This window comes from Lepisosteus platostomus, chromosome 14 (assembly GCF_059453375.1).
Source record: "Lepisosteus platostomus isolate fLepPlt1 chromosome 14, fLepPlt1.hap1, whole genome shotgun sequence".
NCBI lineage: Eukaryota > Metazoa > Chordata > Actinopteri > Semionotiformes > Lepisosteidae > Lepisosteus > Lepisosteus platostomus.
The window spans coordinates 32,823,545-32,935,259 of record NC_142624.1 but is presented as its reverse complement, the minus strand read 5'-3'; the positions used below and the strand labels follow the sequence as shown (position 1 = coordinate 32,935,259).

The 111,715-nt window shown below is 40.9% G+C and overlaps 2 protein-coding genes across 3 annotated transcripts; one reads left to right on the top strand and one right to left on the bottom strand.

Moving 5' to 3' along the window:
- Nucleotides 1-29,948: 29,948 nt before the first annotated feature.
- cps1 (carbamoyl-phosphate synthase 1, mitochondrial) lies at nt 29,949-96,682 on the bottom strand. 2 transcript variants are annotated; one of them, XM_088605754.1, is made up of 38 exons: nt 96,126-96,682; nt 92,355-92,464; nt 91,778-91,922; nt 90,119-90,208; nt 88,745-88,801; nt 88,473-88,565; nt 87,488-87,577; nt 86,942-87,070; nt 86,000-86,106; nt 80,241-80,382; nt 79,772-79,849; nt 79,126-79,224; nt 78,364-78,459; nt 77,916-78,105; nt 77,202-77,359; nt 74,947-75,075; nt 74,268-74,412; nt 73,859-74,069; nt 73,119-73,317; nt 72,554-72,730; nt 70,619-70,737; nt 66,015-66,156; nt 65,189-65,254; nt 64,383-64,446; nt 63,690-63,871; nt 60,690-60,884; nt 58,986-59,053; nt 55,401-55,476; nt 50,786-50,863; nt 47,113-47,220; nt 45,573-45,662; nt 44,877-45,047; nt 41,232-41,306; nt 39,777-39,875; nt 35,027-35,086; nt 33,718-33,851; nt 30,898-31,027; nt 29,949-30,383 (listed from the first exon to the last, which is right to left on the bottom strand). In XM_088605754.1, exons 1-38 carry the CDS (start codon nt 96,243-96,245, stop codon nt 30,255-30,257), a joined length of 4,551 nt encoding a protein of 1,516 aa, XP_088461880.1. In that variant the 5' UTR covers nt 96,246-96,682; the 3' UTR covers nt 29,949-30,254. The 2 variants fall into 2 exon arrangements, with proteins under 2 accessions (XP_088461880.1, XP_088461881.1); XM_088605755.1 differs by having other exon boundaries at nt 33,718-33,836.
- Nucleotides 96,683-96,774: 92 nt separating this feature from the next.
- On the top strand, nt 96,775-110,651 carry lancl1 (LanC antibiotic synthetase component C-like 1 (bacterial)). The gene is made up of 10 exons (XM_088605756.1): nt 96,775-96,859; nt 97,154-97,413; nt 100,494-100,611; nt 101,218-101,425; nt 102,749-102,896; nt 103,254-103,400; nt 103,873-104,055; nt 104,348-104,524; nt 105,121-105,193; nt 106,379-110,651. Exons 2-10 carry the CDS (start codon nt 97,327-97,329, stop codon nt 106,453-106,455), a joined length of 1,218 nt encoding a protein of 405 aa, XP_088461882.1. The 5' UTR covers nt 96,775-96,859; nt 97,154-97,326; the 3' UTR covers nt 106,456-110,651.
- The last annotated feature ends 1,064 nt before the right edge of the window (nt 110,652-111,715 follow it).

Below are 111,715 nucleotides of genomic sequence, written 5' to 3'. Positions count from 1 at the left end.
AATAATAATAATAATAATAATAATAATAATAATAATAATAATAATAATAATAATTGCTTACACTTATATAGCGCTTTTTCTGGACACTCCACTCAAAGCTTTACAGGTAATGGGGACTCCCCTCCACCACCACCAATGTGCAGCATCCACCTGGATGATGCGACGGCAGCCATAGTGCGCCAGAACGCTCACCACACACCAGCTATCAGTGGGGAGGAGAGCAGAGTAATGAAGCCAATTCACAGAGGGGGATTGTTAGGAGGCCATGATTGATAAAGGCCGATGGGGAAATTTGGCCAGGATGCCAGGGTTACACCCCTACTCTTTTCGAGAAACGCCCTGGGATTTTTAATGACCACAGAGAGTCAGGACCTCGGTTTTACGTCTCATCCGAAGGACGGCGCCTGTTTACAGTATAATGTCCCCGTCACTACACTGGGGCATGAGGACCCACATGAGCCGCAGGGTGAGCGCCCCCTGCTGGCCCCACTAACGCCTCTTCCAGCAGCAACCTTAGTTTTTCCCAGGAGGTCTCATATCCAGGTATTGACCAGGCTCACACCTGCTTAGCAGCAGTGGGTTGTCAGTTGTGAGTTGCAGGGTGATATGGCTGCTGGCTAAGGTACAGTATAAGAAGACGTTCGAGAAGGTAGGCGCGTCAGCATGTGTAGGTTGCAAATAACACAACGTTTACTTTTCCTTATTTTTAAGCATGATAAAGAATCTTTCGGCCCTCTTCTGGTATCACGCCTGAAGAAGGCTCCACAGCCGAAACGTTTTATTTGTTTTCGTTAGCTTTTCCCATGGAATGAACCTTCACCCGTTCCTGCAACAGTATGTACTGTACAGTATGTGAAAAGTCCCCAACAGATTTTCAGGACAATATATCCTATATCTGCAGGTTTTCATTAGGCCCAAGCTCTCAGTTTCTCAGTGTAGTTAATCACTGGCTATACTGTATCCAGTTCATTTATCCAGATACTGTATGAAATTAGAGATGATTTAAAAATATATTTAAAACTTGCTGGACTGTGACACCCCTGGATGTGAGAAAATATTTGACTGAAACATCAGAGGAAGGCATTGCAAGATTTATTAGTTAACCCTTTCCTTTAAATAACAAAGATTAAATCCGTGGGGCATGTGTCATTTGTGTGAAATACCGCAATGTTGATTCATCTCAGGTGGCGTATTGTCTCCATTCCAGAGACGCTGGGGACAATTACTGTACTTGCACCCTCTGGAACAAGTTAAAACCTCCCATGTGCCACTCTGTGGCAGGATTTGGACACCATCTCCTGGGAAGGAGCTTACAAAGCAGAAGCTTTTATGGGGGACTAAATGAAACTTAATTTCCTGCCCTAAGTGTGAGTGTCACTCTGTTCTGTAGAGTTCAACAGCGCCTGTATAGAGGGCACCTCTGCCGTATCAGATCGCATAAAAGACTTCAAGAGCTGGGGTGAAACAGACAATTGGAAGTGGTCAACTGGAAATTTCTGTGCTTCGACTACATGCACACCGTCAGCTCCTCTCCTTTCAAACACTGAAATGGGCCTGCAGGAAAAAAAAAACAAAGGAAGAGAAATCTTGTATCCGCCTGCGTTTCCCTGCTTCTGTGACTGAAGGGTAATTGACAGTTAATTACTAGTTGTCCTGTAAGATCCCAAAGAGTTTTTTTTCCTGAAATGGATCTTTTTTTTGCCATTCAGCTCATTATGTCTGCCTTATTCTTATGTAAGCATTCCTTTGAAAGCTTTGCAGCATTGTGCTGTTTCTACAGTGTTCTGGGGTCCAAGTAAAGTTTAGAAAGAGCGATACCTTTATTTTTGTTTTTCGCATTCATCTGGCAGTGTATGTTGCATGTTGTAGTTCAGGAATTGTCTTCACAAAACCACGTGAAAATGAAAGACTTAGGAAAATGCATTCTACTGGGTAAACTCTCTCGATTTGGTCATTTCGTGTGGAAAAAGTATAAATGGAGTCAAAATTGGATGGGTCTTGTAACCTTAAACCTACTCTGTCCTGAAAATGCATGCTCATTTAAATACCACCTGGTTAATTACCAACAGGGTTATGATTCTCACAGTACTTACACATTTCTTAGCCTCATGGCCGTAGTTTGGGGCTAAAGTAAACTTAAGGGAGTGTGATACCTTTTTCCCATCTTCATTTTTGTTTTTCATATACAGTACATATGAACATTACATATGCTTACATTGTATTGCACAGTTAAGGAAATGTATTCCAAAACTGAGTGACAATAAAAGTGTGAAGAAAATGCATTCTACTGGATTAACTCTCTCATTTTGCCATTTCAAGTGGAAAAGGAAGTATTACTGGAGTCAAAATTGAATGGCTCTTGTAACCCTAACCCTAGTCTGGCCTGAAAATGCATGCTCATTTAAATACCACTGTGTGAAGGTTTTTCAAGTGAATGAAAATTTGCCTCAAGAAGGTACTTTATTGAAGAAGATGAGCTTACAAGAGTTTTCAGGACTGGACTTGATGGTTTTAGGATCATGTTTTTTAGTTTCTGATGAACATTTTCAAATCCGATGCAAGGAGGACATCAGAGACAGATTGTTCTTTTTATACCCCAGCTAGTATCGGGGTAAGGATTCTCACAGTACTTTGACATTTTAAAAAATGCATACTCATTTAAATACATTTAAAAACACAGTAGCAGGATTTTACAACTTTCTGAAAATTTGCCTCGAGAAGGTACTTTATTGAAGAAGATGAACTCACAAGAGTTTTTAGGGCTGTATTTGATTGCTTTACAGTAGGTTCATCATTTTTTAAGTTTGAGGAACCAGCTACGGTTAGATTTAGGATTCTCACAGTACATAGCCATTAATTAACCTCATGGCTGTATTTTTGGGCCCAGGTAAACTTTAGGAAGAGTAATACCATTTTTGATTGGTCTTGATTTGTTCCCACTTGTTACCCCAGGTAGGGTTAGGGTTAGCATTCACACTCTAATTAGACAATTTTTAAGCTCAGGACTGTATTTTGGGACCCAAGTCAGGTTTAGGACAAGTGTTTTTTACATCCTATCTGATTTTTTTTCAGAAACTCCCAGGGGTCTGGATGTCGCTGTGCATCGCAAAGCAATTGTATCCCAAAACTGAGTCGGTTGGATCAAAAGTTTTTACCAAGCATTATTAATAATAATAAAAATAATTGCTTACACTTATATAACGCTTTTCTGGACACTCCAGACGCAGGGGTTACACCCCTACTCTTTTCGAGAAATACCCTGGGATTTTTAATGACCACAGAGAGTCAGGACCTCGGTTTTACATCTCATCCGAAGGACAGCGCCTGTTTTCAGTATAGTGTCCCCTTCACTATACTGGGGCATTAGGACCCACATGTACCACAGGGTGAGCGCCCCCTGCTGGCCCCACTAACACCTCTTCCAGCAGCAGCCTTAGTTTTTTCCCCAGGAGGTCTCCCATCCAGGTACTGACCAGGCTCACACCTGCTTAGCTTCAGAATGTCATTCAAATGCAAGTGCTTCTATCAGTGGTGTTCTTTGTTTGTTTGTGATATTTTTCTCACAACTTCATTTTTGTTTTTCAGATTCAATAGGCTGCTTATACATCACTACTCCACCTTGTACAAAATAAAAACAACTTTCTTCTATACATACAGTATTAATGAACTTTTAAAATATAGGTGCAAACTTGTACTGTACATGTGACAAAATGTACCAGGAGCTGGGAATTGATTCTTTCTGAATATACAGCACTTCAGTTTACAAATAAACTGCATTTAAAATACTCCCAAGGAAACATTAATCCATTGCTTTACAAATGACAATTTTCAACTAACTTGCCTGTTGAAATAACGGATTGTTTTGCAGGGTTCCATTAAACCCCACAAGCTCATTTAAAACTGTGATATCTACTGTTCAGGCTGTACTACAGTATGTTTTATTTGATAATATCCCAGTTTTATAATAACATTCTGTGATTCATTTGAAGGCTTTTTAATTCTTAAGATGTCTCTTTGTAAACTACAGAAGTGTGTCAGAAAAGTTACAAACAAGAGGCCACTTTGCCCATTTAGCCTTTTGATCTCTCTGAGTTTTCTGAGAACTCACCTAAATTGAAATGTGATGTCAAATATGCGGAAGAAAATAATTTAAAATGCTCCCCAGAAAACACTATACAGCAGAAATCTTAGTTTTCATGTTGTAAACATCTAAACTTAATATAGCCGGGTCTCGACATTCGTGAAGGTTTGGTGCAGAAAACCATCACGAATAGCTAAATCTGCATACACCGTATAACCAAGTCCAGCCCTTTATTGTTGCATAATGGCCACAGTATATAGTATGCATGGACATAAGTAGCCCTCTAAACTGAAACAAACAACAGTAATCACAAACTTACAGTAATCAGTTCAAATTAACACGAATCCCTCCTCTATGTCTGGCAGATGCATGGACTTTGTCCCCACTGAAATAAAAAGGGTAATAAAACTGTCCGTGAGCCTGTAAAGTCATCTCCAGCCTGTCACTCTCCACACCACCGACACAACCATTTGCTACAATACAACAACAAGACCACTCTGAGATGCGGACACTGGGTTCCATGTACTGTACGTGGGCAAGGAGAAGCTCACTCGCTAGCCAGATTCGTCTCAAGATTCGAATCTGTGGTGTGGGTTATTTCAAAGTTGTGTGTTAAAAACCTTTGGCTCGGTTTCATCCCGCGCTGCTCTTCTTCCATCCAAGTCCCCACTAGCCAGACGGACTCGCAAACAGGCTAATTTAACGAATGTTAAAATCACAGATGTCGAGACCCTACTGTAATGTCATTTATCAAGAATAATGTGACAAAGCCATGTCATCTTGACCTCAGCATAAATGCAAACAGTGTTCCCCAGGTAGGGATTCATAGTTCAAGGCAACACAGCAATCCCCCGGCAGCCTTACTGTCACATGCAGGCACACAGTGTTGCATATATGCTGCAATGAATGTACAGTATTTTCAAGGGAGTCTGAAAAATACTTTTCTTCATTAGCGTATGTGACGCTGTTGGTGTAACAGAGGATTTCAGCCTACACAAGCAGGCAGATGATATTTTACACAGAGGGTTTTTTTTTTTTCAGAATTATTAGTCATTAGAAACCAAATTACAGAACACAATTTTAGAATTACAAGTTAAGATATTAAATCAGAGGGAATCCTGATCACTAGATAACACGATATAAGCCTTTAAATTGACAAAATGCTGTTTTGTGTTTTAATATATGTGTGATCTATATATCATTAACACATACTAGAAGAGTACATCCAAGGGAACCCAAGGCTCATAACTGGCAATATCATTGCCACCATTCTCCCCCTGTTTTGTAAGAGAAAGCAGTTAAAGACACCTAATCTTTATTTAAAAGGAAGGCAATAAAGCGTGATCAACTACCCTCCCAACACCAGAGATATTTATGGTTCATCTAATTGCTCTAGCACTGGGAATTGTAAGAGACCACATGGCATGTTACATAGAATTAAAAATTCATATTATCCTTCTAATATGAATTTGGGACTTTGGGAGGATTGCAGGACTTTCAGAATGGTAACGGGATGCCCTTGACCCCTGGTGAATCCCTTCCGCTCAAAAACACCTCTACTACTCTACACAAAGGGATTGTCACCATCTACTGTACACCTTCTGCAGGTAGATCTGTCAACTGTGTAGCACATTTGCTCATAACACAGTGAAATGGCTGCTTCCCATATGAGTACCCTTCACTTTGTGCAGGGCTGTACAAGTATGCATCTGTGCGAGTTTGATATACTTTACATTTACATTACATTTGGAAATCAATTGTACCAAGCCCTACAGTGTATTAGTGTTGCCTCTGATGAGTAATCAAATAAACACATTAAGTGATAACCAATTGTAAATGTCAGCTAAAAAGTAAAGGAAATAGGTGGGGAACCAAGATGCTTATAAATTATGAAACATACAGTATGGTTTTCCAGTTCTAGGCTAATAGACAACTGTAACACAAAGAGCCTCTAGAGGTGTATCATTGAATCAGGTGTATCATGGTGCTCCACACGAAAATCACCATCTTGACCAACATTATTGATCACAGAGGCAAAACTGTTTGAGCTCCTCCTCGGCACAATTGCGGTCTCATCTTCTGCCCTGGCTGGCCGACCTCGGATTTATGACCCACTGATCCATCCAGGAAAAGGCACTATTTAGCATTAAGGGGAGTAGTGTGGGAATGATGAGACCAGCTGAACATAAAGCTTATGAGAGCAGATTGGCCAGTAACTACTGGATGCTTGTGTGTGTTCTCAGATATGCCTACAGGCAGGCATACACCGGGGAATTTAAGGATATACTGCATTATCTCTGAATAGCATGGAGAATTATGTGTTTTGGAAGACTTATTGGGCTCATTTTCTGAGATAATTGTTCATTCATGTTGTGTGTGTGTGTTCTTGTTAAGGTGGTGGTGTCTATTGTCATGTGTGCCTGTCTGTGAGCCTGTTTATGGTTTGCAATTAGTTTCATTCCACCACAACAAACCTCTCTCCTCATTTCGCTGTTTACACTCAGCAACAAACTGTACAGACAAGTGCTTCCTAGCTCAGGAGTACAAGCTGAAATCACGAACATCTTTTTAAAATTCCTGTCAGCTGTTGTTTCTGTCACTTCCCTACAGAAACAAAACAGATCATATGGACCTTCCATAACAACCAGGCAGGTTTTTAATCTCACGTCACAAGAAAAAGTTTTCGAAGTTTGTTCGAATACTGTAGGTTTTCCTATATGCAACTTTTTCACACCATACTATGCGTGAAACTTGAAACTTATAATACTGTAATCTTTCAATAATTACAAAGATATATGCTCCTATTTAAATAAATTTATGCATTTAGCACTAATTCTCAAATTATATACTGTACGCATCTTCTAAATGACACATACAGTACCACCTTATCTTTGCCTTTCATATGTCTGTGGATAGTGTTCTTTCATGGGCTTCAGCCTCATTCCATTGAATCTTGAGGGCAAAGTGCAAAACTGATTATTACACTCCTATTCTCACATCACTCGGCAATCCTGGATTCCCCAGCTTGCATACAAACGGGAGTTTTCATCTAATTGCTAGTCAAACCCACCTGAAGCAGTACTGCAGGTCTGACTGGCTCAGTAGGACACTGTACTCACGACTGATTTTAAGTCATCTATAATTTATAAGGGAATCTTTCACACAGCATGAAAATAAACATCAATTAATGGGTTGATTTTCTCTCTCTGAGAAACAGCAGGCCCTGCCTGTTAATGTTCTTGGTAATTTTTTTATATTTGCTTCCTGATTTATTCTGGAATGTTCTTCAAAGACAATGGAAAGTGCCATTCTTTGAAGTACCACAGACCTGTGTCGTCCTCCATGTTTCTCCTGAATAGCTGTACCCACTGTTATGTATGCTCGATTGCCAAAGTGAAAGAGGGAAAGTGGTACATTTGTGAGAAGAGAACATGAATTAGAAAAGGGGTTTTGAGGATTCTAAATTGTGCATTGGGCAATTAAGCAACATAAATGTTGTTAAATTTCCTGCTTTGTTGGAGTGAAACCCCGGGAGAAAAACTTTATGTATACCTTTACTCTTTCCGGACTGGCCAAAATATCAGCAGCTTCAACAAAACAGCATGATTTTCAGGTAACTGGGATGTTTCTTAACTAAGTACTAAGATGTAAATCTGTGGCAAGCTGTTGTGACAGTGTAGCACAATGTAAAATGTTGAGATGAGTCCTTTACAATGCACTCGTACAATTCACAGTACCAGGTGTTTGCCCAGTCTGGAATTTTATCTTAATCTTCTTGAATTTCGGTCGCTGCTTTGATAGTGTTAGCTGGATAATGCTCCTATTTTGGAATTATCTGCAAACTTGACTAGTTTGCTAACTGGATCAGAATTTAGATTGTCCATTTCCTAACTGCTTCATCCAATTCAGGGTCGAGAGGGAGCCAGAGCCTATCTCACCATCAATGAGTGCAAGGCAGGATACAGCCTAGACAGGATGCCAGTCCATTGCAGAGCACACACAGACGAACACACCACGGCCACTTTCCCAGAAGCCAGTTCATTCAGCCATTTAGAAGAATTTAATATTATTGATCCATGATTTGTTAGCCTCACACAAATTGTTTAGTTCTGGTAATATTGATTTATAAAAGGCTTTGAAAGACACGCGTCATGAAAAGGTACGCTGCTGACTAAAAAGAAAACTATTGGTTAAAAACTTTATGACATCATATACTGTACCATAACACAGATGAAATATGGAGGGTGTTATTTAAATACAAGGTGTTTATGCAGGTGTGGCATCATTGCTGTCTCACAGCCCTTGACCTGTGACTAATTCCACACTGTAGAGCCTTCTGTGCAGAGTGTTCCTAAAAAGTTCTTGTGGGTTTTCTCCAGGTGCTCTGACGTCCTCATGCCTACTAAAGCTGTGCTGACAAGGATGATTGGAGCGTGGAAATTGTGCTTGTGTGTGATTACCTTGTAATGGTCTGGCACCCCATTCTGTGGCAGTCCCTTCTTCTGCCATTGATTCCCAGGATAGACTACAGGTTACCAGAACCCCTACCAAGGGAATTATCTTTCTTATAAAAGATAAAAGGATTATTATTCAGCTAACATGGAATAACCTGAAAATCTTTGCAAGCCATTTTGTAATTGTGTATATGTGTGAAGACACTGAGAAACAAAGTACATGCTGCCTCTTATTATCTAACAGGTGCAAAGAAGTAGTACAAGAAACATACAGTATACAGTACGCACTCTCCTGCATCACAAATAGAATCTACTATGAAATGTCTTCCCAAAGATACTGAAACGTTCACCTTTAATAACAATATAAATACACAAAGTCAGAATACTCTATAAAATTAGTTTTGCCTCCTGGTGGGTTTTTATTTTGTGCTATAGCTGTCTCTTCCTGGCTTTGGGCAAAAATGTCACCACATAAAGAAAAAATACTTCTGTTCTCCCCATGTTTCATATTTGCATTTTCAGAAAGAAGCACAATTCCGACCCACTTTTGGCAAGTTTTGCAGTTTCATTTTAGGGGTGACGAAAGTTAGTATGCAGATTTAAAAGTAAAGCCACTATGTTCTTTACTATCCCCTTGGGTACAGTACCTTCCACTTTAGGTAACAGTCTGTAACACTGCATCTGGGCTGAAGACTCTCTAGCACAAATACACCATTAATATGGTCATTTAGAGACAAAAGAGGAGAAGCGAATCATAATGACCCTTTGCAATTACATTAATTGTGTAATTCCATAATAAAATTGGTGCTGTGTTGCAACCCAAAAGAAGTGTGATTTCGGTTATGTGAAGTGAATCCTTACCTGTTTATGAACTTCACAGAAGCCTGACTAAAAATGCGTATTTGTCATTAAGGAACCATTCTGATTGCTGAAGTGGCAGGCAAGAAACAACATTCTAAAATTTAGCTAGGGGGCAAAAACAAAACCACAGTGCAGATCAGCCCCAGCTGTTTCCAATGGGATATTTGACATTTCACAAATACCCCTATTTAGGAATAGCGCATGCCTGTTTGAAAAAGTGACTCACTGTGGAGGAGCAATCAGTGGCATTAACATACCAGGCAACACACAAATTTGTCTTTACCTTTAGAATTATTTTGTATATTTGTACACCAGCTCTCGTTTTGCTTTGTATTGCCATTATTTAGAGTAATAAATTCTATAAATAAGCAGTCCTCGCACTAAAACCAGCCATTCATGCCACAAAACAATTACTTATTAAGAGTGTGATTATTCTACACTGATTTACACTTTTACTGTAAATCACAGCTTGCTAAAAGAAACATGTCTAAGCAACTGATCTATCTAAATGCTACAGTAAAGAAGAAGGCAATCTGGGTTGGGGCTTGAATTTGGACACTAGTAGTGCAGTCAAGTTCATTGCCACATCAAAAGACCCAGAAAGATTTACAAAACAGTGATCAGATACTGTTTACACAAGGCTGCAATAGAGCTGGATAAGGGTAATGCACATCACCCAAACTTAAAATTCTTTACAATTTTATCAGCAAGTCTGAAGTTAAATGCAACTTCTACAGCTATTTTTTTAATTCTTCTAATGAAAATAATATTTCAAACTCCCTCCTGATTTCCATAGGACTTGGTGTGGAAGTGTTGTATGATTAATGTTGTGTGCAAACCAGACATTTGCCAGTGCTGAATCACCAGCACACCCAGAGGGCACAGTGAGAAGTGAAATTGCATTACTGTCAATGTTTCCCAAAGGAACACCCTGTTGTGTCCTAAATTGCAGAACTGCTTTTAGAGTTTCAATCATGCTGAGGATAACAAGCAGTGTACAATCTCCTTTTTGAATACCAGGGAAGATTTCTCATTTTTTACCCTATGAAAAAGAAGAGAAATTCTCAGTTTTAGTTCCTATAAAAGCCATAGAACCCGAGTCTTTGGTAGTTAACTGTATAAGTCTTTCTAAATCCCCAAACAAGCTGGCTGGGTTCCTTTGCGTCCTGGTGTAACTGCTCAGTGTATTGGAGTAGATGACAGTAGGGGAAGTCTAGTTCCTGTTTTATTTCGATCTAGAATCTTAAAAACACAGAAAAGTGTTCTCAATTTTTTCCTTTTGTTTAAGACAAAGTGGACTCAGGTGCAACATGGCACTTATAACTCCTTTTAAGCTAAAGCAAAAAAAAGAAACATTTGTCTTTAGTCTTCATTTTTCTGTTTTTGTATACACTCCTAGCCTCAAGAACTGGAAACTCTTTTTAAAGGGTAAATTAGCTGCAGTATCAGCTTCTGTGATTTTCTTCCTGTTAGACCACAAAGGGTAGAATGCATGGAACTTGAACTTGAACTTGAACTTGAACTTTATTGCCATATGTAACCGGTACTGGTACAATGGAATTCTTACTTACAGAAAGTCTCTCGATTATAAAACAAGTGTAAAAAACAAAACAAAGTGCAAACAGTGCATCAAGACAATGTACAAACAAACAATAGACAATGTGCAAGTAAACATGCAGACAGTTTGAATGTAAACAATACAGACGTGTAAACAATGACTGGAGACGTACAATTAATAAATTACAATGAGGTAGATGGTGATGGTGTAGGTGTGGTCCGAGGGGGATGGCTAAATGTGTTCGCCAGTCTCACTGCTTGTGGATAGAAGCTATTGAAGAATCTAGTGGTAAGTGTCCGTATGCTCTTATATCTCTTGCCTGAGGGCAGTGGGGTGAAGAGCTCATGCCCTGGGTGGTGACTGTCCTCTGTGATGGCCAGAATTCTACCACGGCAGCGGTCCTCATAGAGCTGTTTAATCTCGGTGAGACCGCAGCCGATGATCTTCTGGGCCATATTGACCATTCTCTGCAGTGCCTTTCTTTCTCGCGAAGAGGTGTTGCCATACCACACGGTGATCCCGTTGGTGAGGACGCTCTCGATAGTGCAGCGGTAGAAGTTCACCAACACATGTGTTGGCATCCCCCATCGCTTGAGGCACCTCAAGAAATAAAGGCGCTGCTGAGCCTTCTTCATGATAGAGTCAGTGTTCACAGTCCAGGTTAGATCTTTAGAGATGTGAATTCCCAAAAACCTAAAGCTGGTGACTGTTTCCACTTCCGTTCCATCAATACTGAGTGGGCTGTGAGTGTGTGGCCTGTGTCTCCGAAAGTCCACTATTAGCTCTTTCGTTTTCTTTATGTTCAAGTCCAGGTTATTGCTTCATTTCAACACAAGAAAGTGAAATTGTTTTATCAGCTGCAGAAATCAGCTTCTTGGTGTCCCAAAGGCAATCGCACAGATGGAAGGAAAATTGACAAACAGATGAAAGAAAAACTATACAGCCACAGGATGTTAGCTATATAGTAGCTTGCAGCATTTTTATGACAGTAACATTTCACATGCAATGAGATGATGAGAATGAAATTATTTCTGTGGACAAATATTGGCCAACTGATGTCTTGGCTCTCTTTACACTAATCTTTCTTCTTAATCTGTCAGTTCTTTTCTTAATTGTTTTGTTGTTGTCATCAGTATTTAAAAATGGGATGGCACAGTGTTAAGACCATTAGCGTTGCTGACTAGCAGCTCTTATGTTCTGGGTTTTATTCTGGTCTCTGACACCTTCCAGATTGTTCACTCTATGTGCCATGTGCTTTTTTTTTCCTTGCACACTCAGAAACATGCCGATACATTGCTTAGTGGTGCCCAATTACTCGTTCCATGCGGAGCAGGAGCTAGGATCCATCCTCGTTAATCTTCCCCATTAGAAGAATCTCAAACTCAGTTAGGATATTCAGGAGGAGAAGAGTATTTCAAGAATCAGTGAATGCACGCCTCATGGGTAGGTAAAGTCTTGCTTTGAGGTCCCATGTAAAGTCTCCAGACTCCAATGAGTAAGAGTTTTAACTGTGTATTTTTCTTTTTGGCCAACAACAGTAGAAATCAGAAAACATTACGCCGGGAGTAGTGCTGGAAGGGTTGTTGTTAAGTTTTTGGAGGGATAAAGTGTCCCATGCTTTCTAATTCTTGTTGCCGTTTCAGCAAATCTCTACCTAAACACCGTTAGAAGATCCATGTCCCTGGTTATTAACTGTCCATACATCCCATGTGTGCGATTGTTGTTGTTTGATTTCTTTACATTAAAGTTGCTTCGAAATAGTTATAAAGCTTTATTTCAAGGAAGGGAGAAAGGAAAAGGGAAAACTTTTGGATACTGGGTATAAGGTTGTTTACTTGTGAGGAGCAATGCACTAAATGTACTCAAGAAAGTGATATTGATCTAGGCTGTGGCGGTCTCCACAGAATACAGTCTATTTCAATATTTATAACATCCTAGGGCCGGCTCTCATGGCTTGATCTTTCTGCTGGAGGTCTCTTAGGAGCCTTGTCAGCATGTGGAAAGAGGCTGAGCCACTTCAGAAACAAGACCCTGTGATGCCGCTGGTGTACAGATGAAGAAGACGCTAAAGAGGAGAGCAGCTACATGGCATATTCTGTGTTGTTTAAAATGCAAATGCTAACGAAGCCCCAGACATAAAGAGGGTTTTTAGTCCCAGACTGATCCGACAGTTTGAGATGGCTAAGGAGATCTGAGAGACTAAAGAGAAACATGAAGAGAAAAATTGAATCAGCAGAATGAGGGATTGGTGTGAGAAGATAAATATCCATAAATAAAGTCAGCTCCAAAAGGCAGACCCCTTCAAGTCTTTCCTGCTGAAAGATTTAAACGCCAACACGTATTTAAAGATCTGTGGATCTTTATTTTTTCTGTGTGCCTTTGCTGCACTTAAATGTTATTTTTAAAATATTTTGTATTTCAATTTGTATTTGTTTAAAAAAGAAAAATGCAACATCAGAACTCTTTAAGCCCCGGCAGAGATCGTCCATCTCCACTTGTTTTAATCCTTCATGATCTTTGCAAATAAAGAGTCAGGTCTCACACCATGAATCAGGTTTCCTTTAGGTGTTTATGCAGAGTAAAACTGTATACTGGAAAAGCACTGCTAAACAGGATTTTCCACGATCTGCACGAGCGAACCAATTCAAGCGAGGGTTTTGAAAAGGGGTCGCCAGTTGGTGGGGTCAGTAAACGTCTGACAGTCAAGCAGTCCTGATGTTTCTCAAGACCAAGGTGTTCACAGTGTAGATATCTGTATTTTGCCCAATTCCTTGCCTTCTTCTTTCCAGACTGGCATCAGTTTGCTGTACTTGTTTTTTCTGTCCTCCAATATGTTATTATACACTGCAGCAAAGAACTGGCATGTTAGAATAACACAAAAAAGAACACAATTAAACTTAAATACCTTGCCTCAATTAAAACAACTACATGTAGCATTTCACAATATTGTTTAACTGTTTACAGACAGTACAAATGTGTTTGCATCTGCACAAGATTGTGAGAACCAAGAAAAGTGTAAAGTATCATCATATTATTACTGTTGTTGAAGTCACGTCACTGCTGTAAAAATGTTTCATATAAGGAATCAAACACATGAAAGGTGGAATTTTGTTCTCCAGTTGACAACAGGAGCAACAGCTAGTTAATCCACCAGATATTTGCATCTAAGTGACATTGTGCTGCTTGTATTTCCATTTCACACACTGTCCTCAAACTTCTTGCCTTTGTTTTTCAATCAGGAAAAAAGGACACCGAGTCTGACATTGTGATCTAGATCTGTTAGTTGCTCAGCTTTTTAATAGGGTGATCATATAGTAAAAAAAAAATATTTTATTGTTTAAAATGTTGCTCTACCTACCTTGCCATTACCTTTTTACCTTAGCGGGAATTAATGTACTCCTTCAATCAGAAATTTATTAGTACATTTTTCTACTAGGTCAGGATGGTTTTAACAAAATTCCACCTTTCCTTTTACTATGTGTTTGATTCCTTATATACTTTATATATATATTTCTTATATACATAGCCATACACTTAGTAGCTGCTCCATATTTTTTTAAAGCAATGTAACCGACCAAAGAATAATTCCGTTAAAATACGACACATCCTAATTATTTTCAAGCAAAATATTTCCCAGGTGTATGACAGTAAAATATACTGTTAACATGTAATTTATTACAAACACATTGATTGATCAATTCCATTGCAATAAACAGAACACAAAGCCCTGATCCTGCTTTCTACACCTAAACACTAATCTTTAGAATGTCTTAAAGCTCTTAATTGTGGTTTCTTTAAATGTGTTGTTAAATACATGCAGTATAACAGCACAGAACCAGAAACAATTGGTGATGGCAGTAATAGATGGCACAGGAAGTAAGGGGTTGTCTTCTGGAAACAGCAGCAGAAAGGACAGATACCAGAACTGTGGAGCTGAGGTGAGTGGCTCATCTGTTAGGATTAAGTCCCGTTTCAGGGTAGTGTTTATTACAGACATATGTGTTGACATCTGCATGGCAAATGTCAGAAGAACACAGAACCACTCATGCAGAAGCTAACCAGCTTCCAAACGTTCTGGTACCTGACTGCTTCCATGTGTTCAGATATTATTGTGCCCTGACGAGTAATTTAGAAAAATGGGCATCAGCTGGGCACATGGAGGATGATTCAGGACACCCCTCTGCGAGATCTTCATACAGGAGTTTAGGATTAGGAAATTCATGCCATCTAAAATCTGAGGGTTATGATGTCACCCCCAGCAATTTACCTCCACATCTAAAAAAAATAAAGTTTGGCATGTGCAGCAAAACAGCCTGTCCTAGATCAAAGAGATAGGCACTCTGCAAATGTCAGGCCAGAATTAAGTTATTTTTCAAATCCTTAAAGCATGAACTATTTATGTATTTAATTAAATCTAATTCTGGAGCTGCTCTTATTTAAAGGGCTCCTGCAATCCAAACTCTCCAGTTCCAGAAATAAGTGATAGTGTCTGTGCGGGGGCAAAATCTAATCCAATGCATTTCTGCTTAGTGCTGTATTTCCATGTCACCCTCACACATACTGTACACACTCCTACCCCAGAAGGCAGGACTATATTATAGTACTGTACATGCATAGCAGAGCACAGCAGGAGCACACGGACTCTGGAGTAAACTGGGCCATTTAAAGACAGCTGAGTGCCATGTGTCATGCCAAGCATATAATGTTGAAAGGCTTTCTCTTCCTCCAGGTATTCTCTTTCTCCCTAAAAGATGATCAGACGTCATTTGTTTTTGTGCCGCAATACAAGAGGACAATGGAGTTTGAGTTTTTAGCAGAGGGTTAACTGGACGTCATGGGAGCCAACTCCCCTGGCAGCTGGCAGTGGAGCCCGTCTCCGTGCTGAGAAAAGAAGACACCTCACGTGAGGCAACAAGGTTTTGACATTGGCAGGGTCGAGGCTCACTGGGGAGGCATATGGGGCCCATCTGTACATCACATCATTATACCAAATAGCTTCCCTAATGCCCACATATTGGGCCTAGAATGGCTGTTACCCAGTGTATGACCTTGGTACGCAGACGAAAACTGAGTCCATCAATGCCAAAGTAGTTTGCCTATTTTTATATGCCAGTAAAGCCTCCAGATGTGAGCAGTCCACTTCTGAGCAATCAAAATGCAGTCCAATCCAAGCACTTGCCACGGTGCCTGGTACACATACAGTACAATTCTCAGCGTCGCCGACAAGTGGGATATTCTGAGAGTTACAAAAAGACTAGCAATGCATTAAGCATTTTAACCTATGCAAACATCCTGCAGAAAATCCAAAAGCACAATACATGACGGAGATTAGAAAACGTAGTGCAGCATAGCTTAAAATCATAGTTGTGTGCCACAGTGAATGTGTGTGTGTGTGTCTCAGTCTGTGACGAGGAGGGGAAAGGGGGGTGGACAGATGGGAGATTCAAGCAGATAACAAGCAAGCAGCACTATGGGGTTTAACTGTGAATGATCATTTCACTGTGCCCTGGGAATAGTTTTCCGCTACTGCCAAAAAGTATTTTTAAAGGGGCTATAATTTTTTTTTATATATTCTATTTTTAAAAGTCCCAAATTGCAAAGTCGCAGCTGCCCAGAGTGGGTTGTCACTCCTAAAGAGAGATGGATGGGTATGTGTCTGTGCCCAGCAGGCCATACTTATTAAAATAAGATCAGTTTTTGATTATTTTCAGAAGCTGACAGGAAGGTTTAACTCTTGTAATATATAATTGTTTTAATTTTATTGTGTTTATTACCATGTGCCTTTTTAAATGTAACGTTCTCTTAATCTTTACAACGGGAGTCCCATTGTGTACAGTTGGAAGGATGTGTATGAACAACAGCAATGTGGATTTATCATCATCTTCATCAGTCTCTGTCAGGCGGTGGCTCATTATGAGTGGCGCTTCGTGGAAACGATGCAGCTGCCAGAAGTGTCACAAGTTTGTCTTCATTACAGCAGTTTCAGGCACACCCAGACATGCACCATATGGATGAAACGTTCACAGAGAAATGAAGATCTAAATTATAATTCGAAAAAAGGGGGGGATAGCTCCAGAAACCTACTGTGCTACACTCAGCAGGCAGAGACAAGAGGATTTCATGACCAGAAGGGCTGTTCCTACTTTGAAAACTGAGCCTAACATTCCAATTGACATAGTGCAGCCCTAATGTTTCATGATTTAAACTGAAATTCATTAGATGGAAATTGCCATAAAGTGAAAGTTTACACCTTGCTTAAGGCATCTATCTTTGGTTTATTACCTATTCAATATCCCTTTATTTCTTATACCTGCTTCAGGGCTATCATTTTTGCTGCTGTCTGCTCCCGCATGCTAGTTCTCCAGAAACTGGGCACATTATTCTTTTTAGCTATTTTCTAGCTTTGAAGATTATGGCAGAAAAATTGAGTTTTGTACAGGGATTCTTATAAAGATGCTGTCTTGCAAGCCCTTGGGGCCGAATGACCACAGACTGCAGCAGTTGAAGAGTTAATCTGTTACCAGCACATCTGTGACAGATGTTCTACTACGGAAACTTAAACAACCTTGATGATGATTACTTGATGACAATTTCACAGTCTGTTAGCGACCGTCCTGCCTGAGTGCCCTGATGAAGGGTAATGTGTTTTAATTGCACTGAATAGCGCCTGCCAGTGATGGGCTTGTTTCATATGTTCCACACAATGTCACAACTACTCAACCCCCATCCCCAGTGAGCCCCAGCCCTGCTGCCTGCTCCCCTCACCCCAAATAAAAGGCTAATTACTTTGTTATTGGGAAATTAAAGTGGCCACGACATTTCCCTCTGCAGCAGGTGCTAAGCTAAATCATCAAGAACATGTCCATCTAAGGCAGGGGGGATTGAAATAGCCAAGGGTTCAAAACTACAGCAAGAGCCAGGGATATGCCTGTCAGACAATCACATATGAAACTTGTCCCGAGTCACATTCATACTGGCATGAGAGCTGGCATTAAAGTTTTGGATATTATCCCTGGCTCCAAGACAAGACTCACCTCTACTTTAGAGATTCTTAAAGAAAAATGCTTCCACACATGGCATCCTGAATTAATGAAAACAAGGGTGTATCATCCTCGCGTGTGCAGGTACACTCTCCAATGGACAAGTGGCTGCTTACCCATAAGGAGATCTGGGAAATATACAAGTGAGTGAGATCGATCTGTAACTCTCATTTAGAAATCCACAATTTAAGCAGACAAGATGGTATTCGTTATGGGGCTGCAAAGATGACATTACATCAAGTACTCCTGTCTCACTCAGACGCCTGTCTTGAATGTTCTTCCCTGTACATTCCGTTCATGAGTCCGAAAGGTTAAGTCTTTGTAAACAAGTTGTTCTTTGATTATATTTAATATTTTATTATGTGATTCTTTGCCATAGGCGTTCTTGTTTTGACGATACAAAGAAATCATGCCCTGAGGGCAATCTAAGTCATAGATGTGAATGTGTGGCAGGCATTTGATACTCTTAACTATACTGCATTTCTGTGCTGCAAAGTGGGTACCACACAGGCCAGCAAAAAGTCCTACATGTGATTATAATGCCACAGAGGGACATTCTATGCAAACCAATTCAGCTCAGCAGTTGTGCCCTTATTAATTTCACCTGATGCGCAGCCCACTGCCATGCGACATTAAGACACGGCTATGAATAATAAATACTCTACAGCGCATTAAAGAATCAGACATTGCTTCAGGGGCCCAGAATTTTAGAAAACAGGCATTTTGGTAGAACAGATTTTCAGAAAGGTGGAAAGCTCCAAATAAAAGCCACAGAAAAGATCAAACTCCTCTGTTCTGACAGCAAGCGGATTGTGTCCTTTCTGCTAGACTGACAATGTGCCTTAGCAGTTCTGTATTTAGCTAGCATTGGCAAAGTGACAGCGAAGTCTTGCCATGTAATGTACAAAATGACAGAAAAAGATAAGTCAACAGTCGAAGATAACCAAGGAAGACAATGTGTTAAAATGGCTTTTGTAGATGCAAAATCGTGGTGTTGAACTAAACCTGAAACCAACGTATTGTTGTTTGACAGGGCACACTTCGCAAGAACTCAAACACACACAAAAATCAAGAGCCTGAAAACCAGTAAGGCATCAATCATTGCCTACTACGTGTAGCTCCGGTTTAATATCGCTGCACCAACCTTTTCAACACGCCATCCCACTCGTTTATGGTTTGTCTGTTTTTCTACTTGTCCACTTGAAAAGACCAGCATCAACGTCTTTCAGAATTACTCGGGTGAACTGACGCTTCTACAGCATTCAACAGCAAATCTGTCAAATGGGAGAGGCAATGATTCATTCCTGGCCTCCATTTTGGGGAATCATACAATAATTCTCTTTATACAACATATAGTAAAACTGCACATTTAACAGTATGTATACAGCAGGATGTGAACCAGTATATACCTCTTTGCACGTGATACAACCCTTTTTTGGTGTTCAGCTACCAGCTTGATTAATATCACATACACAACAGAAAGCTTTCAGAACAACAGAAAGACTGCAAATATGAAGGTTTTTTTTTAGTCTATTGTGTTCGTAATCAAATTTTATATACTATAAGTTTAGTAATTATAATATATAATATAGTTATAGAATATAGAAACTTGCCTTGCATCCAAAGTGTATTGCACCTCGTGCCCATTGCTTACTGGAATAGGCTCTAGCTCCTCTGTGACCCTGTATTGGTTAAAGCACTTTGAAGATGAATGGAGGAATATAGAAATGCTACAGGCATTGAAGCATCTGAATCTATACTCAATTTGTACTTACAAAAAAACACAAGAGAGGTTATTCAAAAGCCATTAACATTTTTCCAACTCAAACAGGGGTACTGCCCATCCACCAGCGTTGTGGAAGTCTGGACTAAGCTACCCAGCTTTGTAAGCCAAGACTATAACATTTTAAAAAGCATCTACATGTAGATAAGATCCTCAGATCACATCAATAACAGCAACCAAGTCAAAGCAGATGGGCTAAACAACCTCCTCTTTGTTGTAACTTTCATATGTTTGAAATGCATGACATCCCACACATTAAAAAATGTTTACAAAAATGTATAAATATACTAAAATAAGGAATGGCTGTAATTCTCAGCAACACTGTGGAACTATTAATGCTCTGTTAAGTCGGTACTTGACAGTACAGTATTTCTGAATAGAAATTAAAGCACTTAACTTAGAAAGGTACTATTGCAGTGGACCATGCTGTATTTGTTTATTATTTTCTTTAAAATATTTCTTATTCTTGTTTCTTTTGCATTTATTTCTAAAGCTTTTAATTTGTGTCCATTGTCTTTTGGTTGAACCATGACACTCCAATATCTTGGTATCCACCTGAAGAAAGTATGGTCTCGTCAAACAGACTTCAGGTCTGGATTTACACTGGACTACGATATTGTAGACTACGTTGTGAGCCCATTATTTCCCATTAATCAAGGGCATTTGACATTCATAAATTCATGACATGGGATTCACATTCTTACATTTTTAATCCTTCCTTCTGTACTTACAGTATGTCTCTGTACTTCTGTACTTACAGTTCTGCAATGCTTATGGTGTTCACTTGAGGACAAGTTATGTACCCAGTGTATATTCTGCTTGATACCAGGGGTTAAACAAAGGGATTGACTTTTTTATTGATTTATTTTACAGGCTTCTCATAAATGCCAGAACCACAGTCAAACAGAAGAGCAGGCACAGAGTAGTAGGAAAGTAAGGAATGTAATGTGTTTTGCTAACTAAAGGTTTAAAGGTTTAAAGCTAGGGTATCAGGAAGTGTTATGGTTAGGGTTACAATTAGAGTTGTAGAAAGACATGGAGTCTGAGTTGGTATGAGTATTTGGGCTAAAGTTAGGGTTAGGGTCAAAGATAATTAGGATATGGTTGAAGAGTAAAGTTAGAAATAGAATTATAGTAAGATCAGGGTAAAGGGTATGGCTGGTAATACCATAGGAAAGATGGGCATACCATGAAGCTGCATTAACTGCCTAAAAAACTGCAAATTTACATTATTGCACTATAATAACACTGACCAGGCTGGATGGGAAGACAGGAGGCTAAGTTTATAGATGTATGTGAGGGATTTACAGCACTGTTGTTATCTTCAGAAGGACAAAAGCACAAATAATAATCTATATTTTTATGCTTTTCTGAAGTGTCCAGATGGTGCACTGTACATCTGATGGATGTGGATTTCTTTGTGCACACATTAATTAAAGGTTTTACTCTTGTTACATTGCATCAACATTCAGCAGAGATTGTTATCAGCACACAAAGTAGGATTCCTTTAAGCAGGGACCCTAAGAAAATGTATGATTCCAAATTAGTTGAGGCACTTTACAGTATCTTAGTGGGGCATTTCATTAAGTGGGCAAGGTTGCATTCATGTACAGTTTTCTGAAAAGTTCTCTAAGGTTAATAAAGTGGATCATTTTTGTAGCTTGTTGAAATATATGTTTAATCCAAGTTAAGAGGTCTGTTTCTTTGTTTTCAGTTAGATATATTTTCCAAAACTGTATCTGAATCAGTGCACTACATCTTGAACCTGAACTGAACCACAGAAGAATATCATGCCAGGTCCAGAAGCAAAAGGTTTTCCCTGGGCTTTTAATGCTCCCAATAACAGATTTTCATTGAAGTATACCAGATCACGTTCACACCTGTTCAGCTTTATTTAACAATTAGCTCAGTGTTGCAAAGGAAGATGTTGGAAATTACATTATGAAGTAATTTGCTTTGGCCTTCTACACCTGTGTTTAATGGGTTTCTGGAGCTGCGATTTGGCACATCACCGGATGTGACATCAGTTTTAAAATACTGACCCCAAGAACACAATGATTGCAAAATCGACAGACCAGTGATGCTCATTCCTTTATTAATGCAGTAGCTAACTGATCTAAGAATATCGTATTGAGAAATCCTAGTGTAGCTGTAATGTGGTTGTTCTGACATTTATTTAAATGTCCACTACTTTCAATTGACACAAATTGGGTCGTCCACGCAAAAGTGCCAATTCACCTCTCCGAGCCACATCTCTGCTCTAATGAAAACACTGTCTGCTCTTAATTACAGCTGGCAGCATTCAGAGACTTGTGATCCATGGCTGTTATCCTACAGTACTTTTATTTAAAGGTGCAGTGTTAGTGTTAGTCAATAAAAATCTGCTGGTATTTTCATTATAAAGGTTTACAGTAGAAAATGTATATTTTTTTAATTTTACAATGATTTATCCTGCTTTGTCTACACTTTCCTAAGTTTTTATGACTTTCACAGTGCTTTGCTACAGTACATGCTTATAGTGTACTGTATGTCCAATGACATACTGTACTAACTCGGTAAATTATTGGCATTAATAGGGTCTAGTGCAGGAGCAAGATGGTGAAATTGTGCTCTTGCATGCAAAACCACACAAGTAAAATGTAAAAAACAGATTTGTAAGCTTTGAATGCAAATTAATGTGTTATATTAAATATCATTATTTGTTTTCAGTTACTATCTCACATTGCAGAATAGAAGATACGCTTATTCACTACTGAAATTAATTATAGATTCATTTCTCCTATGCAACAGAAACATGACAACGTTCTTTAAAAATCTTACTGTGTGCTAATTTGTTGCTTGGTTAATAACTGATGATTCAGTGCCATACTCAATATTGCAAATCAAACAAAAGTGCAGAGAACTATTTTGGTAAAGGTTTGTAATCAGGTTTATGGAAAACAGAATCATAAAAAGAGTGTAATAATTGATCTCAGTAGCTCAAGCCTTTGAGAGCAAAAGAGTTATTAGTATGGGTTACTTTTCAGTATAAAGTTTATTTTCCCCCCAACATTATTCCTGAGATTTCTGGATGTACTGTAGCGAGAGGCTGAACAGTTTAAAAACACAGATTTCATATTCTCTGCCAGGGTTTGCACCAGTGAACTCACCTGTCTGAGCCACCCAAGGAGCCCAGAAGCAGCTGCTGCTCCAGATTCCAGGACCACCTGACATCCAGTAGCTCAGCTCAGGGGCTGGTATCCTTCAGAGCAGAAACGGCGCTGCTGTGTTTACAGGAGACATTAATAGAATTGAATCTCACGAGGCTTCCAAAACACTGGGAAGCCCCTGCAGCAAAGCTGATGGGCAGAGTAGAACGATACCAAAAGAGGTTACAGGGATCTGCAACACAGCCTCCAGGATTGGTAGGAATCTAAAACACACTGCAGATAGTACAGATCATTTATTTTATGCTTCCTTTCATTAGAGAGCACTTAACACTCCACTATTGAACCCGAGTCTGCTGGCCAGCTCTGAAATGGATTCCAGAGTCTGCTTTTATTTTAACCAGTCCTGCACGTGGGGTCCTTACTCGAAGGCTTCTGGCTAAAAATCTGTGAATTTTTTTAATGAAACCATAAGACATCAACAACACACAATGTAACTAAGTACACTTCTGTGAATTGAACTGTTTTTGGTTGTTGATGGAGGTAAAACCACACCAGTGCACTCCAGGGTCCTAGTGCATGTCATCTCATCCATGTCAGTCATCTTAGCTAAAGGCATTAGCCAAAAACAGACATGCAGGAAGAACTGCAGCCTTCAGGCTTGTCATGAAAGAATGCTTACTTGGTACCAGTATTCAGCACATCACATGGAATTTTCATTCAGTCCCTATCACTATCCACACTGCTTCTTCTCGAAAGCAAATGCACATGCATATTTAAAGTGTTTCAAAACAACTGACAGAGTTAGTCAGTGCAGGAAAAAAATGCAGTTAGTGATAACGGATTAAAGCAAGGGAGCTTTAAGTGCACTTAATCTGTCTCTGTCAGTAATAGCTAGTGAAGGATACAGCAGCCACAAACATTGAAAATAAAGGAACAGGTTCATTACACGCTGAAAGGTTAAGAAAAGAAACACTGTTTCGGCTGTGGAGCCTTTTTCAGGTGTGTGAAGATGACACTAGGCTCCACTGTCAAAACATAGTGTTTCTTTTCTTTACCTTTCAACATAGAATGAACCTTCAACTGTGGCTTTGCAGCCTAAGCATGCTGACAGCCCCTTGCTCACATTTTTGGAAAACAGTGGCAATTTTCAGGTCACATACTGTATGTGTGCAAAACGCAAGACCTAAGCAAATCAACCGAGATGTACATCCCTCAATCATTGTTTTTCTGCTCAGGAGCAAGGGCTTTCACATTGGACAGAGGGTCAAGTAAAGAGCAAAATCAAAAACCCGCCCTCACAAACACAGAATTCAGATTTAACACAAATCAAACCTTAAATCCAGGAACAAGAACACAAAATTAGGAGCCTGAAATCATTTGCTCCAATTATTAATTTCTAACAGCCCTCTGTTCCTGATTTACATTGCGAGCTTCACACTGACAATTCGTTTTTGTCCTCCTGAGTATACCTGGCAAGCCTTTCTATTACTCATCAACATGGAACCCTGCAAATTATACTCAGACCCTGCAGGTTACAAATGCCTGGCAGGGAGAGAGAGCCACGCTGAGACCGAGTACGAGGCTGATGCAATTGGACTCAATAACAGTCTAATAGGCTACTTGTTCGCTTATTTTTAAGGAAAACGTCTCTGGCACACTTACTCAGCAGGAACAATGACTGAAGAGAAGCTGTAATTAAGTGGCACTTGCTACCTGGGTGCCCGTTGTCTTCAGGCAGGGCAGGCCCACATGCGGTACAGTATGTGTTGGCAACCTTCAATATAGTCCAGTGACAAGCAGCATGGCACTCCACAAGCTTTTTCCCACACAGGGGACAGGAGCATTTCAGTATTTTAGTGCCTTTCAATCTATTAGGGACTGGAAGTCTCATGGTGTCCTCCAAAAATCCTCCTTTGTGAACAAAGCTTGAAACCCATCCATTTTCTAACCACATTATCCAATACAGAGTCGTGGGAAGCCTGAAATCAAATTTCCCTAATTGGTGATGGAAGAGGTTTAGTGGTTTCTATGGCTAAGGCGTTCTGAATTAAACAAACCACCTGTCTTTGAAGTTAAGAAGTAAGTTAATGTTTGGAACAAAATGACTTTAGAAAATACATTTCATTTTATTTTTGAATAAAATAATATAGCACAATACCTGCCATAAGATTTTTATTTTACTTTTGAAGGCTTTGATGAGGATGGAGCTGCATCTCACTGAAGTCAGATCTTTCAGCTTTTGTATTTCCTCTTCTTTATAAAAAAAGTCATACAGAATGAAGGCAATTTAGGCAGGTCATATCCTGCTAGCCGTCACCAATGTTTATCCATACTGTAGTTCACACATGGACCAAACTACAATTGTGACACAGTACAACAAACCACAGTGTAAAACAACAAAACGTCCAGTTCAGAAATTGGAACAAGTACAGGTTTCCCTCAGCACACTGTCTATTACCACTACACCTACTTTCCTTTTACATTTGCCTGTATGGAAGAGTGTATGGAAGATTTTTTGGGGGTTCACCCTCTTTAGAGGAGAAAGTTAAGCCAAGAGTTTTATTACCCTAAGAAGGTAAATTCCATATATGGAAAATAGTCAGAACGGAGGTGACAGAAGGATACGCAAAAGAAAATAGAGAATCCAAATAAACACTTTGTGCATCTTAGAGCTTGAAAAGTCAGCAAAGCAGACAGGGAGACAAGAATGTGTGAGCCCTTCCACACTAGGGGGAAGCTGCCCCACTGTGGTGGAGTTTCTGTTTTAATAAAAGATGACTGGATGTAAAGAGTCGTCATGGATAATTTGTTTAAACAGCTCCATCTCCCACTGTAAAATCTCAGAATACTGTGAAAGGTACAGTGAAACAATGCATTCTCACATACTGAGGGGCATAACTTTTAAAGGAATGATATATACTGTATCGCGCTACTGCTAATACTGCCTAAAATGCTCCTACTGAAATGCAGACTAAGAAATAGAGCATTATACCAAGCACTGTGAATTAGTACAGATATGAGTATCAAGAAAGACATCTAAAACAGTCCGCAATGAAACACACAATACAGATTTCCAATTCAAAATATTAATATTGAAATGTGTACAAATATCCAAAAGTTAACTCGATCTCCCACACAACACTGATTCAAAAATAATCACGTCTGATAATAGTTGGATATCTTTTCAACAAAATCCACAGAACCTTTTATTTTCTCACCACAACAATCCCCAGGTGCTTCATTAGCAAGCAAGAAATGGAACAAAATGCTACTACCAAAAGGTCTGAAGTTAAAATAGAATTAAACCAAAATAAATTAATTAATACAGTATACAACATCTATGCATTTTCAGCAACAGCTTTGTCTTAAGAGTTTCATTTGGACAGGAGCCCAACCTGGGAGACACAAGGGGACAGGTGGAACACATGCATACTAACAAAGAGAACCAATCTTCTCATAATAACAGGGAGAACATGGAATTGAACTCAGGGCCCCAGTGCTGTGAGGCAGCAATACTTAACACTGCACACCCGTGCTGCCCCCTAAAATGTGTTAAAATATCACAAAAGACAAATAAACATCCACTGTTAAACATTTTAATTGTGAATGCTTCTTACAGAAAAATCCATACATCCTTTTCAATCAGTAATGCCTCATTACACTTCTTACTGTCTGCTTTGAACTGAATTGTTTTTTGAGAAACAGAAATATAATATTCCAAATATAAATGTAACACTGTCATGAATAAAAAAGTGTGTTTAGTTTTCTGCACAGTCATTGAATCAGCTTAGTCAATAAACTCCTGCAATAAATTTGAAATTTAGATCTTATTATTCTTACCAGAATTTAGTTTTGAGCCAATTACACTCCTAACGTGAAGAGTCAATCTTTCTTTCAACATTCTATATGATCACACTTACCATGTTGGTCTTTCAAGACCCCAAATATTTCTGAATATGCACATTTATAAAGTTACGCAGAAATCTCTGATCATTTTTTAAATGTTAATAAAACAAAACATTCATTAGAAGATGAATTGCTATGCAAAAAAATAAATATATCTCTCTATCAATTATAAATCTGATAGTTTTAATCGCTTTAAGAAGAGTAATGAAACCCAAATACTGTACATTAACGGCTTCTTAAAGTTTTCTAATGGGAAGTAACTGAATCGCAAATCACATCAATTATTTGTTATGTCTTTATAAATAGGTCATCTTTAAGTGCAGACCCAGTGTTACAACTGAAACGGCAGTGTGTTAACCAATGATGTTTGCAGACAGGAGGAAAACAGCAAATTCATTTCAATTTGTCAAGTAGTTTAACAAATGCAGCGACCTACCCGCTGACAGATGCTTTAGTTCGAAGCAATGCTAAAATGCATTAGAGGAAAGTAAACGAAAACCTACACAATTAAAAATGTATCACTTGCTGGATGATTAATTGCTGTTCAGACTGGCTGTGAAGTGCGATCTTGTTCAGACTCCAGTGTAGTTCCACAGGATCTCAGGGGGAACACAGCTGAAATCTCACCACAGAAACTCATTTAAGAAAGAGAGGAAGCGCTGATGATTGGTGTAAGGCCACTGCATTGCTGGTTGCTGGAGTTCCAGTTGTATGGCATGGTATATGTACTGTACAAGGCTTGGCCTGATTTGCGCACAGGACTCTCTCTGGCTATCAGCACAAAACTGGCTGTAAATGAGCTGAACTGAACCAGTTACAGGTTGGACTTAGACAGTCATCATGCCTGAATTATTAACTGATTAAATCAATCTCAATTTTCTGAAGGGGTGTCACAATATTCTGATTAAGGAGGGGGAGGTTGTAATAGTTAGCAGAAGGAAAACTACACATATCCTTTTACTGTAACAGTACTATGCATGGTCAGAAGAAACTGTTGATCACAGTATGAGCATATTAGCATGAAGTTGGAAGTTGGAAGTGACACACATAAGTCATTATGCAACACCAGCACCACCACTACACAGCAGACCAGACAGAGAAGTGAGTAACTCCTATATCCTCCAAATTAAAGGCAGAACTTTAGGGAAGCCAGACTGTACAAGCCCAGTGTCAAATTAAAAGAAGTAAATGTGATTAAGACCTCCTTCTCTCATGAACAATGTCATGAGATCCTTAATAACCTAGTAGTCACGGCCTCAGTGTAATGTCTGAGCTGAAGAACAGTGCTTTTTACAGCACAGTGTCCTGGGTCACACAAGACTTCTTAGTTCTTTCCAGAATGAAGAGTGCCACCTACTAATCCACTAATGCCAGTTATAACAACAACTTTGCTTTCCTAAGGTTCTGCTTAACTTCTGAGATCAGGTTTAAAGGTAGTAATGCTGTTTTCAATATATACAGTACAATCTTATTATGACACTGCAATTCTGACATTTGGAACGCAGGACATACAGTAAGGGTTGGGCAGTGTCATCATCTCACCATGCAACAGCCACGCCGAGCTGGAAGCTTGAGGTGACATCAGTGATGACTGCGCCATTCTTCCAATCGGTGTGATGGCTGTGGGACTAGTGGCGTACGACAGGCAGGCATCTGTGAGAAGTGGAAGCAAAGATCCTCCTTCTCCCAGCAGCATTAAACTGGGATGAATCCGCATTTCACACATCCAGATTGACAGAAAACTGAAAAAATGATTTCCAAAATAAAGCGTTGAAATGGTCTATTTTAAGGAAAGACACTGTCCTGCAAGATGTCGTTTTTCATCATGAGAGTGGTGGGGGGCTCGGTGGGCTCAGCTGTGGTGTGAGGGCACCCCTGGAGCTTGCAGAGCTTCCATCTAAGCCCCATTATCTCAGCCAAATGAAAGGCAGACCCAGTCTGAGGCGCGCCTCACTCCGCTCACGCTGCTCACACGTTCTGCTGCAGCCCCGGCTTCGAGATTAAGTCTGGCCCACCCTGCTGCTCGCTAGATTGCCGGGCACACTCAGGCGACCGCTCCCAGAAATCTTCGGTAAATAAAACGCATCAGCATGTCTCTAACAGGCATGTTTTCGACACCAGACCCCGCTTGCTACTTTCTCCCTTTAACACCTTCCTTTCCCCCAGCAGATCACTCAGGGAAGCTGCTGAGCCAAGCTGTAAGCATTAGCACCAAACGTCGGAAAATTCAAGCCTCCTATAAGTAACAGGGCTGATCTGGCAGTGAGCCTGTTACAGTACATGTACATCACTCTCCATCTTGGAAATCTCCAGCAACAGGAGACCCGGCCTTTTGACGTAGTGGATTTCCCGCCTGTCTGAGGAGATCCCCATGAGTGGTCAATGACCAACTGCGTCAGGAACAGAGTTGCAGTTGTCACATACTGTATGCAACACATTACTGTGAAACATCCTGATATTGGGTCACTGCAGTGTGAATGTGGCATCCTGACAAAAATCACAGCTCAGGTTGCAAATTTCCTACTGCGATACCAATAACCAAACACATCAAACAACAGACAGCCTTAAAATAACTTCAGTCAGACATTTTAAAACGCAATGTAAGTCTACAACCTGTTTACAATAGTATTTTAATAAAAAGAGATGCTGGACTGCAATCATCACCAACATTACTGTCACCTTGATTCAAATAATTTTGAAAACATCAAAGCAGAACACAGCAGAAGCCTGCAGAGCACTTTTATTTACCTACAGTGTACTTTCATTTATATAGCTGGGATTCCAAGTAATAGATGCAAGTTCTTGTCTTGCCACATTTAAGATCTTTAAACTAATTTTGACCTCAAAACTGTCAAGGTTTTGTTTTTTAAAGATTAAATATTAAAATGTGCATATTTTGATCTTTTAAGCTCACAACAAATCTCTATTGTGTAGCTTTAAATACAAATAAACAGAGTGAAAGGCAAAGGAGGTACAGCCATTGCTTTTACTGTCAAGGACAAAAGCACAGACTCATTTCAATGAGCTCTGCCCTTCTAATCACAAACTCATTCAACACATTCTGCTGCCACACGCTCATTCTTACATCCAAAGTACTGAAATACTTACAAAAACAGAAAAGTACAGAAACCATTTTATTCATTTTCAACCACATTTAAAACAAGATAGGAATTACCGTAAACTTGTGTTAAATATTGTAATAAACACAACAAAGTAATCAGATTTTTTAACATTTACAAGAACTGAAAACTTAAAAAAAAAACACTGGAAAGAAATATAAGGACCTCCCATGTTTTCCTCAATATTAAGAGCTACGGGAGGCATATACTGTATACCAGTCGCATTGTACAGTATATATGACAAATAAGCATCTATTAAGGCAGTTTTGTCAATTCATAGGGCTTTCTACCACTGGAGTGGAACTATACAGACAGGTTCCCTATAGCTGAAGGGGGAGTCTGCTTACTGACATCACGCTGGCGATAGTGAAAAAGGCTGGTGGCATCCAGCTCACTGCAGTGCTTGATTGCTTCAGCAAACAGCTTCACAACCTGGAGAGCAGGAGAGGAGAAAGTGAGCCAACCCCGTCACTCCATGGGTTTGACGCCCAGGGTGGAGGGAAGGGTTTAAAAGCTAGGAAAGGTGTGGCTGTTTGGAAATCTGGAAATAGCCCTTCCATTTTCTCTGTTGATGCACCACATTCAATGTAAAAGATGTCAAATTTAAACACAACATGAACTGCATTTCCTACAACCCAGAGGTGCTAGTTTACTGGAGATCCTTCCAGAATGGGTCAGAACGGGTCACAGCTAAAAAAGAAAATTCAGCATCACCTGTGAGAAATAAAAAAGGCCAGAAAGAGGAAAGACCAACCTACACCCCACCCATACTTTGTTACTTTTTGCCTTGATGCAATCATGCTGCGTTAGCGTTTAAGAAATGATCCTAAAGTCTCTTTACATAATATGAGAAAATAAAAGTTCTTAAAATCCAGAGCTGCTGGGCAAGCATGTTATACTGGCTGGTAACTGCAGGTCAGTAAGACCTGTGCTAAGACTTTCTCACCTGGAAATTGGTGATGAGGGGCACTCCGTAGTCAACAGCCATCCTGCGGATCAGGAAATTGTCCTTGATAAACCTGGTGCTGCTATTGGGAAGGTTCACTACCAGATCAATCTCCCCTTCACTGATAAGCCTGAGAGAGAAGAAGTCGGGGAAAAAAAAACATGGAAAGGTCGAACATGCTGATGCCTGAAATCTGCATTGCGAAGGACAGTCTGTATGAAAGGCACAGTGGACACTGGATCTATGTTTTGCTGAACACTGAATACTGTATATATTGTTTGGATGAAGCAATTGTTTATACAGTTTTCTCCAGCAATAAAAAGACTGGATCTAAACCCATACTTTGAAGTTCAGTCTTTTGACCCTTAAAAATAAGCTGTTTTTACTTGTGCAAACACACTGCAGCAAATTATTTTGAACTGACTTTTCACTGAGCGCGTGTGGAGTAAATTCTCCTTCATGAAAAACACAGCCTCAGTGATATGACCCTTTAGGTCAGTATGGACCACTGGAGCAAATTGCCAGTTTTGAGGTACTGCTCATGTTTTCCCTGCTGAAAGCCTCCCCAAAGCACAGCACAGAAAGCCCTGCCCTCCAGAATGGACCTTATTCGACAAATAGCCCCACATTTTTGCTCCACTGTGCTTTTCTGCAACAGAAACTTAAATGGCCCTTCATTATGGCAGCAGTCCTCCCCTCTGACAGTGTGATAATTGGCAAGGTGTTCCCAGGTTGGCAAATCTCAGCTGGGCCGAGTCGCACTCTACCCTCATTAGAAGACTATCTGTTCCAGCCGTTCCTCTAATACACAACACATCCACACTTATTGCCTGCCAGGACCAGCAGCCTTGCATGGTGCCACTACTCAAGGAGGCACTTTGCCCAAGTGCCTGCCGGCAGAGTAGATCTGGCTAACTTCATTAGTCACGTTTCAACCATACATCTACTAAAGGCATTCATTACTATCAATACTAAATTTGTTCATTCATTTGTTTGCCACAGGGGAATCCTGGGGAAGAGGAGCTCTTATCCAAGCAAGGGAACTAGGCCAGGTGTTATCATCCCATACCTGTCATAATGGATATCCAAGGTAAAGACTGCATGTACTGTAAGATCTGCTTGCACACTAAGGTGGGACATGGGAAATTTTCAAAATCTTTCATTCATGTTTATGATTTTAGTTTTCCAATAATGAATGATTGAAGGCAGATTTATGACAAGCGTATCAAGCCGATCTTGTTTTCTGACATTCTGTCCCCAGCAGACTGCCAGCTCTCAAGGTCTCATCTACTCTGCTCAGTGTCTACAGAGTTGTACAAGTATCCCTCCTCCACGTCTTACAGGGATCACATGAGGAATCTTCTATAAACAACAGACACAAGTTCCCGAGCTTGCAGAAACCTTGTAGCAGTTATCTCATGCTGCAAAGAACATCAGGAGAAAACAGCTGCAGATCAAGATCATCAAAAGTGCTCTCAGCAAAAAAAGGAAGGACTGTCAGGTTCTACAAGACACCAAAATACTTTTCCCAAAAGGTGTGAGCGTGGAATGAGAACATCTCACAGCTGCATGAAATCAGCCAAGAGGCTTTTGCATGAGTCCGGAACATTGTGCATCATAAGAACTTACATATATGACAAATGACAGAAGGTCATTCTGAATATCTGGGCTGTTTGGCTTCTAGTAGTGAAGTGAGTAGAGAATGTCATTCACCCACTTCTTGAAGGAAGCCATGCAGTTTTCTATAATGTGACTGGATAGTCATACACAAACATCTGAATAGGTGCATTGTAGAATTGTAGTGCATGGTACTACACATGCATGCTACACTCTGCATTAAATGACATCTACTAGGTGTTTGCTCAGCCTTGATGGTTCTAGTAGTTATCTTTTGATTTTATTAGTGTATTTATGGTGCAGCCAAGAGACATCCCCTGCTGTTTTGGAATTAGCACTGGACTAGAAGAGATGTCTCAGATCATTACACCTGTGTTCCTCTTTGAAGTAAGCAACACAGGTTACTGAACCACGTGTGGCAGATTGTATGAAAAGCAATGAGACCACCACTTCCAGAGGGTTGCTACCCACTTTTACAAATTGCAGCACTGATAGAGAACTCGTGAGGCTGAGGTTGTGATATTCCATTTCATAATGAATGCTCTTCACTTTTAGAGCAAGGTCTTCTCTTAACAAACTATCACCGATTCCATACGCTTGGCCCCTATTAAACCTGCTTTGATTGTAACGAGCACTTAATTCTAACAAAAAAAAACACACCGCCACTGAATGAAACACTTCTAATGAGAGGGCAGTGTAATCTGCAGAGATAATGATTGGGGGATCAGCAGACTGAGAATACAATGGTGTTTTTACATGTATTAATTCCCATCAGTCTCGTCAACACTAATCCACCTCTTCACAACTTCTGAATACGGCAGTTTTATGAAGTACAGTACATCAAGTGAAACCCTCCGAGGAAACGATGCAGTTTATCAGGAGGGAAGTGGTGCAGATTTTTTTACACTGGTAATTCTCCCATCTGCTAAAAATTAAAGGATCACACAATTCATTTCTGTTCATTTTTCCAGCTGATTCGCTTTAAAGCGCAGCAGTCAGTGGAACCTGCAGGCTCCCATACTCCAACGAATAACCGAAGATACAAAATGCCAGAAAAATCATCACGTACAGAACACAGGTCAACAAAGGCAGAAGAGAAGCAATGCATCCTGGTTCAAAAACATTAGTGAGATGCTTTCATTATTCCGCACGCGCTGTAAGCCTTCATATCCGTATCTATGAATCTGAGCGGTCCTACTGTACCTGGTAATGCTGGGCAGGGCAGGGTTCACGTCATCACTTGTCTCACATGGCCAAGCCACCGGAGTGGAGGGAACATCATTAGCATTGAGCCAGGCTGAAGTGCCCTCAGTAGCATAGAGCTGGGAACACAGAGCCTGAAAGTTATTAGTATGTTTTTTGTATTTTATATAAACTTACAGGGTCTCTGTACCCTGAGTGGTAAAGATCTACTGTACAATGATGACACAGCTATTGTAAGTTTTCACCAATATATATATACAATACATGTATGTAGTCAGACCATTAACTGTACTTCATATACAGTACCTAAGTGTCACAAACCAATAAAGAAAAAATCACCTAGACTGAAATACAGATTTTATTAGGAAAATATTGAAAGCATGTAGAAGAATACAGTAACATCATCATACAATGCAAAGGAATCGCAACACTCAAGAATTAAGTGTCTTGAAAACATTTTTGAGTGTTTCAGTCACAATGCAAGGAGGATGGGGCCCCATGCAGAGTTAGGAGTGACCAAGGGACAGCTGCAAAGGTGGAGATGGGGTGGAGCTGGGGTGCAAAAAGACGAATGCACAAGAGTAAAGGGGGCTAATGTATTGAATTTAGTTTGTTTTTTTAATTTAGGAAACAATATCAGATGATTATGGTTTGAGACAGCTGATGCCCTCTGAACTTGTCATCCCCCCTAAACTTTCATTGTAAATTCGATTTATTCAGAAAAAGAAGAATGACGTGGTGACAATCTACACACAAAGTCTGATGAGATTATATATGATGTATGAACAGTATACTGGAAGTTAACACTTCCCAAAAGGGAAAGTTCAAGTCCTAAACTCCCAGCAAGTTGCAGGGTTGCGCATTGCTGAAAGCAATGCAAAACTCACATCAGACCTGTAAACAGGTCCTTTCAATACCTCATGTTGAAGAAAACAAAACCTTTCAAATGATCCACTGTCGTTAGATTTGTTCAAAAGATTCGTTCTGTCCCTCGGTACGTTTTCCTAGTGATCGCTGGTACTGGAATCTATACACTTAAAATAGCATGTTTAGTTGCAGTTTTTGTAGGTTTTACAGAATATACAGTATGCACCTAATCCTTCTTGTCCTGTCATAAGTGTAATGTATTTATCGTTTGAAAAGAATTAAGTATGTTATGAAGGGACATGCCCTGCGATGGAGTGGCATCTCATCCAGGGTGTATCCCACCTTGCGCCTGTTGCTTGTCACATTAGTCTCCAGTGTCCCCTGTGACCCTGTATTGGATAAAGTGGTTTAGAAAATGGATCCATCCAAGGAGCAAACTGACCTTAAACCCTTCTTCATTGAGCTGATATGCTGTGGCTAAGAACTTTGGTCGGAATGAATGCTGGAAAAAAACCAAAACATTTAAAGTGAGATTAAAACAGAAGGATACAGTACATACCGTATAATTAAGTTTGATACTCTGGCACTTAGAAAACCACACAAGTGTTTAACAATACTCTTTTGTTAATAAAATTAAAAAAGAAAATAAACTGAAATAAATCAAATAAAATAAATTGCCACACAATTTCCAACACCTAGATCTTAGTGGTAGCTTCTCAAGATGACAAAACAATGGACTCAAAATCCGATCCTGGCTAATAGGATCCATCCAGAATTGGGCCTGGAACTTGTGATTCAATTAGAATTTCAATTAGAAGTTCATTCCAACTGTAATTTGGAAGTTGCCTTGCTAATCATATCATTTGGTTATCATCTCATTGAGACAGCCACTAAGAAAACACTCTTTTTCATCTTTCAGAGTTCCAAATTATTTTGTCTTTGCTTTATCTATGCCTACTAGTTTACAGAGGTTCAAGATTTACATTTTGCGATCTGAATATACAACGATAGACGTGTTGTAATTTTGAAAATGTGAGGCTGCACAGGCGGTACTTGTTACCCGTAAGGCTCTTTACTGAAGATACTTTTTTTAAATATGCACAGTTGCTGGCAGTGCTGTGGCTCAAGAAACGGCACACCATGTGCATTTGAGTCACAAAGAAAAAGAAAAAAATAACAATAAAAAGGTACAGAACTGGTAGGAACCTGAAGCCACGATTGGACAGAGGTGGTTCTGCAAGGTTGGATTCACTCATCCCTGTAGTAAACTCATTAAAACTCCCCCTTGGGTATTTGGCCCAGGCTGCGGCCGATGCACACACAGCCTCTGCCCTTTCACTCCAGCCTTGCCGTCACAAACCAATAATTTATACATGAGGCTCAGAGGCGACTTCAACAACAGCCTCTTGCTGTTCAAACTGGAGCCCCTGCACTGACAGACACCCAGGGAACTAATGGGAGAGTCAGACTGCTGTGTGGTGCGCAGCAATCGCAACAGTCGATTTATCAAAAAGGTAATGAACTACACTGCTCCCACTCTCGCTACCACTACCAGAGCGGTGTACGCCACTGTCGATGAATCAGCCTTCACTTTCCGTCTCCTTCTTCTGAAACGCAGCCAGCTCAGCTGTATTTCTGAGAGATTTCTTTGAGATAAAACCATCAGCAATCGTTCTTTCCAGCTCGGCTCGTCCCTAGAGTATCCCAATATCACGGATGTGTCAAAAGATCTAGTAGATTATATATAGATTAAATGTATCAAAAAAAATACTAGAAATATTTAATGAGATTTCAAACTTCACAGCCATCAAAAAAAAAATCAGAGCAAACTCATTTAGACATTGAACTGAACAGAAATATCTGGCATTGCCAAGCACATTGTAATCTCCTATTACTGTAATTACTATACATAAATTACCTTCTTTAGAACCAGTAGCATGAAGCCAACACTCACATTTATAGCGTCTAACACTTATTTCCACTCTTTACTTTTAAAGCACCACTAAAGAAGAATGAGGCTTCATACCACACTACTCATAGCAGTATTGTACAGTAAACTCCTATTTAAAGACAGTGACTGCTGATAAAAACTGGATGTGTTGCATTATTATGTACTTAATTATGTTATTACATTGTTATTACTGTGGGTCCAGAGAAGCTTCAGCCAATAAAGGTATGGAACCAACTTTGTCAAGGTATGGAACTTCAAACATTGTCCAAGAGAGCTAATTAAGAATTCGCTTCCAAGGGTTTCAAAGTGTTTCCCTTGCTTTGTAGAGCACATTGAGCCCAACAGTATACATATTGCTGAAGCAAGTACAGGTGACAGTGAAGTAAAAACACATCCAAACTGTTTTTAACACGGTGCAATGTAGAAAAGAAACATCCAAAATACATCAAGTAGGGAGCTGCGCCAGCATGCATAGGCTTCAAAGGAACAAGTCAAAGGTTTATTCCATGCTGAAAAGAGAAGAAAGGAAACACAACAACACAACACAACAGGGCGTACCAGAAGAAGGCTCCACAGCTGAAACGTTGCGTTTCCTTTCTTCTTTTGTCAGCATGGAATAAACCTGTTACTTGTTCCTTTGCATCTAAAATACATTTCAACTTTATCTGCACACTTGACCCCCAGGCTGCACCACATAGATTTTTGTTATCTGATTAAATATACAACTTGTTATCAACAACAAAACAGAGGAGGCCATTCTGCCCATCTAGCCTATTGGGTAAGAATTAATTTACCCAGGACCTCATCCAGCTGTCTATTGAAAGAAACTAGGGTATCGGCTTCAACCACATGGCTGGGTAGCGCGTTCCATTCTTCTACCACGCTTTGTTTGAAAAAAGTGACTCCCATTCTCAGTTTTAAACATACTCCCCCATAGTTTCCGAACAGTAAAAACACTTTTCACATGAAAGACATAATATCAAACAAAAGATACAAAATAACTAAGGCATATAATAATAATAATAATAATAATAATAATAATAATAATAATAGATAGATAGATAGCTACAAGCACTATTAAATCAAGGTGTAGAAGCAATCCATTAGACCTGTACAGAAAATATACAATATGAAAGCGAAAATAATTAACTTGTATATTTATAATATTGTAATGGAATTTTAACTGCACAGGTTAAACTTCTGCCTAGGCGGTTTGAGATTGGAGGATTGGAGGTTTCTCGAGCTGGCCTGAGCTTCCTGGGCCAGCTGTGCAGAGGGACTCCCGGGGCTCACAGCGCCTGTGAGCTTGTTGTCAGTGACAGCTGCCTCCCCGCCCTGATTCTAGCTTCTGCCATTTCCAGGCAGGGAAAGAAAGCAAATGGTAAATAACCAAGCAGCTGATGGTTTTGGGCTCGTAACTGGAAGGTTTGGAAGGTTGGGGGTTCAAATCCAGGTGAGACCCTGCCGTTGGACTCTTGAGGCAATCGCGCATGAGGTGAGTAAACAGCTGTCTGCAAATGTAAGTCACTTTGGATAAAAACAACAGTCGGATCTTAAATAAAATTACAGTGGGGGGACACATCTTTTTTAAATTAACATTTTGATAAATTCACCAGCATGGATACAGTGAGACATAATGGCTGTAACAGGACCGTCACAGGGGTCGCTGTAAGGCTCAGGCTGTCTGGTTGTTCGCAGAGTCACAGGTGCACAACCGCTCCTCCTCTTTCCCTGCATTAGCTTCTTCCTGCGCGGGGCTTCAAAAGCGCCTCCGCAGCAGCAGCGGTTATGAAGCTGTTGCTGCCATTACTTTCCCGAGCAGAAAGGATGAGTATAAAACATGACAATATTGGCAGGTTCCCAAATAGCTAACTGCTCTGCCTTCTGGGGGTGTTGCGTTTCATAACGGTGCTATATACTTCTATCAAACAAGTATTGAGCGCTTGTGACACATAAAACAGCCTCTCCATGATGAGAAATAACTACTGTCAACTTCCATCTGGGCTTCAAAAGATTTAAAAGCAGATTGCGAGAGCAAGCTGGGGATGGATGCACTGGAGAGGAGCAGCCAGTGGCAGAGAGCATGACAGTTTGTTCTGCACAGTACAACTACACACACACAAAAACATTACTACAGTTAATACTACACACAGTACACAAACTGCGCCTCTCTGCTAAGACGTGTATCAAACATGCACTTTTACACATTTACCTAATGTGCTCACAACAACACAATATCAGAAGGTCAGGCAAATGTGAAAATTATATCAATCTGTTCTTAGTTGTAGAATAATGCATTCATTTTATTTCCCCAGCTGTAAAAATACCAGGTATCTTAAATTTTGTTTTGCTGCATCGCAGGGTTAACTCTAAGCAGAGCACCTTTCACTGGTGCCAGTTCAAGCTTATCAGTCACAGGAGCCCTTGGTGAACTGCAAGCTGAAATTCCTCTGGTCACTGTCAGACCACCAGACCCTGAAATCATTCATCCAAGCCTAGCTAGCTAAGGCTAGGGTAGTATATGTGACAGAGGTTTCTTTTTATTTTAAAGTTTTTCTTTTTGTTCTGGGAGGCAGACAGTTTATTTGAAAGCAACTCCGAAATTAAGAGAAATGTGCAGACTGTTGGAAGAAGCATACTGTATGTCTTACTTGCCAAATAAGGAAGGTCTATTTTTACTGCACTCATTTCCATGAAGCCAAAGACTCTTCCAGCATTTCACAATATGCCATTCTGAGAGCTTGGGTGTCTGCTAAGAAATGCCACCAAAAATATTCTCCTAGCAAGCTTCAGTAGGAGTCCCACTGCATGTTTTTCTTTGTGTGTAGATTTTGTTAATCTGTCAAACTGAGAACTGTAAAGGGAAATAAAGTCTCACTTGCTTTATATCACTGAAGTTGGCAGCTTTTTTTTTATCAGTGTTTACAATATTCATTTTGGATCCAAACTATTGTGTTAATTAACACTGAACATCGCCAGTCTCCCAGAATGCAATTTCCACTCTTCCTCACTTGAACAAAACTACACACACAGGCCTGTAGGCATCTCACTGAGCCAGAAGCACCTTATCTCTCGTCACTCGTACTTGAACTGCTGAGGATCGAATTCAGAAAGCCAGTCAATGCACACAAGCTCAAGCAAAGGTGGTGGCGTGCTCCTCTGTGGACCCTCCCCTGCTTGTCAACTTCAATCACAGAAACCTTTTCAAAAGGCTCAGTGGCTTCAGTTTCAGTTCCCTTACCTGAATCCCAATGAGAATTCCTTTCTGAGGTAGTTTAAAGCCCGTGGACAGCATCGCTTTCAGGAATGCTGAGTAAATGTTTGGCCCAAAGCAGGCGACCTACAAAGATATGGTCAAGCTGATTAGAGACATGACAGATTAAGCTACTTTCCTGTTTCCTTAGCAATGCAAGTGAAACATCCTAAAAACAACAAAAAAATCATTTTCAGGACATTTAGAATATCCTTGGTAATAACCATTCTCAGGTGGCACAGTGGCGCAGTGGATAGCATTCTTGCCTAGCCGTGCACGGGCCCTGGGTTCAGCCCTGGGCCTGGAGTGCTCTCTGTGTGGAGGCTGTACAGTATGTTAATAATAATAACTTATTTATAAAGCGCTTTTCCTAACCCAAGGTCGCCTTCCTCCCCATATTTGCATGTTTTGTCCCCGGATGCTCCGCTTTCCTCCCACAGTCCAAAGACAAGTACTTTAAGTTAATTGGCTCCTGGGAAAACTGGCCCTTGTGTGAATGTGTGTACTGTATATATAGTACTGAATGTGTGTTTGCCCTGAGATTGACTGGCGTCCTGCCCAGGGTGTACCAGGCCTTGTATCCTCTGCATGCCAGGAGAGGCCCTGGCTCCCGCATGAGCCAAAATTGGAAGGAAAGGTTAAAATCAATGGATGGATAACTATTCTCTGCCTCGTATAATGTTATTGCCTGTTGTTATAATGTTAAAAAAAAGCAAAACATACTGAAAGTCACGAGGAGAAAACTCTGATACCAAAATACCCATTTCTTCCTTTCCAAGCGCTTGGTCTATAACTTGTAACATCTTATGCGATTTAATTTTTGCCTTGAGTAAAACTGTGTGAGCAAGGCAGCCTCGAAGCAAATGATAGCACAGGATCACACTTAGAAACAAGCAAACTCAAGAAAAACACAGCATTAGAACTTCAAAGCCTTGAGAGAATATGTTATATAATTGGCTTTTGCTGGGCCTCTGTTCTGAAAATGAGTTCCAATTGTTATTGTTTTGCCAAGTGAAGCAGGTGGGCAATCTGCTCTGAACATTAATATTGTGCTATTCGGGGTTTTTTTTAGAACACATCCTCACAGAGTCAGTTATTCACAGGACAGTGTATGGGGAACCTGAGTTCTGCAGTCATGCTTAAGAGATACTTAGCTCTCCCAGCCGGTGAGGATTCAGGTGTTTCGCTTGAAACAATCAGCATGGATTGCTACATGACTGAGAGGCAAGTCAAGGCGAGTGTGCTGTGCAATAAAGCCCTTTTTAATGAGAAAGAAGCATATTAACTCCACTCAGGGACTGGCTGTGAGGTTGTTAGCATTTGCTCCCTGGCCAAAGGAGCTAAACAGTCTTCTGACTGTCTTTTGATTAATCCGATGTTTCGAGGAGGAAGCAAAAGAAAAAGAAAAAGATCTAGGAAAAAGGAGAACTACTGTACATGTACCTCTCCAGTTGAAGCCATTTCACAACGCAAGATGGGATCGGCGTCCCTCAGGCGAGGCCAAGAGAACATGGGAGCCTATGAAATGAATTCCAAAACGTTAGTGATCGTCTATTTGCCGACTTAATCGGAAGTTTAGGCAACACAGGGGGCTGTAGCTGTGTCCACTGTCGTGCAGTAGAGCTGGTTCCCAGCTTGTCTATGACAATGCTGCCACCTAGAGGCAGTTAAAAAACATTTCCAGGCAATCACAAACGAGGATCGCCTTTTATTCATCTCAAACTCCATCTGAATTAATTACTTCCCTGAGATTCTGATGCAAATTAATACTGAGGTTTGAAATCTTTTGAGAAATAAAATGAAATGCAGCTGACATCCAACATTTTGACTTCCGTATTCTTCGGCGAGAGTCTAAACAAGTTAGAAACAGATTACTCTGCAACTGGAAATGACATCAATTTGTAGATTGATGGCAAAACGTACAGCAATCTTCACGTGATACTGATCTGCAGTGGCACCGAGTGAAACAACAAACCTAAAAACTACAAGAAGCAACTGCTTTCACGTTAACAAAGGACAGCTTTCATGACACAGAATGAGTGTTTTTCTCTTCATTTGAACAATTTAAGCAGCCATTTCTACAATTAAATCTAATTTGTACCCTCTGTGAATAAGTACACAATTTTAAAAATACTTTTATTACCAGTACTTATAAATTATGAATCCTCATTAAATACCAATAGAAACCTCCTCCATAAAAACACATGCAGCTTACAGTACCTTCCAAGAACATGGCATCTACAGTACCTAAAGCAGTTTTATGGCTTAGGACTCTGCTTTCGGTAGAATTTAATGTGAACAGACTAAAAAAGCAGTGTGGTTTTAAAGATGATGCTGCAGAAACATAGGTTTCAATGAAGGAAAACTGTGCAGCTGGGACTTGTTACAGGAGAAGTACAGGCCTCTGCTGAAATGGTAGCAGCAGAAGAAAAAAATGGTAATCACTGTAACTGGGTGAAAGCAGTGCTATCTGTTTAATCAGGGAGTAGCCATTGGGAGCAACCATCTAAACTGAAAATGCGTAAACTGAAATGTAATTTATTCATGCATTTAAATTTGTTTATACCAGCATGCCCAAAGAGATGCAAACATATGTTAACATGCATATAATTTTGTGTCTTTATTGGGTGTTTATGGAATCAGTGCTGATGAAAGGTGTCAGAGCCACTGGCCCACTGTAGCCAGGCAGCACGCCAGCTGGTGCTCTGAGCCCCTCTTCTAATGGCTCAGCCAACCCAAGACCCCAAAGACAAAACTTCAAAACGCCACAGCAAGCACTTGCAATGGAGGGACAAAACGTCTGCTTACATCCAGGATCAAAAAAAGGAAAACTCTGGACTCGCTGGGATTATCTGGGAATCTTTATATGGCAGCCACTGGCAGATCAGCGAATACAGCAGAAAAGCTGAGATGGGATGAGAGACTGGGAGGGAGGCCTGGGTTATTGGAAATGTACATGCGCATTCCAGATATTGAAATCCCAGTCACTGTGAGTGGCTGCACACTTTATATTCAAGACATGATGCATCATGAGCCAACATGATTACACCTGGGTGACTGTCTCTTGTATCCTGGTCTTGTACTGCATAAACCTTCAGCAATTACCGGGAAAGGGCTTGAAAAAAAGCATTTTGTTATTTAAATGTTCAAGGTGTCATGCGTACCCCGCAAGCAGCTATCGAGTGGATATGAAGCTGCCTGCTAGCCATGACATGAATGATTATTACCGCACCATAGTTCAACATTGTATTGAGCTCTGTCCCCAAGTCCCCATTTTCACCTTTTCTTCAGAAGTATAATCCCCTGCAATTCTCATGACTTCGACTATCTACAGTATTTCACACATCTGGTGACTGGCAGGTAAAATAATATGAAATGGTCCATAGGTCACCAAACACAGCACTAAGTAAAGGAATAGCATCAGCAATGGGCGGAAAGGGTTACTGGGAATTAATCGTATTTTTTTTTTAAATGAATGAAAAAAAAATTAAGAAAAAATAACTGTGCACTTATAAGATCTTATAAGATGATTCAGACCAGAAACCAATCATAACCCTGTCCCTCTCTAGAGAAGAATGGCTGTTGATTAACAGTCACCATTACCATGAAAAAAGTGCACAAGATTGTATATCTCTTCAGATGAACAGCGTGATAACATTTTTCTAACTTAATTCAGTTTAACCCCCCTGTCTTCTAACAAAGAGGATATCGGCCTTTCCTTATATCCATTCTCTCCAACCTAATTAATTTGTGCTGGTGTTGTCTCCACTTCAGTATCCCCTGGAAACCTGTATCCCCTCCTCTGTCATGCACATGTGCTTCACAAAACATTCCAGGACATCTTAATGATATGGGCAACAGCTCAAAAATTCCAAAGTTTCTTCAGAAATGAGGAGAAAAACATTTGAGAAGGCAGAACAATGTGCTTCAAAAGTCTGGCTAACAGCAAATGAGGTTCCTAGTCTTAACAGAAGTGTCTTGATTGTGCACCTGCTTGTACCCTTTTTTGAACAAAAAAAATAGTTTAAATCATGGTTTTATGAAAATTATAAAAGGTGAGAATTCTATCCTTCAAATGAAAAGTATATTTTTGTCAATATTGTTACCAACAGTATGGGCTATATAGTATATACTGCACAGTGTGGGCTAGTGGGAGATCACAGTCAGATCTGGAAACACTATGCACTGTATCCATCAGAGTTAAAATGATTAAAAATAGAGAAGGTCTGGTAGCATATGATTATGGTATTTAAAAGACTAATTAAAAAAATCTTGGCACCTTATTATCACTGGCAGCTGGAAGATACATTGAAAGTTTGTTTCATTGATGTTAAGTACATGTCACAGCTAAGAGCTCCATTGCCCCTTGTACATCTGCTCTCTCCCGTTCACAGTGAGCTCTGGCACCTTGTGATTTACAAATTAAGCATTAATGATACCCTTCAGGTAGAACAGTTCCACCTTCAGTGACCTGTTTACGTGCCCTTTCAATCGCCTCTAAGGCATACACATGGCCAAACCTTTGTGCTTAGAAGGAGCACATGACATGGAATAAATAGTTTGGGTTTTACAAACAGCCCACAGTACTGGTTGCACTTCAATAGGATAAAGGCAGTTTCTTCTTACCAGTATTTAACTTAAGCGCCTTCCCTCAAGTTAAAAAAAAAAAACTAAATCCCACCTCAGTGGACTTGGAGCTGGCCTAGGTGAACCAGTGTGGCTGAGAAGTTCCTGTGGTCTCTGCATCTCTGGCAGAACAAGCAAGATGCTGTTTATTGGTCACTACGCAGAACTAATTACTGTCAGTATAAATTAAAAACATATTAATAGTCATATTAAAATGAAAGCAGATAGTTAACTGATAACCACGGCGGTCGTAAGAGAGTAACCATAGATGAAATGGAATAAAAAACGGGTCCTTTTGGTGTGTATGAAAACCGAAGCATATTTCGCTGTGTTTTGCGGTGCAGCAGTCATTTCATCTTCTTCAAAGCCCCCCTTAAACACAAAGGGAAAGAGACCTAAATGTCACAAAGGCTCTGCTGTGGAAAAGGACCAACACAGTCTCACTCCCTCTCTTTCACAGACCTTGATGCCCACGTAGTCCATGGGGATGAGGGGGTTTTCGAAGGACGGCAGGCGGGACTCGTCGATGTGCTCCCCGATCATGACCCGGGTGGCGATGTCGATGAAGTCAACTCCGATGGTCTTGGAGACAAAGGGGAAGGAGCGGGAGGCACGCAGATTGCACTCGATGACCTGGGCACAGGGGCAGAAAGACGTGGCACAGCTGGGTTACAGGGGGCACTTCTTTGATGAACATGCTACCTTCAGCTGGAAGAGATCCTCAGAGCAACTGTTTACTAACTACCAAACTGGCTTAATGGGTTGAATAGCGGCCTCTGGTTTATAACGTCTCTTATGTCACCCAACAGCAATAGGCAGGAAGTAAGCTGCAGTCACGGTGGATAGTCAAGGTTATCAGTCTCTTTGTTCAGTTATCTAACTCAGAGCCTGGTCAATAACAACAATGATAAGCATCCTGGCTTCTAAAAACTAAAGAAAATACTTCTTAACTGCTACAAAAGCCATTTTTAAACATACCCGTAATCCAGACCAAACTCCCAAACACAGGATCCCAAACAAAGCAAAACAGGGTCAAAGCTCAATAAAGAAGTCTGATGCTACTGACGTCATCAGTTAATAGGGGATTGAGAATTTTTTTCAGAAATCTCAAAACCACACAACTGCATAGAATAGTAAGTTCAAATTAAAATTTTATACCATGACATCATTCCCTTTCACGAGAAACTGTGTGTTGAATGGTCCAGAAATATCAAATTCCATGGCGATTTTCCGAGTTGTGCTCTTTACCTATGGTGGAAAAAAAATAAGGTCTTACTCACTAAATACTGTATAACTGGTTTGATTTTTTTCACTTAACACTTTTTTAGATCTTTACAGTATCCTTCTCAAACAGTTTGCACTCTCATATTATAAACATTCATGTTTCATCTGTTTAAAGGACACTGGAATACAATTCCTTACTATGTCCCCCACACCATTTTTAGTAGGCCAGGTGTTACAGTAAAATTATCTCCTCCGTAGAAAACTAGAGACACTCAGACAATACTTTCCCCCTGCCTGTGTTTCTGAAGAAAATTCCGGAGGATACTAGGTGTCCCAATGTGGGAATGTCTTGATTTTAATACTAGAGAAACAAACACAAGACGGATCGAAGAACTTTGAGAGGGGAAGGATGAGGAATTCTAAATCAACACTGAAAAAAATTGCCATCATTGTTGAATGAAACCTCAAATTCTTGCTGGTGTTATTTCCCATTTAATTGAACAATAAAGAAAAAAACTCTAAAGGCAACAAGACATGCCTTTTTAACATTTAAAAAAATATATCATTTTTTGTATGTTATATCCTCCCTTTTGATTATAGCTACATGTCCACAAAGTCACTTGCAATGCTACATGCTACAGGCCCCGCAGTTGCTTTACAGGAAAATAGGCCCCAATTGGAAGAAAGTTGTATCTTTCATTAATGTCATAGCAAGAGGCAGGTGTCTGGCAGCCCCAGTTGGCACTGTTTTGGTCAAATCAGAGAGAGCCGGTCCTGGTGGTGCTCTGCCAGTTGCATGCTGCTCTTAGAAGAGCCTGTGCCACAGGTGAACAGTATGGACCAGTACATAAACTTCCAAATATGAGATGGTTACCTTCCTTCCATTGAAATTAGCACACTGTTCTCTCAGCCTACTAGAGAGATATCAGAGGCCACAATTACACCACAACACAGTAACTTCACTTTTAAAAAGTCTTGTACCATCAACCTGTATTCATTTTAAACTTACCAATGAATGGGCTAGTATATAGTTTTCCATCTCTGTAATGCCTACAAAAGCAATCTGAAAGAGCACAACTCCTCAAACTCTCCTAGATTACAGGAATACGAGTCTCAGCTCATTTGCCACTATTACACGAGACAGGAGTGGCTGCTCTGTTTTTAGTCAAAGCATTAAGGATTTTCTTGGCTGCCATTTTGAGAGCGTCTTGCTGTGGATTGAAACCACCTGCCAAAGTGTCCAAAAAGGAATAGTAGCTTCTGCGTGAGCTGCCGATTCTTATCGATTTTTTCGATTCTCAAACCTGGCACAAACCAGGTCTTTTTTTGTGGATTTCACCATGAGCAGGTTTATATCTTTAGCCCGTGTGTTCTAATTTGTCTGGCGGAAACCTCTCGTTACGCAGAGGCGAAAGAGGCAGAGGAGCCGCGGAATGTTGGCGCGGGGTATTCCGGAATGCCCCGGTGCTCTGACCTTCTCCAGCGCCCCCTGGCTGATGGTCTGTGTGGGCAGCATGAGAGTGGCGTCTCCCGAGTGCACGCCCGCGTCCTCCACGTGCTCCGTGATGGCGTGGATGAGGACCTGCGGCGGGCACACACAGAGAGGCGTCCGCAGGGTGAAACACAGCAGGACCACCCGGGAGAACCGGAGCGCGGGGAGCGAAGCGATTCCTCGGCTCGCGATGAAAACACGGGCTTTTATAAATGAAAGTTCACTTCTGAAAAACTCCTTTAGTGCTGCTGTTTTTTTTTTAAATTCCTCTTAGCTGTGTAGTTTGCAATTAAAAAAATATTCTTCTTAAGTAATGCATGCTGCCGACAGAACACTGCGGGGTAAAAGACCTCTCAAATCTCATGACAAAAATCCAGCCAGATCCTCTTCAGCAGAAAACAAGAATGGGAAGGAAAGGGAATTTAACATGACGTTATCTGTCATGGTGCCGAAAAACATCATCTTTTAGCTGCAATCGCTGCTAAATTGCGCAATAATTTCCGAGTCGGCCTATTACAGGGGAAATTACAAATGAATCAACAAATGGATTACCAGGATTTTTATTTGTAAATATCTTCACTCTCTTTGCAGTTACAAAAACAATTTATTCCAAAGGCCTGAATGCCATCTTTTCTTTTTTCCCAAATACCATTTTCTTCTCTGGGGAAAGCAGCGGAATTTCATGAACTGCAATATCATTAGAGCCTCTAAACACTCAATAACTGCAACGTTCATTAACACACTTCAAATGAACACTATAATTAATATGGAAAAGGCACATGAAGTGTTCCCAGATTGCTTTCACAGTCTGACTTGAATAATGCATTTTGTTTGGCATTCTGTCAATGCTCAGGACAAAACAGGCAAGAGGGAGAGCAGCAGAGACTGTGTGTGTGGTGCTGCACGGAGCTCATATACACATCAGCAATTAACATTATCAGCTAACTGCCAAGTGTCACAGACTCTGAAGTGCGCGGAACTCCCCAAGGTGGGGAAGCTGGGGCCTGACTCCACTACAGCGTGTTAAAGAACCTTTCCCCTTCCCACCCCAGGCTAAAAAGCATCGTACAACGAAATCCAGGGGACATTCGAATATAAAGATGTAATACTTATCTCATGAAGCTGGATTCAGTTTACAAATAATGTCAGTAACCAAATACTGGTGCCCGTTTATTCATCAATAAAAATTATTACTATTATGATCGTTATTATGTGGGCTGCAAAGGAACAAGTAGAGGCTAACTCCACTCTGAAAAGTGGGTATTTTGGCTATGGAACTTCCTTCTGGGGTGTCACAATGGAGCCACAGAGGAACTGTGGCGTGTCTCGTTTGTAGACAAGATTAAAAAGCCAGGTCCAGCTTTCAACAGCTTGCTTTTCCAGATCAGATCAATTACTAAGGCATGAGAGGTGGGACACTTTTGTTCTGTGATTTCTTGCAATGTATTTCGTTTGGAGTTTTTACACTGGCAAGCATACACACCCTGTGAACTTGGAACACCGACTTCTTTCCAAGAAACCACCAAAAACCACCAAAGGACTCGTGACAGTGGACTCTACCAAGGTTCTCCAGGCATTCACCAAGATAGGGTAAGATGGAGATGGCCTGGGTTAAAAGGATCCATCTTCCTGGTCTGGGGGCTAGGAGGCGAGGGTGTCTCGGGCTCCCCTGCAGTGTTTAGAGATCAGCTAGCCTCATAAAGGATGTCAACAATCGTCAGCACTCAGCATGGGATCCTTCTGCAACATACTCCTATATAAAAACCCAGCCTTTCAAATTAAATATTAAATAAATTAAAATGGCTAAGGTGCATTTCTTCTGTGTTTTGCTCTTTCCACTTAATCATGTCCTTAAGAGTCTACCTGCAGCACTGGAACTCATGAGCATCTGCAATATTTGTAAGTTGACTATGAAGGGCAGCAGTGTCATGCAGTGGTTACAATTCTGGACTCTCCAGACCAAGAGAGGAGAAGCAGTAGTTTAATTTGCCATTGGGTTAGCTCGTAAAGAGCTCTTGCCCTCTGCTGAGTATGGAGATGTACTGCTCGGGCAGGTTAAATGGTTAAGATTTTAAAACAGGACACAGGGACTTTGCAATAAAATGTCAGAACAGAAAAGCTACAGGAGGGTAGAAAAAAAAAACAGCTACAGGTCAGCAAAAGTAGCCCAATTTAGATCACAGAGCTGGGAAACCAAGAGTTATGGGCTGTGAATGCCAAGGGTTGCTATGCTACTGCTCACAGAGGTGACTGGGCACACAGCTACAGAGACCCACCCTGAATGGTACCTAGGCCCAAATAAAGATAGTGCATTTACTGTGTTTACTGTCTTCAGACATTCAGCCTCTATTTTAAGGTTGTCATGACATGTCTCCGTGACACAGCTGGCAAGCAGAGCGACTATGAGGGCAGGTTAGCCTCCACTTCCTGCAAGAGTGCTGCAAATATGGAGGAGGCTTTCTGTTCTGATGAAGCAGGACCCACCAAACCTCTCACTCACTAGCAACAGCAAGCTCTTGCTAATTTTCCTCTGCATCATTAAACTCCTTCAGCAATTACACATAACAGCACTTCAAGCACTTAGCAGCTTATTATCTTTAACTGCTTAATGCTATAAACTGATCTTAACCCAAATCTTCCTCACAATTATCAATATATAGTTTAGGACACAGCTGAGTTTTTTTTTTCTTTTGCTGCCATAAGCAAAAGGCGGAGAAACAGTTGTGTAATGTTGAAGAATCTATCAGGAAAGGGTTTGGTGATTTACTAGGACAGGATATCTCCCTTTTCACTTTAACCCACCACTTGAAAGAAGATCAAGAGGATCTGAGGACTGGCTCAAGGAAACTGAGCTGTGTGGAACAAGATGAACTTTAACATGGACACCCAGCGGCCATGATTGACTGAAATGGGAAGACTACCCCCAAGCCAGCCAGTCTGAAGCTGAAATTCAAACTGGCTGGACCAAAGACAGCAGCATTTCTGAAAAGTTCTGAAGTGACATACTATAGTGGACACAACTGCATCCCATAGGTCACTAAAGCACTAAGGCTCAACTTGATGTATGACAGTAATGTGGGATGACTGCTGATGTAAAATAATATTCTCTCTTTTTTATTTAGCCATATCCCATATCTATATTCAGAAACCTCCCAGGAAAAGTATCTTCTTGAAATATTAAAATCCTACTTTAAAGAAAGCCAAGTACATATGCAGAAAATATCTATAAAAATGACATTTAGATTTTTATTTTTTGAGGGTGTTCCTCCTCAAAACTTACAAAATCCCACGTTAATGCCAGGTCACCATGCTATTTATGCTTCAGAAATACACATGCATAACTTACAGACTGACCACAAGCTACTGTGCGTCACTGCTCTCTCCATATCAAAGATTGCCCTTGGGGGAAGAAAGCTGTAAAAACCAATCGGGTGCATGAAACAGAAAATAAAATTAGAAATGGGAGAGATCACAGCTGCAATTTACAGCAGCACTGTTCTACAAGTTAAAAAGGGTTTCATGCTACTGCATACAGTGGAGATCACTCACCTTCCCTATTAACCTTAGACTTGCACTCTCGCCCTTTGTACATTCACTTGCATTTGATCCATCCTGCTATGATATGGACAGTAACTGGTCAAATCCAGTTACTCACCTTCCCATTCCTTGCCACTGCATCCATTTCTATTTCCCTGGCTCCCTCAATGAACTTGGTGATGACAACTGGGTGTTCCTGCAGCAAAAAAAAAAAGCAGAAAGTGGTTGAGGCATACTTACTGCATTGTGACGTACAGCATCCCACAGAAAGCAAACCAGGGAGACCACTTTACAGCACAAACAGGAAGGAAGCTTTTATCCCTGTAACACATCAGTTTGGTGAACCCTTGAGTCCTATGACTTGCTATGGGCCAACAAGACTGCAGCGACATCAGATAGAGATGCAGCATTCCCTCAGTCAAGCACTCTCCTGCACGGCACTGTGGAGCTCGAGAGAACGTCAAATCATACATGACTCTGGTGCTGAAGGTGGTTCATGGTTGCAGGCCCTCACTGGTGTGCACTGCATGGGGCTGTACCCATAAAGCCCACAACACCAGCACCAAAGAGTCTGATAAACAGCTGCAGGTTCCAACCGAGAGGGTACAGATTAAAGAAAAATGGGATATTCTGGATTTCAAAAACACAGAACTTTGTGTTTACCTGCAATTTCCTCATTTTATCTTATTACACAATGTGGCACAGTGTAATTGAGCAAAAGACCATGTTCCTTTGATTAAGCAGCTTGCAGTAATGTGAGAACAGAGGCTAATAACTTAATAATAATTAATCAATAATAATATTTTTTTTAGTTAAGTGAGCTTTTTTGTAGCTTAATGCTTCTATTATTCTGTTCTTTTCAGTCAATGTGCCATTTGCCTCATCTTTTCAGGTCAAACAATGTACAACCGCTTCCCAGTCTGACCTGAGAGGGCAGTGGCAGGGAGTGTTATGAAACAGCCTGTTCATCAGTCTGGAGGGCAGGAGCTGCGTAATCTGCCAGGTGTAAAAATAAGCAGGCAGAGGGAAGAGGAAGACATGTGCCAACTGCAGCCGGAGCCCCAGGACAGAGAGGTAACAAAACTGATCTGCAAAGCCAATAAACCACACAGGAACAGGGAGCACTTGAGACAGTGTGTCACCATTGGACTCACATAACATCAAAGACATCATCCAGGCAATGCTTGGGGGACAGTGCTCACTTGTGTTTGCTGATGTGGAGAAGGGTCTGTGGGTTGGGGGGGGGGGGGGGGGGGGGGGGAATCGTCTCCCTATTTAGCTGGCAAGTGGGCAATGAGGATGAAGCCGATACAAGTCTGGAACCTCAGCGCGTGAAGGTCACTGATTCGTTTAGTACAAGAGGGAAACGTCAAAAATGTATTGTAATATATAATTACACTGTCCATAAATATAAACGTATAGAAAGCAGACGCCTTTACTAATTGTCACATCAGAGGTTTCATTAGCAATTAACGATTTTAATTAGCAGGGCAGGACATTTAAACTGATGCCCACTGTGTTCAGAGTTGAAAATAAGATTAGAGAACTAAACAAAGATGGTAAAAGGCTATTGATGCCCAGTAACCACTTCAGCACAAACTTTTAGGGGGGATTCAGACTTAGAGGAGTTTGGCTTTTCAAACAGGCACAGACACCAAATGTCTAAAACCTGCAGTTCTTCTCGGACTGACTAGGATTCCTGCTCCTACAGCTTCTCATCAGCGGGGTAAAACTAACCTGTCTCAGAGCAGGCATCAGAGTACTGGGAAGGTCGTGGGTTCACACTCCCACTGTGGAGACAACTGTTGTGACCATTGAGTGTGATACTTTACCTCAATGGCTCCAGTCTGTCGGAGGCTAGACTGTGATGGATTAGCATCCTATCCAGGGGGATGTCAAGAGTTCTCCATCTACTTAGTGGTAAAAGAAACTGGGACAAAATCTGGCCCGATGAGCCTGTAAGCTCGAGTATGGATGAAAAATCTATCTCAGGCAAAGTGTCAGAAAAATCCAATCTCATCCGACAGGTACAACACATGGAGACACCTGAATCATAGTCAGTCTCAAGTCTTTAAGGGGATAGCCTCTTGGGGGATAACTCTATTTCGCATGGCTTCTTAAATGTATTCCCAGGCAGATGAAATCACTTGTATGCAATAGCTACCTCTTCCAAAACTTTGCTTCTGCTTTCAAAAAGGCTTTGTATAAAGGTATCTGTCCCTGAATTCATTTTAAAAACTGTTACTATTTCAATCGCTGGGAGATACAGAAGGAATTAGTCAGTGCTTAGAAGATGAAGACCAATATTTCAGACATTCCACTTGTTCATTTATGAAGGTCTTTATTGAATGTAAGAGGGATCAAGAGATGAACATTTTGCAGTTCAAGTGTCTGCAAAAAAAGAAAAAAATGAAACAGGTCTATTTTTTTTTAAGCAGCAAGCAGTTACCAAAGAAGTACTATTACTCTTCATTTGAAACAATTACTTATTACTCATTGGGTTTAACAAACTATAGATATTTATACATTACATCTACTGACAATTGATTAATCTCAGTAAGAAGTACTGCAGGACTGAATTTCAGGTGTTGTTTTTTAGACTGGTCCTTCAGGTAATTTACCTGCAATCTTCACCAGCACTCACTAGAAGGAATCTGTGCTCAATTAACTTTGAAAATAAATCATAATTAAGATCAATATGATAAACCATATTTACTCAGCTGGTAAATGCTATCTGTGAATAACTGTTTCGGTGCAAATCCATTTATCCACTAAACAGGCACGGTGCTGCCCAGACCCTTATAGCTGTTATTGTGCAACTTTTGTACACAGCTTTTGGACATGCAAAGACGTAAATTAAGCTGCAATATTTAGTTTAGGATGTGGAAATACAACCAAGATTTACATTTAAAACAAATATCTGGGCAATTCTTTTCCCAAAGAGTTGTGGGAGTATGGAACAAGCTATTCAGCCATATTGTTTACCAAATGGGCAAAATGGGAAACACGGTCTCCTTATGTTTATAATCTTTATGTTCTTATGCTGTGTACAGTGCATTATCTCAAAATCCAATAAAGCTACTTTTTTATGCTGAGACTGGTGAATGCAAAATTCATTTTAGCATTAAAAATGATACTGATCCATCGCTGGAACTTAGTTAAGTCTAAGTGAATTATGTAAGAACAAACATGTTTTTTTTTTCCTTGTTTTTGTATCATCTATTTTTAAATCACTTCAGGGCCCCCGTGACATATTACACTGCCCTGAAAGTTACTCAGATCTCTTTATGCAGCTTCCTCAAAGAATACCGCCTGTAGTAAAGAAAAAGCAATTCTTATAATAGTTTGATCTGTTCAAAGGTTAGCGTGGAACAGAAGGGGAGACCAGGGCATACGTTTTCAGCTCCACAGGCAACTAAAACATCCCTCAACACAGAAAAACTGTCAAAGCAAAGTGGGAATCTTTTTTTTTATGGAACTACCTCAATACAACATTAGCTGCTTTTGACTGCTTTCAGATCCTATGCATCTGAACAGTTTCCTGATGAGAAAAACAGAAATATGCAAAAAACAAAACTCCTTTATAGAGTTTCACATCCAGAGAGAAAAGCGAAGTAAAAACTATTTGATTATTTCATTTATTATGTAACACAAAGAGTCAACTGTGCATTATCCACAAACGGTTTATCCAGGTTGTGCATAGCATTGGTTCTTTAATTGATCTATTGATAATATACTTTTACAAAAACAGAAGCAAGTTGGACATTTAGTTCTTTTTATTTTCTGATATAGTTTATGGTCTTTATAGCTGTTCTAAACAGAATTCTTTGAAAACTTAATTCTATGTGTCAGGAACGTGGTTTGATCTTATGGTTTACATACTCTCATTTGCACTCTGTTGTATTACAGTGCATTTCACAATTATCTAAATCCCTATGCACATTTTTCATTGACAGTCTTTTTTTTCGAAGCTTTGTGATTTGTCGACTTTATTTTCAAAATCAGTTTTTTTTATACCATCAAAGGCTATGGGTCTCACAGATAAGATAAACTACTGTTTGAGGTACAGGACAGTTACAAAAAGACCAGTGTACTGTATATGATCACATAGGTTACATTTGCATAAAATGGAGGTAAACGATGAATGTGTGTAGTCTGTCTTGCATAGACTTTCTTTACATGTTTTTTTGCGTATCCAGATCTCCACTCCCTTCATTACCCTGGACATGAAGGAGCTATTTAAAACTACAAGGTGCAAGAGAAGACTAATTCTGAGGCAGGCTAATGTCAAAAACATAGTTGCTCTGTTTTGCACAAGCATTAAGAAGTTTGCATGTCCATTGGAGATGTCTGAACCTCCAGGAGAGAAAGACCATTATTACCACAAGCCTCTTCCACAATGTTCCACGTAGAAGCACAAACCGTCTTTCATTCACTAAAGAATCTCTGCGACTCTTAGCGTGTCGCCGGCTGGACTGGACTGCGTTTGCCTTTCGCCACCCTCCCTGAAAATGGCGCCGAGGCTAAATCAATCAATCAGCTTTCAGTGCAGAAGTGAGGGAAATCATGGAGTCCGCAGATTTCAGTGGGAATGACGCGAAAAAGAAAAAGAAATAGCGCCCCTAAGGTGGAGTGAGGGGCAGAGAGCTGACAGAAGGCACCGACCAGCTGTGCTGCACCCAGTCGATGAGGGGGCAAACGTTGCCGCGGAGATGCCCCTCCACTCCGCTTACCTGCGACACCTGCGTGGCCTCCTCTAGAAACCGCTTCATCTCGCCCTCACCGTACACCACGTTCATTGCCGAACCGCTTCATCCAAAGCGAGAAAGAAAGAGAGGGGGGGAGAGAGACAGAGACATTCAGGTCAGTAATCACTCCAGGCTCTTCAAAATTACTTTTACTTTCCCAGCAGAACTGTGTTAAGGTTTGTCATTAAAAACAAGCTTTTAGAGTAAAATGACTTTTTTTCTTTTTAGCCAAACAAGCCCAAATCCCTTCGCACTGCAGAGGAGCATTAGTAGATGTGACTGGGAATGAAGCTGTCACAGCATCTCCCAGACCAGCCTCCCAGCACACTTCATCAGCTGCCCATTAGGCTGTGAGCTTCAGGGTATGTACTGCGCTCACAGACAGGAGGGGGACTGGGCTGCATGTCTGAAACCACAATGATGCCATGCATGCACCACTCAGCGTGGGCTCTCCAGGAAGGCCAAAATATCCACTGAGATAATATCTGCACAACAAAATGTAAGACAGGTCTTGTGCTGCAAGCAAAGCCTGACAGAGACACTGATGCAGAATACTTATACCGCAGGTAAACCATTTACCAGAGCATTGGGACAAAATGCCTCAAAGTCTCTTCTGATCACTAAAGCTGGTCCACCAGGGGCAACGAAGGGTGTTCTGGTACATTGCAGCTACAGTCTTTACCTGATGTCACCAAACCACCTGAGTACTGTGAACACTGCTCTTCTCACCCCAGTGAAAACTAAGAATGAGACTTCATGTGAGATGTGGAAGTGTGTCTCCTCTGAGGGATTTCATATGCAATTAAAAGATGTCTCACATCCTATTCTCATATTCTTTTCTCGGTTACCCGATTAAACACAGACTTTATCCCGTATTTAGTTGTGTGTTAAACTAATTGAAGTTGTTTTATTAAATGATACCTCAGGGTTCAGAAAACACTTTATTAGCAAAACACTCAGAATCGTGCCTACTGTAGGCAAGAAAACACAAACTTCAAGGGTGTCGGCCAATTTACAGTGTAAGGTGATGATTAATTTTTCATCTGATGCTTTCAGCTAGTAGAAGCTATTTTGAAGACAAGACCCCAGAGGGATTTTAAATTCTTTTTTTTTTGCAGAATGATGAGTGGAAACATGCACTCAGTCATTAATTGGAAGATTAACAAGATTGATAAGTACATTCATTAACATTCTGATGAGGAAAAAGGCGGCTGCTTCCCTCAAAGCTTTCTGAATGCAGCTTTCCCTAGATGTCTTTGGGGTACTCCACCTGAGGAAGTTTCTGGAACAGACGGTCCTACTGGCCAGAGAGGGCTCACTCACAACAGCTAAAAACAAATTTCCCTGACTATGAAATGAAGTATCCAAGCAAGCAAGTTTCAACCAAACCAAAGTCCAAAACAGCACCACCAGCCAGTGGTTTAAAGCATATATTGATCCTCAAAACTGTGAAGTAAATATATCACACTTCTGCTGATGTTTTTGTCTGCTTATGGTAAAATGACCTTAGAAAGGCAAATGAAAACACGAGTGAGAATTTCGAGTGTCATCCTAAACAAATATTTCCTTTTACCTTTTCTCACTTGAGAACACCTCCCACACATTTACCTTCTAAAAAATGTCCTCGACCCTCTGAACCACAGAAAAGGCTGAAGAAGACTGCTTTACTTATTGAGGCATCTCACTGGGGCGCTGGGTTTCTGACACGACAACTAAAACAAAGTCCCAAAGACAAGGCTCCTCACTGGCTGATGCGATAACAGCCTCAGGAATGCCTCATAGCTGGAATAATAATAATAAAAATAATAATAATAATAATTGCTTACACTTATATAGCGCTTTTCTGGACACTCAGCTCAAAGCGCTTTACAGGTAATGGGGACTCCCCTCCACCACCAATGTGCACCTGGATAATGCGACGGCAGCCACGGTGCACCAGAACGTTCACCACACATCAGCTATCAGTGGGGAGGAGAGCAGAGTAATGAAACCAATTCATAGATGGGGATTATTAGGATGCCGGGGTTACACCCCTACTCTTTTCGAGAAACATTCTCGGATTTTTAATGACCACGGAGAGTCAAGACCTCAGTTTTACGTCTCATCCGAAGGACGGTGCCTGTTAACAATATAGTGTCCCCATCACTATACTGGGGCATTAGGACCCACATGGACCGCAGGATGAGCAGCCCCTGCTGGCCCCACTAACACCTCTTCCAGCATGTTGTGCCATGTTGACGCCACATGCCCAAATTCAAGATGCGATGGTAACAGCCAAAAGTTCCTTGCTTTAAACTCACAATCAGGAATGTTAATACCAGCTGGAAGCCTGCAGGGCAAAGTATGATTCATAAGGCATTGTGGGTCTTCCTCTTGTTGCTTAAGATGCTCTGCTGCTTGCAGTCTAATACTGTAGCAGGAACAAAAAATCAAATCGCTTTTAAGGGTTAATGTCTCAGGATGGGTGTACAGTATGTTGTCTCTCCTAGGTTGATGTAGAGTCAAGCACTGAGTCAGGCTGAATAATAACTGTGGCCATTCAGAAACTAGGCCTTCTTAAAGGAAATATTCACGTAGCAATTCAGCTTACTCTTTACTCTTTGTTAGCTACTATTTAAAAATTAAAAAAATTAAAAAATGAGTGTGTCACTGTTGACACAGCATCTTAGGATGATATTACTCAAAATTTAGGTAAGTATTTCCTGGCACAGACCTGTGTATGGGTTGAGAATGCACACTTCCACAATTATGACGTTTCCACAAGAAACAATTTGAATCATAGCATATCAAATTGTAAAATTGACTAAATAAATGCAATGCTAAATGCTTTCAACTAAAATAGCACTAATGTGAACAGCTTCCAAAAAGTTGCAGTGGTCTCTCCACCTATGGCAGAAGAAGCAAGAGCTTGTGCTGTTTATTGGTCAATACACAAATCTTCTATCCATCCGTTTCCTAATCTCTTCCTCCAATTCAGGGCTGCGGGAGAGCTAGGTTCCCTGAGCTAACCTCCCTGAGATACAATGGGAGAAAGCCAGGATACACCCTGGATTAGACAGGGGTGTATGTGACACTCACACCAGGGCTAATTAAAATAGCAGTATGTTTTTGGACTGTGAAACTCCACAAAGACTCCACACAGACAACACTCCTAGTCAGAAAGTAAACTAGAGAGCCACAGCTCTGAACAGCAGCAATGCAAACAACTGTGCCATCTCTTCTGCCATTGACAATGAAAATAAATCCCTACTGGGGATACCACCTTAGAAAAATAGGGCTTCCTGCAAATTTTTAGACCCTGAAGATGGAAGGACACTTTTTCTGGTCCCATTACTATTTTTGTTCTGCATTTATGCTGCAATGTGAAAAAACGAACAGGTTTTAACAGAAAAAGACCCTTTCCAGTGCTTTACTGTCATGGAAAAAAAACAGAAACACTAGTCCCTTGGGTATAAAAGGAAATTAACTTCACTACTGGCCTGGTGTTTACAATAGAGTGGATACTAGGAAATATTAGGCAACACATTCACAAAAGAGGAACCAGTCAGACCTGTCTGTACAAATTCTCACCTCAGAACATACGAAGGTCTCAGAAGACAGGGATAACCAACTTTATTGGCAAAGGCAAAGGCATCTTCCTAAAACACAATACCAAAGGAAAATAAGTCATCATGCAAGAGTTTGTCTTCTGTCACTGGATTTGTCCAGTGACTTCTGTCAATGTGTGTAGTAAGATGCTACACATCAGTCGGTGGTAGCGAGTGCCATTTTCTACGCAGTGGTGTGCTGGGGCTCTGGGATTAGAGCAGTGGATTCCAAAAGGCTGAACAAGCTCATCAGGAGAGCAAGCTCTGTCATTGGGTCTGACCTGGACCCCTTGGAGGTAGTGGCTGAGAGGAGAATGATGTCCAAACTAGAAGCCATCATGGACAACTTCTCCCATCCCCTCTATGACAGGCTTGCAGGAATGAAGAGCACGTTCAGCAACAGACTGATTCATCCACGGTGCGACAGGGAGCGCTACAGGAGGTCATTCTTGCCTTCTGCCATAAGACTGTACAACACATCCACCTTGCGTCTTGGCAGAGGCAACATTGACAGTGACCTGTTTCTGGACTAAACGCATCTACACATCTACTGCTACATCTGTTCTCTTTCTTTTTCTTTTTCTTTTTCCCGTTTACAACCATTTTTTGTGCAATATATGCCAGGGACCTGTGCAATACATTTATATTTATATCTATAGCTACATCTATATTTATATTCATATGTGTGATACGATTTTCTGTGTACTGTTCTGTTCTAGTTTGTTCTTGTGTGTCCGGACTGTGAGTAACTCTTGTATTGTATTGTATGTATTGTACTATTATTATATAATTCGTTACACTGAGGCTGTGTTGTGTGTGTTAAGCTGCTGTTGCACTGCAATTTCCCTCACGGGATCAATAAAGTACCTATATATCTATTTCTTGTCAAATGTCTCTGCCATCCAGAACATTCCAGAGTCTCAGGCAGCCTAAGAAGCTTAATTTCTGCGAAACCTCAGGCAAGCTGCAGCATCAACACAGAGGGCACCAAGTGAGACTGAAATAGAGAAACAGCACCACCACTTGTTAAAATAAAGACCTGAGCCTGTGTTACAGGGATGATTTGTGGTTGATGAAAAGTAACAGCCTCATTTATCAAAGTGGTACTTAAGGCGATTTTTTTCTTAACAAGCTCCAGAGCCAGAAGTAACTATTAGATGCGTCTTAAAAGCGAGGAATTCAACTCATCCTGACCAAGCCTAAAAGGACTCCGACTTCATGAAGTCTTCAAATAAAAGTGCAAAAACCGTTAAAACACCAGAAGTCTGGATGGATCTGTGACGCAATTAAAGGAACACATTGTAGGTTGTTTGACAGCGAAGAGCAATCCTCAGCTGAGAAATGATTTATTAGCAACCCCCACCTCTTAACAGGTGGGACTCACTTTCACAGGGAAAGCAGCTACCAGGTGTGCCTGAGACTGTACTAAACCTGGAAAACTGGGTCACACCTTAGGTTTGCCATTTTTTCAAAGCCCGGTATGTGCACTTCTCTTTACCTGTCACCAACCCCTGGCAGGCAAAGACATCCCAAGCATCAGAAGCAGAGAGATGTGCTTCAGGTTACGAGGGTGGGGGTGGAGAATAACTCCCCGTTTCTGCTCACCACCTGACAACAGCACCCATCCCCTCCGGTCCCCGCTGGGAGCCAAGCGCAGCGATGGCCAACCAGTGGCCGTCCTCCTTACCAGAGACCTCAGAGCTTTCCATGGAGCCTGCGCCACCCCCAGCTCGTCCAGGATGCTCGAGAAGACGGATCTCTCCTCGGCCCGGTGGATCTGCAGCGGGCTCGTGCCCAGGAGTTTCACCCCGTTCTGGTGGAGCGGCATGGCCAGGTTGTTGGGTATCTGACCCCCGACGGAGATGATGCTTCCACTGCAGCCCTGAACATGGGAGGAGAGACGGTGGGAGATGGGGAGAGGACGCAATAACGGAAGGATGACTGCAGGAAAGACAGGGCTGTCTTCGATACTCCATGGTCCGCTGATTATGCCGACATGCTGATTTTGCACAAGAAAGTAATTCAGATGTTTGATAAAATATCCCAGGGATTCCAACCACTATAACTGTCATTTTATCTGTGAGCCATTCAACTCTTTTTGTGTAAAACAGGGCATTCGAAAAAGATCTATTACATCTAGCTAAAACAGGGACCAACAGTATATTAATGCTATATCTAGGATCCCAGTCCTCTGCATGGTTAAAACAAAACGGAAGCAGACTGCAATCCAGATTTTTCACTGAACTGCAGTTTCTTACACGGCACTCTGCTCTTAAATATCAAGCTTGTTTTTTTGCAAATCTAAACGGACACACCGGGGAGCCAAAATAATGTTAAGTATATTGCCTTTTGTGCTTCATTAGTTTAATTTGTATAAGAGCCTCCAGATCATAAAACCTGTAATGGACCAAACTGCTGGGAAATTTGAGTTGTAGCTTTTTCCCTACAACAAGAAATGAAGTGTGTGAGACATCGTAACACAGCCAATTCCAGAATAATATATTTTTAAGTAGACCAACCTCCCAAAACCAGACAGAGAGGTTTGGAGGCAGACTGACGAGAGAGCACTGCATTTGGACTCCTGTCTCTGTCTTTACTCAGCAGTGAAGAAAAATACTTTATAACATCACCTGTGTTTATAAGACATCACTAACTGTCATTTAATTTATTAACCAGGCAGGAATACCTTCATGAGCTAACTATAGATAAGATATGCGTGTAACTGACACAAATATGTGCTTTTATGAATGGATCAATGCTATTCCTGATTTATGTTTCAGAATTTATGACTTTAAAAAACCCAGATAAAATTAAAACTAGGCATTTAGGAATAGCTAAAGTACTGTAGAATTTCCTCAGTAAACCTGCTTCCTAGGATATGCGCAACATCCTTCAATTTCAATTGAGACACAAGCTAGACACCCAGTGCTTTCCTTCTATTTTTTTTACAAAAGAAGGACCTCCAGCATACAGCAATCTTGCCAGCACTCCTTTAAATTACATCTCAAGTAGTGTCTATTCTGCTGAGCCACGGGATGACTTAGATCTCAAATCAGTGTCTTATTTTTCCAGCTTGATAGATAAATTAGGTATCAGGTATCTGTTATCTGGAGCAGCCGAATAAATAGGACCTCAGATGGCTGTTATTTTCCTATCTCTGGTGAAGGGGAAAATCACTGAAGAAGGGGTTGCTTAAACAAGAGCCCCTGCTGTAGGGACCTACAACTGAGCTAGTGAGTTAAAGACAAAGCAGACTTTAACATGTAACTGGTTAACCCAGTACTGTAGTGTTAAAAGCTGCCAGTAATCATTTACTTGAAAGAAAATGTAGGATCCTGTAATATATCTACCTCGCACATAAAACTATTGATGTTTTTGCCAAATTTAGGCATACACCGTGGTGTAATGTGGAAAAAGCTGCAGGGGATATCAGCAGTTTTTTAGCTGCACATTGGTTGAATAAATTAACTTATTTGCTAAATGACAAGTCAGATCTGATAAGTCCCCATCTTTCCTGACTAGCTCATGGTAAGATTTAATTGCTTAGAATGTGTTCTAATTCCAGTTGTCCTACCACATGCTATGAATAGCTCCAATAGGCCCAAACCACTTCATCAGTATCACTGATGATAAATGTTGATAAGTGTGTTAAAGGAGCAATCTTTCGGTATTCCAAATAAATAATGGCCTGAGTGATCCACACTATTCTCAGATTGCTGCTCCTGGGGTACAGTCAAGCTATCCTCTGCTTCTAATCACCTCAAGTCCAAAACACAAAGGAGCTGGAACTGAGGGAAAGAACTGTATTGTGTTCGAAAAGGCACAAAACAGTGTTTACCACAGAAATATTGCATATATAGAGTAAAAACTTGAGCAAGGCAAACCCAATAAAGAGATAATTATTCAAATTTTAAGAAACTTCAAATGGAATCACTTTTATGAAAATAGCCTATCCACTTACAGGTGTCTGAGTAGCAGGCTAAACCATTAGACAGCATTTAAAGACACACTGAGGTCAATACATGATCCTCCCCTTCCCTCTGGAAAGAAGGTGACGAAGATGCCACACCTCTTTATCTCTTTCCTAGCACATTATGTCAAATTTCGACACACTCTTTCATAGGTTAGATGTATTCGTTCAGGCAGCTGTTTGTCACGCCGGGGCTGGGTCCTCGCTCTCCAGCCAAACCCACGCAAACGAGTTGTCTGTCTGGCTGCCTATCAATCAGGCACCCAATCATCCAATCAAGCTGCCAGTTAAATACCACATAAAGGCTTGATGCACTGCTAGACCAGGGCTCGGACATTTAGCTACTGACAGCCCTGGTGTCTCTTCGTTTAAGCTGTCAGTCAATCTGTCCGCCAGGAACCTGGGCAACCTGCTTGTCTGCTTGAAAGCCTGACCTGCTCTGACCCGTTCTGGTCTGCTCGGGACCTGGGCAGCCCTGCACCGCAGGTACGCGTGGCGCGACACTATTATGATGAAAAGTTGCACGGAACACTGTGAGAAATGGCCTTAACAAAAGGCAAACAAAATCCTTCATCTACCTTACCTTTCCTGAGCCCACAGAACCAGTCTCCCCTGGGAGAGGCCATGGTGTCTGCGCGTTCTTAGAACGAGCCATTCCGGGGGTGCTGTGCCCTCCAGCATGAGCGGGCGAGAAACAGAGAGTGGGACGGGACTGACCTCCTGCTGCAAGATGTCCAGCACACGCTCCAGGGTGAGCTCCTCGAAGTACAGCCGGTCACACTCGTCGAAGTCTGTGCTCACTGTCTCAGGGTTGTGGTTCACCACCACCGTGCGCCGCCCCAGCTGTCGCAGAGTCCGGATGCTGGAGACTGCACACCAGTCAAACTCCACACTGCTCCCTGCAGGGAGAAGCAGGAGAAATGCACACCAGTCAAACTCCACACTGCTTCCTTTAGGAATAAGTGGGAGAAATGCACACCAGTCAAACCCCACACTGCTTCCTTTAGGAATAAGCAGGAGAAATGCACACCAGTCAAACTCCACACTGCTTCCTTTAGGAATAAGCAGGAGAAATGCACACCGGTCAGGCTCCACACTGCTTCCACACTGTTGTTTTACAGTAATCCTGTCCAGCTGATATTTACCTGCTTCACTTTTATTGCTCATTCCATTTATTTCTTCCTTCTGCTACCTGTTGACCTCTCAATGTGGTGTTTGAAACCAACAGAATAAAGCAGTGAAAGCAATGTGCATCACTAGGCCTGTATACTGAATTCATTTCACAAAAATGAAAGACAAAAACTCAGAACTATTAAGCTGAGGTATAATTTGAGAAAAGGTGAAAGCTGAGCAACGTGAATGAAATCAAATGAAGTGAAAGTGCTCAGCATTAAGTTAAGCGCATCTCACCAATGTGATAGGGCCCACAGCCAAGCACCATCACTCCCTGATCAGTGAAGTCCAGGTCATGTTCCTAATGGGGAGACACAACACAGGAGAATCAGTGGCAGGAGCTGTGCTAAATTAGCTTGTTGACAGTGGAGATGGGAAAGGGTGTGTGTCATGGGACATATTCATCTGCCCCTTCCACGTCCGGTAATCTGCATCCAGTAAGAGGAACTAGAACAACCAGAACCTACTGTGTGTCTCTTAATCAACACCATGTAAGAGTGGACACAGTCAATGGTATTCCATTAAATCTTAAAAAGCATAGTATTACTTCCAATTTAAACAGCAAACTCCCACAGGACTCTGAGATCAGGACATGTCAAAGAAACTGAGCTGTGCCCAGAGTACAGAGCTATAACTGCAGGCTGAGGTCAAGTATATTATTTCTTTGCTCAATTCTGAACAGACTCTCACTCATAAAAAAATAGACAGTACCCATTTGTGCAGCTGGGTATTTACTGGAGTAAAATGAACTGAAGTACCTACAGCAGCTCAGAGGTAGAACAGCCAACAGCCTATCTGGGACTTGAACCTACTGTACCACCTAACAGTACAGATACCAGGAGCCTAACCACAGCTCCACATCACTGCCTAATATCACCAATAATGAAGACATTTTACTTTATTCTGTGCATTATCAACATAAATTATGTTTAAAAAAAGAAGCTACCATCTTGCTTGTCAGGCTACCTGTTGCCCATTGTTATGACAACTTCATGGAGTAGCTTCCTGGCAGGTTCTGGAAAGAAAGCTTTGGCAGGACTCACCTGGCCATGATAAGTGCAGTACAGGTAGTTGGTCACAGCAGGGTACTCAGCAGCAAGGGTGTCAATCTGATAACAGGAAAAGGAAAACTAAATTTCACCAACAAAAAAGGTCACAACTAGACATGTGATACACACTGAAACGTCCCACCAAAAAAATATTGCAAGAAAGATCTAAACTCAAGCCAGGGGCTGTAACCTTGTCCTCAATATGCAAAGACAGAAACAGTGAGGAATCCTGGTTCGGAAAGATTTATGCGTCACATGTGAGGAGATGGCATGGTTCAGACAAGATGGAAGCTACATGAACTACATTCCCCAGAAAGGAGTAAGGAATGACATGCCGGCCTCAGATCACCTGGACAACTGGTCAGAAGACAGTTTAAGGAAAAAAGGGAAGCCGAGACCAACGTTGTTCCCCATCTTCTGTCTGGAGACAGAAGGCAGATCCATCGTAGCGCGTGGCACAGTGGGAGAAGCAGCAATCGAGAGAGGGACCGAAGGACAGAGCTGTGGAAATGATTGTGAGTTTCGGGTTTTGTAGTGAATTCCTGTAGACAGAGTCTAGGGGAAGGCAGTGAGCAGCCAAGCCTCTTGGCAGTGTGTGTAGTGAGAGATGTTGAAACGTCTAGTTCAGACGCTCAGAATGGAGCTTAGGACTTTGTTTGGCATTTTTAAGTTTTTGGAGCTTCTGTGCATTGTATAAAGAAGAGCACTGCTTTTTCACTCTGCAGCTACTAGACTTCATTCTTGCCTATTAAAAAAAAAGATGTGTTACAGTACACTGCCCCCAGGTATGATACAAATACCAGCCCAAGCTCTCAGCCACCTGTTTGACCCAGGGCCTGATGTTCTTGCTGAGTCTCAAGTCTCTGGCCTCAGTCTCTGTAACTCCCAGGATCCGGCCAAGCTGTCGATCAGAGAACCCATCTTGCTTGGCCTTATGCAACAAATCTTCTGGCACAGTGGAGCTGGACAAGGGAGACAAAATAACCGGGAGGAATCTTTACAATATCTGGGGGACACCATCATCTATAAGACATGGGAACCGAAACCTTTTTTGAAAAAGTCTGCAAGGTTTTTAATTTCACTTAACTATTGAAGGTCTATGCAGAACTAAATCCAAACTGCCACGTGCCTTCAAATTCTCTCTTCAGTTTTCTAATAAGTTTGGGGTAAGATTTTAACGTTTTCAAGATTGTGAAGATTGTGCACTTTCATTAATAAACAATGTTGTTTAAATTAAACTATAAGGTTCCTGCAGTCACATCAAGAGCATTTGTAGGATGTGGTAGTTTGGAGGTCTTAGAAACAGCAGCCTTCCATATGAGTTTTGCTTTGAATCATTTAGATACTTGGCGCCCATATAAAGTGTAATTTCAATTATTTCTGGTAGACCCAAAACTCCAAATACTCCCACTGTCCAAGTGCAATGAGATTATTTTTAAATACTTTAAAACAGAAATCACAGATTCCATACCGTTTCTACATTCTGACAGTTGAGAGATGCAATGGCTGTTTGTCTCTCTGGCTGAGAGCACAGCAGTTTGTTTAGTATTTCTTACCAGTCGCAGATGAGAGATAAAAGACAGATATCAGCAGAGGGCAAAAGAAAAAAAAAACAGAAAGAGGCTCGTTTTCTCATCTAATTGATATGCTTAAAGCATGTCCCAGACTCCACTGCCTCCTGTATCCTCCACACGGCCGAGATTCCCTCATTACGCCAAAATCCCTGCTATCATTTATTATTAAACACCGGCGAGAGGAGGGAGGAGATGTTACAACAACCTCTATACACAAAAAGGAAAGACATGAATTTTCATTCTTTGGATATATATATATACATACTGTATGTATTTCTAAAGTAAGTTCTAGGAGTTTTTTTTTTGGTGGATGCACCGCAGCGAGGGAGAGGGAGTCGAAGAGGAAAGCTTCTGCTGTGGGAAGGGAGACTAATCTCTCTTCAATCCCTCACCTCCCTGGGGGAGATGCCTGCAACCACCATGCTGGCTCACTTGCAGTTGTGAGGCACGTGTACCTGCTAGACAACCGCCCCTGCACTGGTGGACGGGTCGGAGAAAGACTGTCCTCACTGGGAACACTGGTGGCCCACGGGGATACCACGCCATAACCTCAGATCAGAAGGCATTGAAAGAGACTGGCGTGACACGTAAGTGTTGACAAGGAAATAAATCAAAAAGTTATCCGTATCCTATAAGCTAAACAGAAAGACATCCATTTTTACATTACTATTTGGCGACGTATGAGAAGTAATAGTAACAGTAGTGGCTGTCTGCAAAATTCAATAAAGAAAGTTTATTGTGGTTGAAGTTTCCCTCTCGTTTATCCACAAATACAGTACACAACTGCAGGCCTGCTAAAACAAATGGAAGCCTCTACATTAACTATATATCATGAGGCACTCAGGATGAAGGAAGTTTGAAGAATAGACAGGTAAAATGAAACAGTGTAATTTCATTTCTAATTAAACAAGGCTCGAACCAGTTTACTGCAATGTCGCCCTAGGTTTTCAGTATGACAGGCATAAGGATTGTATGTGTACCCAGGCTCACAGAGTGCAGCTCCCTGTGAGATTTTTCCTACTTACACACATTTATTCACTGCATCAGAGGACGCAAGCCACTCGAGGGCTGTTCCCTACCCAGAGCGGCATTTATAACCCAAATGTCAGCCAAACCACACAGCTTAAAATAAAAGAGTGGAGGGGGGCTGGAAACAGATGCTCCTTAATTAATGCAGGTAGGGGACAGGGTCAGGACAGAGATGGTAAATCTTAGTTTAGCCACCAAGTAGTATGTGATACCAAGGTCTGCACTCTCGTCTCTCTTCAAAAGGCAGACATTTATCTTTAAAGTCCCAAGAGTAGGCGAGAGCCCATAAGGATTTGACCCATCACCGGCTTATCATGCAGGGTAAAAACATGACTTACTGTCCTATCAGCCGCTATCTACACTTCCTGCCTTGCTCACGGGTCTCCCTGCCTAGTGCCGTGCACGGCCTGGCTTGCTTGCTTTCAGAGATGTGACAGGTCCAGGCTTCAAGGCAGATGGCGGCAGTACCAGCTCCGCTCGCCGCAGCGCACTGCGCGTGAGTCACATGTGACTGGGCCTGCGCTTGGCTCCGTGTCACTGGTGCGCTACTGTGAAGTCTGCTATTGCCCCCAGCACCCAGCAGGCACGAAGCCTTGATGGGTATGCTGCTCAGGGCAGCTTCCACGGAGGGCATCGCAGTCTCAGCCATGTCGCATCGCGCTACCTTCATATCAGCCCTGACTGCATCCGAGTAGCTTAGTCATGCTTCCATTCTGCTTCTGAGAGTCAAGATGAGCCGCTGGCCTGTCACTAGGAACGTACACTTGGATTTCAGAGTGAAGGACAGATCTATATCGCTTAACTTTCCCCAGGTTTTCCGACCGCTCGTGTAAAACACTTACGATGCTTTAGGAGTGTGGAAGGGCGTGACTGTACAGTACCCGAGAATTCTGTTTCTCACTAATCGTCTCAAGACGTGAGACCGAAAGTCAACCCACACCAGACACGACTCCGAAATGCGTTCCTTTTTGACACAGCCTGTTAGATGCGCAGGCCCAGCAACCACATTGCTTAATTTTAGATGACCACCAAGAGCTCTCACCCTGCTCTGCAGATACATTTTTCGGCTTAATCACTTTAATATTTTTTGAGAACTAAATAAAGCAAATCACTGTTAATAACTCATGGTATTTTTTTCTAATAGATAGATACTTTATTGATCCCGTGAGGGAAATTGCAGTGCAACTGCAATAATGATATAACAGTGCAGTAATGATATAACAGGTTTTGGTTAAATGTGATTTAAATGTAACAGTACATTAATTCCTTGAATTTCTACACATAGGAGGGGTCTCACTGGATTCACCATCACTGAAGTGTAACACCCGCCAAGGTGATGCACAGCAGCCATTGTGCAAGAGCAGCCCAGCTATACTATTCCACAATTGCATTATGCCCTCTAATCCTCTACATCTGAGAACTGAATTTTATGCTGAGGTGTGTTAAAAAGCATTTAACCTTGCATTAAATTGGTAAATTAGTTATTTTCCATTTGCACTAGGGAAAAAGATAGCGACAGCTTCTGTAGTAGAAATTCGAATATTTCGCAAAACCATGTTACTTTTATATTCGTCACTCACTTCACATGCTTCCAGTACGGATATATCTTTACTGCTCTCTTTCTTAAAGAGAGAAGTGTTTCTGTGAAACAAAGAGCCCAGGAAATGCAGGTGAATGGACCATTTCTTGACTACTACATTTTAAATATCCTAATTTGATGGTTACCCTTATCTACTGTTTACTGTTTTTTATAGTGGAATTGGAAAGACACACCTCTTTTTTACTGATAGTTTCTTAAAGAGAAGTACAGTATTTTTAGCCATTTGCGTTTCATGTCTGAAGAAAACATGGATTTCTGGAAGAGTTTAATGACCTATGATGTTTACAGTTCCTGCCAAAAATAATTTCCAATATTAATAGTTTTAGGTATTTCTTATCAACAGTTGAAATTAAACTCTCAAAAAAAAAGAAATGAAAAGAAGCTTAAATCTTTTCAATAGATGAGGATATTGTCAGAGTAAAGCCTCAGAAAAAGAAGCCATGGTATGACAGTATTTCAAAATTCATACCCCCTTATTATTTAAGAGTAAGTATGGAAGCAGGTGTGCTTGGCCTAGCGATCAATGAAAGATAACAGTTCACAGTGAGCTCTATAAAAAAACCTTACAGGATTCCTGCCTGGAAAAGATAATAGCCTTGTGCTGCTAGTTCACATCTTTTCAAGTCAAGTTGCCTTGTTCTTTAATTAACTTCATTTTTAAAAGGCATTGTGCTTCCTTTGTCTGAGCCTATTAGCTCCATGTTCTGCTAAATCTTTGCTTCAAAATGCCTTTGTTCATTTTGTCTTGGTGAATTTTTAATTTCCTTTGATTTTTGTGTTTCGTTCTAAAAGGAAAGGAATAGAAGTGAAACTTCTTCACTGTGGTGCAGTGCCATCTTCTGTTTCTGCCACTGTACTACAACAATGGTAAGCAAATGAAGCCCTCAAATTTCAAGTTATGTTAGGTGCATATATACATATTTCTCTGCCAAAATGTAAACTTATTCAATGTGATGTTAAAAAGCAACAGTGCCGTACGCTTATATCCAGACCATACAGAGAGCTCACCCTAAATGCTGTGTGAACAAGCAGCTGGCACTGAAATTTTAACAAATTTTACGAAAAACCCTGCAAGATTTTGAGGTCAAAATACTTACTGATTCCTGCAAACATCCTAGAAGATCACTTTTGGAGTGCCCACAGAAAAGATTCCTGTGGCCAAAATAAAGGAGACCTGCAGAGAAGTCCTGTCAGGCAGACATGTTGAGTGTTGTCTCTCACCTGGTGAACTGGCCAAGATGTTTCTCCAGCTCAGTGATGTGACGCAGTTTGTGTAAAAACCACTTGTCAATGGCTGTCAGTTTGTGAATTTCATCCACTGTCACCCCATTGCAGAGAGCCTGACACAGATAAGTGGGGGAGAAGAAAGAATATGAGCTGGCCATCCTACACAGTGTGTGGGGCAAGTTTACCTGTGAATGTGGGAACAGAATTTGAGAAAATGTACCAACGAAGACTTGGTAACTCCAGACAAATGGATACTGTAGGAATACCACACTCCACAATGTGAAAAAAAAAATAGATTTTCTATACTACAAATGGCATCTTCTTTTAAATCTAAAATAAATTCCACTTGGGTCCTCTGTTTTGTGTTCTACTGTTGACTCTGACTGCATTGGACTGACTTTGTCAATGCTTTTGAGGATTTTACAAAATTGAATCAGCTGCCCTTGTAGTCTTTTTGTTCGGGCCTAAAAATGGTTCAGTTCGTTTTGCTTTTCAGTGCAGGACATTCCCTTAAGCTTTGAAACGTATCTAGTTACTGTTCTCTGAAATACCTTTCTTGGAACTCGGTGACCAAATTGTACACAGTATTGTAAATGAGGTCATTCAAATTCTACTTTTTGAAATTTGTGCTGCACTTGTACCTAAGGAATTTTCCCAATGAACATTGAGCATTTTCACAGTATGCCTTCTAATGTAACTCATAACCAGAAATTCTAGATCCAGGAAACAATATAATATTGCAGTCCATTACAAGGCTAACCTTGAAAGTTATTGATGTCTCTGAGCTTTATGTGATTTGGCCCATTACTTCTAAATAAATCTGCCAGCATCAATAAATTCATTCCACACATGAAACATTCTCTTTTCAAAGGGTCAGTGAAAAAATAAAGGAAAGGTATTTTCAAGGAGAGTGAAAACACTATTGAAGTTGTACCCTCAGCATCTACAGTCTTGTTCTGAAGCTCCCAAAAAAGTTTTTAAAAGGACATAAACACATTAATATACATAGAAAGGCACATTCCAAACCACCGCAGAACAGAGGGAGAGGAATCAGTTTCAAGTCAGACAAAAATACAGTGTCCTCCAGAGGTATTGGGACAGAAGTCAGAATTGTTATTTTTGATTTACTGTATAGTCAAGCAATTTGTATTTGCTTGAGATTTGCCATAATGTTAACATGAATGATCTGTATAACATAACATATTACAATAAGTACAATATAACATATTGCAATTTGCTGTGTATTACAAATATTAAACAAATATTTTATGGGCAGTTGAGACCAAGACAAGCATTTACCAAAGTAATTAAATGTTTGAAGTGTGAAAGGCAACCAAGGACTGACTTTTACATTCTGAAATGTGCCCCAATACATTTGGTCGCTTGAAATCACTGGATTGAAATGATTTTGTTCTAATATGAGCAAAGTTTTCATGGAATCACCCAGAACAAATGCACATACAGTAAGCATCGTACTTAATCACAAATATAAACTGGCTTGACTTTACCTCAAAAAACTTTTTTACATTTGCTGTAAATTCCAAGAAATTAATACGACGATTAAAAACAGAAATTTCCAGAAATTGTGACACGCAGTCTTTGAATACTTTACCAATTTACTCCAAACCCACACCAAATGGACCAGAAGGAGCAAAACTAATTGATACTGGATAGTGCCGTTTGCTAGAAGAAAGGCATTCACATGAGAGTGGAAAGCTTCATCATAGATTTAGATTTTGGTCTTTCTTTCTTACATATAGTGTAATGAAATGATTGTATTGCAATGGGCCCTGAGAAGGATGTGGTCACAAGAAATGAAACTTCACTTCTTCAGGAAGAAGCACAGCCAAGAACAGGACAGAGCGACAAGGTCGATCAGTCGAGCTCTTCTCTCTAAGATCACGGTTGTGGCCATGGCTGTCTCAGTACCTTTGCCAGGGAGAAGATGCGAGTGCTGGAGGGCACGGCCCAGTCCTGCTGCAGGTCCTGATGCTCAGTCCAGGCCTTCTTCATCGGCACCTGGGGCACAAAGCCATCCACAGAGGGGTGGCACATCCGCAGGGCCTTCTGGATACTCTCCTCGAAGGTGCGCCCTATGGCCATGACCTGGGGGGACACAACAATGCCGTTACTCAGTAACGCTACTACAGGCGCCTAGGAGATGGACATCGGAGATCCTTTCAAAGAATCAGAAGGAGAAACAGACGTTTTCATTATTACAATTCTCCTGGTACGGATGATTTCATAGCTGAGCTCCTCCACATGAAATAAAAGTGCATGCAATATACCAAACTAAACTTTATTGCATCTGACATTTTATTGCACTATGGGATTAAATACATACTCTGCTATTTTACTCACATTCACTCTATATCTGCCATTCCTGAGACCTGAAACGGGTTTCAAGGTGAGGGTGTTCGCACTTATCGATACGAGCGCATGTCGTGCATGCGCGCGGTCCCCGGCATGTGTCTGCATGGGCGAGCGGGCTCACCTCGCCCACACTCTTCATGGCACTGCCAATTTCTCGAGACATGCCCTGGAAGCGGTCCAGGTCCCAGCGAGGGATCTTGGTGACGATGTAGTCCAGGCTGGGCTCAAAACAGGCCGTGGTTTTCCCCGACATGGCGTTCTTGATCTCTGGAAGCGGAATGCCAAGCGCCAACTTAGCAGCGACAAATGCCAGGGGGTAGCTGGTGGGAAAAAAAACAGGATCGGAAAATTATGATTATACCGGGGTCTGGAGGCTGCGAGCTACACTCTACTTTCAAATAAAAAAAAAACAAAAAATACAAGCTACAAAGAGAAATGTACAGAATACATGAAAAAGCTCTTACTGCAATGGGAACCCATTCAAATAATTCTTACTGCCTGTCACAAATTGCCCAATGTATTATAATTTCTATTTGGATTTAAATCTAACCATTGGATTCTTCTATCGGACAGCTGCTGTAGCACTGTCTCTGCTTCTGCAAGCATGGATACCTGGTCTATTCTTACCCTGCGCAGTGAACCTAGCTAGCCTGCGGACATTACTCATAAAACACAAAGGCTCTCATCCCAATCTCTTGTGAATGTTAAATTGAAGGTACCTGTTCACGGTGCAAACAGTTCTTTTTAAGTTTATAACTTTAGAGGTTTGGGTTTAGCTTTTATCTTGATCTGCTCCTCCCATCTTAAAACGTGAGCTGCGATCTCATCATGGAGGCCGATGTACAGGGCCATGTGTCTCACCCTGTGGCTTTGGAGGCCAGAGCGGAGCTGCGGGACAGCCGGGCGTTAACCTCAATGATGCAGTACTCCAGGGAGGCAGGGTGCAGGGCGTACTGGATGTTGCACTCTCCCACAATCCCCAGGTGCCGCACGACCTTGATGGCGGTCTCCCGCAGCATGTGGTACTCCTCGTTGGACAGGGTCTGGCTGGGGGCCACTACTATGGAGTCGCCTAAGTGGAGAGAAAACCCCCTGCAATTGCACCTTCTCTTTGCAGAATGGTCCTGCATTTCTACACAGACATCTGTTGATCCCTTCTCACGTCAACCAATCAGGTATAAAGATGGCATGACAGGGAATGTGACTCTGGGGATGCATCAGTGCAAATGGGGAATTGGGTGCTTTCTTTTGACGAATGAGCGCTCTGTACCTGTGTGGATACCGAGGGGGTCAAAGTTCTCCATGTTGCACACTGTCACACAGTTATCAGCTACGTCCCTCACCACCTCATATTCCACCTCCTTCCAGCCCAGGAGAGATTTTTCTACCAGGATCTGTCTGCTCAGCGCCAGGGCCTGTGGAGAAATAGCCCAGCCAGTCACATGGGTACAGTAGGCCACCACCCCCAGCCAGTGAAACTGAAGAACGGGTCCAGTTACAGTATCTGCCTGCCATGTGGAAATGACATGGAAGGAACTTTGTCTTATTGTATAATATAGGCAATGATGTCATTTTGAGGACTAAATGCAGCCTTTGTTGTGACAATAAAATTAAGTAGACGAGGACCAAGAACATACAATTCAGCCTTTATGCTTGCATGCCTATATTTGATCCATTTCAAGTTTTGCAAGCTGGCACCAAATAGAATAAACTTTATTTTTCAATCTATATCATTGCACATTTACCCATAAAAGACAGTACCTATGAACAAGCTGGAAATATTTTTATTATTGCTGAATATTAAATAATAAACATTGCTGTTAGTTACTTACAAGGCCCTGCAGCATGCAGAGAAATATTGCAGCTGCCAACCTCATAAGCAACAACACCTGGTTTGCTTCCATGAAATGAGACTGCTTGATGACTAACTCTTGAATTGACTAACTCACTTTCCTGGCAGTCTCCAGGAGCCTCTCCCTGTTGGCACACAGGCCAGAGCCCAGCCCTCCCAGGGCATAGGCAGAGCGCAGCATCACTGGGTACCCAATCTGCTCGGCAGCCTGCAGGGCGTCAGCCACCTGCGGGAGGAAACACGAGTCTATCATGCGTGTGTGGACAGCCCTTTCGATCTAGACCATAAATACACAGTGCCCCCCAGTTTGTGTGTTTGTTACAATCTGAGTGTTACTGTTAAATAAGACGCCTCCAGGCAGAAACATGCAAAGAGCTTCCTGTGCAAAGATTCAAGCATATGAAATATAAAAGGAATTTGGTCCATCCATCCCTTTTAAAACTGTTTTAACCAACACAGGGTCATTGGGGGGAGCTGGAGTCTATCCCAGCAAGCAACAGACACAAGGGCAGAATACACCCTGCATGGAACATCAGTTCATCACAGGGCACACAAACACAAGCACACATTCAGACCTGGGCCAGCTTTTCCTAAAAGGCATTCAAACTACCGGTACTGTATGTCTTTGAAATGTGCAGGGAGGAATACCCTGTTCGTCTGAGCTGCTGCGGAGGACTAGACCACAGTTTCACAACTAGGACAGGGAAAAGGCATGGACAACAGCAACGGGTAGAGCTTGGAGGGATGCAAATCCAGCCTCAACACGCACTTGCTCGGCTTGATAAAGGACAATCGCCCGTTTAAAAAGGTTGGGAATACAGTAGAGATTGCACGACTTGCTAGAGTGTGTACTAATTGCAGGACGTCTATTGTGAAAGAAAGTTTATTTTGTTAGGGAAAAAAAAGTATGTCTTTGGGCTGACTGCGGGTGGAAAACGGAGCACCCAGAGGAAACCCATGTGAACATGCAAAACCCACGTTCCAGGTCAGGAACTGAACGCAGGGCACTACTGCTGCACGGCAGCAATATTAATCACTGCACCAGCATACCACCTAGAGTTAGGTCCAACATATACACTAGGAAATAAGAGCAGTTTCAAAACGGCTAACTGCAAATAGTCTTATCTAATTCATATTCTTGTCCATAACACGCTTATACTTATATCTATTATATATTTTACACTTGAACCAAAATATGAACCAGAACAATAATATGGAAATCGACATAAATATTTAAAATTTAGGACAAAATAGGCATTAGTGGAGGACTCGGGTATTACTTCACAACTCTTTTTTCAGCAGTGCAGTTGATTTGTTATATTTAATTTGTGAATAAGAAGCACCTCTGACGTATCTGAATAACTATTTGTAAGGAATGATCTTAGCAGGTGGGGACCTCAGTAAGAGTAAGCGACAGGAGGAATGAAAAATAATCGGCCTGCCAGAATACTTCATTAAAATTTACAGTTCCGTACTGGGAATGTTCAAGAAAGAGAAAGTGGAATGAATAAAAGCATAAAGCCTTGAAATGACTTGAGTAATAGCAAAAACTAATTGGGTAATAAACCCATTTTGAACTGCCCCTACTGTGTGTTCCATACTCAGCACTCAGTTACTAAAATGAGTTATGTACACTAATTTCTCCAATGTAAAGTAATAACCAATGTGTTTTAAAGACAAAAGAAGTCAAGAGCACCAAGCTTCAGCCAAGCTGTTACACCAGTGGCACATCTCTTTCTCTCTCATTACAGTTTACACAAGTATGCATCCATAATGAGACAGACTGCTATTGCCTATTAAACTAGTAAAGCATGACATTTCATTATCGGCAGACTCCTGTAAAATAAGGTTTCATCCCCTTTTCAAAAAACTAAATTAATATGAGCAGATAAGGTGTATAACGATCTTGATTTGAGGTGATGAGATCTTCACGGCAAAAAATCACCTTTATAACTAGAACACCAAAGAAAAAGAAAGTACGATCATTAAAATAAGAAGCAGTGAAATTTTATCTCTGCCAATAAGGATTTTAGATGTTAGAGCAGAATACTACATTGAAAAAACTTCAGTGACAGTACTTCACTGACTCAAGACCTCTTAAGGGAACTAATATCTGCTATTTCAACAAGACTATGCACAAGGAATTAGTGGTTCAGGTGCGTAGCTGCGTCAGCATGCATAGTCTGCAAAGGAACAAGTAATAGGTTTATTCCATGCTGTAAGTCATTAGCTGAGACAGGTTTATTCAGTAATTGAAACCGATATTGTGGGTTGGAAGCTATATAAAGTCTGTGTACATTTCAGCATTTACTATCTAATCCTTTAACACAAGACTGGGGCCCAGAGCCTCACCGTCTCCACTGCAATGCTGGGGGCAATTTTCTCATTGATCGCCGTCAGCTTGTCTGCAAAGAGCTGACGGTCTTCAGTGGCCATGATGGACTCCACTGGCGTACCGAGGACCTGGACCCCATACTGACGCAGCACCCCACTCTTAAACAGCTCCACCCCTGAGGAAGGTAAACAGGGACATACATGAGCACCCAAGTCCAGTGACCTCAGACGTCAGCACCCGAGAAGAGTCCAGTGTTCACAACACAAACACAGGCTACAGCACATATATTCATGTCTCTCCACCTCAAATCACAAACTAAGTATTGGTCTTTTGAAAGAACCACTTTATAATAGAGGAGCTTGTATCCAATCAGGTGGTTGTCCAAAAACAATACCAAAAGGCCATAACTCTACTATTCTTTGATTTTTCTATACCATAAGAACTGAAATAAATATGAGGAGGCCATCCTGTCTATCTGGACAATTTGGCAGTAAGTATGTAATTTTTAATACACCTGTGGATAGCCATGACATTATATTTTTTTGTTCACAGAACATTCCAAATCACCCTGGAGAACGTAGAGAACCCACTTCAAGGGTACAGTACAGCACTCACCAGAAATCACGGCGAGGCCAGACTGCTTTTGGGCTAGGACCTTCAAGCAATGAGCAAACACAGCTGTTCCATAAAGGAAAGAAAAACAGACATAAAGGCCCTTTGTCCGAACTCACCACAGTCAAGAGCTGTCTGGCCACCCATTGACAGGAGGATCCCATCAGGCCGTTCTGCCTTGATGACCTCAGTGACAAACTGTGGGGTGACAGGGAGGAAGTACACAGAGTCTGCCTGCTTGGTGCCCACCTCGTTGGTCTGCACAGAGGCAATGTTGGGGTTCATTAGGACCGTTTTCAGGTTTTCTTCCTACAGCAGGAATTAAAACAGGAAAACAATAAGAAGAAACTCAAATTAGTAACGATGTGTCTGCCACTCTTCTCAGGCTACACATTTCAAGCCGGGCCTGTTGGTAGATGGAAGGAAAAAAAAATCCAAGTAGCAATCTCTGTTTGTTACACTAGCAGCGGTTAAAGAAGATTCCTGCTGTCTGTAGACATCTCTGGTTCAGCGCATTTCAGAAGCAGATGGTCCCTGATGCATCAGCCTCAGAGCTGTGCTGTTTACCTTCATGGCTTTGATTGCCTGGGAGCCGGAGTAATCAAATTCCCCTGCTTGGCCGATAGACAGCCCCCCTGACCCCAACACCAGGACCTTGGACACCTGCAAGGAGAAACACTCAGAATATCACTCACAGCAGCACCAGGGTCCACTGGACCAAACTGCCCCCCTCCCCCTGCATGTGCCGGATATTCAATGCAGAAACAAAACTACTTTACTATCTAATATTGCATGCTTAGTTTCTTAGTTAAACTCCATACAAGTCAGTGCAAATTGCAAAGTTTCATGTATTGTGTACCAGGTACAAATACTGTAACTGCAAAAGCCTGGAGTCTGTAGAACCTGAGACAGAACTGCTATATAATAAGAGCTATTGTGTCCCTCAGACTTCAACTACCCTTTGAGCACTGCAACTCACACACAAAATACAAACATCACAAGTTCCTGCACTTCATTCCATGGTTGAATGGGACTTATTTTCATGGTCATGATTATTTCTCTATGAGTAACTAAAGGCCAGGAGCTCTTTAAAGACCATGGAAAAGAACGTGACCTTTTCCTTAGAATAAACCATTAAAAATGTGATTTTTTTAAAGGGAAGATGAATTGTTCCTCAAAAGACCAGGGCTAATTATTTAACAGTTTCATATAATGTCCTGTCATAAAAGTGAATTTACACAGCCGCAGCTTCTTTTTGCTAATACGGCAGTAAAAAAAGAAAAGGTCTAAGGTATAGAGAAAATTTCAGGCGTAGATACAAAACTGTACCTGTGCTCGCTTTGGAGGCTGGACTTTTTTGGGCATCACTGACATGATGCTGCTGCCCTTGTCTTTCTTAATCAGGGAGATGAATACATCAAACAGGAACTGCAATGGAAGGCAGACAAATTATTTTTTTTATATAAATGCAGAAGAACGTAAATGAATATCTGCAGACACCTATTTTCTTTCTTTCGAGAATATCAGCATGAGTTAATAGTTTGGCATGGTTCTGAAAGTCCATGATAAATAACTCCCATAAAACATATGTGCAGCCTCAAATTAGACCTCACTCGATGGACACAGGGTCTGGTAAGTCTTGCACCCAGAAATCTGAACGCTACTCAAACTAATAGTTCTGTTGCTTCTCCTGTGTAAACACTTACCACTGTAAGATTACAAGTGTTCTTGTAATAATGGACTTGTAATGCTTCAAAACTCTCCACCAGGATGCTAATTTCGGAATCCCTTCAGGTTTCTGAAATGTGTTGTGTGATGTACATGTCCCTCTTTTATGCCACGAACCTTATCATGCCTCCCTCATAAAGCATAGTTTTTTTAGGTTTCAAACTGTTTCGCAGCAATGTGCACTCATCATTCCCAAGTCGCCAGTCTACATCATGCCAGACAATGTTATATACAGGACCTACAGTACCTCAGTGTCAGTGGGGCCCCCTTTTGCCTCAGGGTGGAACTGCGCGGTGAAGATAGGCTTGGTTTCATGCATTATTCCCTGAGAATGACAAGGACAAGACAACAATCCAAACCAACCAGTAAAAACATGGCACTACCCTCTTCCACACTACCTGTATCCCACCGTAGTATTTTAAATGGTTTATGGCTTTGTATAAGATGTAACTAGGATTTATCTAGCTCGTCTATGCAAGGTCAAAGAAGATCCTGCAGTACCAGAAATGAGTGTAATGTCTTTTGCCTTTAGTATTTATTTAAAAAAGACCCATTTCAAATTCAACCTAATTTGTGCTACTTTAACCACTGCAGGTACATATAGGGCTTTAAGAAAAAAATCACAGACAAAACACAGACAGAAGAGTTGCATCTTATTCTCGACAAGCTGGGCTTGGTCGGACCCCGCTCTGCGCGGAGGGCGACACCAGCTGTACCTCATTGGTGCCGTCATTGGCGTTGACAAACAGAGGGCGCCAGCCTGGGGGCAGAGACTGGCTATCTATCCCATAGCCGTGGTTCTGAGCCGTGATGAAGGCCTGGCCATTCACCACATTCGTCACTGGCTGATTCTGGCCTCTGCAGTGAGAGAGAGGGAGAGGAAAGAAGGAAAGACAAGGGGACATGGACAAGGAAAAACAGATAGTTTTTTTTGGACAACCCTGTGCTTTAACTGCAAGTGCGACTGGCACCATTTCTAGAGCGAGTGTTTCTAGTCTTGGGTGATTTAGCGCCTGAGCAATCGAGACGCTTATCTGGCGTGAGCCCGCTGTGCTGAGGGCCGTGGCCTGGCCAGAAGGATGAGGTCACTGGGACTGCACCCCTGCCAGGAAGGGCGAGCCCGTACAGATGCAGCCATTCAAAATGGGTGAGGTATTTCGCGGCATACCCCGGTGGGCGTGTCACAGTATCACGCGGTATCACGCATTTCACGTGTGTCACGTGACTAACTATCCGGCGTCGCCTTGTAAAACCGCCAGGGGGAGCTTAACCTCTCATGTACAGCATTTGAGCCTTTAATTTTGAACTGTGTATTACAGCATGTTAATCATCAGTCATTAAAATGTTGGTATATATTATGAAAGCAAGATTGCTCAGTTGGACAGAAGTACACAACCTACCTTTATCAGAAATATTTATGCATCAAAGCCTTTACTGAAGATATTACTAATAGTATTAATAATGGATGACTTTGGACAAGCTGTATACTCAAAGTATAATTTCTTTAGCACATTTGTACAAGCACTTGGAATCTGTCCAAGCCATACTTTGTCAGGCATTTTGTTTTACTTCAACGGGGCATAAAAACTTCCTTGCTTTTAACAGGGCGTTTCATAATTTCTAGCTACGAAAATGATTTAAAATGCGACACCTATCATTCAACTAGAGCTTAAAATATCACAAGGAAAAATACACACCGGTATTCCATTTCTCCCTAAACATTGTAAGCTTCGAAGTCTTTAACTAACGTGATACCGGAGTCAACAAGCATACTTTTAGAATTTGATTAAAAGGGAATATAATATGGAATCGCGTATCTAAAGAATTTAATAACGGTATGATTATATCCGTGTACTGCGGCAGGACTGTGTAAGGCTGTTTCGCCTACCTGAACATGCGAGCTGTCTTGTAGCCTACTGGTCTAGGTGCGTGACTTCCAACTGGTAGGTTGTGTGTTCGAATCCAGCTGGTGCTGGACTTTTATTTTAACAAACATTTCTTCGAAAAAATAGGTAAGCGATATTATGGACAATCAATTGACTTTTATATTTCAAAATATCGCAACATGATCGATATTTGCGATATTTTGAATATATCTTCCCTTCTGACAGTGGTTCCTGCTTCTATTGTGTGTGTGTGTGCAACAGTAAATTGTTATAGAGAAATGGAGGCGGGACAGTATGCGTTACAATATAAACATTTATATTGATTTAAATCGTGTTCTGATTTAAATCGCAAACGCGTGTTTAATTATGTGTTTTTTAATCATGATCAGGCTAATGCATTTCTACATTTTCTGTATGAACCAGCTTAGAGGTTCATACAGAAAGACAGCTTGTGTTTAAATTGAGTGTAAGGTAATTTATGCTTCTAAAGTCATGGTCAGTATTGTTGTACTGTGCTGTACTGTGTCACATTATTTTATAGCGTTTTTATTGCGTTATTAAATCCGGTGGCGCTGTGTTAGTTTCCTGACTCACATTATTTAAACTGCGACACTGATCATTCATCTCTAAATAAACTTTATTTTATATAGCATTTTAAGCGAATAGGTAATTAGATTGCTCATAAACCTAATCACTTTTTCTTCATAAACACAGCGTGATTGCTCTTTGAAAATGCTTTTCCTTTATTTTTAAAGTAGGCTCAGATTTCAACTATAGATCGTATTATTATAAACTTTCTTGGAAAAATGTATTTTATGTAAACCATGTTTGCTATTAATTCATTTAGGGCTAAAATACGTTCATTGTCTTCTAATCGAGTCGAGTTGACATTGGAAGCCTGCCACACCCGGACCGTTAACGCATTAGCACGTCAAAGCCCATTGAGCCAGTATTGGCTTTAGTATCCCCCCCTTCTCCCCTCAATTCAATTCAATTCAAGGTGTTTTATTTACATGACAGATGGGTACAAGCAGTGTTGGGTACTGTATGTATATTGTAACGCTTACGGCAGACAGGCACTGTGTAGGAGCCGACGCACCAGAGCAGCGCCTGCAATTTTTATATTTATAACTTAGTTTTTAAAATTAGTCAAGCAATACGAAGCATCTCCTTTTACTTAGTGCCTGAGCATACTGCAACGCGTGTGAAGCCCATAAACGATATTAATTTTGGAACTTAAACATACAGTATATGGCTGGTCTCGGTACTTTAAAGAAAACATACACACCAGTATTCCATTTCTCCCTAAACATTTTAAGCATCGAAGTCTTTAACTAACGCGATACCGGAGTCAACAAGCATACTTTTAGAATTTGATTAAAAGGGAATATAATATGGAATCGCGTATCTACAGAATTTAAAGACCAGACAATCGCAAACTCGTTTTCAATAAAATTATTTTATTCATTCAGCAGTTTGTGAGAGGGACATCCAGCAGGGAGAGACACACACACCGGTTTTCATTGACAACATTGTTTTTTTTTCAATTCCTCTTGTCTAACAGGAATGTTTTGTTTGTGGACAGACTGTTAGACAAGAGGAAAAGACTGCCTCCTCCTACGAAGCATTTCGTTGATCCGATCACGAATTCTTTTCCAGTCGTACGCAGCAAGGGTTGAGAATCTCCGATTCACCATCGTACTAATGGTTTCCCGGAGATTGGGTTAAAAAAAACAAAAAACATACTAACAACTGTGCCATCCTACTCCTTAGTTAATACATTTTATTATTCATAAACAGTTAACATTGTTAGCAAAATATTTTGAATTATATTTAACCCTATTTTTTCTTTAGTTTTGTATTTAACTTATTATATGATAGTCAGACTTAATGTATATTTGAACAATGAAAATATATTTTTACAAGATTTTACATTAAGCACTTAAAATTAATATGGTTAATAATAGTAAACTGTAACATGCTGTAACAAGATCGGTTACAAGAAGAAAATGCTTTCAGAGAAAATGTTTCAACCAAACTTATTCCCACACACCCCGCCCCCACTACCATTAGAATATACACAAACATTTTAGCGTTTCATTCTGAGCAGAAGACTCTCACACCTGAAGAGTGCTGGCTGTGACGAATTAAACCGGTTTTACAGGTTTCAATCACAGACCATGTGACATGGGACTCAGTAAACTACAGTAACACCGTATTTGATAACGCTTTAAAAACGCTATAAAATAATGTGACTTGGCACAGAACAAGTTTACAACACAGTACAAAGATAAATGCTGACCATGACTTTAGAAGCATAAATTGCCTTACACTCAATTTAAACACAAGCTGTCTTTAGCCCTCTAAGCTGGTTCATACAGAAATGTAGAGATCTAGGCTCAGAACACACAGCTTCATTAGCGAATACATATGCAGGACAACTGGAGAAGACGTTTTACAGAGGATGGATTTTTAGAAACATCCCATCAGACATCCCATCATATTCACAACGTGAAATCTAGAAAATAATATTACGTAACCAAAATCCGCAATATGGAAACAGAACCTGTGTAATTGTTGATAGATGATGTACTCGTAACATTTTTTCAAGACGAACTACAACATTTAAAAAATGACTTGTATGTACTTGATATCTCTAATCAATCCACGGGTCCCAGCACAAAACGAAAGTAAAACGCATACCGTTTCTCGCTTCTTATTGCTCAAAAGTAATTTGACCGTATGAAATGCATAATATAAACCTAGAAACATATACGTGAGCAGTACTTAAGCACTGTAGTATCGGTGTTAAGACATACCTCTCAAATACTGTAAATCAAGTTAAAAATATCTCAAGACCGATTCTGGTCGTAATGAAACCATGCAAGGGAGTTTTTATGTCCGTTGCAGTTCTTTTGCAACATGAATATAATTATATCGTTATTAATTTCTTGAGATACGCGATTCCATATTATATTCCCTTTTAATCAAATTCTAAAAGTATGCTTGTTGACTCCGGTATCACGTTAGTTAAAGACTTCGAAGCTTACAATGTTTAGGGAGAAATGGAATACCGGTGTGTATTTTTTTCTTTAAAGTACCGAGACCAGCCATATACTGTATGTTTATGTTAAGATTTCCCTTCAGTGGTAAAATTAGATATGAATATTCAATACTTAAACGGGCACAGTTAAGACATTAAATATACATGTACATATTGTATACAGTACAGTTTGCATACGGTAATATGTTTATGTTACGCGATTAAAAAATAAATAAATAAAACTGGAAGGTCCAGCACCACCATTATGTTTATATGGTTGTTTTTGTTGGTTGGTTGTTATTATGGTTATTAATAATTCGATCTATAGTTGTAATCTGAGCCTAAATAAAAAGAAAAAGCAAGTGATTAGGTTTATGAGCAATCTAATTACTTATTCGTTTAAAACGCTATATAAAATAAAGTTTATTATTAATTTGCTGGACAGAGCGGTGAACATTATTATGCATAAGACAAAGATAACGATCCTGATCAGTTTAGAAATCTGTGTACGCTGTAAGGTTTTTACTTCTTAAACTTTTAAAATACACGTTTTGAATGGAAAGAATCCTCTTCCTGGTATAGCACGCCAGCACGTCTTTTTTCTCCAATCAGAGGGGTGTCAGATGGTGTCAGCCAATCACCATTCTGCGTTGGGTAGCAACGGGTGACTGTTCTCAGGCGGAAGATGTAAACAGCTTAATGTTCGTGTTAAATATTTTTTTTTAATTAAAATTCATTCTATACAGCAATCGCATATTTGGGTACCGTTTCATAAAACTTTCATGCTTAAAATGTTTAGGGAGAAATGGAAGACTGGTGTGTATTTTTTCTTTAAACTACCAAGACCAGCCATACACAGTACAGTTTACATACATACAGTAATGTTTTAAATTAATATCGTTTATGACCTTCAGATGCGTTATGCTCCTCTTCTTTTTATGCTCAGCTACTAAAATTTCCCTTTAGTGGTAAAATCCATATAAATATTCAAAACTAAGCGGATTAAAATGTGCACAGTAAAGACATTAAATGATTCAATCTTTGCACTACCAACCAATGCACCACGAGTGCCCCTGTCGGTCATTTTGGCCAGCCAATCACTTGCCCTGCGGTATGCTCCGGTGCCCCGCGGTGGCTTGTGGGTAGGTTACCGTACCGCGGGTTTTTACCGCGCATTTTGAATGGCTGCATCTGTATGTCTACCTACCTGGGCGGTTATCCCCTGCTTTTGAACATTCGTTACAATCTTCCATAAAGGCAAAGAATAATCAGATGCTGCAACTTTAAGAACGTGAAATTCTGCTCTTCAGTACCCTCTTTGGGCTGGGATATTTGTCTGTCAAGTTCTAAAACCAGACTCCACCAGTGACATCATAGGCAAGAAAAAGAGCAATTAAAAATAAATCATTTTGGAAAATGAGCCGACAGTTACTCAGGTCTTTAAAGAAAATGAAGCAAACTACACAGCTGTAAAAGCCTTTGGAAGTTGCCCAATATGTCACAAGGAATCTTGCTCGCTGTGAGAAGAATAGCCCCTGAAGATTACCTGTTTCCCATTGGGAGCTTGTATGACTTTGTACCAGCAGCCAGCGCGGTTATCTGGTTCCCCATGCAGATCCCAAACACAGGCTCCCGACGGTCGCTCTCTAGGACCTGACGACAACACTAATCCCTCAGTGGTGTGACAAGTGAATCATGTTTCATTTCTATCTAGTGAAGAACAGTGGCAGACAAGTGGAATAAGAATTGCAATTTCTCTTTACACATCACCTGTTACGGAACTGTAGGTTTTGATTAACATTTAATTCAATTGCTTTCCAATCCCCGCTCAAGGGATCTCCTTAAGCTCTGTTTTAAAATCACATAAAATTACGACAGTCAGATCTTACTGGATTTAAAGTTCTCTTTAACATAACTGGACCTGTATAAAATGTCATGGTACCCCACCAGAAGACTGCAATGCAAGTGGCGCTGCCATTAGTGGTCACTGGACTAACACTAATTGCTTAATTACAGTGTAAGGATTTGCACTTGGGATTTATTTGAGTACAGGGAGTATCACAGAGTTACAGTAGATGTCAGAGTTTGAGTTAGAGCTCTGGGACTGTGTCTGTTTATATTTTAATTTACTGAAACTTTGTTTTGCCAATCAAGCAAATTGTGAGTGACCCTGTACCGTTGAGTTACACATGTGTTGAAGTGAAGTTTTCATGAGTAAAATTAACACATGAGAGACACACGACACACATGAGAGATGGCTTTACAGCAACGCAGAGGGAGACAGCACTTACAAAAGGAGCTACCTGAGCTACCTACCCCAAAAGATCTTTCACAGGAGGTAGAGCAAAACAGAAACTCTGTGGCTATTGAGCACAAAATATGGGCACCCCTTGCAAAAAGTTATACTGTATCTCTGGGACTAACTCTCTTAGACAATCCTAATGTGCAACCCTCCCCCCATGTTAAGCAGTGCTACACGGGCAAGTACCTTGCGGAGATTGTCAATAAGAGTCCTGGCCAGGGCAGGGTTCCCAGGGCCATTTGAGATGAACAGCCCATCATACTCCAAACCCAGCAGCTCCTGATCCCATGGTACCAAGTGTACCTCAGCCCCATGCTGCAGAGAGACACCAAAGACACAATATTAGTGCACCGCTGTAATGGTAAATGAGAGATGGCATTACAGCACTGCAGAAGGAGACAGCACTTACAAAGGGAGAATCAGGCAAAGCCTTCACTCATTTAAGCCTCTGGAAGTGCCAGAGGACTATGGACCTCATCTGTTCTTACAAGGTTAAATGGAATCGCAGTTTAATTTCCAAGCAATCATCTTGCAGTTTTCAGTAGGTTTCATGTCACTTTTACGAAATACAAAAAAAAAACACGAAAAACTGGCTGCAAGCATATTCTCAAGTTCTTTACCCCAGGGTGCAAGCTGATCCGGAGAAAGTCTGTTGGCAGATGGTCTGGATAATAACTTTCCCCTAAGAATCCCAAGAGGGAAACTACTGTATAAATAATCTAGCAACCTCACCTTCACAAGAAGTCGGATGATGTTGTGCTTGATCCCACAATCGACTGCAACAACCTTAATGGGATTTCCTTTCCCAAATACCTTTTCCTCCTATATATTGAGGGGAAGAGTCATCAAATCATCACGCACTATGAAAAAATATTTAATACTTAAGTGCTGTTACTCCTCAACAACCCAAATGCATGATTCCTAAGAAAGCTTTCCTGTTGTACTTCTAGCACTAAAAATAATAAAGCTGTTCAAAATGGTTCAAAGATTTTTTTTTTTCATTTTCTCATTTGTCAGCAGTATTAAACTGGAGTATGTATACAGTATAATGTGTGGTTGCTTCAAAGGACTTTGAGCAACACGCCACTCTCTGATGTGGAACTACGCCTTCCTTAATCTGGTGTGAGCTTCATGCATGTGGCAATGATGCATCTAGAAGCCAAATCTGGACAAACGTATTGTATTTGTCCACAGACCTCACACAACAATTGACTGAAAGGCATACTTTAAAGCAGGTACATAATAATCCAGTTTGTAAGTGGCTTTGGTGATACACACACCAACTGGCAGGAACACTCAAACACAGGGGATGACAGAATAGGTTGGTTTACTCAAAGCTAAATAAGCCAAGAACATCAATGATCCCCATCTATGAATTGGCTACATTACTCTGCTCTCCTCCCCACTGACAGCTGATGTGTGGTGAGCGTTCTGGTGCACTATGGATGCCATCGCATCATCCAGGTAGATGCTGCACATTGGTGGTGGTGGAGGGGATCCCCATTACCTGTAAAGCGCTTTGAGTGGAGTGTCTAGAAAAGCGCTTTATAAGTGTAAGCAATTATTATTATTATTATTATTATTATTATTATTATTATTATTATTATTATTATTATCATCATCATCATCATCATCACAGAGTTTATTTGGTTCTTTAAACAAAGACTAGGCTGTTGCCACAATAACAAGACTGAGCCCACAGCCTCCAGACTATTACCTTTGTAGACACCTCAGCTACTAGATTTCGATGATTTGGGTCTGAAATTTTCATTGGCTGCCCTTCAAATTCAATTTTTCCCAAAACCGTACCCTGAAAAATGACAATAAAACCAAAGAAAACCTTCAGAAAAAAGGAAACTATCTTGTTTTTAAAGAATTCATGCTAAAGCTTTTTTTTCCAAGAGAGGAAAAACACCCAGAAGAAGGAACGTTTCTGTAAATATACTTTGTTAGCTGAAACTGTCAAAAACATAGCCTTATCTTATTCACCTTATCTCTGATAATTTTAGTCAGCATCCTCGTGTCCACTCCATACAAAGCTGGGACCTTTAGAGACAGAATTATTGCGGGTTACAAACACTAAATATTCACAGTCAAACAGGTTGGTAAGGTGAAATTAAGACATTGAAATTTAAAGTGTTAGTTCGTTCTGTAAGAACACCTGTATTTTGTCCTCTGCATATTCACTTTACATTAGCGTAATACCATACACTGTATACATTACATTTGTCAGCCACATCCAATTCACCTTACCAGACTTTAATAAATACATTACATTATAATGTATCTCACTGACACTTTCATCCAAAGCATCTTATTAATTGACCATATTTTTCCCAAAAAATATTAAACCGAATTTATAAACACAAACATGAATCCAAAGTACACAGCTGGGTATGCTGTAGCAATCGAGGCAAAGCATCCTGCTCAAGGGTACAGCAGCACCCTGGGATTTGAAATCACAAGCCCTGATCTGGAGTCTCTGTTCCACACCACCAAACCTTGCTTGGGGAACAACAAGGAGTTGCCAGTCTGAGAGGAAATATCTGATGTCTCTGATGTCATATGTACAGCAAACATATGCTTTATAATGCAACCCACATACTGAGCTATAGAAGTATGGAAAGAGTTTCAGGAGTCAGGAAACTGCCCAGCCATGCTGTTGGTGCCGATACCCTGGCTTCTTTGAAGAAACTGTTGGATGAGATCCTTGGATCAATTAACATTTCTTGTGTTCTTACTGGTTGGGACACTACACAGGGAGCAATGTTTAGCACAAAGGGTGTCTGAAATAAGCTATCCAGCTATGATGCTGAAGTTGACATCCTCGCTTCGTTCAACCAATGCCTAGATGAGATCTTCAAATTAAATCGTTTGGCTTAGCAGCCAAATGACCTAGACAGGCTGAACGACACTCTCCTGTTTTGTTCATTCTTCCTAAGTTCTTATTTATTTACCACCAGGAGCTCATTGGGCAACTGTAAATAATGGCACACACAGAGAAAAGGTGATGAAAGGCTGCCCTTGTCTCTGGCAGTTTCTAGTCGACATCTCTATGGCGCTTCACTTGTCTTTGATATGTAGGCCCACCAAAAACCGCTTCCAAACCATTTCTTTGACCCCTTAAGCCATTCACCTGTTTCTGTGGAGCTCTACTACATAAAACCAAATAAAACACTTAACAGATTTACCTCCCTTGACTTTGTCTACTTTGTCACTTTGTTATACTTTGTCTCTAATATCTTAAAGAATACACATATACCCTCTACATTAAAACCACAAATATAGTATATAGTATAAAGTATACCAATACTAAAGTTCACACTAATACTGAATAAAATAGCAAATGCTAGATTACTGTACCTTCTCCTCCTGCAGCCACTGTGCCAATGACTTTACCGAGTTCCAGTGACTGTACTCATGACTATAGTCCTGCACCAGTAACCCCGATACCTGCAAAAGCAGAAGATCACCAAGACTCAACACTCTGCATTAATTAATTCACAATTAAACAGCACATTTCAGCAAATCTAGCACATTAGTATAACCCAAAATTTACAGAAACCTCCAAGATCGCCGTTAACACTCACCAAATGTTCTTAAATCCAACACTCTCAAAATCTCAATCCAACCCTCTCTTCATCTCAAGATCTTCAACATTTTCTCAAAAGGTTCAAAGGGGAACTGCAGTCCCAATTTCTCAGACCGGCTGTTAAATCTCGGTAACAAAATGAATTAATTGACATTTTAAAAAAATATGACAAATTTCAGATTAAACACATCATGAACTTTGCTAATGTACTGTAAGTCGCCATGTTGTCGCAAACTCGCATTTGAGTTCCCATGAATTGCGACGGGATGCGGCCCTTCCTGCTCACTAGTCACCATAACGACTAATGGAATGTGATGTATGAGTGAATAAATACAGGCGCAGCAGACATTTTACCGCAGAAATTTCAATGTTCAAATGTGATCTGCATCCAGAGTTAACAAGTACTCTAAGTAGTATTTGTCGGCAAAACCGTCTCGAAATTGAAAGCAATATTTCCATTGGATTAAAAGAGATATATTCACAAACTTGTTCGTTTACAATGTAATAGGGCTGGAACACGTCACCTGATGTTTTGTTGGCCCATTCTGAATCATGCAATGGCACTGTACATACATGGAAAATTCCTCTATTTTGTGATGTACAGTAAATTGGAGATTTTACATGTTAGTGTGCACATTTGACTTTTATTGTGGTTTAAAATCTACTCATCAATGCTGATTCTTTCTAACCCAAAATATAAAAATAGCATTGCAGTTCCCCTTTAAATCTTATGATTGATTGTAGAGAGGAGAGAGGGAATGGGGTCACTACTTGGTGAAGGTTTTAAAAATTGGATTGCTCTTTATTTGTTTGTTATGTTGGACTGTTTTCTCCCCAAACAATTAAAAAATAATTATTCACATAATTATTAAATACTCTGTGAATAAAGAACTCTATTCATGAATACTATTTAAATACTGTATCTATACAGTAAAACCTCAATATTCACGTGTTCTACATTTGAGAATTCACCTATTTCTGAGAAATTATTAGTGACCACTTTATCCATATTCACAAACCAAAATCGTGAATATTGAGAATAGATTCATATAATGGGTAATGGTTTAGTTATTCAGTTATCATTAGTTAGTGAGCTGATTTGTTTGCATGCAATAACTTGAATTATAGGGGGTGAAACAAGGGGGTAAGAAAACTTACTACTTATTCATAGTTCATTTTCATTATAAATACTTACTACAAATACATAATAACACTACTTCTGGAACAGTTAATTATAACAAAAATATTCCTATGGAAATGCTTGTTTCACAAGCTGCATATTCATGCCTTATTTTTCCCAAAAGATATTAAATCCCATATTTGCAAATTCACCATTCGGGAAGACTTCAATGTACCTAACCCCCATAAATACCAAGGTTTTACTGTACGGAAGTCTACTGTTGATTGTTGAGGCTTACAAACAGAAATACCTGAATGCAATCAGACTCTATGTGCTTCCTGAGCCCCAGCTCATCCAATTCCTCAGTGTTGGGAACTCCGTAGTTGCCCACAATAGGGTAGGTGAGGGTGAGAATCTGGCCCCTGTAGCTGGGGTCTGTCAAAGCCTCAGGGTACCTGCAGCACAGAAAGGGCAGCAGACCGGTCAAGTGAGGAGGCCAGACAGCAGGCCAGCATCCACTCTGATGGACACACCTTCAATGGTGCTAGCACAGAAGGTCATGCTTACAGACACAATATTGGCCGTTCTGTTGCACATAGGTTTTTAAATGATGTAAGATCAATACTAAAATGAACATAACTGACAGCTCAGAATACAGTCTTCAGTGGCTCACAGGTTTAGGACCACAATAGCAAATCCCCCCAGCAAAAAACGAGAGAGGGAGAGGTTTCTGTGCCAGAGAAGCACATGAGCAGAGGGATATGGCCCTCGAGGAAAAATCAGAAAAGACTTTAACCTTCTGCAAATGTGCAAAGCATGGAAGTCCCAGTCGCCCTTGGCACTGTGCTTCTGCCAATGCTATGAGCTATTAGTCTATTAGCCCTTACCCCACCAGTCCAGTATTAAACACCAGCTCTCCAGAGCCTGAATGTGGGGATCCAAAGGAGAAACCTTTCATCCGTGTGCCATCCTCCAGCACCAGGTGTGCCGACTGGGCCTGAGAGACAAAAGGAGAGCAGTTTATTGCCAGTTGAAAACCGCTGTCTTCATGTTGAACTCTGCAAATGAATCAGGGATGAGTAACTGCACATGAACACAATAAACAAACATAACCTACTACGAAAAACTGAAGCTCACCACCATTCCAGGCATTTTTTCAAACCTGCTCTTAGAAGGTAAAATGGCCTTTTCCCTAGCCCTATCCTGTCTTGTATGTTCAATTTCTCACAACAATTAGCACAGAATTTGATAAACAATAAACTAATCTCGGTCACAGTACTGGCTATGTACAATGCTGAAGTAGCACATGTTGTAAAAGCAGCTGAAAGTTCTCCCTTGTGCTTTAAACCAGCTGCACATATCCTATGCAGCTGTGCTGAAACCTCCTTTTAAATCAGTATCTACTGTTCCGACTCCAGTCTTTGCCATTTAGTGATCCATGCACACTCCCTTTCTGGAGGCATAATGATATTGCTGTTCTGAATCTTATAAGATACCATAATAATCCTTCACTATACAAACAACTGCAATGTGTTAAGTGCATATAGTACAGGATAGTACCTAATGGTGATGCATTTGCTAACAACTGGGAAAACTGGCCCTGGTGTGAGTGTGTGCGTGTCTGTGTCTGCCCTGCGATGGTCTGGTGTCCCATCCAAGGTGTATCCTGCCTTGTGCACACTGCAGGCCAAGATAACCTCCTGCTCCCCCGCGTCCCTGAACTGGATGAAGTGCTTATAAAATTAATTAATGTAACAATGTAACTACGGTAGTGTACCGTAAATGAGCAAGAGTGTTATTGTTTTCCTACATGTTGTTACATTACACATTGGTTAATAAGGATGTGACCCGAATAATTAACCAGGAGTGTTAGTTTCAAGCTCAGGTATCCTTCTCTGCTGTATTAAGGTGAAGCTTGGGTGTTTGAGGGCACATTATTCAGTTGTGGATTCAATCAGAACTTATAACATGGGAAGCAATGGAAATGTAATATTCGTTATACAGGTTTTCACCCTACGAGCAGTTTTTGAGGAATGAATTAAGCTTGTATAACAAAGGATTACTGTAGTTTTTCTTTAAGAACATAAGTAGGTTTATAAACGAGAGAAACCATTTGGCCCACCTAGTTCATTTGGTTTTAAGTAGCAATGATTAATATATACATATTAATATAATTGATCCTGTGATCTCATCCAGCTACATCTTGAAAGACGCCACAGTATCGTCTGGGTAGCCAGTTCCACACTCCCACAATGCTCTGTACCAACAGTGCCTCAGACTTCTCAGTTCTAATGTGCTTCCTCTTCATTTCCACTGGGGTCCCAGGTTGACTTTATCAATGTTTTTGATCATTTAGAGCGCTTGAATCAGATCTCCTTGTCATCATCTCTGTTTAAAACTCAAAAGATTCATTTTCTGGACAGGGAAGACCTTTGAACTAAGAAATGTATATTGCAGCAATTCTCTGAACAGATTCAAAAACACCAGTAACTTTTTTGTGCTGCTGTGACCCAAAATACTACATTCCAAATGGGATCTTAGTAGTGTGTTCAATTTTAAGATGACATGCATTGATTTAAAATTCTGCATTTTTAATTATCCTCATATACTCTTTGAGCTTTATTGCTTTTGTAGTGTGGACAATATAAATTATGTCATCATGCACTTATATATATCATGCCAGTCATTTGCCACTTGTGAAGTCTTTCTGAAAGTGTTTGTTGAATATGGGCTTTGTAGCTTGGTCTTTATTTTTAAGAGTCAGCAGGACCAATTCCAATTCGGACAATTTCTTGCATTAGGAATTTGTCTTTTCGCATACCCCAGCTTTTCCCCATGGAGACACAGACACACAGACAGGGAGAGAAGCTTGGGGTCAGAGCGCAGGGTCTGCCATTTAGACGGCGCCCCTGGAGCAGTTGGGGTTAAGGGCCTTGCTCAGGGGCCCAATGGAGTAGGATTCCTCTGCCGGCCACGGGATTTGAACTGGCAACCTTCCAGTCACAGGCGCAGATCCTTAGCCACAGAGCCACCGCTCCAGTAACTCCACCGCAAAATAACAGGCTGTAAAAAGAGGAAGAATAAGAACAGCCAGCCCCACTAATGTCGAACTGATTCCGACTCACGCCATGTGTAAAACACACAAGGGCAGTGGGCAAGCAGCTTCACTGTGCTCCTTACACTGCATACAGAACTCTAACCACACAGCTCTCACCTGCTACAAATGTACTGCAGGGGTTAATCCAGGCAGCAGAGCCCTGGAGCACGTGTGTGCTTTCAGGTATTCATGAATTAACTACTGATAAATTACAGTCGTAAAAATACAACTTTCATGAAAATATGAGACTAAGGTGATGTGTCATTCCACAACTTGTTGTGACTGGCAGAATTGACTCCCTTTATCGGCAATCATAATGGACATATCCTGTCATGAATGTGACTGAGGAAAGACTGTCAAACAGGTTCTTACATTAAAACGTTTGGGGGGGGGGGAACGTTTTTTATTCCAAACTTCACTATAATGATATAATGATTATAGTGATATAATAATGATTATATTGAATGATTAAATTGAACAAATGAGATGGATCTTTTTTTTAAGAACATGTAGGCATCGGGTACATTCTTTAGGCTCATTGCCAGAACAGAACTGAACTGATACTGGGGTTTTTTGTTTCTCTCATCACGAGTTTAACAACTTGCAAAACGTGCCTCAACATAAACCATAGATTTAGAAACGGGGCCGAAAGTTTTGCCGTTTCAAATTAGGACTACAAGTTATTTCTAGAGAGTATATCTTCATTTGTGCTTAAAATCGTATTATGTTTGGAAAACGTGGTTAAAACATAGCCAGGATGGGTGCTGAGCCTCGTTTTCCAGAGATGTACGATGCATTGAAATAATACGCACAGAAGCATAGTACTGTAAATACACAGAATGTATGTTTTTAAGAGCTCATATCACCTGTGTGAGTCCTGTTTCTTAATGCTCTCTGATTTCAGACTTGACCATGGGTCCAAATTCGGGTGTCATTAAAATAAGTATGGTTTCATTAGCGTTGTAAGGGAAACCAGACTTGCAGTGGATTACACTTCGCCAATGTTAGAGGCTCTTGCACAAGCTGCAGTGTTAGTAATACACACACCTTTTCACTGTGTTTTTTAGACGTAAGGAGTTTTATGATACATTACTCGTCTTACATTTAGACCAACACAAATGTCAGTAAAAATATTTAAACCAGAGCAGCCATTAGGGTCATGTCTATCACCTTGCCCAGAAGTGAATAAAAAACAGTATTTTAAATGTCAAGAGTATTTTAAGTGAGTGAGGGAGCAAGATGCATGTGAATTTAAAGAAAAAATAAAAATAACCAGAGCTGTGCAATACGACCATAGTATGTAATGTTGCGGGTCATATATTTCCTGGTCGAGGTAATATGTTTAAAACTTAAAAATAATGTTTTAGGTTTAAGAAGAGGTTCACTTCCTCGCTGGCAAGAAAAATAGACTCAAATGTACTGAAGCATGCAACTGCGCGCGAACTCTTCAAGTCACTTGCAAATTAAACAGATGATCTAGTACTGCCTAGGGTTCGCTGTATTTCATATGACCACGACTACTACTTACAATACTAATAATGATAACAATAATACAGCTTACCCCTGCGCTGAACAATCGTGCTCCAACGGCTCTCCAAGTAGCGGTGCTACGGTTGAGTGTGAACGGCAATCCATGCTTCCAAGCCCTGACCAATTTAGAAGCTGTCAATATCTTTGGCATATTCGATTTTTAAAAACAAAAATGTCAACGACACCTCCGCGTTAAACCACAGTCTGTTCAAACGCGCGTCTTGTGCGAGCAGCTGCGATACGACACCGGCGCAACCTGTCGCAGGAGCTCGACTCTGGGCTGAGTGGTGCAGTTAGCTGGGTCTGCGAGGAAGCTGGAAAACTTTGCAGTACTATTGCACTGCGCTTATGCCACATGTGCAACTATTGCATCTGTCTAAATTAGTCCCTTTGACTCCCTAAAGACAGACGTGAGTACATTTGGAAATGAGCTTTAGAGAAGCACCGGTGGCCTCAATTCTTCCTTTTTTTTTACTTTAAACGACTACAATAAAAATGTAGGAATACGAATTTCAAACAGTATACGCAAGTACATGTCAGATAACATTATCCGACATACATCGGATTTTACATTGTATTGTATCAATATCAATTTAACTTTATTTTATCAGGGCTCTTTTTGGTGCATAAAAGGTCGAGTAGAGATATTAATTGAAAAATCGTTACACGCTGTCCCGCAAAGAAAGGAATTTGTAGACGTTCCCTAAACCCACACACACACCCATGAACTGCTCAAAACAGTAGCCAGAGCGACTGAAAGATCAGGTACAGGGTGTTTTGCTACAATATATTCACGCTTACATTTGTATTTTTGCAAAAGTGATTTTCGTTTAGTTCCTAAAATTTTGCAGATGCGTTTTACTTCGGAAATCAAGTGGTCTGCATAACAGTTTTACCTCTCCTGGCTAATGGGGACAGCAGCCTTTCAGCGATTTAGTCTCGTACTGCGGTGCTTATGGCCGGGTTCGTGATGTCTTAAGAGCAAAACGTTGCAAGTAAGGGAACTTCGTCTTCAAAATAACAGCTAGAATTTGGTCGGTGTTTTATATTTTATTACAGAAGACGCCACGGAGGCACTTCGCTTCCTCTAGAGCTGAAGGAGGCCCCTGCCCACGCTGGCGTTGGCGATTTTCAGGGGCAGAATTTTCTCCGCTTCCTGCCGGTTCGGTTCCTGGTGCACCAAGCCCGAAGTGGGCCAGAGCAAGACCCTGAGCATCTGCGGCAAGAGAAATATGGAGCAAAGAGCGATCAAGAACCCGTACAGAGACTATGAGGGCACACCTGCGTGCACCCAGGGTCTCTTTGACCAGCAAGGCAGAGTAAGTCAGTGCGGTACTGTTTACAAAAGTGGTCTGCAGACGGGGGACTGTGTAACGGTGTGAGCAAACCCTTGAAAGTCTGCAGCTGCCTTTCACGAACAGAGACAGTATATGTTTCTCCAAACAGCGATTTGATTTCATTTCGCTCTGGCTCCTATAAATCCTAGCGCGTAGTCTTCTACAAAAAAATAAAAGTCGAGTGGGCTAATCTGAACATGGTTTTTCTCTGATTTGGTTGCTGTGGTGAAAACTACGTGAATTCTAAACGTGCTTTAGAATTTAGATCACAAAACGAGAGGACATTCGCCCCAATTGTTTTTTAGACGACTAAAAAAATCCGAGGGTCTTTCTTGAAAGTGCTGAGTTATTAATTGCGCGCCGGGTGTTGCTTGGATGCGATCTTTCTCTGCAGGTGCGTGAAAACGTCGTCCTGCGGTTTGGTCTGAACTGAAATCTGGAGGCTTTTGGATCCAGACTTGTGTACGGGAGTTCTTGACAGTCGGTGGCGTTTTTATTTGAGAGCAGAAGTTTGAAAATTCCACCTTGCACCGTTGCTTAAACTATTTAGGCCCTGTGGCAAACCAGAAGTTATTGCTGCTGGTCTTTAAATTAAGTATATTATAGGCTGTATCTTATTTTGTTACACAAACCCCTTCAGGTAGGGGTCGAATAGCTCAAAATGAAGTGTAGGGACTACAACGAGCCACGTCCGGTCATATGTAATTGATTCATTGTCCATTAACATCACAAGAATATAAGAAGAGGTCATTTGGCCCATCTAGTTTGGTTCGGTGTTTCATTGAAAAACACAGTGAGACTTTTCAAAGCAGTGCTTCTAGGTAAAGGCTATTTGCAGTTCAGTTTTCCCTGTCATAAACTACTGATGTATAGCGAATAAAAAACGTTTTAAAATTAAGGGTATTAACAAAGAAATGTGTGTTTATTTAGTTACCTCCTGACATAACCCAGTTACTATTGAATCCCATACAGTGCTGGTTTCCAGTAAAGAGATGTATTTCTTCTCAATAGGAGCAATCCACAGTTAATATAAAAATAATAAAATACCAATAATAAGAATATAGCACAGCCCTCCTTTGTTATTATCTTTAATCTCACTCTACTTGTCACTCAAATGAGGTCTACTCCTTGTGTTACTTTTAAATACGATGCTACATCTAAAAACAACATAAGAAATTGCAAACATTGGAAATCTCAGTTCTATAATTGGTCTAACTTTACAGAAGCAAGCTTCATTTTAATGCAATGAGAGAGCTAAACCTGGCAGTTTAGTAACCTAGTTCTATCTTTTTAAAGATCTGAAATAGGTCTGTTCAGTCTCATTGGATTTCAGTCCAATGTACCATTTTCAGAGCCTGTATCAGATTTTGTATGTTGTAACATTTATTGAAAATTTAATATTTAAAGTAATTGCTAACATCCAGGCAGAAATGCTCATTTCTATTAGTCAGTCTGAAGATTAAATTTGTGTCATTTTATTAAGTTTTGCTAACTGTACAACAGTGCTGTGCACCTAATTTGAATCATTCTGCAAATTAAGTCTAATATTGTCTTAACGTTTGTGATGCTCACCTAACTTTTGTTAGAGCAGATAAGGTGAAACCATATCACCTTATATGCGTTACTACTCCAATGTTCTGATATCATATTAAATTGAGACTCTTTAGGGGAAGGGGGACAACATAGTGTTGTGGGTAAGTCTCTTACTGGTGGGTTGTGGATTCAAGTCTCCACTGCAGATATTGATGTTGTACCCTGCAGCTACAGTAGGTACTGTACCCTACTCCAGTGTCCTCAGTCCACCCAGCTGTATAAGTGAGGAGAGAGAAGTGTTGTCCTTGTGTTGGACTGGCTCCCCTTCCAGGGGAAGGGTCACCCTCCCTCTCCCATTTAACACTACAGAAATCAAGGTGAGCTCTGGCCCAGTTATATCATAATTTCCTACAGAGGTGCAGAGTGATCAGGGACAATGCGTGTGGTAAAAGCAAGCTTTAAAGAGCAAAACAGAAGTGAAAAACCAAATCAGATACCAAAGACAACACGCTTTTGTATGATGCTGGCATTATACAGTAAATTTCCATTAAATTGCACAAATGTGCACGTTTTGCCAAAACAACTTGAAATGTTCAAGCTTGACAATATGCGTTGCTTCTTGAAGGAAAATACTTTGTTTTCAAATATGCAGCCTTGATAATAATTTTTTTTTAAAGCTTTCCCTTCTGAAATAAGGCTGACAATAGATTTCAGCCACTGTGCACAAGGTCGCTGATTTGCAGGACTGATGTGCGCTGTGTCAATAGCCTGCTATTCAGAGTGGAGCTGAGTTATTTTCTTTTAGCTGTGCATCCACCCTGTGTCCTGAGTGACAATAGTGCAGCCCCAGTGACCAGGATTACAAGCAGACTGTAAGTCTGCTGATCAGGGCAGTAATTCTCGATTAAGGACCTCGACCTCTAGCCCTCTGATGTGGAATCAGCATTGTCTGAGGGCAGGCATGCTGGGCGGAAGTCATGAGTAAGCTGAATGTGTCAGCAAAGAGCCCAGATTTTGTATTTGAGCTGGGAGCAGTAAGTTAGGTTGTTGTCAGACATTTTCCAGAAATGTTTACACCTGCATGATCTTTTGGGGGGTGGAAGGGAGTTTCAGTGGACAAATGCAAATCAAATAAAGTGGTCGAATGCTTTATAGTGATCTCTATTTCCTAGCACACTAGTTGTTTGTTAGGAAGAGACAGGAATTGGGCAGTCGTAGTTTGAATGGAATTTCATTCAGTAAGACAATCCTCCTTTTGTCATGTTTGCTTCCCATGCCTTGAGGGGTGGTAAAGTTAAAAAATCCACTGAAAAGAACATTATCACTGATAATATCAGCAAACACATTGATATATACAGTACCTGTAAACGTAGTTCACGTAGGGAGCTGCGTTAGAATGCGTAGGCTGCAAAGGAACAAGTTAAAGGTTTATTCCACGTTGAAATGAGACGAAAGGAAACACAATGTTTCGGCTGTGGAGTCAAATGTTGTATAAATAATGTTTGAGAAGTGCGTATCATTTCTTGTAGCTCACTCCAGACTTCGCAGGCCGTCTGAACAATAAGATTGGTGAGCTGCTGGCGCGGATGGAAAATGGGTTGAAGTCCGCAGACCCGGGAGACTGTACTGGATACACTGGTTGGGCAGGTGAGGATCCTGGGAGAGGCACAGGAGGGTGGAGAGGTGTGGGATACTTCTGAAGTCAGATAGGCTGGTTCTCAGATGTGTTGTTGCCATCTTTGTAAGCTCTTCTCTTCCATTAATTTGTTAATGAGAAATAATTTCTTAGATACAATTTTTTTTTGTATATTAATGCCAGGTGATGCACACAAGAACTCTACGCATAACTTTGTCTTTTTGAGAGTTAAAGGTGAGGCAAAAATATAAACGTACTACCACTATAAACATACGCCTCCTGTTGTGTACTGGTTCACAGCAGCTTTCAGATTCAGTGGAAGTACATTTAAAACCGAGATCTTGAGGCACGTTTTCCCCCAAAGGATTGTGGGAGTACATAACAGTCTGCCCAGCCATGTTGTTGTAGCCGATACCCTTGTTATTTTCAAGAAACAGCTGGAAGACACCCTTGGGTCAATTAACTGTCAACTGCTACACAGGCCGAGTGGGCCGATTGGCCTTCTCTCGTTCGTAACCTTTCTTTTGTTCAAAGGAAAGAGGACAGATACAGCAAGCTGTTCCCAGAAGGGCCTTCTTGTGGCTCCGGATTTACATCCTCCTCCCTCTCATTCCCAGGCATTGCCCTGCTCTACCTCCATCTGTACAATGTGTATGGGGAGTCTTCCTTCCTCCAGAAGGCCCTGGACTATGTGAGCAGGAGCCTGAGGTGCCTGACGCGGCGCTGGGTGACCTTCCTGTGTGGAGATGCAGGGCCGCTGGCAGTGGCAGCTGTGGTTTATCACAAACTGCAGAGGAAACAGGAGGCTGAGGACTGCCTGAACCAGTGAGCACAGCACAGAGCAAACCTCCTTGTGTTCCGTCAACCCAGGGGTTTTACTACTGGTGCAGCCGCTAGTCCTAGAGACCGTGGTTAGACAGTCTTGACTCTTGCATTTCTTCCCATTGCAAGCTTGTATAAGCTTGTGTATAAGTTAATGCTTAACTGCTTAAATGATATTGGGTAGCAAGAACAACTGAGTACTTAAGGAGCTGTTTGGACTGAGGTCCCGTGACACCGACATGAAGAACTAAACCTGTCTGCTTCTGGTAGGGACTGCCATTATGAATTAATTTAATTCCCTGATTGCTCCATAAGCACAGTGCTGCCTTATTGACTGCACTAGTGTCTGTTGTGCAAGAATTAGCACTTTCAAGGATCTTCCTTATTTCAGGGACTTTAATGTAGAAAAGGATTTTCTAGAACGGTGAAGAAGGTGTCTCTTTGGTGATTTGCTGTGAAATCTTAATCTGCTTTGTAACTCTGTGTCGCAGAACATTTACACCTTTTAAGGCGTTGGGGTTGTCATGAAGGTATCCAACCATAATCCCACAAATTGTGGGTTCTGTGTCATTGGCTCCTCAGCCAAGCACAGACAGGCATCAAGTGTCTGAACCTGTGGTTCCTCTCATAAAGAGCAGCAGATCACAACAGCAATCGCAACATCGCATCATCGGTAAAGCCATGAGGTAAAGTTAATCTGTCTCATGAGTGTCTAACCCAGCTCACCTTCCCATTTAGAGGGTGAACAATCCAATACTAAGTGAATCCTACTTCACAGTTCTAGGAAGGATCAAAGGATCAAAAAGTGATGTCGCCCTGTGCAGCCCACTGTCCTTAATACTAGCCCTCCCCACCCAGCATTATCCCTGGACCGAGTCTGACTTGTGACAGGAACTCTTGTGTCATTGCTCCTTTGTTTTGATTAGATATATACAAATAATAAGATCATATTTGTTAATACATTTCCTTTTCTGCTTGAACTCTGCAACTTGTACCAGATTGCATACAGTGCATACAGGCCAGTATACAAGTTTATAGCAGATTGCATACAGTGCATACAGGCCAGTATACAAGTTTATAGCAGATTGCATACAGTGCATACTGTACAGACCAGTATACACGTTTATAGCAGATTGCATACAGTGCATACAGACCAGTATACACGTTTATAGCAGATTGCATACAGTGCATGCAGACCAGTATTAAAAATTGTACCAGGTAACATACAGTGCATGCAGACCAGTATAAAGACCAGGGTGAAACCAGTGTGCCGCGACAGTTTGTTTGCTTAGTCTGCTGAGGTGCGCGGTGTCTCTCCCCTCCCAGGCTGCTGCGTCTGCATCAGTCCGTGGTGAAGGGGGACTCCCGGCTCCCTGACGAGATGCTGTATGGCAGGATGGGTTACCTGTATTCGCTGGTCTTCATCAACCAGCAGTTCCAGCAGGAGAAGATCCCCATGCAGTACATTCAGCTGGTAAAGGACTGGTGCCGGGGGCTGTTAAACATTTTATGCCCCTCATGCTAGAATAAGTGAAAGCTGGATTTTTTAATCTATGAAGTGAGGCTTAATTCAAAAGAAACAGAAAGAGAAAGGATGAAACCGTATTTAGATTACATGAAACATCACATCATCAGAGCTCCTTTATCAGTGTGAAGAGATTTTGAAGGAAAATATTATTTAACACAGCCTCCCTGGAGCGCTTTTGTTCGTTCATGATGAGATGGATTTCCCTTTGACAATTAGAAATCTTCAGATTGACAGTTGTTGGGCTGAGTTAAATGCACTCACTGTGTAGGGGTATAACAGGACATGTGCCACTGTGGGTTTCAGATCTGCGATGCAGTCATTGCTTCTGGGGAGAACCTGTCCAAGAAGAGCCGGCACCAGGAGAGGAGCCCTCTCATGTACGAATGGTACCAGGAGTACTATGTGGGAGCAGCACATGGCTTGGCTGGAATCTACTATTTCCTCATGCAGGTAAAACCTTTCAATGGGCTTTACTTGCTCTGATTTGCTTTTGGACCCCATTAAAAAAGGAGTGTTGGACTCTTGCCTGTTCACTCTGTTTATTTTAGTATAAACAAGAATGTGTGTCTTAAATGTTTAATATAAACTATTTGTATGATTGATCCCTTCTTTACCACCTTGTGGTGCGGTGGCTCTGTGGCTAAGGATCTGCGCCTGTGGCTGGAAGGTTGCCGGTTCGTATCCCATGGCCAGCAGAGGAATCCTACTCCGTTGGGCCCCTGAGCAAGACCCTTAACCCCAGCTGCTCCAGGGGCGCCGTATAACCCCTGCACTCTGACCCCCAGTTTCTCTTCCTGTCTGTGTGTCTCATGGAAAGAAAGTTGGGGTATGCGAAAAGACAAATTCCTAGTCTAGGGGAAGTTTGCACAGTAATTATAGGGAAAGATCAGGCTGTTAAGTGACATTACTGATCATCTCTTAGCCAGGCTTTGGGGTGAGTGAGGACAAGCTTGTCAGGCTGGTGAAGCCCAGCGTGGATTATGTCTGCCAGCTGAAGTTCCCTTCAGGAAATTTCCCTCCCTGCATCGGTGACACCAGAGACCTACTGGTGCACTGGTGCCATGGCTCTCCAGGAGTGATCTACATGCTGATCCAGGCCTACAAGGTAGGCAGAGGTGGAGAAAGTGCACGTACTTCTGATTAGTCTTGTCTCTGGCGTGCTATACCCTTGCTGTTGTCTGCCCCCATTGAAGAAAGTAGTTGTGTATCTATTGGAACAGGGTTCAGTGTTATTTAACTGCAAATAACGAGGCATTTCTTACATGTGCTTACCAGAACTTAGGTGTAATACACTGTGCAGCTATTCCTTTGCTTTAAAGTAAAGCAGCGGACGAAAACGGCGATCTCTTGCTCATAATGTCCCTTTCCAGCTGCTGTTAACCTGTGTTTTCCTGTAGGTGTATGGTGGAGAGCACTATCTGTCTGACGCATTGCAGTGTGCCGAGGTCATCTGGCAGAGAGGGCTTCTGAAGAAGGGCTATGGGCTTTGCCATGGGGCAGCTGGCAATGCCTATGGGTTTTTGGCCCTCTACAAGCTAACTCAGGACCCCAAGTTCCTGTACAGGGCCTGTAAGGTGAGCGTCGAGTCACCACAGTAGCAGTCGCCAAGCTTTCCTCTACAGCTCGTAGTCAGACCTGTACATCATTAACAACTTTTTTCATTTTCATTTTTGTTGGGATAACAGATGCATGGCTTTGCACGTGCTATATTTCTGTAAAACACGTTAAGATGGAGCTCACCTTAATAAGGCACTCCATGAACTGAAGACTAATGATAAGGCTCTCTAGGTGAAAGGGGCAGTTCCTTTATTATGATCTGTGCAGAATGAGTATTTATAAATGCGTTTCGTCCAATTTATAAACACAAATCCAGCTGTGCACCAAATCCACTTGAAGGGTCTGGGGAATGGGGGGAGTTTTGGGTTTGTATTTGTTTGAAAGGTGGAAACACTGTATTTGTGCTGAAGCCCCCAGAATAACATCAGCCACGTATCAAGTCTGTGTTAAGTGGTATTTAAAACATGCTTCAAAATAAGTATAGCTTTCAAAAATGTACGTTACGTGACACTTGCATAAATGCACTTGCGCTCCTGTTACATAACACATAGGCCTCTGCCACACAATAGATAATCTCACTGTCTCTGATAGCTATTTCCTCTCTTTTCTCTAGTTTGCTGAGTGGTGTCTGGACTATGGGAAGCATGGCTGCAGAACCCCTGACACTCCCTTCTCTCTCTTTGAAGGTAGGAGGATAAAAGTGAACAGTATAGAGTATATAGTGTGTGGTTATAGTGATACTGCAGAGTTAATTGGATGTTGCCTTTGCTAGAGATGGGCAGGCTTGTTATATCTATCCCAGTCCAGTGTAGTAGGTGAAGCAGTTAAAGAGCCTCTTAGGTATTGACTGGAAGAGAGTTCTGCAGTTGGATGGGAATATTTGACACTATTATATTAGAGTTTGTATAAAACCAGTCTTTAGATGTATCGTATCTCTTCAGCAGCCTTATCCTTCCTGTAACCCACTTTTCTAATATTACAACACTACGCCACTTATCTGCATACTTCTGGAAGAAACCATCATTGGTTCACTCAAAATCAAAAACTTTCACACTTTGTAGGCGATTACTTAAATTCTTTTTTTTAATAGTTCAAATTAAATAATTCCAACCTTTTCTGTTTTTTTGTACCTGTGACTTCCAAAGAACAGGAGGTCTTGGCAAGTGAATGATCCTTTCTCCCTAAAGATTTTCATTTCTTAAATGGAAGTGTCTAAATTTTACTTTTGTCTCGGTATAACAGTCTCCTGTGCCGATAAAGCACACATAATGGAAAATAATAATTATAATCTGAAAGGGTCTGTACCGATCTATCCTCTTGAGCAGGACTCTTATCCTGGGGAGCCTTATTCCAGCAGATTTTGCAGGTCACCATTATATCGCCAGTTTCTAAAGATATGAAACCACTCCCTAGTTGACTACTGTTAAATCAATTAATGTAGAGATCATACAGGATTTAAATCTAAGTACTCTTTGGCCCTCAAGGACAAGCATCTCTTTCTAATTCATAGCTGACAGGTGTTGCCAGTCTCTATGAATGGGTGACCTACAGTACAGTATAAGAGTAACTGGATTGAGGCTCTCCATCACCAGGATTGAAGACCATTGCTCAAGAGAGACTTTCTTAGGAGGGGCAGTTGATCATCAGTTCTTTTTATTTGGATCTGAAAGAATAGGTATTGGTGGCAGACAAAAGTATTTCTGTTTTTTTCCAAAGATCCCTCTCTGCAATGCCCTAAAATGTTCACACTGATCATTAGAGTCACAGAGCCTTCTGTCAGTAAACTGCAGCTGTGTATTTGTCAGAAGAATAGGGCAGCACGTGAAATCCTATTCTGCATCATTTTTTTTCTCTTTAATTTTTATCTGCAGGTATGGCTGGGACCATCTATTTTCTCGCTGACATGCTGCAGCCAATGAGATCTAAATTCCCAGCATTTGAATTGTAGAAAGGGGAATATTACCATGAAGTAAGCTGGACTGCATCACCGGAATATACCATGTCCTGTTCAGCACTGTGCTTGTTTTTCGTTTTCCGTTTTCCTGCATTTAAGTTTACTGTTGGGGGCATATTGGATCTGAATTGTGAAGCCCTTGCATCCAGTCAGAATGGGCTGAGGGGCAGTTTGTAGTTTTTTTGTTAAATAAGTAGTGTGATGCCAACTTCTATGTTACCGTTAACAACATCTGCATAATTCTGATTTTATGGTGTTCATTTGCAGGTTTTGTTTTGTATTTATTAGCAGTCCTAAATGAAATGCAGTATCAACTGCAAAATAAAGCAGCATCATTCTCAATAGGTTTTTCAACATTTTGCGGTGGCACAGAGCAGGCTCAGCGGAGAAGAGAGGACTTGAAGAATAAGCCATGTCTCACGTCATGTCACATGACATTAACCTAGTGTCCAGTGAGAGATCAGGTTATGATGCAGACTCCACCTAAAACGCTAGATATGTATGCACTGTGGATCAGGGTAAACATAAAATGTCTTACTCTTGACTTTCTCTTGATAACCCCACTCAACTTGGTATTTGAGTGTTGTGGTATTGAATGTCTAGAATCTCAGAGATCTGCCAATTGGCAGATAAAGCTTTGTACCGGTAGTTGCCAAACACCTTTGCGTTTCTTTTTTTTGATGGCTCTAAAACAGGAGTTGTCTGGTCCTGGTCCCAGTGGGCTGACATGTCTCCAGATTTTCAAGATCTTTTTAAGGAAGCAGCACCTGAGGAATGGGAGATGTTGTAATAGGTAACCAGCTGGTTTTGCTCGTTAAGAGCAGAGCTGAAATGGAAGCCCATGGGCACATGGCCCTCTTGGACCACAGGACCAGGACTGGACAGCCCTGCCCTGTAGGAAAAGGTGGTCCATGCAATGGTATGGGAATTGTCTACAGCTCGAGAATGATTTGAAAAGGCACATTTGTAGATGCATGGTGAAAGAGATTCATTCTACTTTTCATACATGTGGAAAAGAAAACAGCTATACTGTATATGAAAGTATATTTAGAGCATAATTGAAGCTAGCTATGAAATACTCAAATACAATTGATTTGCAATGGTCTTTTTGTAAATATGTGTTATGTTTATTGCTATACATTAAAATATGCGTTCTGCCTTATATTGTTTATTTATTTCAAGCTTTTCTGTAGAGGAGAAAAATATTTTGATGTACTTTTTTATTTCTTGATTCATGCTTGTATTTTAGTTTGTTTTCTTTTCCCGCTATTGTATTGCTTATGACTTAAATACGTTTAGAACAATAAACAAGTATTAGACACTTCTGCGTCAGGCTGTCAGCTGAGGAAAATCCTGCTGTGAAAGTGAGTGGTCAGCATAATCATTTTCAACCTTTTATTATTGTTTTTAACTCGTTAACGTTTTTATTTTGGGAGCCTAGTCACTTTTTTCATTGAGATCTTTATATAATCCTGATGATATACATAAATGCTTAATATAATATCCAATCCTAATACTGTACTAGAGTCAGGCTGGGTCTGATTGCTCTCTCCTGTGGTTTTCAAGGGAGCACTTATCATTTGATACCCTCACAAGAAAAGTGCATTTCTCTTCTGCGTAGAAAGTGTTTATGAGGGTATAAGAAGATAATTAAGACCTTATTTAACTTTTTAACTTAAGGTATAATTTTGTTAGCATTTTTATTTCAAAGTAACATGTTTGTCTTTATGGCCCAGTTTGGAGACGCAATTGTTACTTGACTGGTGACAACAGCCCTTGTGAGAAGTTCGTGTGAAATGAAGACCTCATCAATCTCATACATCCACTGTCAACACGTTGTCATATAACCCGCTTTGTTTTCACAGTCCCAGGCCACGGGTCGTATAGTATACTCGATGTAAAATGTCAAATGGAACTTCCAATGCAACTGGCTGCTGGCACTGCAAGCTTTAATAATCAATGCGCACTGGCCTATTTTGGCCACTAGGTGGCAGCAACATGGTTTGATTTCATTTGTTCCAAAGCGCAGCTGCTGGATCTAGCCGAGTAACAGAAGTGTACAGCACTAGAAGCTGGGCTGATCGAAATATTGGAAGAATTTCTCTTTTATTTGGCATGATGGTTCAGTTTGTAGTATTATCATATAAAATAACTGTACTGTATATTTCTCATTTGGAGTTTTATAGAAATGATCATGCTTGCACGATGAATTAATTAAAAAAAGATGGAGCGACTACTGTTCTCTTAATGAAGCAGTGTCCTAATACATTTGCAAATAGTCCAAATTTAGGAAGCCAGTCTATTTATATTTTGGACAAAAGCCATAACAGATTAACTTTTTTAATCGCTTTGTACTCCCTGTAGAAATCTGTTCATGTAAGTTTAAATTCAGTTTATGATTAATTTAAATGTTTCAGTTTTTCTGCTAAAAAGCCTTGTGCATAATGTAACCTCAAGGTATTTATGCCAAAGTCAAATAGATCTGTGATTATAGTCAAGCATTGGAAAACATTCTCATGCTTTTAACTGTTTGAACCTTGTAAGGACACATAGAAATTTCTATTCTATTAAATGTTTTGCTTACTGTGTCCTTTTTCGAGTTCCAGTGGGTTTTCTGCAGTTTTCTTCCCTTTTTCAAAGATGTGTTCGCTGGGTTACTGGGTGTCTGTTATCTAAATTGTGCAGTGTGTGTGTGTTCACCCTGCGATGAACTGTCAGCCTGTCTGTTATGCAGTCCCGCCTCACACCCTGGCCTTCTGGGACAAGCTCCAGGGATTGGCGGCTTTCTGATCATGGATGAATAATGCAAGCCAATTGCTGATAATGGCCTTCCTGTCTGGTATATTGGTGTTGCTGTTAGAGCTGTTGGGTCATAACCCGTTTGCCCCAGGTTCAATACTGAGCTGGTGAGCCTTATATAAAGTTTGTACTGTATGTCCTGGTGGGCAGGGGGTTCTCCAGCTTCCTCTCACTTCTGTACTAATTCAATACTAGACATTTGTATTGCCATTTGTAATCCTAAATATTTTATAGGAAGCAATTAAAATGTATAGAAGCTCGGAGAAACAACAGTAGGGCGCCACAGTGGCCCAAAAGCCAGGAGTGCTGCCTCACAGCGCAGGGGCCCTGGGTTCACTTCTGGACCTGGGGTGGAGTTTGTATGGTCTCCTTCAGTTCACTTGAATTTGCTCTGGGTTCTCCAGTTTCCCCCCCACAGTCCAGAGACATGCTGGTAGGTGGTTTGGCTTCTGGGAACGTTGGTCCTGGTGTGGGTGTGTGTCTGTGTGTCTGCCCTGCGGTGGACTGGTACGCCGTCCGCGTGTTCTCATTGCTTGCTGGGTGAGGCTTCGGCTCCCCAGCAGCCCTGAATTTAATGAAGAAGTTAGAAGATGGATGGAAGCAATAGTAAGAGGAAACTAATTCAGCTCTCATGACAGCCTTGCTTTCTGTTTAAATTCATTTTAAATGAGCGGCTTCCTTTAACTCTTTCTTACACAGCTCTCTGATGTCTCAGGTAATCTGCTGCAACCAAGTCTTGAATTGAAAAGGAGTGAGGGAGTGAGGAATGTCAGTGATGGATTTGAGCTCTTGAGTGTGTTTTGTCTTAAGCAGAGAGCTGAGCAGTGATCAAGTCGAAAGTGTGTTTTATTTTTCTTTAACCCAGCACTAGAGTAGAGTGAAAATAAGTGTCAAAGTCAGAGCTGGGTTTGGGTTTAGATCTAGGGAGATGGGAGCTATGACTGAAGGAAGTGTATGGCATAGGTTTGGTGCTAGAGTAATGGCTATTCTTTTGATTGGGGTAATAGCTCGAAGATGATTTGAAAAGGCACATTTGTAGATGCATGGTGAACGAGATTCATTCTACTTTTCATACATGTGGAAAAGAAAACAGCTATACTGTATATTAAAGTATATTTAGAGCATAATTGAAACTAGCTATGAAATACTCAAATACAATTGATTTGCAATGGTCTTTTTGTAAATATGTGTTATGTTTATTGCTATAAATTAAAATATGCGTTCTGCCTTATATTGTTTATTTATTTCAAGCTTTTCTGTAGAGGAGAAAAAATATTTGGATGGACTTTTTTATTTCTTGATTCATGCTTGTATTTTAGTTTGTTTTCTTTTCCCGCTATTGTATTGCTTATGACTTAAATACGTTTAGAACAATAAACAAGTATTAGACACCTCTGCGTCAGGCTGTCAGCTGAAGAAAATCCTGCTGTGATAGTGAGTGGTCAGCATAATCATTTTCGACCTTTTATTATTGTAATAGCTCCTGTGACCTCTGACAGGCGTACAGTGACAGGTGCAACTCCATTTGTTGTCCTCTCACCTCCTGGAGTGGAGCTCGTGGTGTGTCAGCTGACACTGCTCTGTAGGTGGTAGAGCCTGGGTGCGTCTTCTCCCTACATGATACAGTCTGCGGTGATAAGTAGTGTAGGTGTTTCCCAACTGAATTATAATTCCTAGCAGCAGGTAAAGTGGGTTTTGTGACATACTTCTGTAGATTAAGAATGATAGTAAATGTAAAAGTAGATGAGGGCTACATATAAGGTGAGATTTTCAAAACTTACTCTGGGCTTCTAATTGTCTTTTTCTGTTATTTGTCGTCCTGGCTACTACAGTTCAATAACTGCTGAAGATTAAAGATGGAAACAATTTTGGATCCGTTTTCAGTTTCTACAAAGTAGTGGATGTTGCAGTCGCAGATTTGGTTTATTCAGAAGATTGGATTGTTCAAAAGATCTGCATTGGTAAAAAGAAAAAAACAAGGGGAAAGAGCGTTCTCATTGTGTAAGAAGTAAAGTTTCTAACTCCGGTGTCTGAGCGGATATGTATAATACAGTCTGTCCACCCTAAAGGACCCCTGAATTCAAGTGGTGATACAATTTCTCACGTCTCTAGCTGAGCTGCTGTGCGCCTGCTGGCTACAACATGACAGCCTGGTGAACAAGCTACGTATCCCCATGTACATAAAGTGCTTTGAGATCAAAATAATTTTATATTACTGTCATTTGTAGTTGGACATATTTTTATCAGTCATTTCAGAGTATGTATAACTATTGTATATCTTCTGTCCATATTGATCAAATCAACTGGTATTATTGCAGTTCTCAGAGCTGATCCATCTTATTTTTTTAAGCAATGGGTTCATACTCTTGAATTTTTTCTAAAACTGTGGCAGATAAAAAAAAAACTATTCTGCTCTTAAGAAAGCAATTTGGTCTATTATCAGGCTGAGCTTCAG

Coding starts and splice junctions, on each gene's coding strand:
- cps1 (XM_088605754.1), bottom strand. CDS start 96,245: ATGCCAAAGATATTGACAGCTTCTAAATTGGTCAGGGCTTGGAAGCAT. Junction 87,578..88,472: donor TAGCTGAGGTGTCTACAAAG/GTAATAGTCTGG, acceptor CTCAATATATAG/GAGGAAAAGGTATTTGGGAA. Junction 39,876..41,231: donor AAATGGCTTCAACTGGAGAG/GTACATGTACAG, acceptor ATATCTTTGTAG/GTCGCCTGCTTTGGGCCAAA.
- lancl1 (XM_088605756.1), top strand. CDS start 97,327: ATGGAGCAAAGAGCGATCAAGAACCCGTACAGAGACTATGAGGGCACA. Junction 101,426..102,748: donor GCTGAGGACTGCCTGAACCA/GTGAGCACAGCA, acceptor CTCCCCTCCCAG/GCTGCTGCGTCTGCATCAGT. Junction 102,897..103,253: donor CCATGCAGTACATTCAGCTG/GTAAAGGACTGG, acceptor TGTGGGTTTCAG/ATCTGCGATGCAGTCATTGC.